General features: G+C 42.0%; 1 protein-coding gene across 3 annotated transcripts; it reads right to left on the bottom strand.

The window, feature by feature from the left end:
- Positions 1 to 60192: 60192 nt before the first annotated feature.
- stxbp6 (syntaxin binding protein 6 (amisyn)) lies at positions 60193 to 136685 on the bottom strand. Of its 3 annotated transcripts, XM_084043963.1 has the most exons (7): positions 136400 to 136685; positions 125418 to 125638; positions 77822 to 77952; positions 77438 to 77603; positions 70631 to 70729; positions 64317 to 64474; positions 60193 to 61732 (listed from the first exon to the last, which is right to left on the bottom strand). In XM_084043963.1, the coding sequence occupies exons 2-7, from the start codon at positions 125569 to 125571 to the stop codon at positions 61709 to 61711; spliced, it is 732 nt and encodes a 243-aa protein (XP_083900089.1). In that variant the 5' UTR covers positions 125572 to 125638; positions 136400 to 136685; the 3' UTR covers positions 60193 to 61708. The 3 variants fall into 3 exon arrangements, with proteins under 3 accessions (XP_083900089.1, XP_083900088.1, XP_083900087.1); XM_084043962.1 differs by lacking the exon at positions 70631 to 70729 and having other exon boundaries at positions 136388 to 136685; XM_084043961.1 differs by lacking the exon at positions 70631 to 70729.
- Between the last annotated feature and the right edge of the window lie 7494 nt (positions 136686 to 144179).

Genomic DNA, 144179 nt, shown 5'->3' with positions numbered 1-144179 from the left:
ATTTTAATCATGCTATGTCAAATATACGGGGATTATGAGCTTTGCATTGTTTCCACATGAAGTAGGCATGCGTGTGTTATTTTAGATGTCAAAACGAGCGAACGCGTTGCACTAAACGGCAATCATTTTGCACATGTGCACACACGCGCACACGCGAAGGTGCAGGATTGTAGTGCATCAAAACATACATGCAACCACAGACACCTCCTTCCTGTAAGAAGAATCTCACACTCCTACACTACATTTAGCTACACACAGGATTAGGGGTCTTAAACACGGGCCAGGGCCCACTCCTGGATTCCACAGGGCAGGCAGCAGCTTCTTGGCTCCCTGCACCAGCTCAGCTCCGTCAGCAATGCAACACATCATTAATAACTTCAGAAAGAGGGTAGAGGAACAACTGTTACCACCTTTGATTTATGGCCTAGTCTCTGTATTTAAATATATAAGCCCCAGACTTTGTACACCCTCACCGCCGGCCTGGGCCAGCAGTAAGTAAAGCACAGTCCCCCAAGGGGGAGAGGAAAGGTGAAGGTTTTGCACAGTGTGTGTGCGTGTGTGTGTGTGTGAGAGAGAGAGAGAGAGAGAGAGAGAGAGAGACACACACAGAGAGGTCACGTTGTTCTCTTTCTTGCCTCACTGGGACACAGAGAGAGAGAGAGAGAGAGAGAGAGAGAGAGAGAGAGAGAGAGAGAGAGAGAGAGAGAGACACACAGACAGACAGACAGAGAGGCAGAGAGAGAGAGAGAGAGAAAGAGATAAAGAAAGAGGACAGGGGTGCAGTTTCTACACCGACATACAGTAGCATCCGGCTGTGTTCCGTTAGGCTATTCGAAGGAACATGTCACTCCCATCTCTCTCTGTCTCTCTGTCTCTCTGTCTCTCTCTTGTTGGATCTATTTCAAGAGCGGTGTGTCCTAGGCCAGATCGATACACACCCAAAGCAAACAGCAAGCACCAAGCAGGCTCACATTTAGCCCTCCTACTGTATACTGCAGTGCGGAGGGCGGGGTGGTGGTGGGCTGTGCGTGCGTGCGTGCGTGCGTGCGTGCGTGCGTGCGTGCGTGCGTGCGTGCGTGCGTGCGTGCGTGCGTAAGGTGTGCTACCTCCACAGCATTCTGGGACACACTGTTCACAGCAGTTTTCTCTGGCAAGAAAGGATCCCAGGTATGGAGAGACAAACAGACGGCCAGAGTCAGGCAAAAGCTTTAATGTTAAAGACGGCAAACTATATGGGAGCACATTTCACATTCCCCCTCCCCCCTCTCTCGCTCTCTCTTCATCCCTCCCTCCCTCCACAACGGTCCTACCCCATCTCAGAAAAGAGAGTGAAGGGGATAAATAAGTGGCATCAAAAAGCACTAAGGTGACCAAACATACAAGGAAGACTGCGCTAAAAGCATTTGCACACGCAATGCCGAAAAGGAAGAGGCGGAGAGATGATGGAGAGGCGTTCATTTCTTTGACAGAAAAGGCATCAAGTGTTCTCCACGACAGCATCTACTCAGAGCCAGCATCGACAGGCGGAGGAGGGGGGTGGGGGGTGTCAGTTGTTGCTCTCTCACTGAGAATCTGGCTGTGCCTGTCAGCTATCATCACCACATATATGCTTCTGAGAGTGAGAATGAGAGACAGACAGACAGACAGACACATAGCGAAGGGGGGGATGCTGAGCAGAGGGGAGAAACAGAATATGAGAATACATAAAGCTCAGGTCATGCAAGAGCACTGCAACACAACCGGTGGCATCAGCACAAGCGTGAAGTTAAGGATTGCAGTTATGCTCTAGCCTTCATTAACAGCAAATCTTTCAATGAGGTAATGGAGTAGGAGGCAAAGATGATTCCTGTGGGTTCTGAAGTTATGATGGCTTTTGAAGGCGACGTGAACATCTTAGTTCCAAAGAATAGACCAAACAATCCTTTGTTTTAACTTGCCCTTATCAACAATTCACAGACAGAACCCAATCCTTCCTCATAAATTATCTGCACATAATAAAGCACACCAAGCCAACGTGTTTGCTGTCTCTAGCAGTTTGCTCTTTCCCTTTGGGTTTAGATCCTAATGCTGAGAGAGGGTTTGCTAATTATCCTCCTACTCTGGGATGAAGCACCTGTGAAGTAGGTACAGTAGATAAAAATTGCAAATGCACCAAGTTATACAGTATTATATAATTGATATTAACAATCAAGATGTGAAGAGGCCTGTTTGAACCCTATAACCTTTTTGTATTGTTATCAGGCAATTGATGTACTGTAGCCACTACATATTGTAATATAATTGAGTATACAGTTATAAATGCATCTATTACATGGGCACACATGAGAAAGAATGAATTGTGGTCTATTACGATAAATTAGTTATTAGGATTAGTCTCATTATTAATATAAACCATGGCCAGGGTTGCTTGTTTTTTGGTGAAAATACAGTAGAATCTTCATGACTTTATGGAGCAACATCGGGTCATTTTAAAGGCTAACCCCTCCAGTTAGAGGATTCTTTATTGGGACACAATCCTCCTGCCCCCCCGCTGCAAACAGGGGCATGGATCTTCTGTCAGCACTTTTGTCATATCCTACTTTATTACAAGGTTAGCTGAAATGTCAGGTCCTTCTCCCTGTCTTGGCATTCAGTTTTATGGCTACAGCCTGCATGGAAAATGTCTTATCCTCAGAGAGTGAAAGGGATTGAATGAGGTGTTTCTTCTATACATGCATAGCTTTGGCAGGACACCACTGCAAGAATACTACAACAGTACTCATTATTACCGTTAATAACTGTTGAATTAATCAGGCCTAAAATATTAAGTTAAACATAAATTATAAAATGTTGTAATTCAGCCTTGGTTTTCTTAAAAACATAAAAACTATAGGCAATTTTATACTTTGTCGTAAAACAGTGTCACGCAAAAGTATCCAACATAGCGGATCTACAATGTGACGTGTTATGAGCTTGTAGATCTGTCATCTTCACTATTTTTGAAAATTTGGGAAGATTTTCCCTATAACAATATGCCTAGATTAGGGCAATATTTATAAATATTTAACCAATGAAAAGTATTAACAAGAGCTTGTGAATAAATTAACAAATAAACAAACAAACATAATCGTTTTGGATGTACAGTATTAGGTTTCCACCTGAAAGTGACGATATACATATCCAAACAAAGGGATTGATATAAACCGAAGCTGAATACACTCCCCCCCCACACACACACACACACACACACACAGTACAGCTCACTGTGTAAAGCAATTGCTGCTGCAGAGCAGACACTATTTCCACCCTGAAGTGATTGTGACAAGAACAGTCCATTAGAAACATCCAAAACTTTGTTTATCGAATAGATTATGCCATTATTGAATGCCACGATTACCGCCGTCTAATTGCCGTATGATATATGTAAGCACTGTATGGCAGGCATTTAGAGCCATAACCCTCTGTATAGATCCAGAGCTAACTTTATGGGTCGCATTGGCAGATTGCTTTCTGTGAGGGTGATTTTTCAACGGCTCATATCGATATCTAATGGCTGTATACGCTCATAGGGCAGAGTGGTGAATGATGAGCGCGGAGCCGGTATCATGCAGGGAGAGCTAATGGGAAAACGTTTCCAGGCCCTTGATCCTTCCTTGCCCATACGATAAGAGATACGTCATGGCGGCATGAAATAGGCTTTGTTAAGTGGAAGTTGATAAGAAGAATATGAAGTTTCTGACTGCGGGGTAGAATATCAATACCGTCTATCGCTGTAATCCTGGCAGCCTGGTAGATTTTCATGGTGCAGTAAAAAGATGAGATTGAGTTGCAGTAGCCTGGCTGGTTGTTCTCCGACGTAGCCTGCGTGGGTGAGTAGGTTGGTGGGTGGGGGAAGAGTGTGTGTGTGTGTGGGGGGGGGGGGGGTTGTAGGAGTCAAGGTTCCCTAGAGAGAGGCGAGGGGGTGGTTGGATGGTAATGTGGAAATGGGCGTAATTAATCTCCAGATGGGTGAGGGGGCGCCGGGCCTGCGGAGTGTCCGCGTCATGGCTCACTCTGCCGGGGTCCTGCTTGATGCCTCACCCCCACCTCAACCCTGGGGCCCCTAGGGCCATCCTTCATTCTTATTTATGAGCTTCCACATGGCCACTCAGCCCTGCCGTACCACCAGAGCATCGACCCCTCAAGGTCGACAAGGAGGAAAGCTGCCCATGAGCGGTGTGCACAAACGGCATGAAAAGGTGGGGTTTTTGTGTGTGCGTATCTGTGCGTGCATGTGCATGCATGCATGTGTGTGGGCGCATGCGCATGTGTGTGTGTACTGTATATGTACTTGTGTGTTCGCATTGAGTGACTGTCATGACCTCCTACTGTATTTCCTTCTGTCCTGTACATGGGGGAGTTTTACCTCATAGATGCCTTGCAGCAAGTGCTCCACCCACTCCTGCTGCAGAGCTACCCCAAGACAACACAAGGCTTCCCCTTGAGCTGCAGGGACACGCCCTTCAAGGCACTACACAGTACACAACACTCGCAATGGAAAGGTTGCCTTTTCTTGATTGAACATCCCGGTGGTTGACACTCATCAAAAATAGATGTTTGAAACGTGTAAAAAGTCAGTACAGCCAAGCCAATACATAAATAAATTGTAATATACGATATAGTACACATATAGTGTAAAAAAAAAAGAGAAAATATAAAGTACAGAACACACACAATACGACACTTGTCTTGCCTTCCCGGAGTTTTTGCTCTGACAACGCATTAATCAGCAGGTTTCAGTCTCCCATTCTCTCTCCCTCCACTCCCCTCACTCTATCATCTATTGTCTCTCTCTCTCGCTGTTCGAGCTCTCCCTCTCTCACCCCTAGTATATATATATGTATACACACAGTATACACACACACTGTATGTATGTATATATATACTGTATGCGCGCACACGCACACACACACACACACACACACAATACGGTTTGTATGTTTAAAAACCACCACCAGTTTATTGTGACAAACTTGCACGTCTCAGATGATCGTGTCTTTTTTTGGGAAGGACGAAGAGAAGTCTGGGCCCCTGTGATCCTTCGTGACTTATTAACTCACTTTCCATGATAGAACCAGGCCTGAGCCCACTATATCCTTCTGCAAAACAAAAATCTACTTAGACTCTGGCCATCACATGCTGCATGTCTGGTACATAGTTAACAAAGAAAAAGTACAGCATCATCCCTCCTCTAATGAAACATCATGACCTTCATGAGTAACTGAATGACTCAAGGTCAGGGGGAACTGGCTAGGGCAATGGGAGATGAGGATAAGGATGCAGATGAAGATGAGGGAGTCATCAGCCTTCATACCCAGGCAAGAAGTCACAAGCCCTGGGTAAAGATGTTCCTGCACAGTAAAATCCTCAGTGTTAATTGAGTGTACAAATGTAGCATTTGTACACAAATGTAACATTTATACACTCTTGCAGTAACACATAGATAAATTAGCACTGTAAATTGAGTGTGCAAATGTAACATTTGTACACAAATGTAACATTTGTACACAAATGAAACATTTATACACTCTCACAGTAACAAATTGTTAAATTAGCACTGGGGATTTCACTGTGTGATCTCACAGCACTGCGGCGCTAGCCTTTCAGGCTGTTACTCATACTGCTGTAGAACATTGTCTATGAATCTCAATCTATGACTCACACTTGGCTTCCAGTCTCCTGCAAACAATTTCTCAACTTGTTGCAGTCACAGTCATTTACGTCAAGTCTCATGGAACTGTGAGTAATATCCTTTGACCCACAAAGGGTCAAAAATGTACAGGCCAGAGAGTCCGGGCACAGGCAATATTTCAGGCAGGCTCCTGAGCACTTGTGCAAAGCAGTTATGTAATATATTTTATCATTTGTTCAACTTGTTGAGGAAAAAAACTTTATAGAAACAATCAATCATAGTCCCAGAGTCCAACAACAAGGCACCTAGAGAGCTGAATGACTTTCGCCCTTTAGCCTCAACATAATGAGGGCATTTGAGGAGCTCATCAAGGATAAGCTTTTGGGCATGCTACAGGACACTGCGATTGACTTTCGCAGAGCACCACAGTCTCTGTCAAACACATAATGTACATTGTTGGTAAGATAGATTCTGGTATACCGCCACCATGAGGTTGTTTTGAAATATTTGGGGTGGAGTATTTTCCTTGGCCTAGTTTGAAGCCGACCGGCCTGTGGTTAGCAGGATTAGCTGTGCACAGACAGCCAAGATCATAATAATGATAATACTGGATATAATAACAATAATAATAAGTAAAAATAGAGATGACTAGTATTGGTAAAGAAATAATAATTTTTAAAAAATGTATGGGGAGTGTGCAGAATATGAGGGGAGAATAATTTAGCAGCATACTGTATGCGCATTGGAAAAACTGCATAAAGTAACTCTGAAAAACAACTCTCTCCCACCAGTCCTTACTTTGCTCAAGCATCGCCAGCAGCTGGTGTAGAATCGGATGGAAATAGAACATACAGAACAATACTTTCACAATAAAATGGTATATTGCTGAAAAACACATATTTTTGCAGAGGCATGGAAAAGGCTTACTCTAATTATTGCCTTAAACTCCATAGTCATAGACAATCTAATTAGTGTATACTGTACATTGTGATGGTGGTCAAAAAAATGCCAGCCTTTTTTGGGAGAGAGTATTGACCAAAGCACATGTACTCGCTCGAGTTTGAGAGTAAACAGAGGAACACGCTGCATGTTAAAGCGGCACAATGTAACTTTTTTGTAATGATACATTTTAATTTTGTCCAATCTGTATGGTATAGAGTATGTTAACACAATATAACTTTTGGGGTGGTTGTATTGTCTCCCTGCTCTTCTATTGAGACATTTCGATCGTGTCAAAGGTCATGTCTCACCTAGACACAGGATCTGACACGAATTTTGACCTGATAGTCAAGATACAAGAGCAAGCAAGCAGGCTCTATTAGCTCAATGGTAAAAATGGCAGCACTTGCGCAGGAAACCAGGTTCAAATCCGGGGTAGAAGAGTAAAGTTACATAGTGCAGCTTTAACGTGTTTCCCAATTTCCTGCATTAACCAGAGTACTCACAATATCCTGTTTTTTGTTTGCATAAACGTACGTAGTGTTGGCGAAACATCATTGCACTGTCTTTTTAATTTAATTCACAAATCGATATTTTGTCTTTATTGTTAAAGTACTTTTCATACCCAGAGCCATAGGCTCATTGAACAGTCATTTGCAGTCTGCTGATTGATTTTAACTTGGTAGTGGGTGTGTTGTGTGGGTATTGTTTATGCAGTAGTATTGTGTTGTATGTTTTTACCCCTGGCTGCAAATAGAATTTCCCACCTTGGGAAAATTGTCAACCATAAACACACAGGGACGGTTCTTAATTGATTTCAGTCAGTGAGAGGGTGCCCAAAGCCCAAGCAAAATGTCTTCCCAGCAGCTAACCCCCCCCACCCCCCCCCCCCCCCCCCCTCCAATAAACGAGTAATACATTCTACACCCACAACTCTGTTTTATATGCTCTAGGTTTGTGTTTTCATTACTCTATGCACTGCAACAGTTTCCCATATTTTCATTAGTTCACCATGTTTTTGATTTATGATACATCTCAACTAGTATTGACAGTTCAATACCCACCCCTAAATTTAGCCATTACTCTTCTTGGCCACGTGAACATGAGTGTATTGAATTGAATTGTAGTATTGCACAGAAACTATACAGTTTGTACAATCTTCTTGCCCGCTGGTGTGATCAGCCAGTGGAAGCAGATTGCTTATATCTTAGGTATACAGTATGTCCTCCAGTGTAATCGGTTCACAGGTTGCGTCTGATGAGGTCTATCTTGGGCAGGGAATCAGGGCATGGCAGAGTAGGAAACAGCTTGTTTCTTGCTCCTAAGGTGCCAAGAAGAAAATCAAGAGGCACCACTACAATATAGACCACATAATTCTTTTACATTTTGGATGTTTAGCTTACTCTCTTATCCATGAGAAACCAACAACAAGCTTAAATGGAGTAGCTTAAATGCCTCATTGACAAGCAACTGATATTTGAGTGGAGTCAACAGCAATATGCCCCAACAAATAGACAACCACAAGCAAACTTCCATGACTCTGAATTGGATCAAGCTGGTATCGAGAATGAATGAATGAGTCAAAAATATCATCAACTACATTAGTGTGTAATTACCCAGTGTTTGCAACATGAATGCACATGCATAAAATATCACACAGTCACACCAAGACCAAGACTAAAGAGAATGATAAGCTATTTCTGTCAAATAAGTACACATCTTAAGCTCTCTTTGAATCATTCATATTACGATGTATGTTCCTCTTGTCTAAAAACAGCATCCACCCCCTGATGTACAAACGCAACATGTCAAAACGCCTTTAAAAAAGGTTTTGTGTTCTTCTGTTCAGCTGATATAGTTGCCAGTGGTGGCTCTAATTAAAACCGTGGCTAATTCATGCCATTCCACAAATTACATTATTGTCCTAGATCTCAGTAGACAAGGCGGATATAAAAGCCATGCCACAGGGAAAAAACGTGAGGCAAATTGTAAAGCCTTAACACACTCTCCATTCCACTCCTCAGAAATATTGTGCTGTAATGGTCCATGAAAATGCCTCCCCGTTGCCTATTAACAGCAATGGCATGCTAACGACGTCGCCACTGCTTTAAATCCATTTGCATTGGGAAAACTATCAACTGGGCACGCACGCATGAATGCCATTAGGGCACAGTTCATGACAAACGGCCATATGGGGGGCAATTTGCAATGGAAAGAATTGATTTGTGACCCGTGCAATGAGAAAAGACTCTGTTCAAAATAAATGGGCGAAGGAAGGGAATAAATCGCTGCCACGACCAGGGAGACTGATTGCTGCTGTCATCTGACACAATCACACACGGAAGAGATTGAGAATGTAGATAGTATTCGGATAGTATCTTTGTTTGGCTTGTGGCGTGTGTGTGTGTGTGTGTGTGTGTGTGTGTGTGTGTGTGTACGCGCACGCGTGCGTGTTGAACTCTGTAAAAGCAAATGCCATGTCATTAAAGTCAGTTAATGTATCTACACAAAAATCCATAGTGTTAATTTAAGTCTGAGGACTCCCTTACTCAAGGGAGTATCTTCTGGTCCCCGAGGGAGAGGAAATAGCTTTTACAGCTTTACTCAGGTGATGGCTGCTCAGATTGCCCAGATGAGCGCACAGGGAGGGCTGTTAGGGGTTAAATGTGTTACTCAGGGCCACTTTGACACATAGACTGGGCAGGTTGAGGTTTGAACTGACGTACATCCGCCCAACAGCTAAAGAGCTGAACATTACAGTGTTTTGGCTTCATGTGCCTCTTGCCGGGCTATGACACTTATGCCTTTGCACGCTGACAACCATCACTGAGCTGTGCATGACAAACAAAAAGCTGAAACATGCGGGTTCTTTCACAACTTTCTCTGACAACAAAGCAATTCCAGAGACCTTTAAGGGTCATAGTCTATAACCCCCAGACTTTACCCAAGGTATGACTCCATCTATTTTATCCATACATGCAGCTGATATGGCAGAGGTATAGGAGGTAGGATCTAATGTCCATCCGCGCATGCATCTGGTTACACAGACCTCTCCTCTCAGCACTATCTGACCGGATCACAAAATGCCAGCGACCGGAATTGGCTTGTGGAACCAAGATGGCCGAGCTATACCGCATAGTGACAGCGCCATGCCCAGAAGGTTGAAAAGAGCTTTGTGGGGGAAATTGAAGAATGCTGAGAATAAATGTTTGTCCTATAGGATGAGCCGGGCTACAGTCTGCTGTGTTGGTGAATAAATGATGAAGAGGAGGAAGGCCTTTGTCCTGCTGAGCTTGTCAGCTTTGGACAGCCCAGTGTGTGTGTGTGTGTGTGTGTGTGTGTGTGTGTGTGTGTGTGTGTGTGTGTGTGTGTGTGTGTGTGTGTGTGTGTGCGCGCACACGCTCAGGCATGGGGAGCATGCAGTGCAGATACGAAAGGACAGTCAGAACATTTCAAATTGTATATAGGTATTTTTCTATGCTATGTTAAGAGCTATCCAGCAATGAGTTCAGACAGAATCATTCAACCTCACACTGACAAAGGGCAAAGATATTACGCCAGGACTGCTTTCCAGCCATGCAGAGCTACTTTGAATTCTCCCAATAATTGGGAGAATTGGTCTCATAATGACCAACCAAAGTGCTTGGAGGCATGATCTACACTTAGCCTGTGGAGATAGCATGTCTATTAACAGTGGACTACTAAATATACTAGCTACTACACTAAATTGAACTCTGAGCGTTTACAAATGGAACCTTACAAATTGATAAATTAACACTGAGGATTTTATGGTGTATCAAGGAGTATGCTCTCGGCCCTACAATATGTGCGTGTGTGCAGTTGACTGTCAATGTATGGGTGAATAGCAGGAGACCAAATTAGGTGACTTATTCAAATTTCTGTTTAAACTATTGCTTGGAGGACAGTAAAATATATGCTGCAGTGTGTATTTTAATTGATATCATCTGAAAAGCATGCCTCGGACAAAAAGAAAAAATAAATCAATTCTTCTGGGCGTAAGAGCCAAAGCTGGAAATTGCCACAGTAGCTTGTAAATATGAGGTCATTATGGTAACGCCTCTGCACTGTATCTGCTGTTTCCTCCAGGGTTTAATTATTAAAGGCCATGTTATATGTTGTCCTGCTGAGAGTCTGTGCATTATGTTTGTGCACGTGTCGCATGCACGCATCATGCCTTTGCATTACGCACAGCACACACATGTTGCTGACTTGCTGTGAGCCCATTGGTGTCGGAACGAATGCAGAATGTTCACAGAATAACCACACAAGTGCCTGTCAACAGACTTCTCACTGGGTCGCAGCCACTTAAGCCTGATTTATACTTTGTCGTGCAACGGTGGCATTCGGCAGAAATAGCAGCTCTAAATTAAGCATTAGGCCCTGCAATTTATACCCTCAAGTCTCTGGAAGCGCTTTATGGATGGTGCCCCAGATACAATATGGCAGCCTCTTCAGACATGCTGTACCCAACAATGTGTCACACAGACACATGGTGCATCAGTTGTTCTCAAACTGGCGTCCAGGGACCCCCAGGGGTCCTTGAAGGGGTTTCAGGGGGTCCCCAGAAAAATGTGTTAATATAGCATCAAAAACAGATTAACCCTATATATATATTTCTTTTTTTACATTTTAATGACACAAATATTGCATTGGATCCCTGGCACACAAACTTTTCAGATTGGGGTCTGTGGCAAAAAAGCTATTAATTTGGTGGTCCTTGACATGAAACATTTTGAAAACCATTGTTGTACATCACCAAGTAGCTGGGATTCAGTATCCTTGTTCCCTCTGCAGCAGGAAAAGCAAAGACCTCAAGAACAGACCTTCCGTGTAACAGAAAAAGCAGATGTAATACATTTTATGGTGTGGCACTGTAGGGTTCTAGAAGAGGGTCTGTGAGTCTATGAGTGTGAGTCTGTGTATCCGAGACTCCTCTTGCAAACCGTTGGAAATATCATCATCACATTTTCTGGTGCACGTTGTCAGCAGCAGGCCAAGGTACTAAATCACTATATCTTTTTCCACATATTTTCTTTTGAAATATAGAACGTTTTAAAACTTTAATTTGATAAATGGATGGAAGCCAACAGCGGTCGAATCGGGCTGAAATCCCAAATGTAGAGATGTCTGACATCATAGAACTGATGACTGACGTCATACACTAGATGACTGTCAAAGTCTGAGATCCACATGGAAGCCACGCCATTATTAGACCAGCGGTTCTCAAACTTTGTTCATGTAAAAGACCACCAAATAACTTGTCCCATGTGCGCTCATCTGGGCAATCTGAGCAGAAGGGGGGGGGGGGCCCTTCTGAAAATATTTTGTACCAGGGCCCCTCATACAAGATTTGCATCGTTAACTCATACACTGCCTAGGACGTAAAAAACTATTTTTTTTCCAATTACCAAACCTGCCTAGGACGTAAAAAACGTAATTTTGCAAAATCATTTTTTAAAACAAGATCTCACCGTCGTTCATCTCTCGAAGTGACACATTTCATTGTAGCACACCCGGATACGGAAATACGTCATATCAAAGATTTTCGCTCCCACCCACTTCCTGTTTGGGTTCCGCTTTCAAACGCCTTTTTCTCGGCTTTGTATTTTTCCACCGAGGAACACTGTTTCGCGTCGCTGTTTTGAAACTGCTACTGCTGCAAAATGGAATGTCGCCGATTGAAAATTTCTTCTCTGGGCCACTCACACAACTACCCTGTGTGTCTACAAACAGTTGAACACGCGATCATAAGGGATTTAGCGAGGTCTGTGGCGAGGTGGAAAAAGAAAGTGAGTTTTCCGTTCAGATGGCCAAGCTATTTAACGCTGGGCTGGAGGAGAAGGGCTCCGCCTCCACTGTAATGTTTGTCGTCTGAGCGACGTGCACGACTCGACTGTGTGTTTAGAAACAACTGGACTTGCGATCATAATGAAAAAAAAATTTGAATTTTTAAACATTTTTATAAAAAACACTAAATCGCTGGCAGTGGGCAAACACAGCCAGAAATAAGTCTGGCAGGGAATGAGTTAAAATGTTTTCTAAATATAAAAAAAATCTCGAAATGTTAGATACTGTATTTTCAAATAGCCGATGTATACAGGGGTTAACGTGGTTAAAGTGATTTTCATGCTTTACATCATTTTGAAGAGCCCACTTTGAGAACCACTGATCCACTGATTAGACCCCGTCTTGTTTCACAAAGTCTTGATTGGGCAAGGTGATGTGACGCTGTGATGCAAAGTTGACATGTGCTAATCTGCCATTAAAAAAAAAAGAAAAATGACACCCAGACACTGGAGCACATAACATTTTGTCATGTGCATAATGAGAGCGGATGTTTTGATGACTCCTGCTGGACAAAATAATGATGAAACTGCAGGGCGCTCGGGAAAGAACATACTGTACATGATTATACATGCACACATGCTTGCACAAAAATACACACATGATCCTCCTCCCATATACGCTCATGCACCAAACTCAAACACTGTATAATAGGGCTGGGTATTGGCAGGTAGCTCACAATATGCGATACATTTCCTAATACAATAAAAAGGTTTGCCGAAACAATTCACATCAAAATGCCACAATATAAAGGGGAGAAAAAAGAAAAGAAAGAAATATCCTCCAAAAATATGGGTTTTTATAAAAAAAAAGAACTGGCAAATTTTCAGTCCTTCGCCTCTCTCCTCTCACTTCTGTCTCCCTCTGAATTGCAGAGGAATTTACCAGTACTATATGTAGGGTAGGGCTCAGCGTAAAACAAATGCACACATTTTATTAAAAGGAAAAATACAATCAAACAAAATGTTGCGATACTGTATGTGCATATCATATCGATACGGGCATGACCGATACATATCATGATATTCAATATTTCGAGCATAGCCTTACTGTTTACACACTAGTAAACACACAGCTCAATTTTATTGTGTGTGTCTGTGTACAGTTTTGTGATGCGCCATTAGATGTCACCGGCTCCTGCATGTGGCGGTGGTCCGCTGACAGGGAGGGGGGGGGGGGGGGGGGGATAGGCACTGCGACAGTAGCCGCTTGGACTGCAGCAGGTGCTGTCAGCTCATCCCCACCCCATCCGCCAACCCCCTCCTCACCCTCCAACCTACCCTTCTTTGTTTCTTCCCTGTCATTGTTCTACTATCCCAACAGCGTCTCACACAATCACCTCCTTGCCACCATCAGTCAACCTCCCACCTCGTCTGTCAGCAGCTCTTGGCATGTATACAGTAGGTTTGTGAAGTTATTTATATGATCCCTTGACTTTAATGTACAAAAACGTGGAAAACATCAAGGGTGGAGTTCTGAGGTTTCTCGGCCGATGGCAGTGAGATAGGCTACAGTATAGGACGTTTGGAATGCCTCATCCCAAAGCTGGCCTGACAGCTGGTGGACAAGACATCATTCTCCTTGATGAGCCAAACAGATGGGAGGTCTGCCTGACAACCCATAACATGTTTAGGAGCATCAGATTCATGAATAAATATATACCTAAGCCTGATTAATCCACACTGTCACGCACGTATAGGGTGCATTGTTAACCGTACTACAACAAACTGATCTGGACATACAGCATGTGCATGCGCACGCACACGCACACACACACACACACACACACACACACACACACACACACACACAATATCCACTCAACCTCTCATATGAAATACACGCACACCAATGCACAAAAATGCACACACTTGCCTTCAAACAGACACACACACACACAAATACAAACTACATGTAATAGTGGTACTGTACAACAACTGCACAGTGCGTGTCTATGAGTGGATACTGAGCTGACAGCTGTCACTCAGTGTTTTATGTTGGTCGCGGGATTAGCGTCTGAGTCCAAGCATTAACATACACTTAATTGCCCATGCTGCTTTTCATTCCGATTCCATGAATATTTATTGGCACAGTAATAAAATGACGTAGCAGTAAATTCAGACCACGGTGTCTGGTAAAAGTGCAATTAACAGAGCAGGAACACTATCTACGCATACTCAGGCTCTGTTGATACAAGAATAATTAAAAGTTGGCGGAATTATTGACAACGAATAACAATGCAATAAAACTCCTTCACGGTTGAGGGATTTGAAACACAACAGGGGGGGGGGGAGCTTGTAATGATAAATTGGTGTTGTAATTACATTTCGGCTTCTATCAGTGCTGTAAATGCCAATAAGGCATGAAAACAAAGGGTCTGGCTAAATACGTCTGGTACAGTTAGCAAAAGAGTACACAGTAAAATCCTCAATGTTCTTTTATTTTATTGATAGAATACTTTAGACAGAAATGTAAACAGCACGAGGTACAGTCAGACATTAAGGCTAAAAGGATAGCACAAAAAAGTCCAGGGGACTTGTTTCCATTGTGATCCTATGTATTCAATGCATCAATATGGCAAAATGAATGCAATAATACATACCAACAAATACAAAAACACTATATGTACAAAGGAGAATAAGGAAAATGTCGGCAGATAATGACATGCGTTTACCTCCCCTTGTGGTTCTGATAGATGGCTTTTCAGGCATGTTTTGAAAGAAGCCAATGATCCACATGTTTTTATGGGATGGTGTCAGGGCATTCCACATTTTGGTGGTAGAGTAGTAGAATGAGAATTTTCCCATGTTCTAGAGGTGGGTGGTACCAGATTGTTGTCGCTCCCTCTAGTATTGTGGGTGGGAGTCACTCACTTTGGAGAAGTAGTTAGTCAGGTATGCAGGTATTGAGGGCACTGCCCCTTTGACTATCTTAAATACCAATCCCATTTTTTATTGTTTAACCCTGTCTTCTACCCTGAGCCATCCCAGACTAGCAAAATGTGTTGGAAACAGGTGGGTCATGGGCTTTAGGCCGAGAAGTAGTCGAATCAGTTTGTTTTGGGAGGTCTGAAGCTTTGTTTTTTAGTGACATTGAGATGTTGGAGAACCAAGAGGTGCAAGTCAAAGTGGCATTGAATGAGGGCTCCGTTAAGAGTCCATTTGTAACTCAAGAGTGTGTACTAATGGACCATCACGTCCTCACTGTCTGAGTTACAACAATCAGGATTTTACTGTGTACCTGGTTAGAAAAGCATGCTAACTATTGAAGGTTTGTGTTATTTGCTGACCACAATAAACTGTGCAGCCCTCAATAGACTATGCCCTCAGCGTAAGCCCCTAATTAGTGTCCTTTTTTGCGAGAAACCACGAAGAAAGACATCAAGGACCTTGTTCCCCGATTTTCAGCTGCGTGTTCACATGCATTGTCCTGGACAGGTATTGATCCACTGAGAAATGAAGAGGACGATAATCAATAGCTTTTACATGAATGCACAACAAGCAGTTTTCGAATGTGTAGAATATAAGGAGCCAAGAGATGCACAAACAAAAAGCAACGTGTGAGCCTGCACATACTACACACACATGCACACACATACAAATACATGTGCATGGACATGCATTGCACACGCATGTACAGATCAACACAGAAACAAACACATACAAACACATGCAGAGACAGAGATACCAACACCACACACACATGCGCATGCGTGCGAGCATGCACGTGTGCGTGCGTACACACACACACACACACACACACACACACACACACACACACACACACACACACACACACACACACACACACACACACACACGCACACACACACAGAATAATTGAGGTTTTGGGGACGGGAACCTTTGATCTGCTACACCAGCCATTATCCCTGAGGGTGAGAAAGTTGGACCAAGCTGGCCACACTCCACTGGAGAGATTTAAGAGGTTTCTGGATTTAAGCCAAGGATTTCATTTCTCTGGAGAATCAGGTCTGACAGAGGCTTAGGTTTCCTAGTGATGCACACATTAAAACCATCAAATCTCTTCACTCTCTCTTTGTGTTTGTCTCCTATCTCTCTCCTGTCATTCTTTCCACTCTTTCTCTCTGACTCAGTCATTATTTGTGAACCTTCATGACTTTGAGTAGACATGCAGAGCAATCCAATCAGAGGTCCTGTGACAGATTAGGTCTAAATTACTATTATTACAGCTGACCGATATACAGACCAGACTGACAGCCAGCCAGCCAGCCAAACAGACAGACAAACGGGGATACGCAGGCAAGCAGACAGACAGACAGACGCCTCAGAAGATCTACACTGCCAGTCAATGTGCCGCCATGACAGAGAAAGCAGATGTTCCATCCTACTCAGTGTGCAGCCAATTAAATCACAGACCTGGGAACCGCACACGTACAGCAATTGTACATGATCACTTGTCTGATGATGTCCCACCATTGTCCTACTGTACAGCAGTGGTTCTCAAACATTGTCATGTCAAGGACCCCCAAATTGATACGTCTTAAGCCGCTGACAACCATTTGAAAAGATTGACTTGACAAGAAAGATTGTACGCCTGTAAATCTGGAATGAAGTTGAAAATTAAAGTTGAAGTTACATCTTACATCAGTGTGGTATTGAATGTACAGAATGTTATTTAAATAGCATGTTGTTTAGGTTAATTGTTTGGTAGAAGTAAAATTGCAATCGGGACAATGCCAGTTCCTTTCCGCTCCATCAGGCGCCCCGGCTAACCAGGGGGAGGGAGTATAGAGACCAGGATTACTGCATGTATTTTGTGAGAGTACCTACCCTGGAGAACATGCAAACATGCAAACTCATGCAAACTCCACACAGAAAGGCCCTTTCGCCAACCCCACCTAGGGTATGGGCACTGATGACGCAGAGGAGAGAAAACGCCCCCAGCGCCCACAGCGTCGCCGGCGGGAATCAAACCCAGGACCTTCTAGCTGTGAGGTGACAGTGCTACCGACTGCGCCACCGCACATACTGGTGGGCAGGCAGGGTGACAACAACTCAAGTAGCGATGCAGGGATGTAAGAGTGCACTGCAGTAACACATAAAACACTTTTCCAACTCACAGTAATCAGGAAATTGCCTCTCATGTGCCAGAGAGTCAGCCGGTGAGTAATTAAGCCTTGTTGGCATAACATTGGGTGGACACCCTTGTCATTATACTAATTCTGTCTCTCTTTATACTTATCAACATGTCAACCAAACTTTGTGTGTGTGTGTGTGTGTGTGTGTGTGTGTGTGTGTGTGTTTGTGTGTGTGTGTGTGTGTGTGTGTGTGTGTGTGTGTGTGTGTGTGTGTGTGTGTGTGTGTGTGTGTGTGTGTGTGTATTCCTTTCCACTGTTTGTCATACAGTCTTAACTGTGTTTATGTACAGTATAAATATGTAATCTAATTACACAGTATGATCACTTATGCAACTGCCTGTGAGTCAAGACTTTGCGTGAAAACAGAGGCTGTCATAGGAACCCAATGTCAAAGCACAGCTAACACTGACACTTAAAGTCATAACCTCAATCCATCCATTCTACTTCCTCTTGTCCGTTTGCCTGTGTGTGTCATATATATATATATATATATATGAGAGAGAGAGAGAGACACTTTACCCCTACAAACTCAGCGATCATTGGTCAACTATAAGCCTTCGTACTCAGCGAACCTGCCCCAGGTAAACAAAAGGGGAAAGTAAATGACTAAAGAGGACTTAAATAAAAGGTAAGGCTGTTCAGGAAAGAAGATAAGAGACATAAGTAAAGGCTCAAGAGGGATTAGAGGTCTTCCTTATACGAGACATTGGTACATGAATCAATTCCCCAGTGGTTCCGTTTTGACAGGGACCTGAGTCACTGCGGGAACATACAGTGCATACTGTATGCTGCCTACCTCTAGGAGAATGACATCACATATGAATCACTTTGTTATTGTAATTCTTGTGATCTTCTTCATCAAATGAAGAGGGTCTGGACTCACTTTCAGAATGAAAATGATAGGCACATTAGGAGGCACATTAGGCTACAGAGCTTCAAGGATCATAAGTAGACCTCTGCAGAATAAGGGCAGATAGTCAAACTGCTGATCTACAGTAGGTTGAGAGAATAATAGTATTAGATAATCCACAGATTATCTCTAGACTTCCCTGATATTATAAACCTCCGCCAATCTACAGTAGGACCACATCTTACCAATGTTTTAACTGTGCCTGGCACCAAGTCAGAACAGTATACTGCAGAGTTCATTATGAGACTATTGAAACAGTGTAAGGGAAAGACCTGTGTACTGAAGCACTGGATTGATGGTGTCTGGTCCACGGAGCTACTGGTTCTGCTCTGATAAATCAGCCTAAGTCCCTCTAGCTCCTTGGTATACACTAGACTAGAGCCTGAAACCATCTCAACTCCCTGCTAAAAAGAGAAGAGAGGATGGTTCAGAGAGGAAGAGACAGAAAGACAATCCCTCATCAATATCTGAAACAGATAGAGGCAGTGACAGTCTCATGCCATTTGAAATGGACTGCTTGAAAATATGATAATTATACTATCCTAATATACAATAGCGAGTCCCGCGCATGCGAGACGGTCGGTCGTGTACGGTCGGTCGGTCGTCTACCGTCTAGCGTCTACTCTCATACGGGTCCTTTTCAGCTGAGTGCAGCTAAAACGAAAACGAACGGCGGCCATTGAAATGTCTCCATCTCCACCTCAACCGGACATCACTGCCCTTTCGCTCACGCACAAAAAGGTAATCATAGCTGCTTTTTCCTTCTTTCAACGGTGTGCGCGTGTGTGTACGTCCTGTGTGTGTGCATGTGTGTTAGTTACTGTGCCTTTGTACTTTCGCGGTTTGTGCGTGCGGTCTTCTACACCGACGTTCGGGATCAGTGTTGCCAGATTGTACACGAGAAACACATGCATGCACGCCCGCATACAGTAAACACACACACACATTGGTTGGTATTGCTAACTTTTGTGGACATCCACTTACCCTAACCTTAACCATAACCACTCCCCATCTAACCCTAACCCTTACCACAACCTTATAAATGGTAAATGGTGTACTGTATTTACAATGATTGTGCATTACATTCACCCATTCACACACACATTCCTACACCGATGGCAAAGGAAACCATGCAAGGCACCAACCTGCTCATCGGGAACAATTAGGGGTTCAGTGTCTTGCTCAAGGACACTTCGACACTAACTCTGGGGGAGCCCGGGATCAAACTGGGAACCTCCTGAGCCACTGGTGAATTATGAAATGGCAGTAAAATCAAATTGGGGATATGAGTTTTGGGGGTGGCTGTAGCTTAGGAGGTGGAGCGGCTGTTTGGGAACTGTTTGATCCCTGGCTCTTCCTGCATTCATGTTGAAGAGTGTTTGAGCAAGACACTGAACCTCCTAACTTCTCCCGATGAGGGTGGTACCTTACATGGTTGCCTCCACCATCGATGCATTAATCTATGTGTGAATAGGTGAATGGGATAAAGGCGCTATAGAAATGCACACTATTAACCATTTTCAAATGTCCCCATTTAGACATGAGTCTCCAATCAAATGGTTTGATGTCTAACCTTTGTCCCAAAATGTGTATCAGGAACGCACGCACACACACACGCACGCAAGCTCGCACACACAAACACACAAACAATGCGCATCAGGTGTGCAGGTGTGACAGGGTAGATTGAAAAGGTGAAAGGATTGGAGTTGTCTTTGTCTAAGGTCACCACACTGATCCACAATCAGCTTATCTCCTGAAGGGCAGCTTATCACCTATTGTCCTTAGGGGCACAAACATGCACGCATGCACGCGCACACACACGCACACTATAACACAAGAAATATATTATTCACTCAGGCTTTTGGCAAATAGTTTGTTTATTTTTTGTTAATGCAAAGCGTCCTAGGGTTTTTGAAAGTCATTATATAAATTCAAGTTATCTTCTGAGGTGCGCAGCATAGTCTGTAAAAGTGCTTATTACAGTATATGGTGTGTGTGGGTGTGTGTGTGTGTGTGTGTGTGTGTGTGTGTGTGTGTGTGTGTGTGTGTGTGTGTGTGTGTGTGTGTGTGTGTGTGTGTGTGTGTGTGTAGACCTGGAAACAAACAGAAATATCCAGCTGAAATGTGAGGTAGCATTTGCAAGCGTAAGTAAGTACCCTTTGCTATTAGTACAATATATCAACAAAATATATACTGTACATAGTATCAGAGAGCCAAAATACTATGACTTGTTCTTACAATTACATCTTGTGAACAGCAACAGTAATTTAACATCATTGTAAAACATTTTATGGGTGTAAAAACTTACCCATAGAGTACATTTTTACACCCTCATAGTAAAAAACACTGGATTTTACTGTGTACCAGTCATAATATCCAAAGTTCCATAAAACACAAAGTAGTGCTCATTCAACCATTACATCTGATTTATACTTTTATACCTTTTTGCGCCGGTGTCTTACACTGGAAATAGCCGATCTACAAGCTCACTTGTTGCATGACTTGCGTTGGAGATCTGCTATTATCGGACAGACACAATGCACAGCCAAGTATAAATCAGGCTTTATTCAGTGCCATCCCTTCCCTCACTCAATGCATCTTTCCTGTCCTGGCTCCTCCCTTCACTCTCTCTCTGGCTCATATCTTGTTTTCTCTCTCTCTCTCGCCCTCTCTCGTTCTGTCTCTCTCTCAGCACTATTAGACCATGCCCCCGGCCTCTGTCAAATCAATCTACTGTAGGCTCCTTTGCGGTGTGAAGTCTCTCACTTTGTCTCACCTGCTGCTATGATTAAATGGACATGGGACACTGTTGTGTGACCTATCCATCAAGCATGTCTCGCCGTGTTTACGTGTGTGTGTGTTTGCGTGAGTGTTTTTATTTTAAGTTGTTTTTACTGTGTGTTTGTTTTTTTGTGTGTGCGTGTATGCAGATGTGTTATCTGTGTGAATGTGTGCGTGTCAGGGAGTCAAAGACAGCAGACAATGAAGCATTTCAGGGTCTCCATTAGAGGTAATGCATTGCCACTACTCTCCTGAACACATCATATACATATGTCAATGTGCGAGCGTGTGTGTTCATTTATCTGAGAGTGAATAAATGTAACCAAATGGACCCATAAGGGTACATTGTACACTCTGAGTGAAATGAAATTGTCTGTGAACCGTTAACCACTTAAACCCCAGCATCCAAATTCACTGCGACACATTGTGAGCTTGTCGATCGGCTATTTTCCCCATAATAATAGAAAACAGCAAACACACTAGTATAGAGCCCTGAGGGACTCCGGTCAACAATATAGAGTTTAAGTGGTTAAACCAGGACCTGGTTGGTGTCTACTTTATTCTTCCCAAGCTCTGCATTTCTCCCCATCTATCTGAAACTATCTGCTTCACTTTCACAGAATTTTCGCAAATACTCTCTCTCTCTATATATATATATATCTCTGCCATGTTAACCTTGAGAAGTCTCCTGTCCTCTCCTCCTCCTCCCTGTGTGAAAGGGGAGTATCTGTTTCAGAGTCAGGAACACATGGAAATGCAGCTACTGCTCTGGACTGAAACATCTCTCTCTCTCTCTCTCTCTCTCTCTCTCTCTCTCTCTCTCTCTCTCTCTCTCTCTCTCTCTCTCTCTCTCTCTCTCTCTCTCTCTCTCTCTCTCTCTCTCTCTCTCTCTCTCTCTCTCTCTCTCTCTCTCTCTCTCTCTCTCTCTCTCTCTCTCTCTCTCTCTCTCTCTCTCTCTCTCTCTCTCTCTCTCTCTCTCTCTCTCTCTCTCTCTCTCTCTCTCTCTCTCTCTGAACCATGCTGTCTGCATAGATGTGAATGAAGGTCATTGTGTAGCTGACTAAGAGCCAAACATTGCTAGTCCTCCTCTTCTGCAGTTCAAATATTGGTCTGCTTTTGCTATGTACACAGCTGTGTGGACAAATGCCATCGACTCTACTGCAGATAACTGATACAACAGGGTGTGAGTGTGTGCTGTGCATGTAGACATCTGCAATGTGGGTGTGTGCGCGCGTGCATTTGTGTGAACACGCATTTATCCGCATGTGTGCGTGTAATCCGTGCCTGTATTCCATATGCAAATGACAGGGACCTGGGGCTGTAGAGGCACAATGATAATTAATGACTTAATGGTTGACGCAGGGCAATCGAAATCCTGTTAGTGCTACAGGCAAGCACTTCCTTTATGGATTCTCGGCAGGTAGCGGCTAAAGGCAGGTACTATGGCGTACCACAATGGCATCCGCATTTGAAATAGAAAGAGTGTATACACAAATAGAAATCGCAGAATCAAAACTCTAGGGAACAATGCAAAGGTTATGTTAATCTTTCACAAGTTTTAAAACAATGGGTTGCTTCTCTCCCTGCCTCTCTCTCTCTCTCTCTCTCTCTCTCTCTCTCTCTCTCTGAGAGCCTGAATGCTTTTTCAACTGAAGCAGAATGAAGTGATACTTGTGGTTTTTATACTTTCACCCTGCTGATTCAGTTCTTTCCTGCACAAAAAAATCTTTCCCTCTCCATCACCGGCACTCATATTACTACTGCAGAAATTAAACCCCCTGAGGTCCCAGCACAGTGAATAAGGATTATTTTTCAATGCAACTAGAATACAATACTTTAGAATACAGTATCTCCTCCGCTATAGGAAGTCTCTGGGCGTGTCTATCAAGAATGAAAATGAACAGGGCCAAATCGTTCTTAATGAGTCTAAATCCGCTAATAGGGAAAATGAATACTCTCTCGCCGAAGCCAGTCAGTCAGCCAGGCAGTTTTTATTTCAGGCAGATCCCCCATGAATTTTCTGAATTACTGTAACTGAGGACCTCAGGGAGGACTTAGCGGATACAGAGTTCACTCACATTCGTAATCCCTCTCACATTTCAAATGGCACAACACACAGTACATTAACTCTGTACTGTACTTTATTTCTAATACTGCTCTTCACTATTTTGTTCCCCTAAGGAAGAATTGAGTGTGCCTTTTCTGAATATATCTGAGAGAAATTACATGGCATAACCTTGAAATTAGAAAAAGTTGGGATGCAATATCCCCCACAGCCGTACTATATAAACAGAGACTGTCGCTGCAAATGGAGGTTGAGTTAATTTCTACTGCCCATCCAGAACAACAGCTGCTGAAATCCCATCAGGCAGTGTTTGAAAGTGGGGAAAGTGGGGGACTAATTCTGACTGACCCCCAGGAAGTAAATGACCAGTTTAAGCACTTTTATTCCAACCTTTACAACTCAGAGTCATTGAATAACTCTTTCGATGATCTATTAATGCCAGTGTTCCCAAAATGAAAACAAGTCTCGATGAATCTTTTACCATAACATAAATTACACAGGCCATAAAAGCAATACAAATGGCAAGGTACCTGGTCCAGATAGATTTGCCCCAGATTTTTTTTTTACTTTCCACTCTCGACTGGCACCACTTTTAGTTTAGTTTTTTTCCCACTCTTTAGACACAATGGCCCTGCCACCACAGAGATCAATCAAAGACACAATAATAGAACAGGGGCTAGATAGCAGTGCTAAGCAGTACGGTTGCTCCAGCAACACTTAAACGTATGTTCTGGCATGCTCCAGTCTGTTATGTTTCTGGTCCAATATATCTAAAACCTTCTCTGAAATGTTTGAAACACATAATAGAATCGTGCCACTCATTGGACTAGCACTTGCTAATACTCATCTAAACAAAATAATGCTAAATCGGATCCTAACCTAAGTTTTCAGAAAATCTTCTATTTCTTATTGAAAAAAATATTATAATCCTGTTGCTATATACATACAGTAGCAACATCTAAAATGACACAGATGCTTTCCCGGTTTTAAAGGTATAACACCGTACAGGCTTTCCCGGTCCTAATGGGTTAAGCTGGAAAAAATCTAATTCGCCCTAAGAGGTCCCTTATTTTATGTCTCTTGGAACCCTTTCCTGATCTACTTAAAAAAGATAAACATTCCTCCTGATCAATAGAATGAAGGGGTTCCTTGCTTATCCACCCTGTGTGATGGTGGGGAGGGCTACACATTGCTTTCTTTCCCCTCTTTGCATAAGCTTCTGTATTATCTATAACATGTCTTTGTTACCGTGGCACTGCTTATACAGGTTTCTATGGATGCCAAGCAAGAAATACAGTAGGCCCCCTTGCCCGGCCGCGGTCGTTGTAGGGGTTTGAACAGTTTGTGACTTGGGTGGAGCTTGTCCTTGATGATGCGCTGGGCTTGTACAGTTCCTGGAGCGCGGGGAGCTCGCCTCCCATTATGCGCTCTGCCGATCATACTACTCGCTGTAGGCTTATCTTTTCAAGGGCCAAACAGTTTCCATACCAGGCCGTAACACAGCCTGATAGAACGCCTTCAACTGAGCTGTTGTAGTACAGCCTGAGGATGCGGTGTCCTACTACGAAAATCTTCAGGCGGCGGAGCCAGTACAGTCGCTGCTGAGCCTTTTTCCTCACGTGTGTGGTGTGTGTCTCCCATTTGAGCTCCTCCTCAATGTGTAACTTGAACTCGCTGACCCTTTCCACTGCAGCGCCATCAATGAGGTTGAGCTCCTGAAGTCCACGATCAGCTCCTTGGTCTTGTCGACATTAAATGTTCTCCCGGCACCAGTGTGTGTGTGTGTTCATCCGTCCGTCTGTTAACTCATTCAATGCCACTGATGTAAAAAACATATTTTTTTCCAATTACCAATACTGCCACTGACGTAAAAAACGTAATTTAAACGTAATCTCACACAGAACCCAAGATATCGTGATCCGAAGATTTGCTGCTCCATTCACTTCTTGGTTAACTTATTACTTTAAAATCCTGTATCTCGGCTCCTGTGTACTTTTTTTGTCGACACATGCTATTTTCAAAGGCGTATAAAAGCGAACGGTAGGTCGCGATGACATTTTTCCCGCAGAAGCACTGTGATTAGCAACCATCAGGGGATCGATCATACTGGAGATAAATATTCTGTGACTACTTCAAAAGATCGAGTGGTTGCATGAAGCCAGAAATAAGTCTGGCAGTGAAAGGGTTAACAGCTAATCCCTGGCACCGTTGGACCGATTTGCGTGATCGGTCCAACGCCAACTTCCTGGAGGCCAGAGCAGAACCAGTTGCCACCAGCAGGCCGATTTTTGCGAAACACATTTCTGGCTGGCTATTACTCCTACAAATTGTGTCCAAACATCACGCAAATCGATACACATTCATACACACTCTATAGTCAAGACGGATCTGTCCGATTTTTCATATTCCATCCTGATTGACCAAGATTCGCTTGCAAAGTTTGCAGGAGTGGTCACTTTTGAACAAAATGCCTCAAATCATGAACGCAGCATGCGATCGCTGTGAGACTTTGCACGCACATTCCAACTAGGCAGAGGAAGAAATGCCAACCTGATTTTTATAACAGGCCGATTCACGATTTTACCTACAGTATAACTGGACTGGTCAGCGTGACACACACTCCCTAGAGGCCAAGGAAAAACCTCTACTGTGACTGATCAATGTGATTTTCTTTTTATAAATTATTGTGATAAAGATAATTATAATAACTTTTATTACATTACATTACAGTCATTTAGCAGACGCTTTTATCCAAAGCGACTTACAATAAGTGCATTCAACATAGGTAGGGAACGAAACTACTAATCACCAGAAGTCTTAAGTGCATTTCCTGCAAAAACAAGCAACCAAGAGTATACCTAGCGCTAAGGTAAAAGTGCTATATATCAGCTACCTACTTCGGTCGAATCCATATCCCCCGACGGGTATATGGACTAGTGATTATGATTATGATTATTATTACTATTATGAATTGTATTATATCTGTCAACCGCATAATGTAAAATGATGCATCTGATGATTAGTCAGATTTTTTATAAATTGTAAATGTATATAAATTGTGATGAATACCTTGAAATGAGAAAAGGTTGTGATGAATAGTAAAGACCCCCTCCCTCCTTTGCATCTACCACTGCATGAAAAGAGCACACAGTCCAGGGCTAAGTGTTTCCTGCTGGCGCCAACCACCGTAAATATCTGTATTTCACTGTAAGACACTTTGCATTTAATAGGAGCTATGTTACATCATCTTGGGCTCTAAAATATGGAACCATGAACAGATACTCAATACTCCTCTGATGTAATACCTTCTACAGATTACAGGGTGCTGATATTGAACCATTTCTTATTAGTCTAAAAGCCTTGCAAGCAAAATAAAGATGAAATTACAATTGCAGTCCTTATGGGGAACTAAACCATAACCAACAGAGTTCCTTACTCCCTTCCCAATCACACTGATTAAATATTTTAAATAGAAACTGAGAAAGGATATTTTTCATCTTAAGCTAAACCTGTCAGATATTCAATCATACAGAAACTGGCCATATGTTGGTGTTCATTAATTCATTTAAAAGACCTAAAACAGGTGAGGTGTTAAGTTGTGTAATGGAATAATTGGTATTTCAGGAGTACTAATAGATGCAGGGGCTTGATGAGATAAGATAAACCTTTATTGATCCCCAGAGGGACATTAAGGATACAGTTATTGCACAAGACTCTATAGGTTCTCTTTACAAGAACAATCCTGAAAGAATATTTCAGGCCTGATTAAACTGTTAAATGATGAATAACAAGGTTGAGTATCAGCCTGCAACAGGGTCACATATTGATCCACATTTGATTATCATGAGGGTCAGGTATTGACGACTCCAACTGAGCGCAATTTGTGCCCGTTAAAAGTGTTCAATAGCAGGCTGCCTCACGTTTGACCTCCCTCACCTCCCTGCCTTAGTTACAGTACCACAAAAAAGGAAGAGGGGGTGGCTGGTTTTGGGGGAAGGGCCAAAAAGAACAGATTTTCAGCAAACAACACCATCGTATGACAAAATATGAATTAGGCTTTAGTTCCAGTTTCTGGTTGGCTGCTTAGTGTGTGTGTGTGTGTGTGTGTGTGTGTGTGTGTGTGTGTGTGTGTGTGTGTGTGTGTGTGTGTGTGTGTGTGTGTGTGTGTGTGTGTGTGTGTGTGTGGATCCCATTGGGTTTCTCAGCAGCTTCTCTCACAGAAATTAACCTGCACATTGTCTATCAGCACTGACTGTGCTGGACCCCAAAATCAAGGATGGGGGGCGCGTACACACACTTTAAACTTAAACATTTCAACTTGCCATCTTGTGAGGAGGTGTTTGGGAGGGTTCAGAGCAGTTGAACATCTTGTCAAGTTGTGGGTGTGCATATAGTACAGTACACCTTCCAAAATAATTGCCAGTTTCTCCAACCTTTCGTTCAACATCTCTCTCTCTCTCACTCACACACACACACACGCACGCACGCACGCACGCACGCACGCACGCACGCACGCACGCACGCACGCACGCACGCACGCACGCACGCACGCACGCACGCACGCACGCACGCGCGCGCGCGCGGTATTTAACAAGCCGTTTTATATGAGGCGGAGCGGGGTTAAATAAACCGTGTCGACATAATTACATGGTCATTGTTTTTGCTTTAATTGGCATTGGTGTCATTCCATCAGTGAAGGGAAGGTAGGGATCACTCATTACTAAAGTACACGTATATTCCTCCATACATCAGATATTTTTTATTAACTGGCCCATTGCCCACTTTCAATCTGGCATTCCACTTTTGGGCATGACATTATAGGTGAAGATTTATCAAAATTCTCAAAAATGTAGAAAGGTTTAGTAGGTTTAATTGTAGATTTTCCAAATAAAATAAAAAAATGCGAAAATAAACAATCTACAAGCTTTCGGCTTGTACATTGCCTATTTTTACAATTTTATTATTTCTTGGCTATTTTTTACTATTTGACAAAGTTTACAGGGCTTAAGTGATTTAAAAAAGTCCAACAATACACAGGAAATGAATTTGTCACAGATGAGAGAATCATTTTTGGTGGAGTGTACCCAGGCATGCACACACAGATGCATGCAAGGGGATGTAGAAACATCAGCCAAGACAATCACTATGAAAGCTCGATTTTCTTCTACACAAAGTATCACGGTGCCTAAGGCTGGCTAGCGAAGAGAACATTGTCAGAAGTAATTAACCAGCGCTTCTCTGGGCTAATTGGAGATTGGGAGTGTGATAGTCATTAGCAGCTCTCATTTTCTTGTCACACAGACAAAAACGTATGAGAGACTTTGTAACTGAATGCATTTCTGTCCTTTAGAAATAGTAAACGGGCCGTTGAAATATAAAATAGACATAAAAAGAGGACATAATAATAGGGCGTTTAATTTTTCTGTTAGTGCTGTTCCTGGCAAAGAGCTGCAACTCTGCCAGCTGGCTTTTATCCTCACTCACCCTTCATTGAACAACTGATTTAGTCAAGACACCGTGGGTGAAAGAGCACATTAGCCGATCAATGTCTTTCAATGGATCAATTGAGTGGAACAAGAGCAAGACAAACCAAGTTAACACATTTGTATGATAAGATTGGAGCCAAGAGAGAGCGAGGAGAAACTCGGCACAAGCCAACTATAGAAGGTTTCAGGCTGTCCTGAACATTTTAACCATTGGCGAATTTTGTTTGTAACCGTTGCCCTGGGATACAAAAAAAACTACCACTGCCTGAAACTAATTGCCTGGTGACCAGACGTGACTTCCTGGTTTGTCTGGCATTGTCCTGGTTTCAAGCTGGGTTTCCTGAGTCCAAAGAAATATATGATGGAAAGCCTGCAGAGCTAGTTCAGGTAGACAACTCAAAGCAGCACCAACTCCTGATCAGGTGATCGGTCACATGCACTTATCTGATTGGGGTGGGTTATTTAAACCTCCCTGCATACTACTTGTTGCTGCTCTGCCAGCTTTGTGCTTCACTCTATGAGGTTTTTGCACTCCATCACCATCCCAGCATCCACTTGTGAGCTCTGTTTCTATATGTTTCTTTATGGGGTATTGCCATTTAATTCCCTGTAATATCTTTTTGGCAGATCAGCTTACACTTACAGGGAATGAATGAATTGAGACAGAGCCTTTATGTCAATCTATGCTTATACATAGATATTTATGCTCAATAAATATTATATCTATGCTCAATAAATATATTTATTTAACTCCAAGAGTTGTCTGAAAGAAATCTAAAACATTAAAATGTCCCAGTATTCCACATTCACTAACAAATTGTCCTGGTTTCCCCCACAATTAAGATATTACATAACATAACTGTTATGTGTATAATGCTGTGATGCTTAAACTTGTTTTGTCTGTGATTTGTATTCCTCCCATCTGCTGTTTTCTCTCTGTCTGTCCTCAAACCCAGGTCTAGTCCATCACTCACTGCCCATCAAACTCACCACTCAATAGGTCCTCAAGTCATCAGCCCACAATCATCTCCAGCTACCTCCAATAAATACACCTGTACACCTGCAATGGGTCTTTCCCTTTTGACTGCCATCCAGCATTGTTGTTATTTGATCCACACACTACATTTGAGTCTGTTTGTTCTGAGGTTTATTATTAAATGGAAAAGTATACATAAGTTCTACATTTCACGCCGTCATTTTTATTTTAACGCCACACAATATAAGCTTGTAGATCTGCTATTTTCAGCTAATACTCCTCCTACAGTAAGGATGCTAAGGTTCAAGTGGTTAATTTATACTCACAGCACAAAGTGGCCCGGAAAGCTAATGACTGTACTGAAGTCAGGTTGAAGTAATTTGGAGGGATTAAACACTCTCTCTCTCAGTCAGTCTCTGGCCAGAGACTGCTAGTTAAGGACACATGGCCTGTACACACAGAGGATTTTACTGTGTGAAAGACACTATCAATATAAATGCCAAAACTCGCACACACCCCTATGTCTAGACTGCCAAGCTGTACTCAACCTCAGGTTGTCTTGGGACTGGAGGCTGTGTAGCGAGGCTAAGGGACTAGCAATGTTCACGTGTACCTTACTGACACTACATGACAGAACTACTCTCCAAGAGTGTGTGTGTGTGTGTGTGTGTGTGTGTGTGTGTGTGTGTGTGTGTGTGTGTGTGTGTGTGTGTGTGTGTGTGTGTGTGTGTGTGTGTGTGTGTGTGTGTGTGTGCGCACACGTGCGTGCGTGTGTGCGTGTGTGCGCATGTGCCTCTACAGCCCAAAAACAAGCAAAAATGTTACAAAAGCCTGCACATCCAAATGATAAATACTAGGTGCTGGACAGAAAACAATAAATAAAACATATTTGCAATAATGTGAAAAACAATGTGGGGGGCCTTGTCCTTGGCCTACTATTTGGCGCTGATCGGTCCAGTGGTTTGCAAGATTAGCCCTGGAAAGACACACTCAACTCACAGACCCTCTTCTAGACGGCTCAGCGCATGGTAGCCACGCTGTAAAAAATCGTTTTCTTCAAGAAAAGCTTCAAACTTGAAACGTCAGTATTATCTAGTGTAGAGACTCATGATTCCACTAGCTCTGCACTACGGTACGTCTCTTGTGACTGTGTGTGCATGTCGGCAACAGTTCAGGTGATGCACGCACATCCAATAATTGCGACGGGTGGTGGACAAAAAGTGGAGCACACCATCTTAGATGCTCCCAAAAATGTACAAACGGCAGACAGCACATTTCAACCTGCTGGAGGTCTAATACAGAGATACCCGGGGTGGTTAAATAGTACCAATTAATTAATTCATCACATAGACACCTGGGTAAGACACCTGGGACACATTAGCTGGAAATTCACACTGATCAGCAATACAGTAGTGACAGATCAACAATCATAATGTATGCATGTCACACATTATCTCCACAAGGTCACAAATCAAAGATTCCTAAAAAAAGAGACACTTTGGATTTATCACATCATGGCCGTCACCATGGCAATCACTTCACCGCACAAGGGTAACAGCAGCTAGGAGTTAAAATAGGGTGGGGCTGCCTCGATCGATCGGCAAGCCCAACAGGCTTTCTATTCAACACATTACACTCAGAAATAGAGGGTGGGGAAAGGAGAGAGAGAGGGGGGAGGGAGAAGGTGAGAAAGAGAGGGGCGAGAGAGAAAGAGAGAGAGTCATTAAACCGCCACTAGTTCCCTTTAACAGATGCTGTGGCTGGGGCGACGTGCCAGGAAGGCGCTACCGATGGGACACGTTGTGAGCTCGTCGATCTGCAATTCGGCGAGCAACTCCATCGCACGACGAAGTATAAATCAGGCTTTACGCTGACAGGCTCCACCACACTGAACAGAATTGATAATGCCATATGGCCAGGGGAGAGTGGCAGAGGATTCCAGTCACGGAGCACAGAAAGAGGAGTAATCCGCCACAACGGTTATTCCTTGTGTACAGGATGTCGTTCTGCTGCCCTGGAAGATTGTTTTCCAGGATGAAGGCAGGAGGCGGCGGAGGAGAGTATTGCAGGAAAAGGCCGCAGTACTGCTGACTCCGCCTCTTCCCACTGCTCACTTTGCTTTCCTCATCTGACGCATCCCCCAAACCAAACATGCTGCACTCGCAGCTCATCCTAGATATTTACTAGCTAGTTTAGTGGGATCTGTCTCTTGTGCCATTAACCACGCACATTAACCCTGGTGTCCCTGTTTTTGCCATTATCAACAAAGTATTTGCGACAAAGTATATAGGGATATAGTGGTTAAACTAGTGAGAGTGTTGCTACTGAGACACTTAAGAGTTAAGACACTTCTGATAGTGAAGTCTGATACTGTGATTTTTACACACTTTAACTCCCCTCCTACACGCACTGCAGAGCAGGCACTAAAGCTTAAACAGGAGCTTTATAGATACAAGTGCTGCGACACATGTACTGTACAGTACTGTACAATCCCAGTTGCCCACTCCTTCTCCCCGCCACTAACAGGAGGACCAGGGGCGGTGGCGAGCCCGCTCTGCGGTGAGAAAGCAATTAATTTGGAGCGCGCGGCAGTAGAGAGCCGGGAGGTTAGACTTAAATGGAGCATGGCCGGCTACAGGGACCGAGCTTAATTGTTTGATTGATCGGCACGGCCACGAGGCAGATTTCTGAAGACCCTCCACACCGATCGATGAGTCAATGAGCGCCTCGCCAAATCTCGCAGCTTCCCGGGCCACACAATTCAATTAATCTGGGTGCTTGGTGGCCCCTGCCTGCGAGTGTATTGCAGCCCTGGAGATGAGCCTCTCTTGTTCTCTCTGTCTGTCTGTCTGTCTCTCTCACACACACACACACACACACACACACACATGTGCACTCACTCTCTGAAGGAGACACAGAGCTAATAGCAGCAGCTACGATATGGCCATGGGGGAAGAATGTGTGGATGGAGAGAGGAGTAGAGAGAATGAGAGGACCAAAGCAAGGGATGTGTGTGTGTGTGTGTGTGTGTGTGTGTGTGTGTGTGTGTGTGTGTGTGTGTGTGTGTGTGTGTGTGTGTGTGTGTGTGTGTGTGTGTGTGTGTGTGTGTGGGGAGAAGGGAGAGGTTGCCTTTATTAGATTGGTAACAGACACTACATACTGTATCGGACACAAATCGAGTTACCCCCCTAATCTGTCATTTAAACAAATTATCTCGGGTGGTGATGCATCAGCAGTATCGCTCTCTACACCAGGGGGGTTGAGGTGGGAGGGATGGAGCGATGGGAGATGGAGAGAGGGAGGGGAAGGGGTGAGGCTAATAGAGGCATAGAGGAGACTGACACTTTGGCAGGAAAGCAATGGAGGGAACAAGAGACAATACATAGAGGAGGGAGGGAGGGAGGGTGAGGGGCGACTGAGGGAAGTGAGAGCCATCTTCAGAGAACTCTGGATGCTAGCTTTACAGCCTGGTTATACAGGCTGCCTGCTACACTGTTTATATCCATCACTTGGTCCAAACACAAATGCTTCTGCATAAATAAACAGAATATTCAGTCATTCAATTGCCATGGAAACAAACCTAAAAAAATGGTTATGGTTTACCTCTGTATCCTGGCTCATACTGGCCTATAGACATGCCGTCATATTCAGGGTTCTTGTGATGGGCTGTGAGATTAAAGTGGCTCTTGTGAGCTCTTGTGGCTCTTGTGAGCAGAATTATTATAATTTAGTTGACATTATTTCAGCTCTTAGCCACTTATACCCTATATGCTTCATTGATATGGATCCCACAGGGTCTATACTTGGTCCCCTTGTAGATCTGCAATTTTTTGCTGAATGATGGCCTATTAAGACCTGCCCAGACTAAGGACGACAAGATGGAGTATGAGACACTGCGCTCAGCTTCAATGCCAAATGAAAGAAAAGGAAATTCAATTAAGAAGAGAAATAATATAAAGAGAATAAGAGATCAAAAGAGAAAGGGAGAAGGGTAGACAGGGGAAGGAATGCAGTCTTCATCTAAGGCAACCAGATGTGCAGAAAGCAAGGTATGCTGTTTTAAAGGGCAGAGACAGATTGAAAATTGTGTTTGGCTAAGGTCAGGGTCATGGCTGAAGCCACCATTACTGGAGATTGGCACTTTGATGTGGGGGAGACGCCAGGACAACAGAATTGCACCTGGAGCTGAAGTCTATTATGTTACAATGTAGGGCAGCAGAATGAATGGATCATGTTTGCAGTGTGTCCAGACTATGATATACAGTATGTACATAATATATTCTATGATAAATATTATATTCCATGATTATAAAATACAATAGGACAGACAGATCCACTTTTGCTTTGGCAATGTAAAAGCATGTTTTCTCATCATTGAATTGGATAGACAGAGACAGATAGACAGATGGGCGGACGGACGGACAGGCGTACGTCTAGATAATGGGGCAAGGGGCACTCCGAGCCGAGCCTACAATGACAAAAGTCTTAAAAACAAGACATTAAACGAACGCTTTGAGAGACAGAATGTGTGTGCGTGCGTGCGTGCGTGTATTCGGTCTTTCTGTGACTGTAATCAGTGGGTGGATGCAAATTAAAAGGGACTTGTGGCACAAAGGAATGAATATGCAAGACAGACAAATGCATAGACCCAGCGACTTTTATAGGTGATGTACTGGTACGTATACGGTGGGTGGGTGGATGAGATGCATGGTCTAATGCCATAATGCCTGGGCATGCTTTTCATACAGGTAAACAAATCTACATGAGTGAGAGAGAGAGAGAGAGAGGATGGCTCAGTCTCTCATTCTGTAACCATTTGTCAATCCATATATCGTCGTTCCAATCAATCACTCTTCTTTACTGAGGCCATACACAGTACAGGTTAGGAAATTTTGTACACTGTCTGAGTTAAATGAACACTATTTACTGTATTTTGTGTACCCAAGTGCAGTTGGAGAGTGCCAACATGAGAAAACTAAATGCTGGAGACACAAATGTGTACAAATCATTAGACTCTTGCAGGCATGCATACAAATTTTGTCCGATGCTCTCACACACACACAAACGCACACGCGCACACGCTCAAAGACAAAGACATTACATCACACACAGGAGCATTGACAAGGCAGCGGATCAAGCAAGGTCCCAGCATCCCTGCGCTTCCCTTCGACCCTCCAACCCCTGGGGTCCTTCCTTACCGAACTGCCCCACCCCAATCCTCCGCCTCTCTGTTCATCGACAGGAAGCTGAGTGCGCACTAAAGCCAATGTGCCAACTAAGAAAAACAAGAAGGTCAAGGTACAAAGGTCGGCTTTAAAACTCTGACCCCTGCGATTTACACCTGACACTGGTTTCCTCTACAGACCCGCGTTTTGACGTTGAGCTCAGTGGTTCTTCATGTACAGTAGTACAAACTGTAAGCACAGAGAGACTGCTTTTCACTCCACACGGTACATTTTGCCCTACAGTATACTGCCTGGCCTTCACACTGTGCTTTAAATCCCACTGTATAGCGTGTTATGTAAAACAATAATGAGAACATGTCCACACGCGCACACACAGTGTATATGCAAACATTTACAATAAATACATAGGGTTAGGCACACACACACAAACTCACAAAGTACATATACACACACAGAGACAAATACACACACACACACACACACACACAAATACACACTCCTCACATGTGATGTTCCCGGTAATGAAAACAAGCAGTGAGTCATACTGTCACTATTAGGGATGTAACAGGCTAGCTCTGAATGCCTGTAGCCTGCGGCCAGGCTACACCGCTACTGTCTATGAGTCCATCTGGTCCTTGGAAATGCAAAACACAAGACTCAGGTCAAACTAGGTCTACCATAGCTCATGAAGAGGACATTAAGGATTGACACTACTTCTGTGTATGTTCAGTCTGTTTATGTTTCAGACATTTTATTATCACTGTGTGAACTAAGGGAAGAATGGGCTACCTGCTGTGCATGCAGCAATGGCAATCAGTCACAAAAGTCTAATTGGTAATGTAACTTGTGTGAACATACATTATACAGTCACTTTGATGTTTACTTATTCTTACGCTGACCATGACTATGTGGTAAACCTCCTGAAAGCAGCATATACTGTACTATACCTGATACCCTTGGCTATTCATTTATCTATCTATAAAAAGTCATTACACTGCAACCAAATTACTTTTGCACAGTGTGAGGCTGTCTTGACTATAATGAGCCGCTCCACCAAAGGAGAAATGTCCTCATTAAGACACAGACACACACACACACACACACACACACACACACACACACACACACACACGTACGTCCTTGTTAAATCCTACTTTCCTTCAAGTCACGAAGCCAATATTAGTAAAACCATTGTTCTTAGGAGTCACGACCGAGAACGTGACGAATAAATGGGTGAAAGTGTGCGCACGCGCACTCGCACGCACACACACCCACCAGCAGTGCCACCTGCACATAATCACTCGTTGTGTCCCCTAGCATTACTTCCTCCTTCCAGGATGAGTCATACTGTACTCGTCTCTGCGTTTTTCACACACACACACACACACACACGCACACGCACACACACACACAGTAAGTAATACGGGGAACACAGTTAATGAGACCCTCTCCACACAGGTTAAACACCAGAGTGATGTCAATCCACGATAGACATTTTGGTCATGACTAATGAAGTGCCTAACGCTACAGTAAATGGATATGCCTCGCGTTCAGTGTAATGTAAAATCCTGAGTGTTCATTTAACTCAGAGTGTGTACAAATGGAAACAAAATGGAACCTTACAGGTCAATTTGGTTCCATTTGTACAGTTGACACAGGATTTCATTGTGTGGATTGGAAGAAAGTGAACATGTTAACTAATGAGATAAGGTAGGAAAGAGAAAGACAGTGTCTGTCTGTCTGTCTTGTCTGTCTGTCTGAGAGAAAGACTGTCTGTCTGTCTGTCTGTCTGTGTGTCTGCATACACTACAGTATGTGCAGATATCTTTTTAAAATCTTTTGCCACACCTGCATACAATGACCTTGTGTCTGAGTTTTGGTGAACAAAATAAACCAAGTGCCAAGTGCTGTCACATCACCCCCCACATGTAACATCCCACTTCCTGTAATCAAGTCCCCGACCAGCATGCAGCGTTTATAATTTCCCCCACTGAACAACTGGGGTGCTGTGCTTAATGCGCTAGCATAATCAGCATTGCATGTCACTGGCATATGAGGCAGTGCTGAGTTGCAGGGTACAGAAATTCTTAACCTAGTTTCAAGGGGGAATGAAACATGGAGAAAAGTGTGCAGCAAAATCTTGCTGCACAGTTCATTGATAATAGCAAAGGCAGAAGTTATTTTCTAAACAGAGGTGGCATTTGAGGCTATTCACTCTCCCAGTGCTCAGTAATAATCAGCTCCACAACAAGAGAGATAGACATGTACAAAAACTGTTTCACCTAATTGCTCCAGATAGATGTACTAAGGAATTGTATCTCTGTGCGTGCGTGCGTGCGTGTGTGCGTATGTGTGTGTGCGTGCGTGCGCATGCATGTGTGTAACATAGTTAACTACACATAATGTTGTGATCTGACTTTTCCAGGTGGGCTCCAGACTAGGCAAATTCTGTGTCCAGACAGATTGTAGTTTCAGCAAGACATCCAGACAGACACCCTCGAGCTGTGCTGGCTTGGGTCCTATCTGTGGCCATCAGTACTGGCTGTCAGTGTCCTGCGGCCTTATCGCCCAGGATGACAGACAATTAGTGGCACTAGCACTGGCTGTCGATGCAGACCTCTTCCCCCTGAATTCCCCTGTCATGGCTCTTAGAGATAAGACGTGACGATGCACTCACGCGCTGCAAGTAGGATAGCCATTCATATTTCAACAGCCACTTCAGCTCAGAGGGACTAGGATAGAAACACACAATTGCATATGCAGTCTCTCTCTCTCTCTCTCTCTCTCTAACCTTTTCTGTATAGTACTTGTACATACACGTACACAATGTGTGCATTATCATACTAGAGGCTCTTCTTTGACTTCAACACACACACACACACACACACACACACAGTATGAAACAGTAATCACTGCCATTGCAAAATATTGCAAACCCTCAATATTACCTAATTAATGATAAATAAAAGTCTTGAATATTTTCTAAAGAGCCTATGCACATACACTGTTTCCAGTTATAGAGCATAGGATGCTGTCTCAGGACACTGATGCAATGTAAGAATCAGTGTTGTATTTGTCACACTGACACATGGTGGGCTTAGGATCATATTCAGAGACGTTATACATATGGTTGTCAGGAAGCTGAGAATGTGAATGTTGGATTCACAGATATTTCTATTTTTTAAATGCAATGACTAGATTGTTTGGTGTGCTACATCTGGGCTGTGTGTGTGTGTGTGTGTGTGTGTGTGTGTGTGTGTGTGTGTGTGTGTGTGTGTGTGTGTGTGTGTGTGTGTGTGTGTGTGTGTGTGTGTGTGTGTGTGTGTGTGTGTGTGTGTGTGTGTGTGTGTGTGTGTGTGTGTGTGTGTGTGCGCGCGCGTGCGTGCGTTACTGTGTATTTTAAAAATCACTTTTTGGAATTGTCTGAAGCTGTGCTTTAGGGTGTGCTGCAAGCTTATAGTCAAAATTCTTTGATCTTTTATTCTCTTTCTGCCACCCCCTCACCCCCCCCCCCCCCCCCCCCTCAGCTGTCCTATTCTCTTATTCTCTCTCCAACTTATTGCTGGCTTTCTCTGTTTTCTCTATATTGTTGCTGTACCCATGCTAAGACAGGAGCAGGGCATTTCTCTTCTCCAGGTCTTTGAAGATCTGTCAGCACAGCAAACGACCAGTTGGCCACAGGAGATGGCCAACTGCCTGGCTCCTGACAACAACAACACATGACTCCATATTCCCAGTTCCCACACATGCCTGGATGACAGGCAAGCTACAGTAGATTGCAGCTAAACTCAGAATGAGCCATTTCCGTTGTTTCAGCTGCAGTGCAGTCATTCTGAATACAAGGGTATAGACTCAAAAATACAACACTAGAGTCAAGAAAAAGAGAGAAAGAGAGAAAGAGAGAAGAGGAGGGGGCAATAGAGGAAACTCAATTAAGGCCCTCTGACAGGGCAAAGCGTGCAGCCTCATCCATCCCAGGTAATTATTAGGCCTCCATCATTAGAGGGACAGAAAACTAGGTGTGATGATTCGTCTCACCTGCCATTAGATGCACTGGACCACCGGAGGCACATGTCAGCACTGCTATACTGCTCAGCTTCCAATTAGCCTCCACAAATTAGTCCACCCGCAAGACAGACACAGGGTTCTATCACCCTGCACTCACTCTCCCATTCATTACACACATCCAGAACGCCTCCCTCTCACCAGTTGTGACACTTCGGGATGCAGGGCTCTACAGATTACATTCTTGCAGTTCATCAGCCAGACAGCAGGCACTGACTTACAGTATTTCTGCAATGTGAGCCGCCGCAATCGGTAACTCATTTTCCTAGAACCCGTTGGGAGGGAATTAGAAGAGATGGACCAGTCATTGTCAATGGCTTGCCCTATAAATCCACAAATGGGCCATGGGTGGTCAGGGTAACGGACATAGAAAAAGAGATCACAGGGTTTGGCTAGCAGAGGGGGGAATGAGAGATGGAGAGATACTGTAGAGAGACACGAGAGAGATACAAATAGAGAGAGAACAATGCTAGAGAAAAATAGGAGAGAAAAACAAAACTTTGAGTCAAGTGGTCACCGGTCCAATCTTAAGCTATCTATATTTAGGTAGGTCAGAAACTACAGTAGGTGTGCCATTTGAGAACAAAGCTGCTCCGTTTTACTGTATATGAAATAGTATTGAAGCTGAGCAGGAATTCCACCCTTTGAAATATCATACATTTGACCTCATGTTGTTGTATTTGCTGATTGAAAAATAAAAAGTATCCTACTCAATCCGCTGTTCCCAGCTGTTGTTAGACAACCACCAATGACCACTTCTAGCACAGTCCCTCTGGGTTAGGGGAAATAACTAGCCCATACTGCAGTCCCACCCAGGTATAGGAGTGAAATTTATATTGCATGAGAAAAATATATAACAGTGTTATGATATCACATATTAATTAGGCAAAAGCAATACTGTACTTGCTATTGTAAAAATATTGCTAAACTTCAATAATACTTATCCTTATACTTCCTCCTCCTTCCTTTTGTCCAGCCCATGAGGAGCCTAGGTATTGTCTTTCCAGTTATAGAACATAGGATGCTGTCACAGGACACTGATGCAATGTAAAAATCATTGTTATACTGTTTTTGTCACAGTGACACATGGTGGGCCTTGGATGACATTGATTCACCTGCTGTGCTGGTGTGGAGCCTGAGCAAGGTGTGAGAGTGGTAGGGAGTAAAATGACTAAGCTATAATGGAAAATGCCTGTCTGAGCTGTTTATGGACCTCACGGTGCTGCAGGGACGTTATAGTGGTTGTCAGGAAGCTGAGAATGCTAGTTGGATTCACAGATCTCTCTTATTCTTAAAGGACAAGTCCGGACTAAAATAACATATAGCCTTTTTTTCCTACTTATATTGATCCCAACTAGCCATCGGGTCTATTAGCAGAATTACCCCTGTCGTCCAGTTTCCCCAGCAGCTCCCATTGCATAGACTACTAGAGCAGAGCCCATAAGCATATCGCTACTTATGCTGTTTGTTGCAGTCAAAGGTTATTTTTTTATTCATGAATCTGTTATTAGTTGTCATTACACACACATCCATGCCTTGGTTGTCCCACACGAGCCGCCATAGTCTGCTAAACAGATGCTGTTATGTGTTTTGCCAAGTCCCGGAAAAGACGCGCTGTGATTGGCCAGTACAGTCACTTTGATTGGCAGTTGTGCCGAACGTTCACCCCAAAACATGATTTACGATTTATGATTTACTGTGGCGGTTCGTGTGGGCCAACCAAGGCATGGATGCGTGTGTCATGGCAACTAATAACAGATTAATGAAAGAAAAATCACTTTTGATAACAAATAGCGTAAGTAGCGATATACTTATGGGCTCCGCTCTATGCTATGAGGGCTGCTGGGGAAACTGGACAATAGGGGCAGTTCTGCATAGACCCCATGGCCAGTTATTTGGGATCAATATAAGTTGAAAAAAACGCCTATATGTTATTTTAGTCGGGACTTATCCTTTAATGTGATGAGTAGATTGTTTGGTGTGCTACATCTGGGGTATATTAAGATATTTAGTTTCTTCTTGTATTATTATTTTCTGAACACTACATGGATGCCAGAGAAAAGTTAAGTCTGGATAATCAATACAGTATTGTTAGATTTAATAATAATAATAATAATAATAATAATAATAATAATACCTTTATTTATATAGAACTTTTTCAAACATGAGTTTCAAAGTACTGCACACAAAATGGGATAATATTACTATAGCAAAAAAAGCTCCACAACTGGAGGAGGATGCTGATAGAAAAGTGGAGATAAATAATCTAATACCATTTAAACAATGAATAACCATAGAAGGGTAATGCATCAAAAGAAAAATATTTACATGAATGCTTTTTGGAATGTAGTGGTGATACTCAGCTGTGTCTAATTTAACAGCCGTTCCCTGCAATGACAACTGGCAGTTTGTGGCCTAATGGTTTGTTGTCTAACCGAGCATGGTGGTAGTTCAGTCGTGCACGTTAGTCAAGCCGGTCCCACGCTCATACACCCTCCAATCACATATGGCCACAGTCCTAATGGTTCAACTACAGCAGTGGTTCTCAACCTGTGGGTCGGGACCCCCAGGGGGTCGCCACATTATCTTTCAGGGGTCCCCCAGATCATAGTGAACTGACAATTTAGGGACCTTTAAGACCTTTTTAATATAAAAAAAAATACCATTACTGCATTAAAAGTAATCAACAAACTATATACTATAACAACTGGTCAAACATTGGCCAAAATAATATAAGGCAAAATGTATTTAAAAAAAGAGCAGATCTATAAACTCACAACGCCGTTGTGAACTTGTAGATCTGCTATTTTCGTAATGTTTATCTGTGGAACCGAGTCAAACTAAATGTAATGCCTCAATTCAACTCCTACATTTCCAAGTGCTTATCAGGGTGGGGGGTCCCCAGTTCACATGTGATTATTTGGGGGGTCGCGGCCTGAAAAGGTTGAGAATCATTGAACTACAGTATGTAGTTTATTCAAGCAGACCAACAGTCACTCTTACATGCTCAACATACAGTAGCTCGCTGCTACCACTACTGTCAGTGATCAATCTCCCTCAATCTCCCCAGCCTCCTCCTGCAGGTTTTCACTATGTCAGCATGTCATTCAATGCAGGTTTTATATGAAAGTATCTTTGGGTTCTTCCCTGTTAAGTGTTCATAATGTTTATTCAACTGTATCTTTAGGCTCTGCTTCGGGGGTTTGTGATCTCAGAGTCTATGTTGTGCTTGCACAGATCGTTCTGGAGCATCACAGGAGCAGAGCCACACTGCCAAACACAATGCAATATCATTGCAATAAATAGTTTTCATTGCGACGAGTGTCTGATGGTCTGCAATCTTTCACCAATAAGTGCTTCACAAGAACAACGTCTTTGTAATTAAGATATCCTTCTGACTCCATTATTTTTCATATGCACTGATGTCTCCTCAAGTTTCCCTTTTACTTCACCAGGCACTTTGGCTTTGTGACTGAAGTTACTTGTTGTGATGTCATAACGACTGTGAGCTGTCAGCTGTATGTATGTTCTACGTATTCTTTCTAAGTTGTTGTTTCTAAGCTGTATGTAAGTTCTACGTATTCTGTATGTATGTTCTACGTATGTAAGTACCATAGAGACAAATCTATTCTAGACGATATCTATCTAGACACACCCAGTGAATATAGAGTGAGGTGACACAAGGACACCACACACACATTTTATCTTCTGTACCTTCTGTACTTCCCTGCCCTTCGGGCACCGGCCTGCTCGGGGACAAAGCAAGTCGAGAACAATTTATGTCGGGAACGATGCAAGTTGGAAATGCATGCCCCACTCGGTTATGCAATTACCTGTTGTACGCATTGTCAAGAGTACTTGATGTACCTGTTGTTAGAGTACCCAGTACGGTACCCGTCACCACAGTACTATTAACGTAAGACATTACAATCAATGGGTGATTTATAAACATGCACTGGCCTACTGAACGATGCAAGTCAGGAATGATGCAATTTGGGAACGTATGCCCCACCATTTCATGCAATACCTGTTGTACCCGTTGACAGAGTACCCAGACAACCGCCGGTCCGACCGTACAGGACACCCACTCGGCATTGGACACCCCTGGGCCATCGGTGTCACACACGCCAAGTTTGAACTCAATAGGTCAGACAGTGCCCAAGTTATGCCCGGGACAGCAGACAGACAGACAGACACACACACACACACACACACACACACACACACACACACACACACACACACACACACAGACAGATTGTGTGAATGTATAGATAGATACTATTAATACAGTTTAAAAGGGTATGAGTGCAATAGATGATTCCTCTTAGATGCTTTTTATTCTTTTGGGAAATTGTAGAGATAATGCCACTGTGTAGAACTACTGCATGTTGTACTACAGGGAGGGAGGGAAAGAGAGAGCGAGAGAGACAGAAAGTGGATGGGTGAGCAGGTAAAAAAGAACGAGAGCAATTACAAAGGGATAACAGCAAAAAAGACAAATGGCATTTGCGATGCTACAAGCAGCCGTCAAAATGGACTTCAAGATGCAAGGAGCACTGAGCTTTATCCGTCGACTACGAGTGTTGTGAGACGTAATGTTTAACCTACATAGCCCATCACCAGCAGGTCTGCAGAGAAGTCTCTCTCATCTGCTAATAGACCTCGATAATCCCTGAGACATGCATGTACTGTACACTGGCAGCTTCTGATGAATGCTGAATGAGGCACAAGGCTGCTGCAAAATGTCTCTCAGTTCACATACTGTTCAGCTCCATGTAACCCCTATAGCGTTAGGCCCTGCTGAGGCACAGGTTCCAGGGTTGTTCAGGGTCAGTAGTCCAATTAATCACACAAAGTGATTCATCATAACCTCCTCCTAACTATGAATAACAAAGTTATGGCCCATATGCAATGTGGAGTTACAGTCATAGATACTTCAGTCGACTGAATGAGGTGTAAAACTCCAGACGAAGATACATCATTGTTGCAAAGCTCTATATATATATATATAAATCAGCTCAGAGACAAACCAATGTGTAATAAACTCCTTCCTATATTGACATTGGCAGTTCACTCATGCAATGTTTAAACCCTAATAATAGATACAGCATCAAAGTGTATAGTGCAAGTAATATCAATGTCACAAAGCTTACCGTGTCAACAGACTTTACATGCACCTGCTTTTTTCTTCTTCTACACATGACTTCATCACACACTACCTTCTCCAAGCAGTCTCATATTTCCTCTCCTGGGATGCAAGTGACAGTTCGCCTTTCTGCAAGTAAAACAGAAACATAGGCTGTAGAACAGAACATGGTGGTTGCCCATATGTACCATTCAGTGGATAGGTGGCCTTCACTGTTAAGGCTGTATGAGATCATTAAACTGGGCTCACTCACTCACTTCCACAACAGTGGAATAACAGCAAGCAAGGTATGGGGTGAAACAAGGACTGGAGTTGTACATTGATGTTTTACTGGTGTTTACACTAATAGGCCTAACTCCCTAAGTATACATTCCAGATTTGTACTTATAACATTGCAGAATTGACACTTTTACTTAAGTAACAAATGTGTGTACCTTTTACACCACTCTCTCTCTCTCTCTCACAAACACACACACACACACACACACACACACACACACACACACACACACACACACACACACACACGTGCTACTAGCACCAATGAGTTGCTGTTTTAAAAAAATAAACATTTGGTGAGAAGTGCAGAAGCAGTATCCTTTGATGCAGACTCAGAGACAGAGTGGATGGCCAGTAGTTCCCTCTAGTTAGCACACACACACAACTAGAGGGAGTGTTTAATATTCCAACTACAGATGGGTTGGAACTGATGATAGCTCTCTGAAGAAGAAATAACAGTGTGACAGATATACCGTATATAAAACGAGAGCGGCGGATAGTGATGAAGATACTTGGAAGAGGGAGGATAAAGAGAAAGATATGAAAAAGTTTCTGCGGGAGTTGGGTGGAAACGTCGTACTGCGGTGGAGAGAGGAGGAAGAGACAGCTCAGCACATACCCTGGGTAACTTTTAGTAGCTGGCACTGTAGAGCAGCTGACGCCTTGGCGGCTGCGCTCCTCTCTGTGAAGGTTCATACGAGTTCCTTTGCTCTGTCTGCGTGGCTCCGCTTAAGCTGCAGTGCCCCTCAGTGGTCACTTGTGGTACTGCAGTGCGTCTGTTTAAAAATGTAAATTAAATACAATAAAATACAAATAATAAGGTGGTAGGGTTGGATGGAAAGAATAAGTGAAACGGGGAGAAGAATATCCAGGTAAATGTGTCTAGCGTCCTATTTTGTCTCTTGCAAGATAAAAAAAAACAGTGACTGATTAATGTTATTGCTTTCAAAAAGAAAGAAATAGCGAGGTCAATCTGACCTGGCTGAGACAGACTCTTCCAACCCTGTAGAAAAGGCACAGGTGAGGTGAGACGAGATCATTAACAGGCTATTAAACCAGCAAAGATTGTCAAGTATGGATAACAGGTTAGGCGTGTCGTGTGTGTGTGTGCGTGTGCGTGTGTGTGTGTGTGTGTGTGTGTGTGCGCGTGTGCGCGCGTGCGCGCGTGTGTGTGTGTGTGTGTGTGTGTGTGTGTGTGTGTGTGTGTGTGTGTGTGTGTGTGTGTGTGTCCAGTGTGTGCCTGCATGTGCGCGCGTGTGTGGGCGGTTGAGAAAGACTTCTAACCTGGGAGAGGTGGAGTCTAAATCATTGTGATTAATTAATGTTAATTACCACCCCCTGGCACCAGAGCCACTGCTGTGGCTGCATTGCTGATGCACTGGTTTTGAGCTCCGCCTCTTTGCCCGGCAGATAAATCTCCTCCTAAGTCAATATAGAGATGGATACGAACTACAGTGGTGGAAAAAGTAGGCTACTCAGTTTTTACTTAAAGGGGAAATCCACCCATTTTCAATATTTAACTATGTCATTAATATAGCATAAAGGAGTTGTGTGGAAATAAGAAAAAAGTTCCCCCCTTTCTGTGTTGCCTTGAACTGGAGGATTGATTGTGGGTTTAACATTGCAAATTACAACATGATGAGTCATCACGTTGTAATTTGCAATGTTAAACCCACAATCAATCCTCCAGTTCAAGGCAACACAGAAAGGGGGGAACTTTTTTCTTATTTCCACACAACTCCTTTATGCTATATTAATGACATAGTTAAATATTGAAAATGGGTGGATTTCCCCTTTAAGTAAAAGTATCAATACTGCAATGTAAAAATACTCTGTTACAAGTAGAAGTCCAGAATTCAAAATGGTGGCCTACTTGAGAAAAAGTACAAAAAGTATTGGTATCAAAATGTACTTTAAGTACCAAAAGTAGAAAGCACTCATTATGCAGAATGTCGCATTTCACAAGTTTTCAAATGTATACAAATATTTTGAAATTAGCCGACGCATGTGACGCATTGTGAGCTTGTAGGCTGAAGTGGTTAATGTATGTTTTGTAATAATAATCGAAATCTACAAAGTAACTCAACTAAAGTTTTAAAAGGAATGTAGTGGAGTAAAAGTACAATATTTGGATCCGAGATGTAGTGGAGTAGAAGTAAAAGTATTGGAAATTGGAAATGCTCAAGTATAAATACCTCAAAATTGTACATAAGTACAGTACTTAAGGAAATGTACTTAGTTACTTTCCACCACTGCTTTTGTAACATGCTGCAGTTATCCCTGGCTCAAAAACAATGGAAGAAAAAAAATGAATAAAAACACCTCCACATAGACTACACTACACACACTACACCCACTCCCTCTTCAGCCCCCGACCCCAATCCTCTGGTGGAATTTGGAAAATATCAACAAGGCCGAGGTGATGTATTATAGACAAATAGCGAGTGACAGATTTTGTTATGAATTTTCCCTCCCGCATATTTCTTTGCAATTTAGAGGCTTCATGCTGCCTGCACTGCAAAACTGCAGGGTGTCATCGGAATACTGATTTCATTTCCTCTTCACAGAGGTAGTGCAGTACTGTAGATAACTAAAATAATAGTGCACTAGCATAGTTAGTAAATCCCATGATGTTTATTTACACATGTGGAGGGAAGTCAGAATTGACCTGTGAGAGGTCAAATCCAAGGAGGCCGCCAGTCCACCACATCTAATGTCCAAACACATTTAATTTGGGAACCAAACAGTGTATACAAATATTTAAGGTACATCTCTAACTAAATTCATGATGCCCGTTCATTTGGTGGTACATTTCAGATCTCCAATATTCAAGAAAATGTGTTTAGATCAAGGTCACTCATGTACACATTTACCAAAAATAAGCAGTCAGTGGAAATTTGAAAATGAGCACCTAGTGTCCCTGTGGGTGAATTTAGTTTTGTTCTCATTGGATCGAAGGAAGACCTTCCCGTTCTTTGGCATCACAGTATTAGGAGCCACCCGTGTCCTGGTGCCCTTTCTCCTCTTCTGTCTGGTTGAGGCTTTCTGCCTGTCTGGTAGGTATGCATTCCAAACAAGTCAATGTGATTGCATTGCGATGTACTGTATGCTGCAAACACTCTTTCTCCATACTCTTAAAATTGTCCCAACGCTCTAAGATTCCTCCTTCAAGTGCCTTAACCTCCTGCACTCCAGGGTGTCCAGCATCACTAGCACCATGCTGGTGCTAAACTCCTCATACTGGGATTTTATCACATTGTGTGATCGTGATCATCACATAGCTACAGTGTGCCATGAGATTCAAATCTCACTCTTTTGACGATGCACAATACAGAGAGCTGTCCATGGTCCTGAAATAACAGCCACAAAATTGGGGAAATTAGACCGGCTGTTGCGGAAAGCTTCAAAGAAAGGAAGTGTTTAATTACTGTCATGACAATTATATTTCTTGGCCAATACTTATTTTCATAAAACTTTACATAAAACCTGAAACTGACTTTACAACTGAGGGGGCAATGCCCTCTTTTGCCCCCCATGGCACCGGGCCTGACCAAGGCTCCATCCAAGGTCATGGTGATCAAGCACCAGAGCCTCAAAATGTGAATAAGATGACAGTGTCTCTTATCTTAGAAACTTTTATGGGATCAATCAGAACCTGTCTTCTCTGCTTAAACCATTTAATCAGCTGTTGTGCCATGCCAGGGTTATATCAATACAAAACAAAAACCTTATTGTTAGCCTGACATCCAGATATGTTTTGACCCAAAACTGCCCTTACAATTTGCATATGATACCTCTCCCTATGGTGTGGGGGCTGATGCATTCACTTAAGATAAGTTCTTAAGATAAGATCTCTTTGGAAGGAAGTTAATTCTTCTGACAGGCCATCAGCCAGTTGCAACAATCTTCAGCCCCCATACAGGAATTTCAGCCCTGGCAGATAGTTGGATGCAGAAATGTTGCCTGCTCACACCTACAGTATAACATTAAGTTCTGGAAGTCTGAGTTGCATGCAAATGCAGACGGCCTCTCTAGAATACCCCTACCTGTGGATCTCGCATGGCATGCCGCAGGCCGACATTTTCTATTTCAGGCAAGTGGAGGAAGCTCCTATCACGTATGCTCAATGAGACAACACACCCAGACTGTCCCAGTGCTGTCAAAGCGGTTGGATGTAGTGATCACTGGAGGATGTGGGGATGTTTTGGAGCTAAAACCTTACATCACAAGACTTTCACAAGATTTTCCTTGAGGTAAATGGAGTGCAGCACATTAACTCTGCTCTATATCACCCCTCTACTTATGGATTAGCAGAGATATTTGTTCAGAGCATGAAACATGCTTTAAAGGCTTCACAGGGACAAGACTCCCTCCACCAAAGTCTAAACAGTTTCCTGCTGTCCTATAGAACCGTACCAGCTTCGATCTGACAAAGACATTGTTCTGCTAAGACAACATGCACAGGTTCAGAGATGCAGGCAAAGACCAAAGTGACATACTGACCACCTGCTTGCTGGACCTATAGATATGATTGATTAATTCTGAGCCATTCCAGTCCAACCCACAGTCACCCAGGATGCACCGTGTGATGGAGACAGTTTCTTCCGGACCCACCCCTCCAGATGTTTCACAAACTGAACTGTCACAACCTCCCACGCTAAATCTGTTCATGTTACCGCTAGTGTGGATTCGCCGGAAGGCAGTGCTATCTGCTGATTAGACTGAGCATGGAGGACAGTTTTCATGGGGGCACCCCCACCATCTCCGGGGGTGGAGGTACTAAGAGGGAGACCCATTACACAGTCAGAGTACAGTGGAAATGCAAAACAAACCAAGTAGAGTAAAGTAGAGAATTGGCATGGTTGTGATTTTCTTTGTACCGGGCAGCCTGTTCATTTTGTGTGAGGGAGTATGTCATATAAAGTGATTCATGGCCTATACGGATACCTGTTGGCAAGAACACTATTGACATGAGAATCACTAGAGGGCATACTTGTGGTACAAGGACTTTCTTTTTAAAAAAATCAACCACACTGCAACAAGTATAAGTCAAAGTAATACTCAAGAAGACACAAAATAAACATCTTCTCAAAAGATAGCAAAGCTATTAAAGGCAAAAATGTGTACAGCCCACTTACTGGCAAGGCAATTAAGCGCTCATAAAATCTGCTTGTGCTAAGAGTTATGATGTTGACCATATTTGAACTGTGTTGAGGGCCCCTCCCATCTCCCCCACACACACACATCCAAACAGCCCACACCCATAATCAAATGGTACACACACACGCACGCACGCACGCGCGCGCGCGCACACACACACACACACACACACACACACACACACACACACACACACACACACACACACACACACACACACACACACACACACACACACACACACACACACACACACACACACACTCTCTCTCTCTCTACACACACTTGCAGAATTTAATCAGTCTACCACCTCTGTCCGCAGATCAATGTAAACCAAAGCTGACTGGAGCAGGCTGATCTATGTAAGGACGACTAATGGCCTGCTATCCGTCAAACCTGTATGTGTGAGCATGTGTGTGTGTGAATCTAATCACTCCTATTGTTGCAATTCAGATGTTAAGTGAGACACTGTGCATGAATGCAAATGCACAGTACAGTAGCATACTTGTATGTATAGTCTTGTAATTGAGCCTGGGGGGTATACTGTATTTGCGCATGGGTGTCGTGAACTGAAAACATCCGATCTGCAAGCTGCTGTGATGCGTTGTGAGCTTGTAGATCTGCTATTGACGGTGCGCGACACCGGCATACAACAATGTATAAATCAGGCGTCACATCACCGCAGCCAAACAAAGCTGGGTCAGGGTTGCATTTCATTGACTTTAAGCCATCAAAGACTGTTGTGTCAAGGACACACCTCAATCAACACCAGTACACACAATGAGCCCTTTTTCTCACCTCTAAGCCAAGCCAAGCCGTGCCATTCTGAGCCATAATGGGCTCCCCCTGACACGTCCACTAAAGCCACGGGAAGGGAGACATGGAAGGAAATTATGTGAATCTGCGAGCCATAGTTCAGCTAAGGTCAGCACAATGGCGTGAAGGGGGCTAGATTCAACTAGAGTGAACCAGAGGAACACCCTATTTGATATATGCCCAGAGAGAGGCTCAGTGGCTCACATAATCAACCTCCCTGTGTGCCTGGGCTGGGTCTTTGAGAGCTCCCAGGTGGGCGAGTGATTGTATGTCACTGCTTGTTTGAAGCCAATCTGTTTCCGCAGTCAAGTCAATAATGGTGGTGGTTGAATCCATAGGAGCAAAGGGCTGCTAGATGAATGATATTGCATCATCTGTGTAGCTAATAGCTTGCACACAAATTCTCAATTTACATGGTGTTGGCATGGGTGGCTGCACGACACACACGTGCCACACTCTCCCACATACTGTAAACGTAAACCTGTGTGCTTGTACTGTACGTATGTATGCGCGCACACACGCACACGCGCGCGCGCACACACACACACACACACACACACACACACACACACACACACACAGGTTTATTATTCTAAAGGCTTAGAACCACTATTGTGAATGAATGATGATCAAAGAAGCACAGCTGTACTATATTATGAAGGATCATACATTTCTCATGTGATGACAAGGGCATGTGGTCCCACAACTGAACTTGCCCCTGTCCCAGTCAACCCCAGTACAACACAGTAACACAAAGACTTATAGATACACACAACCAGAAACTGTATACACAATTAGTATACTGTAGTGAACATACATAAGTGGCCCAAGGGTCCACAAAAAATGGGTCACTGCAGTTATTTTTCTTCAAAGAGTATTTCTCTTCTGAATAACCTCATTTCCACAGGAGCCTATAAGCTGGTATTTATATTCTGTGTAACTAAAATAAAAAGAGAACTTTTACCCTCCTGCTCTGAAATAACCCACTGGATTCATTGATTCACACAATACACTATTATATTATAAAAATACGCTAGCTGGATAATATAATATATGCATGTGAATGCATGTGAATGTGTGTGCTCGTGTATGCTCGTGTGTGTGTGACTGTGTGTGTGTGTGCGCACACGTGCGCGGGTGTGTGTGAGGTGGTTGAAGATTAGGATAATGAATGATAGCCCCGGCATGGCTGACATTGCACTCCACAGGAACTCAAAGGCAGAGGGGAGGATGAGCTGCCCGATTTAGAGCAAGCAGCTGTTCTGTACCTCGCCTCTCCACACATCTGCCAAGTCACTGTGGGCAGGGCGCCAAGGTGACTTCACATTTTCCCCGTTCTCACTCCACACATGATCCATATTGTCGCTGTCTGGCAGAAACCTTGTATGTCCAGAACCGTTACTTTCCAGGAAATGGTTCAGTACTTTCGCATGATTCAGTAGACAGTATTATGTAGTTGTAATGTGTGTGTGTGTGTGTGTGTGTGTGTGTGTGTGTGTGTGTGTGTGTGTGTGTGTGTGTGTGTGTGTGTGTGTGTGTGTGTGTGTGTGTGTGTGTGTGTGTATATAGATACACACACACACACACACACACACACACACACACACACACACACACACACACACACACTCCACAAAGTCTTACCCCCCCCCCCCCCCCAGACACACACACACAAAATTGCTGTGTATGCACATTTTCAACCCACACACTCCCACAAATACAGTACTACCAGCAGCAGTCTTGCTAGTTAAAGGGAAAGTGTGCCATACACTGTGGAAATAGTTGACACTTATTTTCCAACCGTTCAAGTCAATGTTTGTGAAAATATGGAAAATGTAAACTTTTAACAATGTCACCTAGAGCCACTTTTTGGAATAATTATACTGCCTATGCCTACTATGTAGACATAGGATGTACACCAAAAACACACACACATAGTGTTTGCACACCCATGCACACACAATAATAAACCATACTGTATACAGTACTATATACCATATTATTTTAACATCATATACAGTAATGTGCTTTGGTGTGCAAATTCTTTGGCCTCTCAGAAAATGTGGCTCAGGAGTCAGGAGGTACACTAGAGCTGTCGATGTGCACATGAGCAAGACACTGAACCCCCTAACAGTTAGGGGTCGGGAACAGTAAGGGCCTAACTGTTCCCCACGAGAAGGCTGGTGCCTTGCATGGCTGACTCGGCCATCATACTTGACACTGGTCTAACAATGTGCAACCTAGAGCTGTGCATAGTTGAGACATATGGTTCTTCTCCAATCTCGACCTTTGAACACCCAATAGAATTGAGTTAGAAAACAAAAAAACAAAATCAACTTAATTTAAAACGGAAGACAATTCTGTTTTGTCATTGTTTCTTTAAGCCTACGTCATTGTTATGAAAAAAAAGGTTTCAAACAAACACTTACTGCTCAGAAAAATTGTTTTAAATTGGATTTGTCACTGTGCCCAAAGTAATTTTCACAGTACTGTAGATTAAATTGATTCTATCCTACAACAGGGACTTTTAATAGCATTTTCAACTTTCCAGAATGTAATTTCAAAACTTATAGCCCACGTATAAACTAAAACTCCAGCGAAGCACACACATTCAATGATACCTCAGGGGGCATACGCAATATCCTGCCGCAGTTATTAAACTTTGACTTGGTGTGCATTCCATTATTGACTAATAGGACTACTCAGAAACCATTACAGAGAGCAGCGGTGAGCGATAATGAGAAATAGAGAGGTGCAGCGGCTGCAGCCCCAATCTGTCTGGTCACCTGTGGGTGTAACTTGCAATCACTCTGGTACTGCTTTTGGGAGTTTGGCAGATTAAAAAGATGTTTCCCGGGGACTGACAATCTGCAGACGGACAGACAGACAGACAGACAGACAGACAGACAGACAGACAGACAATCTGTAAACAAGGCACCAAATCTCTCTGAAGGAATGAGCCTGGCTGACTGGAATCTCAATGCCGTTCTCAAGGTGACACCTACACACCTAGACAGATTCTCAAGCTGTGTGCTAAACTAATTCATGAAAGGGACTTCATGATGTGTTCCACCATACTAGTGCTGCTTCAATGCATGAAAATGTATCAAAGTGACAATTTAGTGTTAGAGTTCCATTACAAATTAGCTCATTTGGAAACAGTGACAAGTGACAACTCTAAGTGCATAATGGGGTAATATTAAATTAAATACTGTAATGGTATTGAAAATTAATCCTGCAAAACAATAATACTGATAAATATTACCTCTATATTCTTTAGACATTTAATTATGAACTTCTAGCGTAGCATTTTGGATTTTTAATGCCTCATGCCTGCTAGGGTGTATCCAAATTACAGAACGTCATTCCCTGTAGTAAATTGAGCAGCTTGTGCTGGCCTTTAATTCACACTTCTATGCCACAATCAATGTATCCATTACACTGTAACTGAACACTGATAATCACCTCTTTATTGATCAGCAATCAATAAATGTAATGAAGCACTGAGCAATAAACCCATTAGCTACACAACAGATGTTTTTTCCAAAACTCTAGAGCACTGCCCAGTGGTGTAGAGTGATTTTGTTGACATTATACAAAACCAAGAGGCACTGTATGATTCTTTGAATATATTGAACATTGTACAGTACCAAGTCACACAAAACAATAACATGCAGTCAATAGAGTCTCTGTAGGCTGTCAATGTACAACTGTACATGATAGTGATACGCCCAAATAACAGTCAGGTATGTAGCTCATGAGAACAGGAGATGAGGCTTCAGGGTAGGCTAGCTAGCATGTAGTGTAGAGAGGGCAAGATGGAGTTGAGCAGAGGCATTAGAAGGAGGTTGTAGGACAGAGAAGGGGATGATTCGCAGGATGTGCTTAGTGCTGAGTTGTGGCTACAGAGTCGTGTGCAGCAGCGCTTCTTTATGAGGTACTTAGGTCCCCGTCCTCTGACAGTAAAGATTGATCATGTTGTCTATTTCTACCTCGTTATCACCCCCCCCCCCCCCCCCACACACACACACACACACACACAAACAACCCACCCTCGCTGTTTGTCGTAGGTACCTGCATCTTCAATTGGAGGATTAAAGAAGTAATTGTTGGGCAGCGGAGAAGGGGGAGATAATATTGATTATTTTGACAAGATCCAATTTGTCTCATTTGTTTCCTGCAGCACCACACATTCTAATCAGTGGAGCAAGGAAACTACACAACCCAAACCTTTACCAAAGTGTAAAGGTTTTCTTTAAAATGTGTTTTGTATCCAGCTAGTGTCCACATTGTACTTTATAATGGAACAAGGTGGCTCACCTGGTAAAGCGCATACAATTAAGGCTCTGTCCTTACGCAGCCGGCCCGTGTTCGAATCTGACCTGAGGCCCTTTGCTGCATGTCCTTCCCCATCTCTCTCTCCAGGCATTTCCTGTCTCTGTCCATTGTCGCTATCAAATAAAGGATTGAAAATGTCCGCCCCCCAACAAGAGAACAAAGGACAATAATTCCAGCCACAGTCAACCGGGGAGTTGCTGGTTGGAGTTTGAGAAACCTGGGTAGTGCAGGAACAAATAGATACAATGCATCATTATCCCTGGCCTTGGCTGGAATGGAACACTAAGATAGTCATACTGTATGTCCTTGATTCAGATTCAATTTGTATTGTCCTCCACAAAGGAAATGTTTTGTTTTAGGGGATGTGTAAGTGATTTTCATGTTTAGTGAGGGTCAGCATGGTGAAATAGCAGGTGGCACAGTACAGGATGATGGGTTCAATAATACTATGGTACAGAAGGAGCAGGAGGTGAGGTTTGACTGAAAGAGCCCTGAGTTTGTGGATGGCAAAGAGTCTTTGATGGCAGAATTTACTGTATGGATGTCTGTGATGTGGGGATCAAAGCTCAGTTGGTGAGTTTATTGCGGTGGGTGTCAAAGATGAGCTCCTTCATCTTGGTGACGTGGAGGAGTTGATAAGTTCACCACTGGGTGAAGTGGTCAATACAGTAGATTGTTCTCCTTTACCCATGATTAAGCTGACTCTTGAATGAAACACACAGACATTGTTATCATTATTACCGACCTCAGCAAAATGTCAGACGATTGAGAAACTTTGGTACATTGTGGGGTGAGGAGGACATGATCATAAGGTAAACATGGGGACTTGGAGGTGCTCAGGGCAGTTGCATTGTTGCTTTGTGTGCAGTTGCTATGCTCTGCGGACCGGCTTGGACTAACTTCGCCTAACATGCAATAAACCCGTGGATATATTGAACTTTGTTGGATTTGATTATGTTTTATTTTATTGTTTCCGCCAGGCCAAAAGGCATGGCAAGAGAGTATGTTTTGCCCCCTGTCCGTCCGTCCGTGTGTCCGTCCGTCCGTCCGTCCGTCCGTCCGTCCGTCCGTCCGTCCGTCCGTCCGTCCTTCTGTCTGTTAACAGCTAATCTCCGCCACCGTTGGCCCAGTCGCTGTGAAACTGCACACACACACTCCCTGGATGCCACAGCAGAACCTCTGCCCCACATTTTTCAGATCAGCCTGTCATAGCGCCACCATGAGGCCGACTTTTGCAAAACACATTTTTGGATATTACTCCTACAGATTTTGTCCAAACAACACACAAATCAGTACACAGTATCTCTATAGTAATGTGATCAACATGCATCTGTCCGATTTTCCATATTATATTGGCTAAGATTGGCTTCCAAAGTTTGCAGGATTGGTTTGTTTTGAACAAAATGCCTCAAATCATGAACGCAGCATGCGATTTCCGTGAAATTATCCACATAGATTCCCACTTGGCCCAGGAAGAAATGCCACTTGAAAACGTTCACATCAGCCTCATGGTGGCGCTATAACAGGCCGATTCACGTTTTTACCTATAACTGCACGATCTGCGTGAAACTTTGCACGCGTACTCCCTAGAGGCCAAGGAAAAACCTTTGCCCTGCATTTTTCACATCTGCCTGTTAGAGTGCCACCAGGAGGCTGACTTTTGTAAAACAAATGTTTTACTCTTACTCCTTCAGATTCTGTCCAAAAAACACGCAAATCGGTACACAGTGTCTCTATAGTCATGTGATCAAGATGGATTTGTGCGATATTTCATATTCCATCCTACTTGCCTAACATTGGCTTTCAAAGTTTGCAGAATAGGTCAGTTTTGAAAAGAATCCTCAAATCATGAACGCAGTGTGCGATTTCCGTGAAATTTTGTACGCACATTCCCACTAGGCCGAGGAAGAAATGCCCCCCTTTTCACATTGGACTGTTATAGCGCCACCAGCAGGTCTAATTTTGCAAACCACATTTTTGGAACAAAATCATGATTGCAGTGTCCGATTGCTGTGAAAGGCCTAAGAAGAAATGGCACCCTTTTCACATTGGCCTATTATAGCGCCACCAGGAGGCCATAATAACCTACCTGACCTGGCGGAGACTTGTGCTCCGAGGAGCACTTTTTCTAGTTCTAAATCTAATCCCTGAACACGGGCCAATTGTGTTCATATACGCTTGACAAAGCCGGATGCACCGCGGTGAATTCAAACACATACTGTAGACTCCGTGGAGGTGTGCAGGTACTTTACCAATGCCCCACCCGAGCACCCGCCATCGTACTGTTAACCGCTTAAACCCTTTACTTAGGCCTAGTTGACGGAAGTCCCCCAGGGGTCTATACTAGGCCCCCCTCCTGTTTTTGCTCTATGCATTATAGATCTGCTATTGTCCCCAAAAAAACATGTTCACCCCACAATAGGGACGCTGGGGTTCAAGTGGTTATCCTTAAAACACAATTCTTCAAGTACAATTTTGAAATAGCTTTTCTTTGTTGACAAGTCCTGCAAAGCAGCAATGCACCTCACTTTTCTACCACAGTGTGTCACTCTAAACATGTCCTCCTCTTTCTGGTCAGTATAAGGAGCAGATTATAAAACATGTGTTCAACACAGACACTAGAACAGGATTATCTGAATGACACAGTGCAGTGTGGGCTTGGGTGCTGTGGGCATGTTTTCAGGAAATCATCTAACCCAGTCAGCCCTCGCTACTCTGTGCTCATAAGTCATAACAGAAACATTCATTAATCTTAATATCTTGCCTCTTGGGACTTTAACCTTTTCTGTTTTCTGTTATTGTGGGAAAAGCTTCGGCTGAAAATAGCCGATCGACATGCTTGCAACCCGTCGTGAGCTTGTTGATCTGCTATTTTCTGTGAAAGCTTTCCCCACAATACGGATGCTGGGGTTTAAAGTGGTTAAAAGTCAGCAGCCCTGAGGAGGTTCTCTGACTACATGGTCTACTTCTGTGCAGTGAACCGTTTACTGACTGGTCGGTATCCTGTGCTCACAGGTACTGATACTGTATAGTACCTGGTACCAGGTACTAGGCTAATGGAAAGGCAGAAAGGAGGATAGAGCTGTGACACGGTGAGCCAGGACCAGTGGTGGACAGTAACTAAGTGCATTGTCTTGAGTACTGTACTTAAAGTAAAATGTAGTACAGTACCTGTACTTCACTCCACTACATTTCAAAGACAAATATTGTACTTTTTATTCCACTACATTTCTAGGAAGGGAAAAAGTACATATGAACTAGAAAGTGCTTCTCGGAGCACAAGTCTCCACCAGGTCAGAGGTTATTGTGGGCCAGCATGTTCAAAATTTGCCAATCAGGATGGAATATGAAAAATCAGACAGATCCGTCTTCATCACATGACTATAGAGATAATGTTTACCGATACGCTACGTTCATGTTTTGAGGCATTTTGTTGAAAATTGACCAATCCTGCAAAATTTGGAAGCCACTGTTAGCCAATTAGGATGGAATATGAAATATCGGACAGATCCATCAGAATCACATGACTATGGAGATACTGTGTACCAATTTTCGTGTTTTGAAAAAAACTTGTAACATCGCAAACGTAAACCGAAAATAATTAAGAACTATTTGTGCTGCACAGTAAGTCAGGAGAGGCTCAATAACCTGGCAATACTTTGCCATTGAGGGTAAACTGGATAAACACGGACATGATAAAAAATCAAAGATACAGTCAAAGAATATGGCAAAGATGAAGCCATAAGGTAAAAAATATATAATCATATCTTCTATTAAGAAAAAATGTGTGGGGATGGGATTAGATATAGATATTATTGGCAGAAAAGTCTGCGCAATTTATGTACAGTAGGCAGTGGCTCAAATCACAATGTTTCGTTACCACAAACATATACAGAGAACATTTTCAGACCTCTACCTGGCCTTCAAATCCAGCCCTATGTTGCACTGATCAGAGCAATGGTATAGTGAGGTATGGACATTTGAAGTAACACTGCTGTAGCGCCCCATGTATTCAATTTAGTTTTTTAGCATTCTATTCTTTCTTATGGCAGACTTCTGAATGGTGTAAGGCCACGTCAGGCCCCTCATGGCCCCTAGTGTGACCATTGTCATGCCAGACCCCAGAGCTGTGTTTGTGCCAAGTTTGGTGTGGATCAGAGCAACGGTGCGCCTCGCAAGTTTGACATTCAGTCCAATTTTAATAGGATTTCAAACACATGGCTAAACAAAATACCACACAGAACAGTCCTGCGGTTGAAGTATCACCATTAGGAATTTCAGATACTCCTCAGTGTCTTGTAGAATATGCTTTATAATCCAACCCTTTATGCATTATACTCGATAGCACTAAATGTAACTTAATGCTAGCCACCAACACTGTAATGGTAATAATTCAACAAGACTTAATACTTACTTAGTGTAGGTAGAATAGAATTGCATCTTGTGAATGTCTTGACTGCTCTACAGTATATGCAGGTCTGCAGTATGCAGATCAGTATCCTTTTGTATCAGATAGTGAAAAAAAAACACATTGAGTTTTGTTTTTATTTTCTTTATTTTTATGAGATAAACAGTCCTGTATGATAAGTTGACAAAACTCAAATACAAATTGAAACGTTGCCTGTCAAAATGTTTGCATATCTACAATAAATTATGTGAATAAACACTTAATACATGGAACCAAAATAACCAAAATAAATTAAAATTGTCAAGACAAGACGGACAATAAAAGTGAGCATGTGGTTAACATTCAGAAATGTTTAAATGCGCAATCTGGAATAATATTTACCTTAGATAACAGATATGACTGGTGTGTGAACTGTACAAAACTTGACTTCTAAGAATGTACCTCATCTATTCATGCTAGCTGTGGCTTCTTTCATCATTCCTTTCTGAAATATAAGTCCAAGTATAAACTCCACACAATCAAAAGAACTTCAATAACTCTACAACCTGACGTCTTTTGGTGTTTGATGAATTGAGAGTGTTACTCTGGGTTGCGATATAAAGCAATACATAGTTAACCTTCAATACGGCAGCGGAGGTGAGATGCAATTTAAAAGGCACTAATAAAGAACAATTGCATTAAGACAGTGGATGAGATTAAGTGAGATTAAGTGTGTACAGTGTATGGGAGAGTATAGTCCACTGTATAATGAGTATTTTTTTAAGCATAAAGTGAGTGAGTGTAACCGACATGTAGACAGCTATTGGGGCCCATGACACGGCTGGTGTTGAGTTGAACGACTCAGCATTAGTGAAAATACACTAACACAGACATTACTGTAACAGCATACCTAACAAAATCTAATGACAACTACCCCTTCCTCTTGCTTCCATTGGAGTTTGAAAGGTGGTGTTAAAGTTAGTTATAAACAGGACATTATTTGGCATAATACAAATACAAATTTTAGTTTTAATATCATTTTTTATTAAAACAATGAACATCCAAAGTGTTAAGAGAGGACTAAAAGCAAACTAGAAGTTAGGCAACTGGAGCGTTTCATTATGAACTCAACAGTGCTCTGCGAGGTGAAGTTAACAGTTCATCATAACAGCATGAAATATAAAATCCAACATATAAAAGTAACAATCCAATACATCTCCTTTGTGAGGGTGGTAATCTTGCCAGTGAGGAAGCCACAGCTACAGTGTCAGGTGTGCGACCACCGACAACAAGGAAAGACGACTACACATTGCTGCTGCTATTGGGCAGGGTGGAGGGGACATTGGAATACCATTATGACCAATCCAAGTTATACAAAAAATACTAGATATTACTATGGAAAGATTGGAATTGAAATACAGCCATGAGTAGTTTTAAAAGTGTATGGGACAAATCAGCTCTACTGACATTGATAATACTACTAGAAGAATTACAGTATGCTTAAAGTATGCTTTTTACAATGCTGAAGCTGATTTACAATGCCTTTGAACTGTCCATCCCCGGCCACCTTTGTATACCTAAAAAGCTTATCTTATGACTCTTCAAGTACATTTTTAAAATAGTTTTCCCAAATAGAATGGTTTAGGATTCCTTTGTATGGTCATCGACAAGTCCTGCAAAGGAGCGATGCACTTCACTATTCTACCACAGTGTGTCACTCTAAACGTGTCCTCTTCTTTCTGGTCAGTCCAATGAGCTGATTATAAAACATTGTGTCTTCGACAAGTTTGGCTAATACTGTATCGATTGCACTTGAAATGAACAGACACTAGAATAAGATCATCTGAACGGCACAATGCCAAACAGTCCATGGACACGAGAAGCTGTTAAACTTTTACTCTCATTTTGTAAATATTTCATTCACCTTGGGTGGTGTGTGTTCTCTGTCATCTCCCAAAAGAGTGTTGGAGAAATTTCTCTTTAGATTAAAGCATTAGTCAAAAGTGTGTGTGTGTGTGTGTGTGTGTGTGTGTGTGTGTGTGTGTGTGTGTGTGCGCCATCTTGCTGGAGACAGTACTGTTTCAGCCTTCAGCTACCTATTATACCAGTGGTTGGGTCTGCCACTCACAAATGCGCCTCCACAGGCATGAGGCTTGAGTAACTCATTATTATCTTGTATCGGTGATGGTATGTATGTGGGCCTACAGTAGTTGTGCATGGGAGCATAAAAAAGTGGGATGCAGTGAATGTGGATTTTCTTCACTGTGGCTTGCCTATGAAGGTGTTTCTTTACAGCTAACAGAATAGAGAAGTTAGCCATGAAATGAAACATCTTGTTGATGGTCCTACAGAGTTTCTCTTCTTCCTCTCTGCTCGCCACATCACATAATCATTAGGAATGTGATGCACCAGGAAACAATAACGCCAAATGATTAAAACTTTAACAATCTTAACAAATAGCAATCATATTAAAAGGTTTAAAAAGAATAAAATCTGCAATCCATCTCCTGTATGGCGAATGGCAATTGGCACCTGGTCTAATTCTTGTGCTTCATGGCGAGCTGCAGAGAGGGAAGAAGAAAAGAGAGAGAAAGGGAGAAATAAAGGGGAAGTCAGTAGGTGAGTGAGGTAAAGTTGTACAATACAGTGAGAAAACCTCCCAATATAGCAGCGGCACTACTTTAAATAACCTCATCAGCACAATGTTAGCCAACCAGAACCAACAAAGTAGACTCGATTGATAACCACCTCGGGAAAGCAATAAAATACAGTGGTAGTTGGCTAATAGAGTGGGAGAATATAGATTGGACTCATTCTACTGCCAGAGAGGAGAAATGGCTATTATGATATGCTTATTCCTCAGGCACTGGAGGGCAGCCATTGGTCCTGTTGCTTTTTTTTCCAGGCAATGACTAGGCATTCTGTGACTTCATCTTTTCCATTAATGTGGGTTATAATGGGCTTAAATGAGCGGGTGGCTCATTAGAGATGGCCAGTGTCCCCAATCTAATTCACAGGCAGAGGACAGAGAATACAAAAGTCAGACGTCCATGTACAGTACAGATGTTTATAGCGCGCGCGCATGCACGCACGCACACACAATCGTGCAGACTCATGTACTGTATGCCCAAGTTCTCCACCTGGCATGTACATTCAGCCTTCTTTTTCCTTTGTGGATATATAAAATATAAGTTGTACACTAAAGCATGATTATAGGCTGTTGCTGCTGTGGTATGAAGAAAGGAGATGAAATATCCGGCTTTGACAGGTGGGGGCAGCAGAGCAGCACCGACAACCGAAAGGTCTATCAATGACTAGAAAACAACAGTGAAGCACAGCAAGTGGGATGGACTGCAGGGATGGCGTGGCAGAGGGAGGCAAGGTGACCCAAACAACATTACTGATGCTCCATATGATTTAGATCTAGTGTTTTCTAAAGTCCCTCTATTATACATGCAGATCACTGTGGTACTCCCTTCCACCATCTATGCTGCATGTCAAGCCTTCCTCCATGTCACTGCTAGACAGAAAAGTCACGGGTAAACTGCAAGATGTCTATCAGGAGAATTAATGAGCCTGATTTTCACACAAGACTTCAGAAATGCTCCAGTATGAAAATCTAAACAACACAAAAAAAATCAATGCAAATCAACTAGTTAATGATCGCATCATTCGTAGATTATACCAGCAGGAGTTGAAGACACGCCTGAAAATGAATCACAATTCTCTGGGGTTTCTCCATCACTTCAAGAAAAAGACATGGCATGTTTATCATTCTGCTGAGTATTTTTAAACATTCAGCACAGTTGGTATTTTCATCTGACAGCGAGGGGTATACCGTAAATCAGGCTCTTCAAATGGATTTCAGCTAAGCAAGGATAGGGGTATGTACTGTACAGTATGTGAGAGATTGAATGTTATCATGATGATAGAAAGGAAGATCACTATCAGGTATACGGTATGCCCGAATCCAAGAGCAGCATGGATGGAGAAACTGTGAAAACCCCATGGAGAAGTGAGAGAACAGAAAATAATTATCATCTACCCAGAGTGGACCATACCACTGCTGGGAGGCTCCTAACTCCTTTAAAGGGATTCTAGGCAACATTAAGCCTAAATTATAAAAAAATATATATATATATATTTTGCATTTTTCCCCTCTATCAGCCACTATATAATGATGCTGGGGTGTTTTCCTGCATTGAAACACAGTCCTCTTTCTGAAATCCGTATTTTCCCTACTGTTTATGTTTGTCCGGGTCGTAAATTAACACACACATGTGCGCGTCCGTGCGCGTCCGTGTCCGTGTGAACTTTTTACTTTCGGTTTTAAAACGCTCTCAAACTTTATTTTTGAGGCACAGACTTTACTTTTAAGATAGCGTTTGGATAGAATTTAGTTGTTTAACTTCATATATGTGGTCAATTTATCATGAAAGAGCCTATTTAAAAATAAAAATTCAGAGAACCAGCAGGGGCGGGCAGTTCCGCGAATTATATCCGAATAAAGCAACCTATTTTCGGCATGGCCCCTTCAGAAGTTCCCTTAGCTCTATGGAAGTCCCTCCTGCGTCACCCCCTGGTGGTCGGGGAAATGAACTGCTGGAGGCGCGGTGTTTGTTTATCTCTGACTCGCCGTCAATGCCTTTAAATACCCCAGTTTTAAACAAACCGTTTGATCTGTAATTCCTAAGTTAAAGCAACAATCTGTAGGTTTTGTCGGTTGTCTCCCTTTCCTGATGGAGAGAGGTAATTACAAAGATGTCCAAATTACAATAAATATGTCGGCATAGCCATTGTCCGTCGGCATCGGCTTCAAATAACTTTATTGACATTGCCAACCAGTAGGTGTACTACCCAACACCTGACATTTCTCAATGGAAGTGTAGGGAGACCACCTCCAACCACTGAAGCGGTGCTAGTTATATTGTATCCCTAAATCAACTATACACATTGGTTAAATAAGTTCCGGATTGTAGCTTTCACCGCTTCTGAAATCCCGACTTGAGATTTCCAGACTCCATGTCAGATTATATGTGTATCAAAGTTAGACCAGTGATTCATCGTGCTGAATGAAAATATGTATGCCTTATATAGAGTACATGAAAATATATATATATGGTAATGCGTAATGTATAAACTCGCCTTGTGCGCAGTGACAGAAAACTGCTCAGCACTGTTCATCATGTCCGCCGTCCTCTCCTCGGCCCGACCTAACCGCTCCCCTCGCTCGTTCACAGCCTGCCTGGCCTTCTGTATGGCACTCGTCGCGCTGTCTGCTGCCGAGTGCAATATGCTGTTACCTGGGGGAGAGACATAGATGGTGGGAGGCAGGTAGAGAGAGGAGGCGATAAGAAGCGAGAAGGGTGATGAGGGAGGGATATAGAAAATAGAAATAGAACGGGGAAAAAAGTTGAAAAGCAGGGAATTACTGATTAGGATTCCACTGGTGAATGTCTGGTAGTAAAACAAAAAAATCACCTCTCCTTAGTATGTGCCAACACTTTAACCCATTAAGAGGGCCGATTCTACAAAATGTCTTCTAAATCCACAGTTTTTTGAAAAAAAAACCTATGTTGCTATAATATCAGTGGTTCTCAAACTTTTTCATGTCAAGGACCCCAAAAATTATATGTATTTGGCCACGGACCCCCTTCTCAAAATATTTTTGTTCCAGGGACCCCCCCAGAAGCAAAGATTTGAGTTACAAATGTTCCCTTTAAAAAAAGATATATATTCAAAGATTTGCACACATTTTTACGATTAAAAAAAAATAGCAGATCTACAAGCTCATAGCACGGCACTCTGTGCCGCGCTATGAGCTTGTATATCTGCTATTTTTGAATAGCCCAAAGAAATCTAAAATGACACAGATGGGTTCCCGGATTGAATGGGTTAATGAGTATCCTCTAGCTTCTATCTAGTCGCTTCTATCAGGGATGACATGGGAGGGTGGGTAATGAGTTTTTCCTCCAAAAGCTATTTCCCTGTGAGGGAAGATCAAATGAAAGGAACTTCCATCATACCATAGTGCATATGCAACCGCCACACCTACTCTCTCAACCTACAGTATGGTGTTTGTTCTCTTGCCAATACGTTTTAAAATGTCGCTCTTTATGAAAGTCCCATCATTCCTCATAGCATATATTCAACAATGCTTTAAACCCATGGCACCGGCTCTGTGATTTCTCTCCATGTTCCTAGAGACGGTAATTAAACAACGGGAGGGCATGAGACCTATGGCTGTCTGTGGGTGCCACTGAAGACCCAGCTGTAGGTATGTGGGTGAGAACTTTGGCTAGCCCTGGCAACCCTGCGGGGGTTTCCTCTGACACACAATTCATCTATAGCGCTTTGGGGGAAGGCTGCCTTTACGCACCACGCTAACAATTGAACCAGAAGCTGCATTTTTTTCACAAACGTTTTCTCTTTGTTGCCGTTACCCTGGCTGTTTCCCAGTGTGGTATAATTCATCATTTTATGTAGATATCCAAGGGCGGCGTGCCACTTGGGGAAAACATCTGCATTGTTTTTGAAGTTGCGTTCTATTGTCGATGTGAATTACTTCACATTGCTTTTGGTTGCCCAGCAAGACAATGGGGACTTTCAGTTTGCTGTGCCAAGTTTCTGAACGAACCATTCTTCACTGGAACAACGGACTGGTACCACAGAGCTCAAACAGTGACAAAAGCACAAAACCAAAACAGAGAACTGGGTGAACAATATATCCCTCTTCAGGGAGAAAGTAGGCATAGTGGCGAGTGTAATGTATTAATTAGCATTAGTATGCGATCATAAAACCACAGTATCATCAGACTGATTATATGTGAAGCCAGGGCAATATAGAACTTACAGTTCAGTTATCACCAGGTAGTCACAATTAGTGACAAACTTCCACAAATCAAAACTGTATTACTAGCTATCCTTGTCTCCACTTTAGAAAGTGAAATTGAAAAACCACCACAGATACCCGCTGGGAAGTTAAGACAGATTTGAAATCTTATTTCTTGTAGACCCACAGTATATCTTGGAGATAAATGAGTTTGAGCAGAATTGATAGACAGAGCACAGGCTAGAAAGCACAGACTGTATTAAGTCACGGCTGGCCCTGTTCTGCTTCCTCCCACAGGAGACCTCCAGTATCGTGAGTGCATGTCCTGTGGAATCAAGGTGGGTGAGCTGACTAACAGATAATTGGGACAGCTCCGTTGCAGTGGGCTATATGACAGCCCAAAAGCAGACGGGAAGGACAGCTGGTGTTCCCTCTAAAGAAGTTAACTTGGTAAAAGTCAAAGCAATCTGTGAAGAGACACACAAACGCATACACAGCTTACACACAGATGAGGCATTGCACTCACACACTAGTGGGGGAGTGAGGGTCTGGAAAGAATCCCACACACACACACACACCAAACTACAAAGGCTTCCTACAGCATATTTCCCAGAGACGAAATCGACCACAATTACCAGGCAGCCTGTCCCCTACACACAGTGTTTCGATTGCAGTCCATGGAAGTGAAATCTTTCTTTCTGTATCTAACTTATCGGCAGTAGGGGACCACATCAACATGCAAACACATTTGCACACACTACTTTGAACACACCATACTAGACATTAGACTAACTTGGTCAGTATTCTTTGCAACAACAAAAAAAAAACACTAATATTGATGGCAGAGTTTAAATGTTAATATAAATTATGTACACTATAGGTTGTATTGTAGGGGTGTAAATCTATGGCTTCACAATGATTCAATTGTGATTATTTGTATTACTAATGTATGTTTCACACTGTCTGTATATGAAGTCTGTGTACTATATTATTGTAACTTTATGGGCCAGCGCAAAACAGCGCAACGCAAGTGTCATTGCTAGTTTACGATCGACGCAGTTGTCATTTTTATGCCCACTCATGTTGTGTAAGAAGAAAATGTACTTGTGCCTGTCAGGCACAATGGTGGCGCTTTGCTATCTAAAGGTTGCAGAAAGCTTTTGACCATCAAAATCTTGTCTAAATCCCAGCACATCATACAGATAGATGTGTCTAGGCGGGTTCACAATGCACGTACACTCTGCTTGCAATCAAAATCCATCCGAATTTACAAGGCATGTATTTGAGTTAAACAGGATAGGCAGGCCGGACATAATGTTGGGAGGAATGTGATATGAATGTAAAGTGGGGATGTCATAACAAACATGCAGAATTATATTTGAACCGTGAATAAGGCGTAGATGTTCAAAACTATGTAAGAACACGTTTAGGATGGACAAGAACTATTGCAGAGAGTGTCTAATCGGAAGTTCAGGAAGTACATAGCTACAGGAAGTTCCAGTAGGCTGGACAACATGTAGCCCTGTACTTCCTGTACTTCCGGTTATACTTTCAGCACAGCAGTAGTTATTTTCCAGATCAAACTGGGAATGAGGTGAACACAAATACTGTATGTCGTTTCACAGGAAGAAAACACGATTTCGATATCAGAATATAAAGAAATTGATTTCGTTTTTTGGCATACATTATTAAGTGGGTGCACAATATGACTAGGTATGTGATCTAAAAAGGGTTAAAAGGCATTTTCCATTTTATCTTGAATTTAAAAGGCTCTAGGTCCCCTCCAGGAGGAATATACTGTAGACCTTTTCACCTTCAGACAGATCCCTGTTAATCCTCTCCTCCTCAAAGGGAGCTCAGATAATAATACTCCCATCATCCACCATCCACACCCCCAAACCCCTACCCACTCCAACAAACAGCTCCTCTTCTTTATTCATCTATCCACTGTTCCTGATCTCCAAGCGATTTTCCTCTCCAAAATCTGTGATTTGAGCTGAAGCGTGGGCTCCACTGTTGGTGAATAGTAATTACTGATCTGATCTGGAGAGCCTATCAGGAGACGAATGAAGCCATACGTAGGAGTTGATTAGAACAAGATGGTGACATTTCCAGTATTTAAAACTTGTGTTTTCTCATGTTTTGAATGTGGGAGTTGACGTTCGTTCACAACACACTTTATGACGAGAATAAAACTGATTGTTAGTGTGAGCAAAAGAACGTGCTCTTGGTCCACGTTCTTGTTTAAGTGGATGTTCCTTCACTCTTTGTAAGCCGGGTGGTCACTGGTAAAATAACCTAAATGTATATTTACTGTCTATAGCATGTAGGAGTTGATACTGTATTTCCTAAAATGACACATTTACAGTAGACTACACTGATAAATTTGATAGAGGCTTTGTACGTCCCCCTGTGGCTGAGGCCTGTCCTACTGTACATCCATGACACGCACGTTTCAACAATGCAGTAGGAATTTTGTTCCAACACCCCCATGATATCAATATAATCAGGGAGGGTCCATTAAACATTTAGGGACTCAATAAAAAAACGTTTTTGGCTTTTGGCACAGCAAATTCTGAAATAAGGAATTATGAGCAATCACAAACAGGAACATGAAGGAAAAAGGTCATTTAAAACCCACCCTCTCCTTGTCCACTTGTTATCTTAGAATCATGCAACACGAGATGATGACTGAAGACTCATATTCACTCTTATGGCACATTGGACTAATTATGTTAGATTGTATGATTATGACACAAACATACAATCCACGCACACACAAGTATTACAAACCTTCAGAAACATGCATACACAAGTGCATGGCTGCATGCATTCACAGGCATTTACATAAAGACAAGAGAAGTGTGCAAAAAAGAAGTAGAGTATATGCTGGATGCTTGACAGAGTGCCACACAGATTTCCATTCTGGCTAAGTGAATTACCATATTACATTCTGTGCCAGAGTAGCGCTCCAGGCAACCTCTGTGTGGGTGTCTGAAGGGAAAGAGAGCTATACACACTTCATATTAAATATCTGCACCACCTACTTATCTGCATTTTAGCACGTTCCATCAGATTCGTCAGTATTAACCAAATATGGCCATAGGGCTTGATTGAGTTATGCTTCTTTTAAGACCTGACACTAGGACCACAATCATCAAGTATTATTCTCAAAGTTTTTCCACATACGGTATGAGACGGTATTTCATACTGTATACTGTAGGTCGGCCTACACATCTAAAAAGGCAACTGGTCTACTCTAAGCTGGCCTAATTATAATGAGAACATATCCCTTATGAATGAATGAATGGCTGGGTTAAAAAAAAAAAACTCTAAAAACTACATACCGTTATTGACTTTTTAGCATTGCTAGCATACTGCGTTTTCTTCAATTCAAGTTGTCTTTTTTCCACAGTGGGTGACAATATAAGTAAGTAGAGTGCAGTGTTAAATCAAACAGTATCAGTACTATCATTTCATAGTAACCAATTTATACTTAAAGCTCTATTATGTAATTGTTTTTAGTGAATACATATATTCGGTCTCCCTGCTCTACTTTTGAGACATTTAGATCCTATGTCTACAAAGTAGGTTGGACACGACCCCGTTTCTTTTTTGACACTAAGTTTGACTTAAAGATCAAAATTAAATTTCTCCCCAGAGCAAGCAAGCAGGCTCTATTAGCTCAGTGGTACACATTTTTTAATTTGAGCAATTGCACTGGAGACCCGGGTTAAAATCTGGGGTAGAACAGGAAAGTTAAATAGTGCAGCTTTAATTAAACATAAAGGATACAATTAATTTGAATTTGGATAAAAGTAAAATATACAATAAATGCATTATCTTATGACCGTGCGTGCAAACACACAGACACACACACACCCCTTCAGTCTTCTCTCTATTGCTCTATCTGCAGTTTAATTCATGTAAATACTGACATTAACCCAGCATCCCATCACTCAATTGTCTTTTCATGCACTTTCGTAGTCTCAAGACATCGCCATTCATTTGGAAATGAAGTGGAGATTAGCCTAAAGACCAAAATAGACCCAATTGACTGTTATTCGACAACAGTGGGGGGCCATAGCAGCAAGGATAGACAGTGATACCATTAAAAAGGAGTAATATTCTACTCAATCAATCAATCAAATTATCCTACTTAACTGCACGTGATCGGCCAAGCACTGAATCATTGATTGAGTAGGGCTCCCAACCTCTTTTGTAAGTTCCAACTGCAGGTGAAAAAACAGGCTACCACCTACAGTACATCCGGAACCCCTGGCTGTTTTCAGCTGACCATCTGGCACTGTCTCTCTAATTTTTTGACATTATTCCCACAAATTTTTACCAAACATCATGCAAATCAGTATACGCATAACTATCTTACAGCCCCGCAAGCTATGAGATGATCAAACTGCGAATGTGTGGAATTACTGCTCACTGCCGAACGCTGCAAACTTATAAAGGACTTTCATTTACGGCCCGGGAGGGCGCACATAGTAATTTCACTCACTCAAATTCAAATGAAATATGTACATCATCTCTCTTATTGACATACCACCTGTTAGTTAGGGAGACATTATTGTCAGTGGAGTTCAAGGAGCTTTGTTCAATTCTTCTGTCTTACCTTGTCTGCGTAGATGACTGTGGCCGGCAACCAACCCTTTCCTCATTCTGTTCATAAAGACTTTACAACGGAAAACAACCGAGTCTACGTCTGGATCTTCTGTGGCGAGAACACATCAACAGATCAACAATCTCAGTCTCAACTTAGACACAAACCCATCATAGGTTACCACTATTTTAATGTCACTTTATTAGTGTTAAACAGCAAGTTAACTTCAATCAATTTAATTAACTTTATTTATCCCAATTAGTTTTCAAATCACTATAGTTAACCAGTGTTGATTCAGTTGTCAATAACAGTGGTTGATTATTGTGTTTTACGGTGTCAAATCACAATTTGACAAAACAAAGGATATTTTAAGTTCAGTAAATGTACATGGTTAATGATATTATTGGAATCAAATGTTAGTGAAATGAGCCAAATCTTTCTTCCAACTTAACTCAATCAGGCTGTTTGTTTTCACTGGACTAACAGTCCGGCCTGGTTCTAGCACCTTCCCCAAGAGAGACTACAGTGCTCTTGATAGCACTGATAACACAAATGTTTCCCTACATGTTCCTACTCTACCTTGTTCCCCTCCCCTGTTAATGCAGGAGGATCAAAAAATATCGAGTGAGCTCGCCAACTCTTTAGATTTCTTTCACGATTCCAGTCACGTACAATTGTCAGTGAGGCAGAAAGGCTCAGGAGAGCTGCTGAGAATGAGGGTGAAGCAGTGCGGCCGGCGGCCCGCGTCTGCACTGATAACAAGGCAATTACACAATTAGTCCAGCAATACTGCTTTTATTTCCAGGCCAATTACACGCTCCATCAAGGATCAAAAAACATGTGTGTGTATCTACCCCACGCTAATCTCTCTGCTTGGCCTTATAAGTTCACTGGAATTTAAAGTAATGTACGTAGGAATGCAGCACAGTAAAATCCCCACTGTCAATTACATTTTTAGGACTTTACTGTGAACTGAGAATGTACGTCAATATAATAAGGAAAATAAAACTGCAGGAACAAAGCATGGCAGCTGTAATCTCCCATCCAAAATGAATGGAAATTGTTTACTGTATGTAAAGGAAGAATATAATTCAGAAAAAAAGGCAAAAAAAATATAAATCAATATACTGTATAATCAGAAGGATATCTTCTAGTGGCCTGTAATAGAGTATCTACTGTAAGTCTGACGTCATAAACGGATGGATCATGAAGATTTTTTCCCATTCAAAGATCCCATTCACATTTATTAAACCACTTAATAAGAAAAATGCCTCCGGACGTTATGCCGGGGAGGTGCCTCTGTATCTTTTATGATATTTATTTATATTTTATTAGGCCTGTATTTAGAGATTTTTATTGTGCAGCGGTATCCGGAAGTAGCATTCGAAAACTACACTGCCGGGGAAGAAATCACTGTCCACATTGAAGCACGTCATGCTCTGTCAAAAACTTTCCCGAGATTCCTTAGATTGCATGATACTGTATGTGTTATCAGTGTGTGTTTTTTAGTTTGTTTGATGAAACAACGGAGAACTGACAACACTACTTTCCTTCAGAAAGAAAAAATCACACCCAGTGTGAAGAGAGTGGTGCCTTTGAAGGTGTAACTGGTTGCATCCTTGTGTTGCAATCAGCAACAATATGTTGTCACGTGACACGTGACAACATATTGTCACATGTCACGTGAAGCTTGACCAATCAGCCGTGCTCAAACATACGGACGGACATACGGACACAGTCAAATGTAGGAGTGGTTGGCACCACTCAAAAATAACATAGTGATGCTTACTTTATGTGCACCGGTAGCATGGGAAATGTAGTCGTTGGGTTTACTTTTTCACCATCAGTTGATGCTTCATCGCATCACATGAGTAAAATGCCTGGACTCACTATTTTTTGTACACAGTTAATAATTCTAAAGTGATTTTAAAAAGTCTGGGATTTTTGAATAAAGAAAAATGCATGATCCAAGGGGGCTTGGTTTTGAAGTCAGGACTTCAGTATTCTATGTACTTGGGAAACAAAGGAAAAAGAGCAAGGTTACATATGAGCTCTCGGCGCTTATAGAAAGCTGACAACTTTTGTCATGCCAAGCCGTATCTCCAGCACAAGCTCATTAACTCATCCCATACTGTTGCAAACACTGGCAAAGTGACAAGCAATTTATCTGTGTTTACATGGCCAACAATAGGGAGGAGGTATTGACCAGCAATCTTCAGTGGAATAGATAATTGCCTGTCAAGATGATCCAGTGGAGAGGTAGTGGAGAGGTTCAAGTTCCGCCTCTCTGGCAAAACCTAATAAGGAAGAATGTCAACCATAACTTATACAGTATATTTACATCAATACGGCCTCTACTCTGTGTGTATATGTCACAGGGTGATTGGAGAACCAGGGAGATTGAAGACAGAGCGCTCGTTTTTAGGCACGGGGCTTCGGGGCGAGGCAGGGCTTTTCGAGACAGGGTTTATTAGCGAGGCTCGCGAGGAGGAGGAGGAGAAGGAGGACGCGGCGCTGCGAGGTGGGGGTTTATTACGCAAGGCTCCTCCTCCTCCTCCTCACGAGCCTCGCATAATAAACCGTCCTCCGGAGGAGGACGCGGCGCCACGAGGCGGGGCTTTGATGCGAAGCGTGCATGCGTGTGCGCACAAACGCGCACGCACACACACACACACACACACACACACACACACACACACACACACACACACACCCTCCCTCTAGTCTGGCTTGCATTGCCCTCTAGCGTTGGTTTTACAGAATTGCCTGAAAACAAGCGCTCCTTCTTCAATCTCCCTGGTTCTCCAATCACCCTGTAACATATATACTGTATAAGAACGAGACTGAATAGTCTTTGGCAGTGAAATTAATCTAACAAGCCTAGGACTTGACGCAAGCACCACAATGCTCTTTAAAACAAGTCCTGCCTATTGATTCCATTCAATTAATGAAGCCATGATGGACAGGTTCCCTCTTTAGATGAGAAATTATGAAAAGCTCCTCTTTATTAAGTGTAATGCCTAAATTCTACTCCGTCGTATCGTATGATAGTGTCCCATGCTGACAATAGATAGTCAATAGCTCACAACGCATTAGGATGCAACATGTTGTGAGCTTGCAGATTGGCTATTTTCAACATGGGACACAGTTGTACGCTTATGTACAAATCAGGCTTAACCAGTTCCTGTATTTTTTTGTCATCTGTAGAAGGTGACCCCCACAGTTATGGTCGCACACCTGAGCAGCGTCATAATATTTGTTTTGCACTGGTGTGAGACTTAAACTGAAGTGGACAGAGTTGGCTGCAATCTGGCACTGTCTCTGCTCCTCCTGTCTCGGTGTGGTCGGTCTGTCTGTCGCCAACAGTGCCTTAACACACTCAGCTCCCTCTCACTGATTGTGAAAGCCCTACCTCTCACACACAAAACCGAGAGTCTATTTTCTTACGCAGATCACCCAACACATGGGCCACTAACCCTAACCCACAATGGCTTGCATCTGCGTCTATAACGGCGAGTCTTTTACATCAAATGCATTCAATAACTTTGGGCACATGCTCAGGTTGGACTAAATACTGTACATAATGCCATAACTAGGCAAACAAAGCGGAAAACATCATTTATATAAAATCTTCCTTGCATCTTACGCAACACACATCAGAACGGCCCATTACCTTCTTAAATTGCCTGCAGCCATACAGAACGATGGCAAAAGAACCTGAGACCTGTAACCCATTACGTTTAAGTCATTCGAGCCTACAATAGGGAGATTGTAAGGAGGCGTGTGGCTGAGGTGGAACATCTGCTTTTGAATCATACCCTCCAGACTTCATTGACATCACTACCCACACACATACTATCTAAAACACATACACACTTACTGTACTTGGAATTCATTAGGGTCATTGTGAATGAGGTAAATATGGACATGGTTTGCAGAGTGGGAGGGAGGTCAGGGTGAGCTTCAACATCGATAAGCAAAAGAAGCATTCCACACACACACACACACACACACACACACACACACACACACACACACACACACACACACACACACACACACACACACACACACACACACACACACACACACACACACACACACACACACACACACACACACACACACCTCTTGCGGCAAGAAATACATTGGAATAGATACAATTTTACTCCATGTAGTGTCCTTATCTTGTAGAAAGCACAATATTTTGAACAACATATATGGATTTATCAAAAAGCCCAAACAACAGGGGGGGGGGGGCTTCTTCAAAAATAAGTCATTGATCCACCCAACAGTATTTCACTGGATGTGAGATAGACAGATAATGAATGCAATCTTTTCTACACTGACTCAAAACAAACATGATTGAATCCTACCCCATCTGATCCATTTGGCTTTAGTTTACTACCAACAAAGTGTGGGAAATGTTGACATTGTGTACCAAGGTTATAGTTCTGCATTTTTCATCTCTAGTTTTTGTTTTCAAATTCAGTTTAGATCCATTTTCAAAGCAAGCTTGCTAGTTTAGTTTATAATATGTTTTATATAGGCTTAGTTTTAGTTGAGTCTTTATTAGTTTTAGTGTAAGTTTGAGGTTTGTTTTATTGTAATATGAATTAGCCAGGGAAAATATTGAAAAAAGTCTGTAAAACAGCAAAAATAGAATATCTACAAGCAACTACTTTTGAAGATTTTTGACAAAGACTAAAACTAAGGACATTTTCTGTATAATTTTCATTAGTTTTAGGTAGTTTTGTAAACACAAAACTGTTTCATTTTAATTTATCGTCTTTTGCAACGTTTTCCATTATTATTTTGAATTGCCTGTTTTCACTGTCAACCTTCCTCTTTAGACTGGGATGGGGAAAAAACCTGTGTTTCACATGCCTTACCCACATGAACCCTAGGGTGCGTTCGGAAATACAGCACTGATTGCACTGGCCAATACAAACTAATAGGCGAGTGCGCTCCGGTGCGCAATTTCCGAATGCACCCCTAGTGTCCCTATTCTGGGGCGAGCATTCAGAAACAAATTGTGGATCTACAAGCTCACAACGCATTGTAATGTTGAGGGGGAAAAGGAGGGGATCAAGTATAACGCCCTGGGGGACTCCGGACAATAAAGTATATTCTGTTTAAGTGATTAAGCATTACGCTGTTTATAAGAAGATACCTTGAACAATGATAGTTTTTAATGAACTAAATCTCCTCTAAGTGCCACATTCAAGGATGTGGCCTGTGCAAAATTATTACACAAGCATTTCTATTGCACCTGTAACATTTGATTACACACAGTTTTATCAGTATGCATTTTACCACACATATCTTTATTTATTAACTTTTATAGCAATATGGTAAGGTTATTATTGTATTGAAGGCAGTCTGTCACAAGTTCCAGTTCTTAAATTAGCCATTAATTATGTTCTGGCCCACCATCTAACGGCTTAGAAAAGAATTGTCCTGAGGCCAAGGTCACTTGCCGACCCCTGCAATAGAGTGTCTGCTGAGTATGGCTACACTAATGCTTTAAATTTCTGTTGGCATTTCAAACGTATTAATTCTCACTGTTTTACAGTCTGTTGACAGCTGGGGCAACCAAATGCATGAAGGTCTAACATTCATGACAGACGGAAGAAAATACGAAGAAATACAAAGCAACTGCACAGTAAAATCCTCAGTGTTCATTTAACTCTGAGAGTATACAAATGGACGCCTTACGGGTGTATACACTCCGAGTTAAATGAAGACTTAGGATTTTACAGTGTGGGTTCACTGACGAGGTGAATTGGGGTTTGAATCTGGAAAGAGTGGATGGGTGTGTACCATGCTAGCGTGTATTTTCCAGTTAATTGTTTTTCCTGATTCTCTGAATTTCTGTGACTTCATGCTTCTAACACCCCATCTAGTCCCCCCTGTATGAGTCGGATGTAGAGATTCTGCGTACAGAGGGGTGGGGTCGAGTTTCCAAAAATAAATCCATAAATAATACAGAAGCCTCAGTGTTGCTCATAGATGAGCCCGGGGGGTAAACAGATCGATAGCTGATTAAGCCCTACACCTCTGGGGTATCACACACATGCACAGGAAATGACCACTTATGCACTCACATGTGAGTGCATAAGTGTAATCCGTTTGAGAATTGGTTGTGAATCTTCTTTAATTAGTTTGTGTTTATAGATTAGAGGAGTCATACAATAACACTCCTTTCAGGGATAAGGGGTTATCCACAATGGACTGATTTTCACAGCCTTACAGTATTAATGTCTGGATTTAATAATAATTAGAGACTTCCTGTTGCTTTGAAGGAAGTCTGACAGCCACATGGTCCAAATACAGTGTAGTGTGAAACATATCTTTAATTAGTATTATTGATATGTAGGCATTGGTACTAGTGAGCTGGGAATGCTGCAAAAATAGTCCATTTGTGCCTTGGGGTCCAATCTGGCAAATATTAATAATAGATCTCAAAGGAACACAACAGATGCAGATTATGACACTGATAACAATTTTTACACATGATACAGGCTAGTTATATGCTGTATGTTATTCAACCATGTGCAGACAATATGGGAAACAATGCTAATTTAGCGATGGATGTGAGGTTCTTTTAAGAACTTTTATGATCTCCCTTTACAATATCTGGATGTCAGCTGTAAGCTTAGCATTGCAGAGCTAGTGTGAGGTTTGGAAAGTGATATTAGTAGTACACGGTAAAATCTTCAGTATTAATCTATCAATGTCTACACTCTCAGGGTTAAATGAACACATAGGATTTTACTGTGCAGTGTGGGATGGTAAGTGTAGTAGTATTTTTTTTACCTCCAAGCAGTTTGGACTGACAGTTGACAAACTCTGGTTTATTGTCTGAGCTATGGCGCTGGCAGGTGTGATGGAGGATTTGAATAAAGGTGCACTTCTCTCCCGCTGAACTGGCATTCCACTGGTCATGGCCATTATCAAAGATCAGGTCAAACTCTGGACAGTCCTTGGGGAGAGATAAATTGTGTGCATTCAGGAGAGGTAGAGACAGAAATAGATGAGAAAGTGAAATACCATGAAATGAAAATATCAAACATCAAGTCAAAGCCCTTAGAATGAAAAGCTTTAACAACCTAAATCAATTGTATTGTGACTTGAGTTCAAAATGCCCTCTTCTATTTAGCCTGAATACATAGTTAAGAGGGTTAGAAGTCACTGACTTACTCTGTTGGGGTCAATGCCGTTGACCTGTCGTAGCTGGTCAATGGTCCACTGTGACCTCTTGATGAAAGCCGAAGAGCCTTGAAATTGCTTCACCTTGGTGATGGATACACTAGACGGCTTCTTGTTCGTCACTGAAGAGACAAAAAAAAAGAATAGCAAACCATGTCAAAATAACAATTTCAGCCTTTTCAAACCAACAACCAATTTCAGTGGAAACAGGTTCCGTGGATCTTGGAAGTCATGTGTTTCTGATACAATATTTTGAGCAGGATAATCCTTTCAGTGTATTTCAGGGTAGAAGTTGTGTAACCTTTAGAGTCAACAAGAATGGCAAGATTGACAGGCTTCCTTTCAAACATCTGCAGATGACAGAAACAAAAGAACGCATTAAAAATGGATGTTTGACTGTAGCCGCCAATAACAACAGAAGCTTAGAGTAAGATTTCCTAAGAGAGACACAGCCTGGCAGTCTAATCATAAGCAGACCGGCCAGTGACCAGGGCTTTGACTTTCTTATATCTTTCCTGTCAGAATGTGCAAACTGATATGAAAAGGGAATACGTTTTTCTGTTTTCGAGTTACAACATACTGTACTATGCAGTGCTGAACTGTGTTGCTTAGGGGAAAATGAAAAGCTGCCTTTATTGTTCTTGTCAAAATATAGATTGCTGTGTTTCTTTTGTTTTTCTTTTTGTTTTTTTCACATTGTGCTAGACACAACTGAAAAAGATTATGCTTCGTTCTTCTTGATGAGACTGATGTATTCCACGACACAGTTGGTTAAATATAAGGGGTATAAACATTCCTTCAAAGTTATTCCCTCTAAAAGGAGTGTGGTCAGAGACAGAAAATGGACCCAACAACAACATTTCTGTATTTATTATTAGTATTATTATTATGTACAGCATATGCTCTTGCCTAAAAAGATCAAATCAGTGTATGCTTAGTAAAAAACATAAATTAAACTAGTGGAGTATGCTCAGCTCCAGCAAGTAAAATGTCCAAATGGAATATTCCATCTAACCCGGTAATGGCCCACAGCCAAACACCACTATGCACTTCCTAAACCATGACATCATCACTATGTCCTGAGCTGGCCTCAGATTGCTACATACTGTAAACTTTCATTCCTTTCCCGTGGAAGAATTTATTAGCCAACTTTTCCCATGCAGATGTCAACGTAGCTTGATTACAGTTCACCGTAGGCCCAGGAGACTGCCATTTGTCCGAGCCACTGTAGCCTACAGTATGAGCACGTGGTTGGATAGTAACTCTCTGTGTCCTTTGGAAGGGCATTGTGCTGCACCTTCAGTGTTGTTTTCACAGGCCCTGACATTTGGCCCTAGCTTCCCACATCTGCTGTTGTGTCATCTCAGATGGAAGGAACCTGCTTGGGTCAGTGTGGCTGCCTAACCATGCCTCTCATCCCTTCTCAAATACAGCCATCTGGAGGTTTGTTATCTTCTGTTAATTTCGAGGGATCAGGAGGACCACACCTTTCCCCGGCCATCTTTTTTTTTCTCTTTCTTTTCTTTTTTTTCCCCCAGTAGGGCCAGATCTCAGGCTGGATGTTGCAATCAGATGATGTATTCTGATAGCAGAGTCCCTGTAGAGGAACGTATGTCTGGATTGTTTTGTACATCCTTTTGGACAGCTGTAACTTATAACAGAGGTACTGACCTGTGGTCCCAGTGTAGTACAGGCAAACAGATGGACAGGTAGACAGACAGACATGTTGTTCTGTTCTTGTGAAATTACTGTTATTTGACCAGACAGCCAGAGCCAGGAAAAACTGATGAGGCCAGTGATCAGATATATCTCAGGTCACACGGGGGAGTAATGAGACTTCTACAGTCCAGACTCCAGAACATTTAATAAAGGGAAGAAAGCGGGATGTAATGAAGCAGAGTTAAAGGGTAGACGTCTGGAAACAAAGGTCAACCAATTCCCAGCAGGAATTACACCCCCCCCTCCCCAAACCTGACATACTGTACAGTAAATGGCACACCACACTGTATAGACTGCAGAGCCATTTTCATTCCAAAACCGATTAACCAGAAAAGTCGTTGTACTGCACCAGTTTATAAATGGGGTAACTATTGTTAGAGAGAGGAGCGATGAAGGAGAGATGGATTCGCTCACAATCGCCAGAGAGGGCAGATCATGTGATAATTGCAATGTATTAAATGAAAAGTGTGACCAGCCTGTCAATCGAGGATGAGGAGTCTAAAACATGTGTGGCAGAAAGATGAAAACAAAGTCATGTGTCAGTATAAGCCCTACCCTTCGAGAACTTCAACCAACTTTAAAGTAGTACAATGCAGGTCCACAAATAACGATTTTTAGCAGCCTCTGCTGGTCATTACAGTCACTGCAGGCTGTTCGTTTATTCCTGCGTTACCCAGAATTCCATTTGTTTTCACCGGACGACGGAAGAATTTCAAAAAGTGTTTTTTAATTGTTTTATACTATCTGTGGATCGTTTCTCTTAGCCAGTGGAGCTTTAGTTACCGTGAGCCGTTTCCTTTTTCTGTTGTTTTTCGATCTTCAAATCCTACAATCTCTTAAAAACAGCGTGAGATTCCTTTTTGTTATTAGCGCGGTAGTTCCTGGTCAAACAGGAAACCGGTGTGGTAGTTCCTGGCCAAACAGGAAACCGGTGCATTTCCTTTTCCGTTTTCCGGCCGGATGACGTCATTTTCGCGGGAAAGGCTCACCGAGCCCCCTTTTCAATAGAAATTATAATAGAAAAGGCTTTCGGGGGTGAAATTCATGGAGTGGGTGTTGTGAAACATTTGCCACTCACAAAAGATATACAATTTAACTTTAGTTTTGTTGATAAAGTTACCTAGTATTACTTTAAATGACAGAGTCATCATTTGTATTTTCAATGGCAAACCTAAGGCTGTTTTCAAAACAATTGGAATGACAGCAGGCTTAGAGTATACGTTGCATAATACTTGGGAGAAAGTCACAAAACAGGCTTGCATGTGTGATGTGCAAAGGAAATTCTAATGCATATTTGATGGAAACTTGTTAGCACCGTTTCACAATTTTCTCCAGGAAGAATTATGATAGATATCATGGGAATCATTGTGCAAGACCTGTCATCTCTGGGCAAGATTGCTGGATTGTAAACAAACTTTGCAATGAGGTCTAACAGCTAGACACTTTGGAGGCTCTAAAATAATTGTCAAATTCAGCAGTTGACACCAACCTGTCAGAGTTGCTCCATCCTTTATTAAGCAATTATTGAACGTCAACAGAAACTGTCTCTATTGTAAAAGTAAACACAGTGAAGTTTATTTCAATTATATATGGACACTTCACCCCAAAAGAAGGCTCAAGTTGTCCTCATGATAATTTGTTTTTAATACTCTGCAATTCTTATAATGAGATTCACTCTTAAATTACATTTCCATAACACCCGAGTGATTCCACAAGATAGGCAAACAAGGACACAACAAATAATGAAGAAATGTTAGCAATAATTTGTTGTGATCGAGTGATTTTTATTAAGCCAGCACCAATTTCAACAATATTGGCCACAATTCCCTTCACGTTTACTGATGAAATCCCTACTAACCTCAGTCACAACATCTCCACAGTATGAAGCATAATAAATGACATTTCCCATCACCCCTAATTAACCTATCAAAATACATGCAGAAGTCAACAACTGTTGAGAGCCTGCCAGAGGCACATTTCCTTGTGGACTGGCTGTCAGAAGAACACCGCTACTGGAGTTCCTGTCCTCTCAACGATGGTGACATGCTCTAATTTCCTCTGGTGGATCAGAAGCCTTGTTGTGCTTGGCTATGAGCGAGTGCTGAAGCCTGAGAGGAAACTCATAAACAAACGGAGGACACCAGAAGGGGAAATGTTCCCAAGATCAGCTTACCCTCACAGTTATATTATCATAGTTGTGGTTGTTTGCATAGCAACACGAGTAACATAAGGATCATAGTGAAAGTACTGATCATGTGAGAAGTGTGCGGGTTTGTCAGTTTATGAATGGGTCCATCCACTTCATGGAAATATTGATTGGAGTGCAATGAAAACAAAATATGATCTAGTTTAGCCCATGCCAAAGCAAGCCGTTTGGTTATGGAATGCAGAGAAATATTTGCTTCAGCCAATGAGATAACGAAAGCTCACATAGAGATGGACCACCCACATAGTCATAACATAAAGATTTCCTCTCTCTTATATAATACATACTCAGTCTTTGTGTCAACATTCACGCAAATCAAAACTTAGTATAAGACTGCCACTTGATATTCATCCACAGTATGTTACAAAACCACAGAAGAGAATATAACTATTGGTGGAGTAGTAATCCAATCAAAAATATAGCTGCAAGCAGCGATAATACGGGGCCAGGAGAGAGAAAGAGAAATGATAATTCCTTTAACAGGTCAGTTCATGAAAGTCCTTGCGGTCTTGTTTCCAATGAGGGCCTGTGAGCAATTAGGGGTTAAGAGTCTTGCTCAGGGACAAATTTCATTTCATCGACACATTTGCTGATCTGGCCTGGAATCGTACCTGGGGCAACCAGAGCCTCTGGCTCCCTAGGCGGGCTCACTAACCACTCAGCTATGGCCGACCCGAGAGAGAGAGAGAGAGATTGAAGAGACAGAGAGAGAGACATGAAAACGGAATAGATTGAAGAGAGAGCCATGGAAACGGAATAGATTGAGTCATGTTTTTTGCAATTCAACTTAAATGAGTCTGCATCAAGTGAGGCTTCAACCGGCAACCTTGTGGTCATGAGGCACGCTTAGGTAGCTGCAACACTACCTATAGTGCTATAGCTTTGTCCAGGCTGATATTGTCTGTTGAGGATCACCAACTCTTGCCTTCTGTCATGACCCAAGCCCCTGTTTCACTAACACTAAGATCACTCGTTCACAAACCATTTACCATTGAAGAAATTGTACATCTCCTCAGAACCAAAACTAGTGAAAGTAGCCGATCTACAAGCTCACAAACCATTAAAAGTTGTCAGATTGTACATCGGCTATTTTCACAATGAAGTATGTTATACATTGAAAAAACATACTCTCATTGCTATCTGAAAAGTTATGAGATTGTAGATCAGCTGTATGTAAAAAACACTCAATTAAGTATTTCATGTTATCTTTAACAATTGCAGATGTATTCATTGATAGTCATGTTGTGTGAAATGCAACTTAGATGAAGTCTGCACCAAGTGAGGCTTGAACTGGTGACCTTCAGGTTGTGGGGCACACATTTAAGCGAGAAGCCACCAACAGACAAGAACCTGTGAAAAAGGAGATCACACAGATCATACAGTTTCACGCAAATAGCTGAAAAATCCTGGGTTTAAGTGTTTTTCAAACTGCTCAAGATTGCGGACAATCTAAGGGCGGTGCTTACTGGTCAACGTGATAGATGTGTTCCTCATTAGTCAAGGCACATGTGTAAGCAGGTCTAATGGCTGTCGGCCAAACGAGGCATGACTTTTGCCTGTTTAAAGTTTCAATTTTCAAAAAATTGCTATAGCGCCCCCGTTTGACCAATTGGAGTAAGATTGGTTTCAGTGATATTTGGAATGGCCCTTTACATTTCTGCAAAGTTTCAAAGAATGGTAAGTCTGCATGTATGTGTTAGGGGCAGATGAATAATTGTCATAAAACTGCAATATTCATTGGCTCATTAAAGCTTCATTTTTTCACTTATGGAAGATATTTTGCAAACGTTTTTTGGTATAGGTCCAAAGTTCATGTGTAAAAAGTTTCGTGCAGATTACTCAAAAATCCCAGGAGGAGATAGGTTTTAACTGTTTTTCATATAATTCAAAATGGTGGGAGATCTAAAGGTCAGAGGTCAAAAGTCAGAGTGTGAAAGTTGTTCAGCATGAGGAGACGCATGTGTGCATCGAAGTTTCATGGCTGTAGGGGAAACAGGGCATGAGTTGTACCTGTTCAAAGTTGTCATTTTCAACTGAGTGCTATAGCGCCACCTTTTGACGAAAGATTGTGAGATTTATTTTTTGATCGTTTTTCATGACCATCTATCATATGGCCGAGTTTCATAAAAAGCGTATGCACGGTTCAGCCAGAACTGGCAAAAACGGCAGAAGAAGAAGAAGAAGAAGAAGAAGAAGAAGAAATGGAATAATGCCAATAACAAAACGGGTCCATGCTGGAAGCCTGGCCCCGTAAATAGAATGGATAACCTGAAAGTAACAAGACATACTGTAGGCACTGTGATTACATATCACTGCCCATCAAAGTGACTGCTGGTCCAAATGCCAACCTATCTGACAAATTGGAGTCAGACAACTGTTAATTCACAAGACAGACAGACAGACAGACAGACAGACAGACAGACAGACAGACAGACAGACAGACAGACACACACAAACTGTTGTCATTGCAACTCTGGATTTATTATCCTTACTGTCTGCATCAGCAGCCCCCCACTTTCTTTCCTTTAAGGGCAAGTTTGAAGGGGGAAAAATAAAGCATTAGTCAAGCTTGAAAGATTAAAGTGTTTTGCGTCCTCACTGCCACTCCTCAGAAGCATTTCAAAGCTCCCATCTCGACCAGGTAGGCAAAGGTTCACTTGAGAAATCAGATACTTCAGTCACTCAATCCGTTCTCTGCTCTGGCATTAAGAATAGACAGTTACTATGGTAATTCCATTTGCATAGCACAAAAGGCACCGTTTAGTATCTGTTTGGCATTTGGCCAGGTTCACTCAGGGACAGCAAACAGGAGCTGTTCTTGAATTGCCATATAGGATTACAACTATGAGTTCAACGTTACTGTTCTATAGCCTACTGTACAGTATATTCTTCCTTAGTTTAAAGGAGTATGCACATTCTAAAGCAGGCAATGCCACATTTCAGTAAGTAAAGGTCAGCCCACTCTTATAACTGTAGGGAAGAAGACAAGAAGAGCAATGTCAATGTGTAAATAATACCCAAGTAAGAGCTAATCAGCAAATTACAAAGTTTTAAAGTATTCCACTGGCGCCTGTTCATTTTCTGTTTCTTAAAATTAAACACTGTGACAAGACCCAGTGGAAAGAGAGTACAGATTAGGGAATATCAAGACTAGATTAAACTTTTGCCTTGGGTAGTGAATGATGCAGAATGTCAGCCTTCACACCTGCAATATAATATATGCAACACAATAGTGTATACAGTACTTGAAAGGCAGAGTTAAATGAGTCTTGCTAAATAGGCTATTTAGACACTGAACAATTATATGTCTCAAGATAACATCAACAACTTAATAAGCTGGTACGATTGAGCTTTAAAATATGTTTTAGCACTCCAACTGTTATTTTGGTGCCAAGGAAACTATGTCATGAGACAAAAAGCCAAGAAGTCTGCCTCGCAAGTTGGGTTCTGTGGGCATGCTATTAGAGCTAACATCTGAGATGTGTTTTCAGTCTGGGTCTATGATTACAGGTCTATTTTAAAGATGCGCCCACTCTGCTGGAGCTGGAACACATTGTTATCTTCAGAGAAAGGCCTGTCACTGGAATCAACCAGAGCTCTGGCTAGAGCTAGACTATCAACAACACCCCAGAACAATTGCCCCCACAGTCTATTCATGGGCACAATCACACAAGGCCTGCTGTGTCCACGCTCCACGAGGCCATGCTGGCCCATGCAGTGGCACGGCACCACTGGTCGACGGGAAAGTACTGTATACAGTACGTGCATGGTACATAATAGCTACAGAACTGAGGGCAGCCTAGTTCTGTACTACAGGGGGTCAAGTTAATTACTCACACAAGAGATACACACACACACCATCAGACCCCCATGTGACAAGAGCGGAGACATGCGGAGGCGCCATCGAGAGAAGGCTGCTTCCGTACTCGCTCTGACACATCGTTGTGCAGGAGAAGAGCACATAGATAAGTGTACGCGCTAGTTTGCGTTCGCTCTTCACCACCAGTGAAATCAGCATCACACAAAGTAAAGATGGACTGGACTGCAGAGAAGCGCCAGAACAACAGCAGAAAGACTGTATACTAGTCATTCATCTCAATCCAAAAGTGTGTGTGTGCATGCGTATACATGTATGTATAAGCAGTAGGCACAAAGCAAAAGGTTCTAGTGCACAAGCAGCCTGTGTTATAGAAAAATAAACAGTAAATGGAACTGTCCCGTATGCCGTATCCCCCCATTTTATCTGATGACAGTGACACTTGTTATTCTAATCAGGTACAGATCAGAAGATCCTCCAAAATAAGTAAAGCCGTTAGCAATTTCTCGAAAGAGAAAAGAAACACATTAGATTTATAGATTATTCTGGTTCAATATTCAATAAGCCCAGCTGTCTGGCCTTCCAGGGGTGAATATCCTTTGATGCAGGACAATGGAGGAGAAACGTTATGCATGTGAGCTTAATGGGCCTCTTAAAGGGCCCTTCAGCATTTTGTGGTGCTGAAGGCACACTGTACTTTGTTTTTCACATTTGTGTTTTGATTTGAAAACAAATTATGCTTAGGAACAGCATAAATTAAAACAGTATTGCTAAGAAAGATAGCAGTGGGGATGTGCATGGGGTAATTCTAATGACTGATATAACATAACATCAGGAGACAAGGACACAGAGAAACTTTACATTTATGAAATTATACTGCAAGAATCTGTTTGTCATTTTCTTTTGTACTTGAATATAGATTTCCTACAGTTCTAGCACAATATCTAGCACAATATGCATGATATTGGAACACTCCTTCTCCATTCATTCATATCATCCAAATATGTATAACATAGCGTTATCTCCTGGTTCTGTGTGAAAACGAAGAAGAAGAAGAATTATTATTATTATTCTATTTATTTTTTTCCCGTTTTCACACAGAACCAGGGGATCGATCATACTGGAGTGGAGATAAATATTCTGTGGTTCTTGAAAGATTAGTCAGAATGCTTAAAAATGCTGGCAGAAGCTACAGCCTGTTTAGTCAATACCCCTGGCAGTGAATGTGTTAAAAGGCTTTGCTAATCATGTGTAGTTGCATTGATTGGATATACGGTAGAAAAATATTATTGATGTGCTAATAATCCTTCCATGGTGTGTAAAGACCTTATGAGCGATAGCATATAGCTAAGAAGGAAAAAAACAAACAGAAATACTAAATATTCACTTTTTTTAAGTGAAAGTGAAACTTCTATTTTGTAGTTAGTGCAGCCCTTGATGACCTAGAAGATGATAATTGATGATAATCTTTCAAGGGGTTGCAATACTGCTCTAAAGAGACATTATAATGATCAGCGACTAATGAGAGATGAAGTGTCATTTGGTCGAGTCAGCTAACCCATCTCCTCGGCATATCAGAGAAGCTCGGTTCTTGATTGACGAGGCGATCTTAGACCAGTGTGACAAACGGCCAAGGGAGCACACTCTAATGTAGACTCTAATGAGGCACAATGTAGAGGGAAGTTATACTGTGGTAGGGGCGCAACAGTTAATCAAACTAATCAATTTATTTCATTTCTTAAAAAATCGATAATTTAATAAAATAATCAATTCTTAATTGGGCATGTCATTATAGGTTATTATAAAAATAGCTAAAATAGCTGATCTACACCCTCACAAGTTGTGAGCTTGTAGATCTGCTATTTTAACTATTTTAAGTATAAAATAACGATGTGGTTAATCGATTCGTTGACATATAAATTGTTTTAACTAGTATAAAAAGAAAAAAAACACACTTCTCGGATATTCGCTTAATCAAAACAATTATCGATAGAATAATCGCTAATAAAACAATTGAGAGTTGCAGCCCTAATCAGTGGAAAACTATGTTACCAGAAAGGCATTGAGTGTAGGAGATATTAAAGACAGCAGTTGAAATGTAAAAGGGGAAGTGAGAGATAAAAGGCCTCAGTTGCATGAGTTAGGAGTAGTCTAAGGCAAAATACTAATACAATTTGATTGAAAGGCACTTGAAAGGCACAATGAACACAAAGTGCTTTACAGAGAACAAGATACAAATCTAACAACACACAAGCAGCAAGACGGAGATAAAGAATAATTCTACTTATAAGCAGCCATAAAAGAGATTAAGTGCTGCCCAAAAGATGAAATAAAACCAGGTAGAATGGGGGAAGAAACAGGACAATTAGGCCATAGACAATAGGGGAAATTAAATAGACTAAATGTGGAGAAGGAAGAGCATAAAAGAGATACATAAACTGATAAAATATTCAAAGTGCTTCAGAGGTTGCATCTCTCTACGAGCACACTCCGGTCCACCGTCCAGCCACTCTCAGCAATATTTTCTGGTCATGCCCAACGCTATCACAATTTTGTCTTTCTGTTTTTCAGACCTTTTCTTTTGTATGTGAAAAAAGACATTACCCCTAACCCCTTGGTTGCAGTCTTTGGAGCGGTCCCTGGTGAGGTGGAGGTATTGGTCACCCAATCCGATGCGATAGCCTTCTCTGCTCGATGCCTTATTTGATACAATTGGAAATCAGCTATCCCACCCTCACATAAGTGTTGGGTTGGTGATGGGATGGCATATTTAAAACTTGAGAGGCTTAAATATTCATCCAGGGGCTCTGTCCAGAGATTTAATAAAGTTTGGCAGCCTTTCTTGGATTATTTCAATTTAGAATTCCCAGCTAGGGACACTGAGGCATAGGATGGTGAACGGTCAGATGGACAATCTCTGTATGAAATAATTTGTATGGGATTTACATTATCCTGTCTTTTTCTTTAACCTTTTTTTTTCACAATCTTTTATTTATGTTTATGTATAGGATCAGGGATAATACTATCATACATCAACAAATCATACACATACTTTTCTGTTTTACTACTTTTAAATATCTGAAACCAAGGTCAAGTATAGATTACATTTAATCATGATCATGGGTAAGCCAGCCTTGTAGTAAAGAGTACATAAAGAGTAAGCAAGGGACACATTGATCATCAAATTCAGAGGCAGGGAAACAAATCTCAGTCTCCATAGGAGCAGGTCATTCCCTTTCTATCACTTTGTCATCCTTCCTCCTAGGCCGCTACAAAACTGGGGAGACGGGACACAAGGCCTCTTCCCGCGATTTTGTAACCCTTATTTTTTCACCCGGTGCCAATTTCTATTAACTACCCTGAGAGACACGGGGAGAACATGCAAACTCCACACAGAGTAGGCCCTTTCGCCAACCCCACTGCCTTGTGACCACTTAAGGCGGCAGTCATTCTTCCTATATTCCGCAGTCCACATACTACGCATTCCTCCAGAGCCCACAGAAGTGAGGAAACATTTAATTATGCTGGGCCACTGACTTGAGACTCCTCTCCCACTGAGATGCAGTGGGTTGAACTAATACCCAACCCCCTACCATGTTGGATGTGGTTGTGGAGTTAGATAGAACAACTGAAATGATTCCACTAAGAGATTAGAAAAAAAAATACGTGTTTAGTCACTGGACTGGGTAAGATATGGATACATGAGATATGAGATATAAGATAAGATAAGATAAGATGATGTGTATGTTGCTAAAATACAATATAAAGTCAGTTTGACAATTCTGCTACGTGTATAAGATCAAACAATCTAGTCTTAGAGCCCAAGCCCTAGAGAAGGTCAAGATACTACAGACCTCATAACAATCCAATCTGGATAGCATCATGCAATCCCACACAAAGGCATTTCAAACAGTCAAACAAGACACATTCCACAACACTTAGTTCTTGTACTGGATGACCTAATGTTAAACCGATGTGTATGGAACAGAAATCCTTTAAAACAAAAACAACTTGCTGTCAGAAGCTGGATCAAATGGTATTTGGAAATGCCATTGCAATACTTGTTCTAACTGACTTGCACCACCTGAAAGGTGAGGGTTTACTGCACCAGCATAATTCAGGTAAAAATTCCATCTGTTCTAATGTCAATATGCAATCACTTTCAAAACACTTCACACACTTCCACGTCATCCTCAATCTGGTCATATCACTGTTCTCAGAACAAAGAGATCATTCTCATGTCTGTTGTCTGGTAGCAACAACTTTGACCGTTACACTACTTAATGTAATATTTACAAAATCTTTTGGCATTGTATCTGTATTTCACCAATTTACACTGGGTGAAACCATCACCTTAAATGTACAAACAGCAAAATATGTTATACTATGTTGCCAAATTTTTTTTTATACTTTCTGGTATTCATCAGTGTTATACTCCAGACAGGTTGAAACAAATGAGTTGAATTATTTGCAAATACTATTTGACTCTGGTAAGAGGAGCCAGGTATGCATACCAGGGGGGGAAACAGTTTTTCTTGGGGGAGGTGGTTTAAGAAAAGTTGTTAACCTCCTTGAACTTTTAAACATTACAAGTCTATTCAGCATCAAAGCAATGGTGTCAAATTCCAGTCTCATTTCCTGATCTCATTTCCAGGCCCATCTGTTCTCTTTTAGATAGTTTAACAGGCTATAAGCATTAAGCAGAGGATCTGTCTAATATGCACAACTCCAAACATCCAAGAATATAGACCCTTCATGCAAGGAAGACACTTGGTCTTTCAGATTATAGAAACAAATGTACTGCCAAGAATTATTTCATCATTGGTAAATTCGGGAAAAATGTCAGGACTGTGCCAGAGGAACACATTTCCGTAAAGACAATATGATCGCTCTATGAGGCATTTTGTTCAAAACGGACCAATCCTGAAAACTTTGGAAGCCAACCTTAGGCAATGAGGATGGAATATGGGAAATCGGACAGATCCGTGTTGATCACATGACTACAGAGTCTGTGCACCAATTTGCATGACGTTTGGATAAAATCAGTGGGACTAATATAAAAAAATGGGTTTTGCACAAATCGGCCTCCTGGTGGCGCTATAACAGCCCATGTGAAAATATTGGGGCAGAGTTCTGAATTGGCATCCAGGGAGTGTGTGTGCACAGTTTCACAGCGACCGGGCCGACGGTGTGGGAGATTAGCTGCTCGCACACGGACAGGACACACAGACGGACGGACAGACGGACAAGGTGCAAAACATACTCTCTCGCTATGCCTTTAGGCCTGGTGGAGACAATAATTTGGTGTTTCACAGAACTCAACTTTTGTCTGAGTGGATCAAGTTTCAATAGTGCACACGTAGTTTCACTGTGTGTGTGTGTGTGTGTGTGTGTGTGTGTGTGTGTGTGTGTGTGTGTGTGTGTGTGTGTGTGTGTGTGTGTGTGTGTGTGTGTGTGTGTGTGTGTGTGTGTGTGTGTGTGGATGGTGGGCACATTCCTGATTAAAAAGGCAGTATTAAAGCCTTATTTTAAATGTCTTCCCAGGATTAAGGTAAACATTTCATATGGTGAATACAACACTGTGTTAGCTCTTTTTGTCCTGTTATTTATTTTGACGTTGTGAGGTCAAAACACTGAGTCGCATAAGGAAGCAATTGAAATCTGACCTCTGAAGTGGTCAACTGCAGGAAAGAGGCCAGCATCACAGCTACTCAACAAAAGACAGCATGTTAAACTAGCTTGTTACGCCTCATCATATTAATTAAAACGTTACAGCCTCGGGTTGTGAAAATAAGCAGCACACTGACGACTAACTATTCAACCTCTGACCTTTCTAGTCCTATAGGGTGAAATGATGGATGTGGCCTCTCATCAAAGATGCATGGTAAATAATGCATCAGTCTTTATTCCACCTCCTCTGTTAAGTCCCATCAAATACCTTCAAAAGTAAAGGCCACAACATGACATGATGAAGGGTGTGTTGATAAGCGACTAAGACAGACAAGGTGTCCACCAGCCTTTCAGCAGAAGCAGAAAGGAAGACTTCATTACATAGTCTACACTAGAGAACGTAGTGTAACAAAGATAAATATTATGATCATAATAGTGGCTCCAGCATCAGTCCATGTTTAAAGCAATTATCTACTTGATAGCAACTTTTGAAGTCAAAAGTTGCAACTGCATGAGGTGAAAGTCTAGAAACTTGAGAAGCGGTGTAAACATCGAAAGGCAAACAGGCGTCCATCTCCTCTTTCCTCCATCCATCCTGTCCTCTTCAGGAACATCTGGCTGAGAGTGGAGACAGGAGAGGGATGGCAGGATGAATAATTCAGTTCTCATTATCCAGGGGTCGGGGGGGATGAATGACTCAGACAGAGAGAGACGGTGATGTCGCCTCATAAAACAAGGTGCTTTATATTGAACACATGTTTGCCAAGTGATATATTAAAAAGGGGTGCATGGCTCTCCATCAGACCCTGGACCTGTCTTGTGGAGTTTATGATCCATGCCACAGTGGACGTCACCTACAAATGAAAGGACAAGGCCCAGGCACTAAGCTATGACTAAAACTATAAATCAATGTAATTCTATGCTTCATTCGAGTTCATTAATGTTGTATGCTGTTAATATGCAACTGCGGCCTCATGTTTAATTCAGTGTCTTGAGGTTTTTAGTTAATAGAAGAACTTTGAGAGAAAAGCAGACATTTTGTAGTCAAGGGTGGGTAGTGGTTGCAAGATCAACAAGGAGTAGGAGGGTAGAGTTACTGACAGTAACGGTCCAGAGGCAATGAAATATTGGAAAAGCCTCACTCATGCAAAAGCTGACAAACCCCAAAACCAGATCGATACTCGTTTCGAGTATCCAATTAGGCCTTCTGGCTCTCTCACTGGGTATTTATCCTCCTTCTCCGACGCTTTCCTGGCCAAGAAGGTCTGTGTGGCTGATCTTCGTACCTTTCCATCATAATGCATTGTACACTTTTTGCAAAACTCTTGACGTCTACTTACTGGGGGCGTTGGCTCACTCCCAAACCACCAAGATTGAGAGAAGAGTATGAAAATGCATATTTTAGACAAATAGTCAACCAGTTATACAAAAGATAAAGTATAAGAATACAAAGTACAGTAGTGGTTAAACACTTAATCAAATGATTGATCAATTAATCAAATACTATTGCTGTCATTAATTAATCAGTTTAATAATGATGAATCATGTAAACATTTCTAATTATGTGCCAATTTAAAAGTTTACCCAAATGTCAATACTTTTCTTTGTTCCATATCATAAAACTGAAATAAACCACCACTCATCCGTTAACAAAACTTAAGTGAGGTGCTGGAGCAGAAGAAAATCACATAGTGAATCACATAAATTGCACACTCAAACACTGTGCAAAAATCAAAAATTTGATAGTTCGCTTTTTGCTTACTTTACCTGTGTAAACATAGATTGAGCTAATAATCTAAGAACAAGAGCTATCGCCTCTTCTGTCTTCTGAGGTTAGATACAGGTAGTGCGCCTGGTAGTGGTACAAATCAAAATAGCCAATAGACTAAACACACACTTGAACATAAGAACATGAACTCATTCATGAGACACATGTTACATTTTTGGGGGGCCAAGACTCTCTTGCATGTTGTATTTGACATCATAAAGTGAGCACAGTGAATGTTTTGGACATTTAAAAAGCACATAACCAGAACCAGCCAGAAAGCTGCTTTTATATGTTAAACGTACATACTGTAGCCTTCTGACCAACATTGTAAACAAAACAAATTGAAGTCCTTGCATTATGAAGGAATCAGCTGACTCAAATACAGTCTTTCAAGAGAGAGTGAGTGAGTGAGCGAGCGAGCGTGTGCGCGTGTGTACTGTACACACACACAGATACCCTGAAGAAGGCATTAAAACATTGGTTTCTTTTTACTCTGCGTCCAAAAATAAAGTATTGGCACTTTGGCAACCAGTGTGTGCGTGCGGCCACCTTTTTCTCTTGAAGATATGGTTATTCACTCTTGCAGCTCCGGGTTCAAATGTTTTGAAGCCAATCGAGTCGCAGTCATGTAGAAAAATATCATGCTATTATGCAAATATTATGCTTAATAACTAAGGGCAGAACAAATATGCAAAAGCGATACAAATATGGAATAGTTGTGAAAATGATTTCAAAATATGTAGCTCTATCTGCAAATTTAAGAAAATGGTAATATTTTGTTTTATATTTATATGCCATTATTTATTACCATTTATATGGTAATAAAATATAATATAAGTTACTATAACAAATAGAATATGAGATTTTTATGTAATTATTTAATCTTTTTAAATATTGCCTTTGTTTTGTTTCAACTGATTGATTATTCTGCAATAATGTTTCTGTTTATATAGCTTATTTAAAGCAAGATGGGTAGGTCCTATAAGCTAGAGCTTCAGCCTACACGTTTTTGTTTTTATTGTATGAAATGTCATATTTGTATATGGCTTATGACCGAAATACACTTTAACTAACTAACTAACCAACATCCCAGTCTCAATAATATTACCAGCCCCTCACGTGAACTAATATAAGCGACGTGATTGGTTAAAAAACATTAACATGGATAGCACAGGCAAAATAAGGATCGATTAGTCTCGCCCTGGACCTCCCGGTCCCTAGGGGGCGAGACAACAACATCATATGAAATAGTTAATATGAAGTTAGTTGCTTCCCTAAAGAACAGTCTGTTCTGTGGAGACTGTTGGGTAAACTGTTGCTTTATTATTATATATTATCTAATTATTTTTTAAATGCCATGCCTTGTGCCTAAGCGGATCAGATGGAGTTACAGTGTAATGATTAGGGCGTGCTTCAGAGCACAGACTGGGAAAGAGATACAGCTAATATGTCCCTGGTGGACCACACACACACACACACACACACACACACACACACACACACACACACACACACACACACACACACACACACACACACACACACACACACACACACACACACACACACACACACACACACACACACACACACACACACACACACACACACACACACACACACACACACACACACACACAGCGTCCTTGAACAAAGATTGCTAGTCTGACAGGATGAATCACAAAGATGTAGGAAAAGTTTCTCTCTTCCCTCTATAGACGAGTTTCCATCTGGCCTTGCAGTAAATGATGTTCCATGGAGCTAACAGCACAGCAGGGGGTTAGGGGAATGATTTGAGAAACCATTATTCTCTTTCTTACCACCCTGGGATTACTGTAAAGAAAAGCCACCAAAAAGGAGGACATCAAGCCCTTTGTCTTCAGTTCATCTTGAAAACGTCAGTTCATATCCAACTATCAACCTAACCAAATTTGACATTGAACTCATGCAATAATATAAATGCCTGTGATCTCATATTCCACTTAAACATAAATCAAAGAAATAATAAAAAAATAAAAAAATGCAATATGCTTCTTCCTCTGTGCTTGCATGGGTGTGTGTGCGTGTCTGGCATTATAATAAGAGAAGGGTGTGTGTTTATGGATGTGAGTGCTGTCAGGCAGCATGCAGGGGCTCTGAGCCATGCCCTTAAGTGTGAAATATCAGAGAACAACCCACCCAGGGCTTGGCAGAGGAAGTCCCTGCAGTTGAGCCCCAGGTCTCCTGCAATCTGCTGTCACAAAGCCCATTCAGTCAAATAGCTGCCTGGAGAGAGAGAGATGCCAATATGCCAGTCCCCATCCAGTTTAACCTTTAATCCTGTCCAACTCCTACCCCCCTAAGACGTCAACTGGCTCAGTCTACAAAACACCTGCTAGTTAACAAACAAGGATGTGTGTGGAGATATACTGTAACTGTCATCATCATCATCATCATCATCATCATCAACTGTTGAGGACTTTCTTTTTCTTGTTCCCGTTTTCTTTTGTTGAGTTTGTCTCTTTATTTATAAAAGCAATGTGTATAAAGAACGGTACAGAATTGAATGGATGCAAGAAATATACACAAAATGCCATTGCAGCAGTACTCTAAAGATTTTGAAATTGATAAGAATGGACAATTTTGAATGGACCATGACGTCACATTAGAGTACACAGGAAATATGAAAATATTAGTACACCATCAAATTAAGTAAAAGGATATCTTGACTGATATGCTATTTTAATCTAGGAGTTAAATGATAAGATGATATTGATTTTGCTACCCTAAGCTCTTCCAGCGGGTTATTCCAAATTCAAGGCTGCCCCCCTAGTTGGAGGCCCAATCACCTTTTCATCTTTAATCAAGAGATTAAAACATCTAAAAGAACCCCAGGACATCAGGCAACGTGTCAAGTAATTTGTGATCTGAGATCTGAGAAATAAGTAGTCTGAGTGCCAGATTGACCATTAATATTTTGACAGCTTGACACAAATGTTTTCCAATTAGGGATTTCACAGTGATTCACTAGATGAAATATGAGTATTCAGGTCAGCACAATTTGAGGACAGAAGTGGAGTGCTGGGCTTGTATAGGTATATTATAGCCTGGCTCCAGCCCGTGAATCGCTAGCCACGCCCATTAAAAAAATATGTTCAGACGATTCTGGTCTGGTGACGCTCTCATAGGAGGTCTCAGCCTCGGTTGAAAATCTGTACGACGAATCGGGATCGGGATAATCCAGTATGAACCAATCGCCAAAGAGTCTTTGAAAAAAAAAACTTTGGCCACGCCCCCATCTCAGCAATCGGCTGCATTGAGAGGGCTTTCTGACTGAATAATGGAGTGAAACGAAATGAAAATTCAGGCTGAGTGTCAGGCTAGGTATATTATACTATGCTGTAGGTATACTGTATAACACTAAATACCTGTGAATAATTATTATGCATCAATATTTTACAGAAACATTTGGGCCAGTTTTAATGTATTTTAATAAATGATTTCACTATGTTGAACACGTCATCCAATGATAAGTGTTACAGATTAGGTTATGCTTTTCCTGTGTTGTTCTAACTGGAGATAACAGAACGTTCAAGTGTGGCAGTTGTGTTTTTCTTGCAGCCATAGAGTTCTTAGACCCAGGAATAAAGACAAACAGAGTGCCATTTCCAAACAATTACATTTCATTTTAAGTAGTTGATCCCAGTTGTAAAGGGGGAGGGCTTTGTTAAGGAAATTCAATTTCTTCTTCAACCAGCTGATGGCTGCTCAAATGGTGAGGTACTCGGGTGGGAGCTGTTCAGGGTCAAGTGTCTTGCTCAGGGACACTTGACAAGTCGACATGTAGACATTGATGGGTCGGGAGGCGAACCGGTGACCTTCTGATTACCAGATGGCCTCTCTACCCAATCAGCTATGGCCACCCTGGACGAGAGGGCTAATTCTGTGTGCACAAAGCTCACAGGGACTCAGATATTCTCCAACGCCCCTTGAGCTCTGATTGTGATTTAATATGTTCTCAGTGGGAGGTCAGGGAGAGGTGTGAGGAAGTGGGTGGTGAGCATATGGTGTTTTTTGGAATCCTGGTGAGGGTCGCGCCAGGCCTCAGCTTCCTTAAAAGGAGAATTGTAGATACAGTACAGAGGAACTCCAGCTGCTCCTCGAGGTGACCTTCATTACTACAATTAACATGCATGCCACTCAGAAGCACCGATGGCTGGGGAAGGATGCTGTACTGTAAGCAAATCCTAAGTGGAGATGGACAAAAACACAGCAGGCCAGAATGTGCTGGGAATTCTGAATAACCAATTTGATTTTAACTCATCGTTAAACTGACAGAGTTAAAACATTGTCTATGGCTGCCCTTGTCAGCGATTCAGAGCGTTTTCACTAATCTTAGAAAAATCATAGAATATTTCTTTTTACAACGATCCACACGCCCATCGCTTTAAAAGACGTAGGGGGGTCTCGTAGAATCTGATAAAATAAATTGTGCCGCCGCGATAATCTATTCCATAGTTATGGGCAGTTGAATGTGGCTTGTTGTCGCCAAAAAGGAACAGAAAGTAGATAAAATTGATTTTTATAAATCCTTAATACTAAACGAAACCAGCTTCATTTTGTTTGTTTGTGATCACGTGATCTTTGGCTGTGCTCTTCATCATCATCATGATTCACAGGCTGCAGAACAGCGCCCTCTAGCGTAAACCACTGAAAACACCACATGACAAGTGACTCGACATTGGCGGTGTGAGCCTTGGGTAAAATGACGAGTATACTCGTCAATGGTAGTCAATGAGTTAAAGACCAAAAGAAAAGCACAGTGAATGTGGGAATTTGAATCTATTATTTACAGTATCTAAAGGTTCAAAGAACATACGTCAAGAAAACAACGTCCCGCATGTAACCCTAGTAACAGAGATGAGGTAGTGTGTTTACTATGCAGCTACTACTTCTGTGGCTGAGTGTTGTTTGTTCTGTGCGCCATGCGAGTCCGGCGCATGGGCAGTAGAAGGTGCGAACTATATCGCCTCGGTGGGTAAATGAAAACCCTTTTGCCATTTTCTCCAATATTTAGTCCTGTCGCAAACATTTATTGATCATTAGAAGTGGAGACACATGTAGAGGTGGAAAAGTAAATGGTTGTCAAGGCAGAGCCATGAGCGATTTTTGTGGCAAATTCGAAGATAATTTGACAACTGCTGTGATATGAGTTTGTAGTCTGCACACTGGCTGGGGCCTGGCTTCAATTAAAGTAAAGAAGATAATGTCATGACAATTTAATGCATAGCTGAAAATGTACAATATGGGCAAACAAACATCAATATATGTTATTCCTGCGTTTACAGCCCCTGGTGCAGAGATAGCTTAGCACGGATCACCCACCATGTACAAAGGCCATTTGCGATGAGCCATCACTCGCAAGGACAAATGGTCAGCCTGAAAGTGTGATTGTAACAAGATGTCATGGATTACAGCAAATTCACTTCAGAAAGCTGATTACCTGTGCCATCCGCCAACAATGCAGGTTAGTAATTATGCGCAATGGCATGCAGAAGCCTAGTTTGCTTGATTGATTGAATACTTTATTAGACAGAAATGTAAACAGTATACTAAGTTGGTATGTGGAGTACAACAACACTGCCTTAAGACTTCCTAGAATCCATTAAAAAAAAATCCTGTTTTCCAGAACTAATAACTTTGCAGATGTATTGTCCACTGTTTCATACCCGAAAGTGTGCAAGTTATAGTGAGTTCACAATTTTTTATTTATTTATTATACCCTATATAGAGGACTTATGCTGCGTTTCCATGCGTTACCAACCCTCGCATCGCACCGCCTGCGCCGTCGTTTCCATATATAAGGACCCAGGCCAAAGTGGGCTCAGTGGGGCCGAAGAGGGCAAGCAAGGTGAACAAAGCAGAAGTAATTGCCTCCCACTTCTGTAGGCTATTGCTTCACTAGAGTCCATATTTATAACATAATAAATCAGATGAGATAAGATACCGTATACATTTATAGGCTCATTTAAAAGTTGATACGGCATTGACGTGGAATGTTTTATGTAAGAAATATTTTCATTGTAACCTTGTACAGAGTACACCAGAGTGATACAGTACAGCTAAAAACATTTTGTAACAGAACATTCTTGTTGTGAAAGCAAGGACCTATTCTAAAGTAGTCTGGCATATCTACCAAATTCAAGCAGTTTTGACATAATTCAGCACTATGTGTTTCAAGTTGTTCAATTGTACAATGTATGGCCCTTCACTCACTTTCCAGGTCCATGTGTAGTGGAGACAGAAAAGTACAGGTCAGGTCAGCCTAATTGCTCATGTTCTGATTTGTGCCGAAATGTTAAGTTCTGTGATCGTTTTTTGTTTCCGTTTCCATCATTAACAGAGGGTGGTTCAATATCCAAATCATCTGGTGTTTGGTTAGACTAGTGCAGGGCACTTCAGTGCTTACACCAGACCGATAGATTTTTGGCATGCTCACAATACTGGAGAATATTTATGAAAATTACAATAGATCTCTTGCCAGAGCATATTATTCAAATCGCAACCCAAGGTCAGCTCACGAGTACACAACTATGGCTATTTCATATTGCTTGGGGCATTGACCTGACCTGACCTGACAGTCTTACTGATGTTCACTTGGTAGTAGAGCCGAAGTGAGAGTGCAGTGGTGTTGTTTGCTGACGTGAGGCTTGGCTTTCTCTCAAGAGCACTTCAAAGTCTTATGTGTGTAGCTATTTAATGCTAGCCTGGTTTATAAACAACGGGAGTCAATACATTTGACCTTAACAGCTCAAATCAATTATTTACGAAATGGAAAAGGAAATAATTATTTTGTAATGTACAGGGCTGAATAATACATATATCATTCTTATCTAAATATATTATTACACAGGTACGGTCAGAGAAAGATAAATGGGGAGAAATGTCTTCTGAGCCCACAGCTGCTTAACGTAAAGAGAAGGGAGGAGAAGAATGTAATGAAAAGCAAATTCCATCTTAGCTCGTCTTGAACTTTCATCAAGACCATCAAGGTTCACAGAGCAGGACAAATGGGGTCAGCGGGATTCCTTCAGAAAGTAGCAGTGAGATCGGCAGTGACGGCCCAGGGTCGACCTCCAGCCCAGCTCAGCAAACTGGCTTGAGTGTGCACTGGTGTATTTGTCCACATCTCCGCACCTTGAATTGAATCATAATCTGGTTCCCAGTGAAGAAGCTCATTTGAGGTCCGAAAAAGGGGATTAATAGAATTCACATTAAATTACTTGAGCGGTGACATGGATGTCTGCAGTAGCGTATCCACTCTAGCGATTAGTGTTGGCTTCTGATCCAAAATAGTCGTTCTGTCAGCTTTTTCAGTGGTAATAATGGAACAGACTTGTTAAAATATGGCCTCTTCACTTCATGGTCCTAATCATTTTAGCCTCATAAAACGACAAAGTACAACTCAGTATCCATGACCGTTTCTTCTTTTACTCTTGTGGTTCACTCTCTTTGCTATGAAACGGGTGGATGAGAATTTACTGATAAAAAGAGAGAATGTACTGTTAAAAATGTGGGGAAATAAATAAATAAAAAGATAACACGTTATCTCACCTTGTGCTACAGCCAAGGCAATGCCTGCCAATTAGACTGAAGTGAGGAGGAGTATGTGAAATGTCTTCCTATCTTTAAATTACTTCCAAAGAAAATAATGAGCATGGTAGAAGGTGATGACTTAAACTCAGACCTTTATTACAGGAATTGGGGACTTTTTGGGGGTGCAGACTGCAGATAGAGAATGAGCAGACACCCAATCTGGTATAGAAGAACTTTCTGACCTGAGACCTGGGGTTGAACAGCTGGGTCTGCATGCTGCTATGGGCCAGTGGGAGAGGTGATGGATGGAGTGACTGTATATTCTTGGAAGTAAACTGTCACTGATTGCTGTCAGCTACTAACCACATTCCCTAGTAGAGCTTAGAGAGGGATGTCAGTATAGACCACGGTCACAGGTGATGGCTTAATCCAACCATCTGTATTTACGTTGTCCAAATACACATGTGGACAATAAAAATATATGACCAGCATGGTGTAATACCTGTGATGGCTATAAAAAGAGGAGCTAGTGAAGACACAGACTTTATTACACTTAATTTACTCTCTTAATCTCCCCTCTCACTCTGGCCCTCTGCACACAGACACAAACGCTGATTCATTAAATCATTAACAGTGAAATGCAAAGGGGCAAAAAAAAGAGTTACAATAGCAGTTGGCCCTGCTTATTTCTCTGACTAAAGTGCTCATTCTGTAATTACACTTTTATGCATGCAACCTTTGATGTTGATTGAGAGTAATTATCAATTCTGTTCCAAATTAGGCTGAGCAGGTGCATAACTCTCAGTAGGGTAACAAATATTAATATGGTGTAATGGAGAACAACAGGATAGCTACTATAACTATAATCAATAACAATTACAATAAGTGTTTTGCCATTGGCAGGGCAGGCACACTTAATGATGCAGAGGCAAGAAAAGGGAATAAAGGCAGAGTGACTTTGGAATTCTGTGAGACCGATCATATTGAAGGGCATCTATTTTAGAACTGAATTTGGTCCAAATATCTCAGGAGATTTTAAGAAGAGCTAGTGTGTTTCTGTCAAATATTTCACAAGGATGATAGATTCCACTGCTAGCCTTTGTCCAGATGTGGCATCTCACACCTGTGACAATAAAGAACATTGTGTCTGGCTGAAGTCGAGCCCAGCTGTCACTTTCTGTCTCTCTCTCTGATTAACAGCCATGATTTGAATCCGATTCTACTTGGAAGCAGAATGTTATTTCTTATCCGAAGCCTCACAAATCTAAAGCAAACCTCATCCAAAAAGGCCAGTAATCCAGGTCTCAGAGCAAGCAGACTTTTATCTGATAATACTCATCATAACAATAAGTAATATATGATGGAATGCAATTTTGTGTGTGTGTGTGTGTGTGTGTGTGTGTGTGTGTGTGTGTGTGTGTGTGTGTGTGTGTGTGTGTGTGTGTGTGTGTGTGTGTGTCTTGTGTGTTTGTGATTCCCAACAAGGTCCAATTACGTCCAGCACTGTGTGATCGTATTGTAGACACCAAAATTATATGTATTTGGCCGCACACCCCAATCTGAAAAAGAGTTAAAGCTGGTTGGCAGAGGCATTCAATTATGATTGTATGGTCCACGGACCACCTGTTGAAAACCCCTGGTGTAGACAACTAAAGGTCCTCCTCTGATGGAGATACCAGAAGCTGACAGTGAGGAGTTTCACCAGGAGGGCATATACGTAGGAGGAACATGCGCTTCTGCTCAATGCTCCCAACAAGCACCCCGGCCAACCTTTAGAGTCGCTAGTGCAGCGACAGAGAACTGCCCATCCCCTCTCCCCACCCGCCCGATTAACACCCACAAACACAGCCTATTGAGCACCATGGATGAATCAAACCCCAGTCTCCATGGTAGTGGGCAGGTACTTTACTCCTGCACCACCTGGATGCCCCTAGACTGATAGCGAGTTAACTCCAGATGCACTGGCTCAGCAAATCTGTGTGCTTCACTTCAAAATCAATATTGGCTGCTTGAAAATGGTCTAAGAATCATAAAGCTCGGCTGGCATAGTATCTCACTGGAATCAGATATGGGCCCGAATTCATTACATCCGATGGTATCTATCTATCCTTTTATGCCTTATTAGAAGACTCCCTGACAAGCTTTCCTTAAGTTGCACCATCCGCCCTTAAATCTCAGTTCTTCCTTCTTTCTTGCCCCCACTGACAGTCAGAGCCTGGCAGCATTTCCGCTGAAGAAGGCAGATGGACAACTACAGTAAAAGGCTCAAACACGATCGAAAATAAACAGTGGACAGTTCTGGGAAGGGTTGGAGGGTTAAATGGAAATGTCTTGTGAGTTGTGATACATCAACCAGGGTAAATGCGAAACCAACAAGGTAATGAAGTCACTTGCCAAGTGTGTTGAAACAAATCTAGGACCAAGACCAAGTGTAATTCTGTGAATGCCAAAGACAGTGTTGAAATTTAAAGCTGCACTGTGTAACTTTCCTGTTCTACCCTGGATTTGAACCCAGGTCTCCTGCGCAAGTGCTGACATTTTTACCACTGAGCTAGTACCTGTCTGCTTGCTCAGGGGAGAAATTGTATTTTGATCCTCAGGTCAACATTTGTGTCAAACCAGGAACAGGATCATGTAAAGGTTGTGTCTAACCTAGACACAGGCTCTAAATGTCTCAATAGAGAGCAGGGACACCGAATACAACCACACCAATTGTATTTAGTTATATTGTATTAATATACTATAAAATGTTATTCTAAAAAAACACGTGTACAAAATACAGCTTTAAGTCATCAAATGTCATTATCCAATCCAGTCAAATCCAAAATGTCCAAATGTCTAAAACATGCAGAGGGCCAGTGCAGGGGAAATGTGCTCTCGCTTGCGTATTCCTGCTAAAAGACAAGCAATGGCATTGTGGACCAACTGCAAGCATGAGAGGGCATGAAGGGCATTACAATAGTCAAGTAGGATCAGCATAAAAACATGTGTATCCTTTTTAAAATCTCGAAATTATATATATAAAAAGCCTCGACCTTGGAAAAAGGTATATCTCTATATTTGATGATTGATCTGTCTCTAGCATGTGTGATGCTCATCTTTGGCAGAAGGCCTTGGGCTGTGTTCTATGTGTGTGACTGTGGATCATTCATGGTTTCCCGCCCCCACGACAACGATAACAAATGAATGCAATAAGCATGCATTCAGAAATACTTGCCTCAACAAAAGGAAGATGCCAGGAGGCTGAGAGATGAATACATAACATGTTTTCCAAGTACAGAGATGGATGAAGACACGCAGCCCAGGCATGTGGTAAGACAATGATGGATCAGAAGTTTAAGCAACTCCACCTCCATCAGGTTTGGGGCACATGTGTGCGTGCGTGCGTGCGTGCAGCTCTGGCATTACTGCATTACTGTAGTAATCAAACAGCATTCAGTCAGTTTGTGGGGTTGCACATATATATGTTTATTTGACAGGGACAATACAAAAAACAATGTATCAAGTTATAAAAACAAACAAAAGATATGTTTTATTGGATCCGAGCACTCGATACATTGTTTTTTGTATTGTTTCTGTCAAAAGAAAAAAAAACTTTTTTTGTGTGTTTTTGAAAAGAAAAAAAAAGTTTTTATAATAATAATAATAATATTCGAATATATTCGAATATCTTCCAATTTTTAAGACCAATATTCGAATATCATTTCTGAGGAAAGTTGACAGCCCTAGTGTGTATGTGGATCAATGTCTGTTTGTGTGTATGCCAATGTGTTGTTGCATGTACAACAAACCAGAGTAAACCCACATTGTAGGGTTGCTTCATTATGGGTGCAATTCATCTCATCGTCAGTGTGTCCCTGAACGTCAGCATTCAAAAGGCAGATCTGAAGGCAAACACGCAGTTTGTGGGAATTGCAAATATATTAAACAGCCAGCAGGGGACAGACAAGAAGGATGATCTGTATGCATGTTTGAAGCTATGAGCAATGAGATATGCCACCAAGCGGATGATCCTCCAAAACTGCCCAGGCATCACTTTGCAATGTGATTCATGACATGAGAGAAAAGCAAATCAGATGCACAGCTACACCTCAGCACTGGCAGATACAGGTCATGAATCGCGCAGTAAGGAATGGAGGGATCAGCACTTCTACTTGGTCTCTTTATTTATGGGTAGAGTTGCGGGGGGGGGGGGGGGGGGGGGGAATTGGGTGGGAATGTTAAATGTTTGCCCTGGTTGAATTCTGTATTTGTTATTCCTCGACATCTGTGATGGCAGCAGAGAAAACAAATATGTGCCCTGAAAGTTGCAGGTGCCGTGCTGCAGAATTCGAAGATCGATAATTCACAGACTTTGCCTCAATAAGTTACAGGCGGCTAACGAGCCAATATCTCCGCCTGAAGAATAGACTCTCGTTCGCTGTGTGTGACAGAGATTCACCTTGAGCCCGGATCTAATAATCCCCAGTTCAATGTATCCATGATGTATCTTGCCCAAATCATGAACTCAACCAATATCTCTGTAGAGCGGATACTGACACGGTTATGATTTTAAGAAAGGCTTCGGAAAACATCCTCCAATTGTGATGCCGTAGCTAGTAAGCCATTCAGCTGCTAAGATAATTAGACAGCGACACAGTAAACTCCTGAGTGTTCATTTGAATCTGTGTGTCAAAATGAAACTGAGTAGAATGCAGGGAGTATACTGAAGCAAAACATAAAAGCATGTTGCTTTCTTCTGAACCAGGCAAACATACTCCCCAAGTCAGTGCAGCTTTGCAGCATCTGACAGATTTCCTCAGCATGACAGTTCATCTGTGGTGTTGGCTCAGATATGTATGCTTTGACTAGGAGCGTTTATCAGAATCCATAAACCATCTATGGAGCTGACAGGAAAAACTATGTTCAGTGAAAACTTAAAAAACACAAAAATACAATGTGTGTTAGTGCTTGCATGCACACGGCAAGACTGTGAAAGGACAGACAGAGGGCGGACGTGCTTGAATTGATCAGTTCCATGAGCTTGGGCCGAAAGCTCAAATAATTTATGCAGTGCCTGGGGTCGTACGACACATTTCAAGCCATCTAAAAGGGTCATAAATCGGGACACAACATGCATCAACTCTGGGAGTCTGTGTGAGAGGTTAGGACGTGTCAGACTCAATAGCAATGCTGGGAAAGACGGCGTCTGCTTAGACAGACTGAGACATGCATTGAAGCGAGAATACATTTTCATTACCGCATGCATTTTAAAGATGGGGTTGTTACTCCACAGACTGGAGTGTTATTCTTAAAGCTTAACATCATCTACTTGGCTAACTAGCCAAGTTTACACTGGACTTAGGCCTACAGACAGGGGATTACTGACACAAAATGATGGGGAATTGACAATGATAGAGACATTTCTGCCAAAAGCACGAAAAAACGTGTATACACTACAGTACACTAATTTAAAAATAACCTGTTTAGCAATTAGCATGCAATACAATCAAATCACATAATACTGTTTCATACTAAAATTAAATTACACAGTGACAATGTCACTGAGCAGCTGTACTGTAAGTTACCAACTACCATCGAAAGCTATATAGCAACAGCTGCAATGGTTTTCCAACAATTTATCTGCTTTTTTTATCATCATTCTCCTTTGAGACAGCAGCGATGATGAGAGTTGATTAATTTCCCCTTTCCAACTGTGAATAGCACTCCATCTGCTGCATGTTCCATTATGGGGTAAACAGGGTCGATTGACACATTTACAGCGGTTTTACTATACTAGAGGCCCTCACACCTACGTTGCACCGCCGATCCGACTGATACGCCCATATATGGAGATATCGGTCAGTCCTTGTCTCTTTTATGTCCATATATGGAGATCCCTGATGTCATCAGTATATGCCCATAAATGGGCATGCCCCCTTTGGTACCCATATATGGAGCTGACGGATTTGTTTGCGCCTGATGCCATGACGACACATTGAGGTTACAACACACTCCATATTTGGGCGTAGCTGCATTGGGAACTCCTTATATGGTTATGGCTGAGTCATGGTGACATGAGCGTCAGAAGTCTGCCCACTGGCACTATAACAGGCCGATTTGTGTTTTTACCTATAACTGCACTGATCTGTGTAACATTTTGTATGTGCACTCCCTAGAGGCCAAGGAAAAACCTTTGCCCAGCATTTTTCACATCTGCCATTTATAGCGCCACCAGGAGGCCGACTTATGTAAAACATATTTTTGGATATTAATCATTCAGATTGTATCCAAATGTCACGCAAAACGATAAACATGATCTCTATAGTCATGTGATCAAGACGGATCTGTTTGATTTTTCATATTCCATCCTGATTGGCTAAGAGTGACATCTTAAGTTTGCAGGAGTGGCCCGTTTGGAACAAAATGTCGCAAATCATGAACGCAGCATCCGATTGCGGTGAAACACTTGCACATTTGCACTATGTTTAGGAACAAATGCCACCCTTTCTACATTGCCCTATTATAGCGCCACCAGGAGGCAGATTTTTTCAAAACTTTTTTTTTCATATTACTCCTATAAATGTTGTCCAAACAACACGCAAATCGGTACATATTATCTCTTTAGTTAAGTGATCCGTCAGATTTTTCACATTCCAGCCTGATAGGCGAATTCCGAACATTGCTGGCCCACACTAACGTACCTGACCTGGCGGAGACATGTGCTCCAAGGAGCACTTTTTCTAGTTTGATTAATAATTTCACCACTACGTGCCCACTATGTGGTCGAGCCTGTATTTGCTCGATAGTCGATACTTCCCAGTCTCTCAGGTACTGCATGGCACCGAGTCACAGCTGGACACTGATTGAACACCCACGTCTGTTAATGAACAGCCCTTCACAAGAAATCTGTCACCATTCTGGAGAAAAAGAACTGTCCCCATTCCTGGAATCAAGCAATGGTTGGCACATAGCCAAGTGGGTCTTCATCTTCCATTTCATTATATCTGATTTCAAAAGTCACATTCAAAACATTATCATCATCATCATTTACCACTTAAACCCTATGTGTACTGTACTTCATTGACCGCCAGCAGTTTGTACTAGGCCCCTTCTTTTTTCCTACTCTCTTCAAGCTTCACGTGCCAAACTGCAACACGTTGAGTGCTTGTACATCTATTTTTGCAGAATATTTGCCCCAGAATAGAGACACTAGAGTTGGTTAATGAATTTACATTATTATGAATTAATAAATTATAATCCTGTCTATATGAAGACAAGAATGGGTTATGTCATGAAGTGCAATGGAACAATGCATTATCCAAAAATAAATGATAAAATAACCATCACGAGACTAACACCAATGGAGAAATGGATGTCTTATGAGCCATTGGCAGTACAGTTCGTAGCAATTAAAAAAAATTCAATCAATACACTGTGAAATATTAACTTAGCTGAAATAAACTTAACTGTTCCACTGGGGACACAGTTCTTATGAATCCCTCATTCTTCACGCAATCCATTTTGTTTAAATAAAGCTAAATCTAATGGGCTGGCAAGTCAATTTGAATGGGTAAATAAAGTTGATTATTAAGTGTTATTAAGTCAAGAAGGCTCTAAAGTTCGACAAGAACTGTGCGTCGCCTAATTATATGGATGGCTGCCTTTTACAAGGTCGGCACTCTGGATTCTTTTAATATGGTTCTCTTTTCTTCTTTCATCCTCCCTTCTCCTCGCCTGCTTGCTTTTCCCCCATTGTGCACTGTACAGATGAAAGGCAGGAGGTGCGGTGTGCTAACACTGCTCTGTTTCCATGAAACAACAGCTGAAAATACCATGAAGAGGACTCCTGTCAGGTAACTGGGGAATTCTGCTGTTGCGCCTCTGCCATAACATTACGCCAAGACCTATGGTCAGAGTACACAGTATCAAAAACACATGTAGCAAGGACAAGATTTGGCAATAATTATCTCCTTGATAGTCGTTAAGTGTCCTCACTGCCCCTCTGTCTCCAGCCCCTTTTCTACTGTCCCTTGACATCAACACTTCCACATGTGTGAGCCACATTATCAAACTTCAAATTAAGCACAGTACAGTACACCCCAGCAGGGATGCCAGGAGCCAATCCCCATTTCCCTCTAAACACCTCTGTCAAAACAGGACAGAGAAGTCATCCGTCTCAGGGTTAAGAGGGGCCACACCTAGTTCTGTTGTCATAATGACCAGCTGTGTCTGCTAGTGGACCACCAGGTGGGGATTAAGTCTTTATGGTTCTGCTTCAAAGGCAGACAAGATACTCTCTGCAGTGAGAAGGGGAGACCAAATGAAGGGTTTTGTTTACTTGACTCGTAGATAAATCTCTGTGCTGTACACACTCCTCCTGGGCTCCTTTCCAAAGCAGTTAGAAATCTTTCGAAATTGGGTGTGAGCGAGGACTGATCCATCCCAACTCATGTTTGCGGTATATGCGTTCACATTAAGAACATTTTCCCTTGTGAGCTCCCATATTTCAACACTCTGTAAACAACAACAACAACAAAAAGCCAGCAAGAAATAACCAATACCAACCAACCCACTGCAGCAGCTCTGTTAAGAATATTGACTGCAGCCAAGAGAAAACCTCAGGCGGCCGGCTGATGCAAGACTTAGGTAGTCCAATCTTAAATGCCTCTCTGTCTGATGTAAACACTGGGGATGCAAAGAAACAATAACCCCACCCTTCATCTCTTCTCTTTCATTTACATTCACTCCTCTGCTCCTGTCCTCATCTCCAGTGGGCGCAGGGGAACGCTCCTGCGCTGAGCAGTGCACTAAATCAGGAGCCGAACAGCAGCAACAGCAGCAACAGCAGCCAAGGAGAAAGGAGGGAGAAGGAGGAGGTGGGGGATGCAACGGGTATTCTTCCAAACCGACAACCACACAGTACCTCCTCCAATCCAACCATCGGATTCCAGTTGGAGTGAATGAAACCACCCCATCCCCCTGCAGTTTCCATTGGAAAACTCTTCGGGAAAACAAAAAAACAACCCTACACACATAGCATAGCAAACGTTGCTCTGTGGAATCATCAGGAGGTTAAAGGATCAAGAGGGAAGTTGTGTGACTTGAATTTGAGATGTAGAGGAGGGACTTGATGTCAGAGGACGGACAGCTTGGCCTCGGTGAAGGAGCTGTCAGAACCACTGAGGGGTGTTTTGATAACTGAACACGTGCATGCACACACACACACGCCAAGTTAGCAGCCTCTACAGAAAGGGCCTTTTGTATGCACACATACCTCAGGCCATCTGCAGAGCACCTGATCCTTTCATCTTTCCATCTTCGCCTGCTGTGTGTTGTACTGTATGCACACATGCAAGACCAGAAAGCATGGGAGCTTGATGTTTTGTGCATTCCCCTGCCTGTGTGCGTACTGTATGTACAGGCAAGAAGTCTCAAGACGTACCTCTTGACACTGCGTCTAGTATGTGCATGTGCAAGTAAACACAGAGCCTTTCCTCTCCTTCCTCCTAGCCTTAGAAAGATTGCCTTTCCAAAGATTACCTTTCCATCAGTTTCATTGTCTCGCTCAAGTGCTTGTCATTCAACCCTCATCTCCTCTCCTCTCCTAAGCTCAGATCACTTGGGTGCTGCTGAGGGCTTTTTCCCCAAAGACTTAAAGGACCCTCATCTTGGCTGAGTAGAGATTTGGGGTGAAGGAATGAGACAAAGTTTGCAGGTGACGGGTGAGTGGGTCGTTTCAAGTTTGGAGGGCAGACAGCTACAGAGAAGAAGAGCTCTGTCATTACCTTCAGGCCTGAGGAAGGATGCCTACGGCATACTAATACAAAGATATAGTATCAGTTATCAGTATGGAGGGTGAACAAATGGAAACACAAGTCGCTGTAGTGTTATTGTCATGTTGATGTGTCTGATCCAATGTGAATGGGCTGTATTTCTCTCTGTTCGGTAAGTACAGGCCAGCATCAATCTAATCTGTCTGCCGCTAACATCAGCCCCGAGACAAACCCACAGAAGGCAGCATTCCTCATAACAGAACACAGACGGACCACCCACGCCTGGTTTGACCTCTGCTAATAAGCATTTGTCCCAGCTCCCTGAGATATTAAAAAGCCATATCTGTTAAGATAAAATATACTCTGAAAATGGCCAACAAACTGTGTAACTATACTGAACCTTATTATGTCCAGTGGGTAGATGCAAAAGCAATGTTCACACACATAAAATCGAGTCATAGTGGTTGTCTTCATTAGTAACATGACTTCAAAACAATCTGGATTATCTTTACTACAAAGTAAGATGTAGTGTCAAATTCACTCAGTGTAAAGAATCTTACACTCTCAGGGTTAAATTAAGGATTTTACTGTGTATTAGCTATCTTAACCACTGTCCACGCCCATCTCTCAGCTATGGGCAGATATTGGTTGTAAAAGTATTGGTATTCAAATTCTTAGGGTTAGTGTTCCAGGGTCCCACATTTCAACGGAGGTTCTACAAATGTATATTCTAAAGCACAATGCCACAGAAAATAAATAATAATAATATACTGTACTCTCTCAATCTCTCTCTGAGTTGCAATGAAAATATGTTGGCTTGGACTGATTCTCAAACAAATATACACTTATGCACACACACAAACACGTGTAGGCACACGCACATGCACATGAATAACACACCTGTATTCTATGAATCTTTTAAATTAGCCAGTGCATTGTGGACGGTGAAACAGAGATCAGACAGAACTCATTTGACTTTCTGATATGACCAAGCAGCTTAATCTACCAGTGAAGCTGTCCATTCATCCCGTAGATCAATAATGTATGAATGCTGTACATGACAAATAGATGAATAGTTGTTCATGTGAATGTAAAGCAATATACTACATGCTGGAATTTATATTCTACACAGCTCTGCATCCTGAAAGGGGACAGAACAGAACACATTAATAAAGACCTCTGTTGGCCTGGACCGCTGGCCACCTAGGCTCCAAAATAGCCTGACAGCGCATCGCGAGTTCGAGTCCCAACCCCAGCCCCTATGCTGCATGTCACTCCCCATTTCCTGTCAGACTACCATTCTATCAATAAAGGCATAAAGGCCAAAAAAAACTTTAACAAATGCAATAAATAAATAAAGACCTCTGTTACTTAATGTGTTCATTAGGCAGAGAAACGGAAGTATTGAAGTAGGGGAGAGACTGTTGGTCACAAGTTAAGTCCAAATGACTCCAAATAAAGAAGCAGCCATATCTGGAGTCCATAGAATTACACACACACACACAAAGTCATCAGCATAATAACCCAATACATAACCTACTGTTAATTACACATGTAAACCAACCCACATGAACATGAACACCCCTACACACAGTGCATGAATACACCCACATACAGTACACAGTACACACATAGGAGCCCAGCTGTTCCCCACACATATTTAACATATAGAATATGAACAGTACCTACCTATTGTCTTTCAGTGTGTGTGTGTGTGTGTGTGTGTGTGTGTGTGTGTGTGTGTGTGTGTGTGTGTGTGTGTGTGTGTGTGTGTGTGTCTCTCTCTCTCTCTCTCTCTCTGATACACACACAAAAGCAAGCATATACGCAGTAAAATCCTCCATGTGTATCTCCAAGAGTGTACAAATGGAACCAAATGAAACCGTAAGGGTCCATTTGGTTACATTTGTACACGCTTTGAGTAAAGTTTACACAGAGGATTTTACTGTGTATCTGTTGTGCATTTGTGCATCTGTGTAATTTGTGTAATTTCCCCTCCCCTGGGGATGAGAAAATACTAGCTTTCCCCTTTCCCTTTCCATATCGGGCAGAATGTTGGCTTTCGTCTATGTGGCTCGTTGGAACATTACATACTGGCATCCGCTAAGACGGTTCCAGCACCGCCAGACGGCCTGCTCCTTATTTCCGGCACTAAACCCTCCCTAACGCTCCCTTCCTAAGGGTCATACACAGTTCATGCGTGCACACATGTGGGCAAGTGGTATCACAGTGTCCTGCAAAATGGCAAAGAAATTTGGAAAAAACATGAAAGGGGCAGAGAGCGACAAATCAGTCAAAATGAAACTGAAACATGGATTATTAAGTTATCACACAAAACCGGCTGATGCACACAATCTTTCCCCAAGCTCTATCCCAAATTTTAACATTTGTCATCAATGTCATGTCTATCTAACCTTTAGCCTAACCCTAACCCTGCCCTATCACTTCAAAAGGGAGCACCAGCTAAATGTCCTCGTTATTACTGTATATAGGAAATTTGAAGAAAAAAAAATCTTATCTTTGTAAGGACCAAATGTCCACACAAGGATGGAAAAATAGGGAGAGAATGCACATTCATGACTAATGGAAGCCCAATGTGGAAACTAGAGATCAAAGAGAAAGCAGGTTGTCTTGGTTAGGTCTGGCCTTACACACTAAACTGACTTGTCTTGACTACTATAGACTAATTTTGGGAGATCAGTCGGGTCAGGGGTGTGTGAGTATAAACGCATGTTTGTGCATCTACAGCATTTTGAACGCATGCATTTGTAAAAAAAAAAAACTAGAAAAATGTGCTCCTCGAAGCAGGTACTAGAAGTCAATCTTAGCCAATCAAGATGAAATATAAAAAATCGGACAGGTCCGTCTTGATGACATGACTATAGAGATGATGTGTACCGATTTGCCTGATCTGTAGGAGAAATCTGTAGGAGTAATATAAAAAGACATGCGTTTTGCAAAAATCTACCTCCTGGTGGCGCAATAATAGGCCAATGTGAAAAGGGTGGCATTTCTTCGTCGGCCTAGTGGGAATGTGCGTGCAAAGTCTCACGGCAATCGGGCGCTGTGTTCATGATTTGAGGCATTTTGTTCAAAACGAGCCACTCCTGCAAACTTTGGAAGGCAATGTTAGCCAATCAGGATGGAATATGAAAAATCGGACAGATCCGCCTTGATCACATCATGACTATAGAGATAATGTGTACCGATTTGCGTGATGTTCGGACAAAATCTGAAGGATTAATATAAAAAAATGTTTTTTGTCGATCCAATGTGAAATTTGCACGCACACTCCCTAGAGGCAAAGGAAAAACCTCTGGCCCACATTTTTCACATCAGCCTTTTCTAGCGCCACCAGGAGGCCGATGTGAAAAATGTGGGGCAGTGTTTTTTCCTTTGCCTCTAGGGAGTGTGCATGCAAAGTTTCACAAGCATTCATCGGGCCAACAGTGCCGGAGATTAGCTGTACACAGACAGACGGACGGATCATACGAAATCATAGTCTCGGGCACAACTTCGGCCTGGTGGAGACAAAAAACACTATTGTGCATGCTTTGTACACACCACACAAACAGTCGGGTGATTGCACAGTTGTGCTCGTGTGTGAGCGTAAATACTCATAAGAGGACATAATTCTCCATGCCAGGAGGTGGCAGTAGTCTGCAGTCTTGAGAAAAACAGATAGCATTATTGGAGATTTTTTAGTTTTTGTCGCATTCCTAAGCCAATAATTTGATTACCAGTGGAAAGATGCTAATGTATCTGGTAGGAGACTCAAAGGAGACTCTTTGAGTCTCCTACCGGAGAGACCGCCGGTCATCAAATTATTGGCTTAGGAATGCGACAAAAACTAAAATATCTAGGGATCCACCGAATATTCGGCCACCGAAACATATCGGCCGATAATGGTTAAAAAATGCATTTTCAGCTTTCGACCGAAAGGGTTTTTAGGCCGAAAAAATATCACCGAAAGACACCGAAACATATCGGCCGAAAGAAACCGAAACATATCGGCCAATATCACCGAAAGACACCGAAACAATGCTATTTTCAAAAAATCTTGGAATAAAATCTGGAATCATCTTATTATATAATTATATACAGTAAATGTTTACATTTTACAATCTTTCAGCAGTCAGTCTGGAATTAATGTATGCATTCAAAAGTGCTTAATAAATGTTTTATGGACCCATAATAGTGATTATTATTTAAGTTTAGCCATAATCATGTATTTTGCCATAATCAGGTAGCTGATCAACATTGGTAAACAAATAAATTAATTATATATATTTATCATATTCGGCCTTTCGGTATTCGGCTTTCGGCCAACTGTTTTCTATTTTCGCCATTCGGTTTCGGCCAAGAATTTCCCATTCGGTGCACCCAAAATATCTCCATGAATTCAAGGCTTCATGGGGTGTGTAATTGATAGAAAATAAGATTTTTTTTGGGTGAACTACTCCTTTAAGCAGCATTGGGAACAAAACCAAATAATTTTCTTTATCAGTTCTTGATTAATTGAATACATAAGCCCACAATGGAAACAAGCCCTCATGGCTTTTTGTGTTATCGTCAATTTTGCCAGGAATTCCTTTACAGTTTGTGTACTCTAGGTATAGAGATAACATTGAAACTCTTATTAAAATGGCCAATCTTTTATGTTCTCTAGTTATCAATAATCTAGCTGGGGACCCCTGGGAGTCCACAAACCCCACTTTTAACACCACTGTTCTAGCACACTCCTAGTTTACAAACACTCCTAATGTGCCATTAATATGCATCTGTAAGATGGTCTATATTTGCATGCATATTGCATGTGTGTGTGTGTGTGTGTGTGTGTGTGTGTGTGTGTGTGTGTGTGTGTGTGTGTGTGTGTGTGTGTGTGTGTGTGTGTGTGTGTGTGTGTGTGTGTGTGTGTGTGTGTGTGCTGGCGCCTGTGTGTGTAAACACATAGGAGTTTGTATGTTTGTGAATCAACAGCCTTTTTAAATCCATGCATTTCTTGTTTTCTTCTTCCTTTTTTCTTTCCTTTGTAATTCTAACTAATCTGCAATCCATTAAAATGTTTTAATCACATTTCCAAAACAGCTGGCGCCTTTTTTATTCTTCTAAGCAGACTCAAACACGAAGCTATTGATTTACTGTAGGCCTGGAGCAAGAAATATGCTTTCTCTAATGTTAAAGGATGAAGGGTATTTACATGTATTACTATTACACTGTTCTGTTGCCTGACTCATCTGCAAGATTTCATCCTGAGGCTGAGACAAGAGTTACTACTGTACGTTACTTAAAGTGAATAGAAACAGTGAGTCTTGTTTTTCTGTAGCAGGACTCCAAACTCTGAAACTAGCAGCAGCTACAGGTTCTTGTTCCACTGACTGGCAGTGGAAAAATCCTCAGTGATAATTTAACTGAGTGTGTAAATGGAACCACATGGATCCAAATGGACCAGAAAGGGTAATTTTGGTTCCATTTGTACACTTTCAAAGCAAAATTTACACTCAGGATTTTACAGCGCAGAGAGCTTTCTACCTTGGGCAAACAATGCTATGCATGCAACAAAAGAACCAATTCATAGAGGCTCTCAGGGTCTCCGCCTTTGAAAAGATCCTGTGTAAATGGTGCTCCTTTCAGTTACCGTTACAACAAGGCCAGTTGCATAAACTCCATATCACTGCTGTGAAGAGTGCTTTGTTCCGCTGAGATAAGAAGTAGCCTTTCTGGAGAACTGCTCAGGTACAAAAGTCCTCAATGGGTAATGGCGGAGAGTGACTAAAGTGATCTCATCATATCTGAAGTGGCATCTTTTAAGTCTTTAATTCTAGTGATACATTTTCTTTATGCGACAGATATGTTATGTATAATGTTACGGAATATCACGTGCTGTTCACAGTTGTGTCTCAGATGTGATTTTCTGGTCATCCGTGTTGGTGCTCTGCTCAGCTTGAATATGATAAGTGACCATGACTGCCTCTGTATACACGAATCCACGAGCGCTGCCCTGTAGGGGGCGCCGCCATTGCTGCGATGTCAGTCAGCTGCTGCTGCGGTTCTGTCCGTCTGTTGACGCCATAAACTAGCCAACTGGCACCTGACGTAGGTGGTTCGTCCCGATTTTCTGTACATCTTTGTAGAGTTAGTGTTAGTAAAAAACAGGTAAAAGAGTAACGTGAGCAGTCAGTGACTGTCTGCAGCTGACTGACACCGCAGCAATGGATGCGCGCAGGGCAGCGCTCCGTGGATTCGTGTATATTTCACTATTGTATCCAGTAGATTACATAACATTGCCCAGAATGCCCAGGGCCTCTGCTTTCTGCTACAACAGCTCTGGGACTGTCAATCTCTCCTTAGGCTCCCCCCCTCCTCCTCCATACTACATATAAAGTACATACTGACAATGTTTATACACAAACATACTGTCATGTTTACCAGCCATGCTTTTTGCATTTTAAATAAGTAGGGCAGGCATGTGCGCGCGCACACACACACACACACACACACACACACACACACACACACACACACACACACACACACACACACACACACACACACACACACACACACACACACACACACACACACACACACACACACACACACACACACACACACACACACACACAGAACAATGGTTGGCTGGATTTACAGACTGCACATGACTAACTGTACTACAGGGCATGCCTTCACTACTGTATTCCCACACGCAATACAACACAGCGGAGGGTCTGTTACTAGGAAGAAAACCACACAAAACCCATAATGGGTGAACCTCAGTAGTGAGAAATTAGTTGTTGTCATGTTGGATGTAGTAGTGATGGTGGTGGGCCACACCCACAGTACAGACAGAGTACAGTACAGACCATGGTGTATTGCTACGATTCCATGTTGTGCATTCTGAATACTTGAGTACATTATACTACACAACGCCAGAATAGATACAACACAGAGAAAGACATTTCAGCGAGATGAAAACTACAGAAAATGTTGGCTTGCTCCTTTTCAAATGATATCAGAACATAAAATGGCATAGTGGAGATTCACTCATGTATCTGTGTTAAATTGATTTGCACATAAACCTTCAATCCAACCCTTTCATACACTGTATGAACAACAATTTCAGATTATTTTCGTTGCCACTTAGCAGTTGAGCTACAGAAACCCAATGATCAACATAACATTGTCGTAGGACAATGCTTGCATTTCTGACCGCAAAAAGTATATGATTCCGAATGCACAGTGAAAATTATAAAGTATTTAGTAACAGTACTGTATTCGCGCAGTTAAATTAACAGATGTACAGTAATAGTCAACAATAGTCAAAACTAACTGCAAATACATTGCTGGAAAGCAAGCCACATTTGATGGTTTGTACCAGAAAGTAAATTAGGTTTACTGTTGCTAACTCTGCAACAGTGACACACTCACAAACACATGAGTGGAATCGTCTTTTTCTGAACAAATGGTGCCACGTGGAGCCCAGTATGCATGGAAGAATTAGAATACATACAAAGTGGAACCGGGTGTTTGGCTGACATAGCGTGTGGTTAAAAAAGAAAAAAGGGAAAAAATGAAAAGCCACTCTTCTATAGTTGTATAAATGCACATAAAGTCAGAAGGCAACAGCCCAGGTTCTGTGACAGTGTCACACAGTGCCATATCAGGACTCCCCAGAGTGCAACAGGGGTGAAAACTCTCAACCTGGCTTATCCTGTTCCTCACAGATGAGATGATACAGAATTGAATTAATTCTCAGCTAATGATGACTTTAAAGCAATTTAAATAGGCCACCTCTAGGCATAAGGATTTATGAGAGACACGAACAGTAACCACCTTAACCCAAACCTGTATTACACACCCTAAACCTAACACAGAAAGAGCAGGCTAATACTCCCAGATACATTGTGACAGCACATCTACATGATTACCTTTCAGTACTCTAAGTCAACAGTGTTAATTTATCAAATTTGAACTCTGAGAGCGTACAAATGGAACCGTAAAATATGCACACTCTCAGAGAAATCAGTCAAATTAACACTAAGAATTTGACTGGGTTTCCTCTTTCCTCTGTAAAACAAATTATCGAGTTTTGTAAGACCACCTTTAAAAAAAACAATTTTCTGGCGCTCGGGTGGCACAGGGGTAAAGTTCCTGCCCACCACTGTGGAAACTAGGGATTCGATTGCTCCATGGTTTTGGCTTTGCCAGACGACGCTCCAACATAAACAATTGGCCGTTTGCAGCTGGGAAGCCAAGTGATGAGGGTAATCTCTGTAGCTGCTATTAGCAACTCCTACAGATTGGTCAGGGTGCCTGTACTGTGGCAGCAGAACTGGGTGGGAATGGGATAGTGTTTCCCTCCACATGCGTTATGTCCTCATGGTGAAACTCCTCACTGTCATTTGAAAAGAAGCGGCTAGCGACTTCACGGGTATCGGATGGGACACATGCTCGACGTCAACACCCTCCCTAATGGACTGGTAGGGGCCAGCACCAACAAAGAATTACAATACCAGGGGAAGTGCGAGTTGGCAGAATGACTGAATTGGAACAAAAGGAGGAAAAAGATAAAGATAAAAAATTTAAAAAATCATTGGCTAGCCATTAAGTTGATTAAAAGCAGATTCTTTGTGCATCGGCCTGGGGATAGTGGTTGCAGGAGGAGGCAAAGTAATACATAAAGACTCACATCACATCCACAGTTGCCCAGTACAACCAGTCCTGTCCAGTGAGTAACTGACTGGCCCCACTCAAGCAGTTGGTGGTTTAAGCTGCAACTTTCATGTCCTACCCGGGATTCAAATTGGGTCTCTCCGGCAAGAGGCCAAATTTATACTGCTCTTCCAATAAGTCATCCCCACTTGGCCAGGGGAAATATTACGCTATGAGCTTCAGACAGTACTAAATATCAACCAGTACAGTAAGTGTCCTAATCAACACCTGGGTCTACATTTCTCAATAGATTAGATACATTTCTCAGTAGGGACACCACCTCCAACCACTGCAGATGTACTAGTCATATTGTATTAACTCTACCATGCAGATTGGTTAAAATAAACAAATATTAATTTAAAATAAGGATTGCAGCTGATTGCAAGCAGCAGCGTGACCATTTTATTTCAGTTCTGATGGGCGTGGCAGTGAAAATCTGATTGGAATTACTCATTTTCAGCTGGATGCCAATAGCATGTTTTTACGCTTACCTGCACGAGTTAAACAACTCTTTACAATGCTTTATAATTGGCCCTGATCTATGATTCATTTTTACTCTTTTTTTCTTTTCTTTTGTTTTACAGCTAGGAGAGAATAAGCACTTTTGTCCAGAGTTTTACCAGCTATTTTAGGAACTGTACCCAGTAGCCATCTAGTCACAATCATGTCTGTCACCCCTGATTCTAACCTTCAAACTCCCTGTCGGGCCATAAGCATTGACACTGCATATTGTCTTGATTAAAAGATTTCTCTGAAGCTTAAGGAGCAGATGATTTATGGATTTCAATTATGCCAGGCAGAATGAGATGAGGATTTTAATACATTTCAGAGTGACAGAGCTGCGATAGGACATGGAGGTGAAGGCTGCCGCAAGGGACGTGATGAGACATTTATTTCGCACATGAAAATAAGTATGAATCGACTGTAAACCCCTGCAGGGAAAATAAACTGTAGTTAAGACGTCACGTGACTGGCATTTATGGCTCAATTTCATGCTTTTATGTGTACGAATTAAAACACATTAGCACACAGCGTTAAGCTACATGATTATCGGGAGAAAACCTTGAATAGAAATTGTGTATTTACAGGTGTTTACTGTATAATTCATATCTATTGCCTCCCAGTCCAAAATAAGTGGGCTTGAATCTTGGGTTAGATTAAAGCAATGGAAGGAATTCGTAAAAGCACTTGTTGATCTATTCCATTCAGGGTTAGAGATTAAACTTTTTTTTTTTTTTTTACATTTCAGGGGTGCTGAAATATTATTTAAATAAAAAAGGTTATTAAACATCCTTGCAATTTGCAAATGAATGGGGCAACTTGAGTAAAAACTGAAGCTAATCCTTAAAACAGCTTGATAACTAGAAATGTAGTTATTTGTTCAAGGCTGAGTTTCTCATTCCTCTAAGGAATTACATTACTTCTCTGGATCACCCAATGTGGTTAAAATGTGCGAGAGCCTGTGTATTTTAACTTTCACCTTGTACGCTGCAAGTTTCTCTGGCAAACGGGCAAATAGGAACCGACTGGAGTGGACTCCTCACATATCAGGACAATGTACGTCAAAGTGAAACACATGCACTATCAAACTGCTTCAAGGTGGATCAGTCTATAAAATCAAAAGCCAGCCTTGTCAATAGAAAAAAGGACAGAAAGAAAACAGGAAACTTGCGCTAGTGATCCTGTCTGTGTTGAAACAGGGGTTGAGAGGTTTTTCCACGTAATGTCTTAGTTATACCAGCATTGTTGTTTGAAGCGTTTTTTACTAAGATATAGTCTTATAATGCAAACGTACTGCTTGCCGTGTGCGCTAATTAGTCCAGTCATTCTAGGGTTGAGGTTGGACCAAATTGTATTATTTTGTTTCTCAACTGATTTTGACTGGAAATTAGGTCTACTAGCCAGGATAAAAAATCTACCCTGATCTGCTCACTGCTAATACCCTAAATCCAAGATGGCCGCCGTTGTGAGTATTTCATTCCAAAAATTGGCATATCTTCCAAACTAATAGAGCTATGAATGGAAACAAAGTGTCTAATCCTATGTTTTTGAGGTCAGGGAATTGATTAGAAGCATTTTTAATAAGACTGAGATTTTTTTGGTAACTTAACTTACATTTTATTGCCATTTACAGGTGAAATCACAAAACTAAATGCAGTAAGTAAAACATAAAGAAAATAAAAGGCACATTGAAAGGCAGAGGTGTTTTCAAAGCTTGACTGTCACCTCCTGATTGCATTACACATAACTTAAATCATCTAGAAAACATCTAGAGACATGTAGAGAGATATGTAGAACCTTCACTGCATCATTGGTGCAGGTGATTTCAACACCCAGACAGTCTAATCATCTAGAAGCTCTTCACTGTTCACTTCAACATTGGTGCAGGTGATTCCCTTACACTGACCACAAGCCAGGGTGCACAGCAGTCCATTCTTGCGACAGGAACAGGTGTTCTTGTCACACTTGCCGTGGCAGTTTCATTTGACTAGCTTCAGCAAGGCTGCTGGAGCAGCATCCCTCTGCATCCTCACTGGCTTGAGATTCTCCACATGTTGGCCTTTGTGGAGCAACCATCCCCACTTGGTTGGATCAAGAATATTGCCTAGCCAGGTTTGTACCTGGTGGTACACTCGGTAACTATGGTACTTGGCTGCATCGCAAGTAGGTGGGAGAGATTCAGGAGGCAGATAGACCAACCTGGACGCCACCTTGCTACTGAACCTGGCTGCTCTTTCAAAGTCAAGGCTATTCCTAGGCTTAGAGTTGTACAGGACTTGGCCTGGCCATGCTTGTTGACATCATCGTGGCTTTGATTTGGCTTCATGAATAAGCTGGCGGGGTCCTTGAGCTGATGGCATTTGCTCATTGCCATGACATTCCCTATGCTGTATTGTCTTGACGTCGTATCACACCCTGTGATGGCATGTAGGAAGAGCAATGATGCAGTAAGGTTAGGGGTTAGATTATCTTGTAGGATCCGGATGTTGAGGATCTTGCTGTCTGTCTGTAGGAAGATGACATGATGGCTGGGACTGAGATGGTGCAGCAGCAGGACCAGCAGGTCGGTGTCGTCCCCAACCACTGCCACTGATCTCCTCTTGGCCATGGTACATGCTGTTGACACAATGTCGTAGTCAGCATCACCAGCACTGTGGTAGAGTTCAACTCCAGCTTTCTCCAGCTCGCTGCCAATGAAGTACAGGAACTTCTGCTTATTCCTGGGGTTTGCGAGGAATGCCTTCTTCTTCATGGTCAGCTGCATTTCTGGCTGGTCAACTTCTGCTCCGATGTTGTTTGACCTGGAACGTCTCTGGTGTGCTTCATCCTTTGTAGAGGAACCACTTCCATAACCATCAAATACGACAACAGCATGTCTGTAGTGGCGATGTACATACTGCACATACAAACTGGATAGATTGGCATATGTTGTCTGGTTGGGCCATGGCAGCCGTTGCAAGAGTGCACCACCATCAAGGACGTACACGACATCATCTGGACATTGACTTACTACACAGGATGGTAACTTCTTCACCAGGCCTGTCTGGAGACTGGCCTTGTCTGGCGGACGCATCAGGAGACTGTTGTCAAACAGAGCTGTGGGGTAAGCTGACAACTCGTATGTGAACAAGGTTCTTGTGTCAACAGTCCCTGTTCCTGCCACAACAAGACGCTGGAACAACTGTTTCGGGTCGATCTCCAGGCGTTCTCCTTCAATGGCAATGTAAGTTGAGGCAGCAAGTGTGGTGACCTGATCTCTCTTGCGGAACGTGTGCTCTGCTACCGATTTGCCCTGCATAGATTTCAGTATGGCATGACCAACTGACTCTGCTCTTTCTACATTCACAGACTTGTCAGCTACGACTCCAGATGACAGACTATGCAGTTCCCTCAAATCCCGGGAGAAAGGTTTTCGTTCAGAGAAGTAGTTCAGGATCATCTGCACATCCTTGGCATCTCTGGTCATCCCTGCAGCTGCCCTGTCCTTGTGGACCACTGCTTCCTTGATGTCTTGTAGGCCGGTCACTTCTCTCATGGCCCTGTTGACTTCTCCACATGCTGGGGTGGACATCAACCATATCAGACTTGTCGACTGTTCAAACCCCCGACCTCTTGTCAGACCACCAACCGCCTTAATGTTCCTCATGAAGCTTATTCATGAAGCCAAATCAAAGCCACGATGATGTCAACAAGCATGGCCAGGCCGCTCTAGAAGTCCTGTACAACTCTAAGCCTGGGAATAGCCTTGACTTTGAAAGAGCAGCCAGGTTCAGTAGCAAGATGGCGTCCAGGTTGGTCTATCTGCCTCCTGAATCTCTCCCACCTACTTGCGATGCAGCCAAGTACCATAGTTACCGAGTGTACCACCAGCTACAAACCTGGCTAGGCAATATTCTTGATCCAACCAAGTGGGGATGGTTGCTCCACAAAGGCCAACATGTGGAGAATCTCAAGCCAGTGAGGATGCAGAGGGATGCTGCTCCAGCAGCCTTGCTGAAGCTAGTCAAATGCAACTGCCACGGCAAGTGCGACAAAAACACCTGTTCCTGTCGCAAGAATGGACTGCTGTGCACCCTGGCTTGTGGTCAGTGTAAGGGAATCACCTGCACCAATGTTGAAGTGAACAGTGAAGAGCTTCTAGATGATTAGACTGTCTGGGTGTTGAAATCACCTGCACCAATGATGCAGTGAAGGTTCTACATATCTCTCTACATGTCTCTAGATGTTTTCTAGATGATTTAAGTTATGTGTAATGCAATCAGGAGGTGACAGTCAAGCTTTGAAAACACCTGTGCCTTTCAATGTGCCTTTTATTTTCTTTATGTTTTACTTACTGCATTTAGTTTTGTGATTTCACCTGTAAATGGCAATAAAATGTAACTTAAGTTACCAAAATAAATCTCAGTCTTATTAAAAATGCTTCTAATCAATTCCCTGACCTCAAAAACATAGGATTAGACACTTTGTTTCCATTCATAGCTCTATTAGTTTGGAAGATATGCCAATTTTTGGAATGAAATACTCACAATGGTGGCCATCTTGGATTTAGGGTATTAGCAGTGAGCAGATCAGGGTAGATTTTTTATCCTGGCTAGTAGACCTAATTTCCAGTCAAAATCAGTTGAGAAACAAAATAATACAATTTGGTCCAACCTGAGTGGATTTTTTTGCTAGAATTACTGGACTAAATGTACAGATGGTGGGGAGTGATGCTGGTTGGCAATTTAATAAACCACATCTTGTTTTTTATACAGTACTATGTCTGATCAGTGGCTTTGGAGGTTGGGTTCCATCCCAGGCCAAGTCATACCAAAGACTATCAAAAAGGTTGTACCCAATACAGTATATATACATAAACATTATATAATATATAACATTATATAAAACATGGCACAAAAAGTTCAGAAATGTATGTTATAGTAGATTATTTCTCTATTGTAACAATGCTTCTTGGCAATAATTTTCATACTGTTAGTGTTGGAATGCCTGTTTATTTCCCCTTTAAAATGGTGCCCAATTTTGCAGAGCGACTGATTTCTCACCGATCCGACCGATATGATCAACTTTAGCTATTTTCCTTAGTCCCTCAGTTGCATGACTAATTGAATTACTGAGCGAAATGTCACCTCACATTCCAAGAAGGAAATAGAGGGGAAAATGTTTTAAACAAAAACAACTTAACCCCAATTTTAAGTGAAACAATTATTATTCAATTTCAGACCTAATCTAATTCATTTAAAGGAATTGACCCCAAAACCAAGGAGGTGTAAATTGATTAAGAGTGTCATGCCACTGGCAGGAGAGACAAACATGCTCATCAATGTGAGCATTAGCGGATGAATTAGAGGAGACGTGTTGAAATGTGACTACGGGTCTCCACTGTGCATCTCCTAGTTCCAAGCTGATGAGGCTGACAGTGAGCATAATCACCAAGGCTAGGCTGGGATCACATCACAAGCACCGCCATTGATGTCATTCCATAAAACGAAACGCCAGCAACACACACACACACACACACACACACACACACACACACACACACACACACACACACACACACACACACACACACACACACACACACACACACACACACACACACACACACACACACACACACACACACACACACACACACACACACACAGCCCCTTGATCATAGATACAGCAGTCACATGTTAGAGGTACATGCCACACACTATTGTATCTCGTCTCTGTGGCTACATGAGAAGAGAAGATTGAAGGGAAATACAAGACAGGAGTGACAGGGAAGTGAAACATAAAATCCAGAATAAAGAATAAAGAGCAAGGATAGTACTCCACCTAAAAATGTAAGAAATGGAAAAAATAACAAGTCCACCAACCTGAGAGGCAGATGAAGGTCATGTAGTCTCCCTGTCCTCCAGTAGCCAGGAAGGGAATCTTCTTCTTGGTTCTGCGCTTCACCTGCACGGCCGCCACCATCCTCTCATCAAGAGGCGTAAACACCTCCTTGCCGATGGCTGCCTTGGCACTCATGTCTCGGGCGGGTAGCGATGAGCAGCTGACAAAGGGGTAAGTTGGAGGGGACGAGAACCACTCTTCACTGAAGAGGAAGAGACAGGGAGGGTATGGGCAAGAAGCAATATGTGAGATTATACTGTTAAGGAAGAGGGATGAGACAAGCCACCTTGTAAACGTTGTTACACATCAGGACAGTGGAGGCCCAAATAACACTGTGTGAGCCAAATAAATCAATTCTTTTTCAAGCAAATAACTAAAAACAGGCCGTTTTCTTGTGGCCAATCACTCCCTTCCACAAACACTCATATCCAATCTCATTTCATAGTTTCAACAGCTCGCTGCAAATGGCACCATAAAAGAATGTAACGACAGAGGAGGGAACCAGCTCCAAATGTTAGGCAGGCCTCCCCATTTCTGTGTGTTTGCGCCAATCTCCACAGTCCACACTTGTCTCTCCAAATGCCTCACCAATATTCTCCTTATAGGCGCTTCCCCCGTCAGCAAGATGAAATTACTTCAATCGAGACTGTCGACGGTTAAGTCTTGCCAACAGACAGACCAGCAGTGGTATTTCTATTATTACAGCCATTTAGGCTGGGGAATTTGTCTCACTTGGTGACCGGCACACGTCATTGGGGACCGAGTGTGTCGGCTGATGGTGACAGGCAAAACAGCTCAGTCAGGCCAACTGTGCTTAACTGCAGGATGCGGTCATAAAAATTCGGTTAATTAGGTCCAAATGCTCTCAAGAGGACTATGGAGCTTAATCGTCTTCTCAGCCACACACACACACACACACTCAAGAGACACACAAACAAAAACACACACACACTGCCTTGCTGCCGATGCACCACTCTAAAGTGTGTAACTGTCAGTTTCAAACAGTGGATGAATTACTCTGCTCTGAGGCATAGCAACCCATGCTGAAAAACAATGCCCTCATCAAATTGGATTTCTAATAAACAACAGACCGCAAATTCTAAGTTGTTTTCTGAAAGCTCAAGTCAGCTTCCAAGAATCGTCCAGCAGCCAGCTACACATATGCATGGTCTCAAATCTTTAACAATTACCACCAAACCAGTCCAGAACCAGCTTTATTACATGTACATGGTTGTTGAGATGAGTGGTAAAGAGTCTAGTTTAACTTCCACTCCTAGAAGCCCTGAATCCAATGTATACTTTGTCGTACAACTGCGTCTGGCTGCGTCTTTTAAATTCTAAAAAAAATCAAAGATATTGTAATGCAGCCAGTTGTTCAGAGAGTTCATTAGTGCAGGGGGTTTCAAAGTGTGAGAAGGGTTTTCAAAGGGTTTTCAAAATGTGCCCTTTGAAAACCCTTTTTCACCTCACATGGTATGGGAGGTGCAGAGACACATGAGGTGAAACCGTCAGTTGACAGTGACAGAATGAACAACAAGAATTAAGGTGGCATGATTATTGGATTATTGGCCGATATTAGATCAAAAATGTATCAATAAAATGTTCTATCAAAAGGGTCTACCTACTGTAGAAGAAATAAGGGCAAAGAAATTGGAAACATAAAAAAAAAAATGTTACTGTTGGTATTTTGTGTACTATATTTAAGTTGCTTGAACTAATATGAGCTTCAGTAGGCCTAATAAATAAGGTAATAAGAACGCACAGATTTTTTGAAGTCTGCATCTGTGTACCCAGAATGACAGTTACTGTTTTACACATCAGGAAACATACATTGGATACTAATGGTCAAAAAGTACATTACCGGGGTTACAGTATAGTAAGTTGTCTCACCATAAGTAACATACTGTACTAATTAGATATTACTAGACCATACCCGGTGAAGGGCGCAGGCAAAAGTAGTTGCTCTCTCTGTCCCCCTCTCTCCCTCCCCCTCCCCCTCTCTCTAGCCAGCAAGCATGGCCACATTCTTGACATTCTTTGACATAAAAATGGCAATAAACAGCTGAGATTTAGTGATATGGAAAAACGGGCTTCGGAGTTCCATGCGCATGGTGATGGTGAATGGCTGTGCGCGATTTGAGAGCAATAGCTCCAGGCACCGAGGAGAACCGGGCAGCAACGTGTTTGGGCTCACAGGTTTGGCTTCAGTGGTTTGGTCTCAGACAGACACTAACTACTACAGAGGTTACTAGAATTATAGGAGGACTAGACCATACCCGTCGGCGCAGCGCATCCGTGGGGGGATATGCGCACATGATCTGGCAACCCGGGAGGCAGTTCGTCCCATAGCTGGGCAGGCCCGTAACCATGGCGACAGTGTTTGACAGAAAAACGCTAATAAGAAGCTGAGATTTGATGAAATTGAAAAACGGGCTTCACAGTTGCGTTCAGATGGTAATGGTCAATGGCTGTGTGCAAAATCAGAGCAATTGGTCCAGCCAGTGAGGAGAACCGGGTGTCTTCACTCACGTACTCACCACCACTACAGAGGTTACTAGAATTATAGGAGGATAGGAGGATATTACATGTTTAAACAATGTAAATCACAAAATGTTCTCAATTGTTATTCATTTTATAATTACTCAACATTTAATCGCAAGATTGTACAGGTAAATCCTACTGGAAACGTATATTGCAATATAGGCTTTGATCTATTTCACCATGGAATCAATTGTTTTTTGGAATCAAAATGATTTTCAACTTTACTTGAATAATCACTTGAAAATTATGCATTGTCTGTTCCTGAGGAAGAGGCCTTGGCGGATCTGACTCTGTTTTTCCTCCGTCACTCTTTCTTGCTCTGTCTCTCTTTCGGTCTCCCTCTTTCTCTCACAAATTGGCTAGGACAGATGGGCCCTTCAAATATGCTGGAAGAATAAATAGGGCTCAAAATGAGTGGCATTAATTGTTATCTGCATTTGGCATGTAGCCCATTTAAATAATGTACATATTTAAACATTAGTACGATAAACAGAGACTGTCCTGGGGTTACTGTCTGAGTCTGACCCTTGTCTCAAGGGAATGTAAATGTAATGAGTAGACAGGAGTATTTTAAGTCTGAAGAGTAAACAAAGATGGGAGCCAAGATTTTGCGGAGAGTAATTACTGGCTAATATAGTCCTGCCTTCTCAAGGAATCTTGAAAACCTCCAACATTATATCTCCAACAGTATGTCAAGGAAACAGACCCGCTCTCTTCCTTGAGATAAGATGGGACACCTGTTCCATACTTGACCTGCTGTCAAAAGCACGAAAGGTCTTCCTCGTTTCCATGGCCAGATCAGCTCAAACAATATGAGAAAAGTTACATTTTGAATTGCAGTGAGTGAGTTCATGGGTACAATGTAATATCAAAGTCTCCTCTCATAAAGAAAAGAAAGACATACTGTGTACAGATAAAATAGGTACTGTACAGTCACTGTTAATCACTGACATCCTGTGCTGGAGCATTGTAACAAATACCAACTGAGAACATCAAGGCTTTTGAATATTCAGACTTGAATATTCAAACATTTTTATTTAACGTTGTTCACTGGTGACAGCTCTTCCTTTCCATATAGCAGCCGGAGCCTGGCTTGCTGCATAGTGCATACTGTAACTGAGCTCTAAATAACTGTATGTCTATGAAACAGAATAATAGAAATGAATTAGTGAATGGTGGCTGGTCTTGGTCATCTGTCCTATATATTTCAATATATATTGAGAATATTGGGAATGCTGAGCATCTTCAGGGCAGCCCAGCACAGGCTCACCCGGCCCTGGCAGCTCTAATCAGGAGAATCTCTCCCTCTCTCCTTCATGGTCCTCCAGCTGATGTAGTAACACCCCCAATCACCCTGCAAGCTGTCACCAGCAGAGGAGAGTCTTGAGCTTCCCCATCTCCTCCAGTCCCTTTAGATGGCCAACTGAAGCATGACGTGAAGGAGGGTGGGGGTTTATAAGTGCAGAAGGAAAAAGTAAGAGTGAATAAAAGGAAAGAGTGAACAGGCGACTCCAGGCAGTGAAATGTAGCCAGAGTTGTTCCACTATCACAGTGGTGGGATCCAGGGTGTTACTGCGCTGGTGAAAACGATACAGATATTTTACTGCTGCTTATCACCCAATTTTCCAGGAAAGCTTTTTTTCAGAAACACTTCATTAACTGGGGCTGCACCTTGCCAAGCAGTGAAAGGAGAAAGCCGTGTTCCTTCTCATTCCCCAGACTCCCCCCTCTCAAACAATGCATTAATGTGAAATGCGCTCAGGCAGTGCTGCTCGCGCCTCTCTGGCTCTGGGGGCCTCTTTAGAGGGGGACCTCACAGGGACCTGCCACAGCAGCACCAGCAACAGCCCGGTTCCAAACACCCAGCTAGAGGATATGGAGAGTCATCATGGCCTGAAAGGCCAAGACTGCAGTTAACATCAACCACTTCCATGTACCTCACCTCCTTTTATCATTACTTGCAAATCCAGGATCAAATTGGCCATTGAGAAAGACTGGAAGAGCCATTTCAGAGGAACCAAGTAACCAACCAGGTTTAATCTTTCTGAATTAGAAGTCTGTTGCTGGCATGCTTCCTGTGTACAGTCTTGGCGAGTGCTTGTGAGTTCCTCAGAGAGCCATCTACAAGTGAACAGCAGTGAGCTAAATCACAGTGAAGGGCTGCTGAAGCCTGATGGGACAGTGAGGCAATGGACTTGTCTGTCTCCCACGCGTTGAATTAAAACTGTGCATGTGTGTGTGCGCAAGAAACAGAGTGATAGGCATGGGAAATCACATTCCTATGCCTTATCTTTCATTCACATTCCTTAGAGAACACCTAGCACTCAACAGGAATTAAAGCTCCTCCTTAGCTCTGTGAGTGAGAGGGAGAGCAAGTCAGTCCACACAGGGCTGCAATTACGTGGAAAGGAATATCTATAGTAGTGCCAAACAGAATGCTTCTGTTTTGGACTACTGTCAATTAAAGATGTGCTGGATGACTCAGACTGCATAGGTTCCAATGCCAGCTATGCTGTTGCAATGATCTCAACGTTCTCTGCCTACTTTAATTTCTCTTTCCTGCACTTGTCAAAAAATACCCTGATATAACAATCCTTTGTTAATTAAGGAGTGCAACTTATTCCCAGAGCTTTGAGGGGCAGAAGGAGGAGCAATATTTTAAAGACATGTTGAGTAGACAGGCACTAAGGGCTGTACTGATGTGACAAGAACGGTGCTGAAAGCCCAAGTGTGAGACGAAAGGACAAAGGACATGACTTCTTCTTCTCTGTGGGGGAAAGTAATCTAATCAAAAGGTTTCTCAGATCTCTGTACCTCAGGCCCAAAAGTGGAGCTGTACTTAATTTCCATGACCTACCGTATATAACTGTAAATATAATATCCGCTTCATAAATGGTATCTGTCTAGATAACTGACTCAACAAGACAACATGATCCCTATTCTGGCAACAGTTCATCCGCCTACAGCTGACTAACCTTGGCCTCTCCCTATCCTCCCACCTTCAATCCGTCACTCCCTCTCTCTATAGAACATACACTAAAAGGAAGGATGGGCTCCATTATTCAAGAAAACACTCATGCTTGTTCTCTCGGCTCCAAGATCTTCCAAAAAAATAGCACACTTCACCTCATCTGCAGGCTCTTGACCGCATCTCACCTCCCGAGGACGCTACTATATGGACTATTGGAGGAAGAGAGATGTCATACAATAGAGGAACATAGACTACGCAACTTTTGCCCATTTCATCTCATAAAATAATGGGGCGATGACATTGTTTATGCGCTCTCAGTGCCAGCATAAAACATACAGTAGAATTATTGTTAAGAAGGACTGGCTTATAGAGGGAGCAGCAAAGAGTCATCCCAAAAAACACTCACCCTTGACACAAGCAAAAACACTTCAGTCGCAGGACATTTGGGACACTGGAGGGTCAATTACTATTAGTGTTCATAGTGTCTTTCAGTTATTTTGTTGTACAGCTAGTCCCAACATTTCACGCTGAGGACAATTCTCTGTGGTATTTTAAAAGCTGAGTTAGGAAAGTCAGTAAAAGTAGCCTACTTATTTTACCAGTATTTCAACAAAAACTGTCTGCAGTGTTTAATTTGCTCTGGGTCTGGGACCAAACAAGGTCTCTCTCTCTGCTATAATACACACACTCTCTCACTCAGGAGATTTGTTCAGAAATAAATTACTGTACTCCCGAATGCACAACTGCAAAGCACTCAATAATTTGTCTGTAATACATATGTGGAATGTATATTACAAGAGTAGTATAGTTAATTTTTCAAAAATAGTCTGCATTAGTGCATTTAAATACTGTTTTTTTCCCCCCACTATGTTTATTGCAAGATCAACATTTCAATCACCCAAGCATCAGGATAAATCAGGAGAGTCAATCATAAGAGTGTCTGTACTGTCTTCATATAGCATATGGGTTGGGTCTAACTAACCACCAGTTGGCAGAGAGACTGATTAGGTGCAATAACACTTAACCCAATAACATTCAAAGGTAAGAATACACACAAATTGTTATAATACTAATCAAATTCTACATAGTGCAATTACTTCCAAGATCAATAGATGCAATACACACAAAAACACAATCCCAAGATACAAAGAAGCAAAAACTATAGTGTTTACGATCTTACTTTCTTAATTTAAAGGAGCACTTCAGTGTCCACAGCCCACATCTGAGATGCAGACAAGTATAGGCAGAAATGGTATCTTATAATGAGCATTAGTGAGTAAGGACCAATTATATGAATATAATGTTGAAAATGGTGATGTGTTCCTTTAAGCCAGTGTAGGAAAGGTATATGAGGGCACAGGGGAAGAAATAGCCCCCATCCATCATATCCTGTCCGCACACTTTACAGCAATCAAGGTCCAAAAATGCCAACAAAAATACTGTTATCTGAACATAGTGATACAGTATCTCTCAAAATGTATCTCATATGTTGTACAATACGTTAGGAATATCATGATTGCAGATGTCATGCGACAGTGTTAATCACACTATTAGTCATGAGCATAATATGGGAAATTAATTATCATCCTACAAATAACAGAACAAGTGCCAAACTTAACCATAACCATAGTGTGGGTTACACAGTGTAAACACTGTAGCCTCGCGTAGCCAGACAATATCACACGACACACTGCGTGGATATTAGTCTGGTCCCTATCAACGGTAGATTTTCTTCTAAGGGGCGGTTACAAAAATATCCAAACGGACTCTATTGGTTAGACCTAAACCAATCAGAGCAGTGCTTCCTTGAACAAACCAATCAGAGCAGTGCTTCCTTGTACGTCATTGCTCCAAATAAGGTGATAAGCCCGCCCACATTTGGATACTGGGCCCTGGTTGGCTCCGCACAACTGCGGAGGGAGAGAATTTAAATCTCTATGGAGGGGGGCCAGACCTAATCTGCCGAGGGCTAAAGTGCATGCAATTTTGCAAAGGCAGATTCGTCTGGAACCAGGCAATAAACACTGGCCAGAAAGCTGACCTGTCAATTCTCTCTGCCAACTGGTGGTTAGACGAAACCCATATAGGCCTACTGTACATTTATATATATTTTTGCTGATCTTCCGTTTGTCCTGCACCATTACCAGAGTGGATGTACATGGTCTACCTTCTAATGTATATAGTATATTTAATTTAGCATGAAGTTAAAACACTGTACAGAGTGTAATGACTGAGATGGGTTAAGGACCTGTTTCACCATTCACGATTAGCACTCCTGATTCAAAATGCTACCAGTCTTATCTTAGTCCTGCAGAACATCACAGTAGCCTGTGTTACTAACCAAATTGTAATGCTCCCACTGAGGACACAGACGAGCAATAACTCTCTCATATGACCAAAACGTTTTTCTAAGAAGAAGTATTGCTTGACTCCCAAATGCAGTGGACTGCAGACTTGCAAAGAAAATAAATCCCAGGCACTCCGTCTTTGATGAAAAGACTTTGAGCAAGGCAACAATATGACCAACACGTGTCGACCTAATAGGTCTTCATCAGGGTCTCTTAAAGGGATATTTCACTTTCAAAAAAACGTAGTAGTATTTAAAGTATTTACATATTTGATATTCATTTCATCAGACACGCCCCCTTCCTATACAAACTCCTTCTTTAACATGTTAGATTAATCAAAAACACCTGTCCTTGGTTCTGGTGACTCACCCTGCCCTCCTAATACGTGAGGGGGCCGTGTTTTTTCGATTACTTTTTTCATTTATTTAAAAAAAGTTTTTTTTATTGTATTGAATATATTTTGTTTTTCCAAAAAAAAACATTAAAAATAAATGAAAAAAGTTATCGAAAAAACACGGCCCCCTCACGTATTAGGAGGGCAGGGTGAGTCGCCAGAACCAAGGATGGGTGTTTTTGATGAATCTAAATGGAGTTTGAAGTTATAATGGGTTTGTATAGGAAGGGGGCGTGTCTGATAAAATGAATATCAAATATCTAAATAATGAATCAAGCAACTTAAAAACGGTCTGGGGTGCTCACAAAAGCCTGAGTAGACGATAAAATGACCCAACGTTTTTTTCAAAGTGAAATATCCCTTTAACCCCATATGGTTGACCGGAGTCCCTCAGGGCTCTATACTAGTGTATTTTCTGTTTTCTGTTGTTGTGGGGAAAGCTTTTGCTGAGAATAGACGATCGACGAGCTTACAACGCACAGAGTTGCGTTGCGTTGTGAGCTTGTCGAGCTGCTATTTTCAGCAAAAGCTTTCCCCACAATACGAATGCTGGGGTTTAAGTGGTTAGCAATAACTATCTCTACCAATGATGACGATGACCTCTACCTGTTGTCTTTAGAGGCAGGACAAGCAAGGACCAATATATTTCAGGATGACTGAGCTGCCGGTGAGGGTTAAGTGCCGTGGTACCAGGGAGGTGTTGGCTAAACATCAATCAATGAACAACAGCTAACCCGCAAAAATGTTTACAATTTAGAAAACAACATTTTTGGGAAGTGTGACAGCAGACCAGCGATGGCTGAGTGTGTAAACAGCACAAAAATGAACAGAACATACCACTCTAATAGTCACTTCCATCTCACCCGTGAGGTTCTAACCACTGTCTCACATCTGTCATACTTCTACATAACATGTGTATTGGCAAGTTGTTTGTCTGAAAAGCAGAGCTATGGCTTGTGGTCACCAGACAGTGTCTAATGATGTCACTCCTGCAGGCGTAGATCTGTTTTTGTCCATCCTTCATTATATGGGCCACTGAAGGAAATAAGGCTTGTTAGTTGTCATGTCTGTCGGCAACATTGAGGAACGTCTGTCTTCTAGTAAAAGATCAATGGACATACATGGAAAGAACAGGCTTGACAGTTTTTTTTAACAATACGCAGCCCGGCTGTAACTGGACGCCAAAGGTGCAGTACATGAAAATGGGCTTATCTTTTATGAGATACCAGAGCAAATCAAGCCTTGAACATGTCCTGGGAACAAGTCATATTTAATATATAATAGATGGGTTAGTTAACAGCATGAGGAGTACAACAGCTATAATGTGAACCAAGCACCGTGCCTGCCCTCAACCTGTCAGAGACTCTCTGGCAAAAGACATGAGTTAGCTGCTCCCTGCAGATAAGAATCCTAATACTTTTCCTTTTTTTAAAACGCTGAATGAATCCAGGACAGACTCCAGCAAACACAGTGCACATAAGGTCAATTCAGACCAGACATAACAGCAGCAAAATTACACTTACACCATCTCCATTTAACCCTGTCTCATGAAAGATAATAGACTATTGTTTCACTTCAACAATTGACTAGTCTCATGGGGAAATAAATGCCCCCTCCCAGCCACCACCAAATGCTGCTTTGAACATGTCAGGACACATCAAGCTGTTTCACATCAATAGAAGATCCTGTGTTGGCAGCAGATGGAACACAAAGACAAACATGAACATAATGATCAGCATGACGAAACTTTCTCTTTCTGACTTGAATGTAGTTGAGGACCCATCATCACCCTTAAACCCCTGAGTGTTAATATAACTCTGACCTATACAAATGTAACCCAATGGACCCATTGGTTGTTACAACACTGAAGGTCTACAAATGAGGATGAAGTGATAGCTGTTAGTAATCACACACACAATGATGTAACATCATTTTCCATTAAGATTCTTTATTTCTAATTTTGTCAAATAAATAATCACATGCATGAATGCTGGTAATGTGTTTTTTTCCCGCCATCTCTAGCTACTGGAGTTGGAAAACAGCTAATTATTGACTTTTGTGACGTGGCCAGGCCAGGGGATGACTGAAATATTTGCCATTCCATTGGAAGGGGACAAGGCTCCTCTGTGTACAGTAGGCTAATGCCAGGACCTCTGAGGTAACAGTCAACAATGGTTGCATTAGTTTGAGCATTTCATGAGGTGGGATTCCGAAACCGGGAGGCGTGTTGTAATAGTTAGTGTGTCTGTGATCACAACACAATACAATGTTTACATACATTTTGTCATGAAGATATTACAGTCTGATATGAGAGCCTAAAGCCTGTATGTTTTACGTTTTACCTTTATCAGGAAAATGCATTATGTCACTGGTCTGACAGGCCACCGATATCCCACACAAAATAATAAATTATACGTTTTAATATACAAGACGCTGGAATGGAGTGCAGTGCGCGCAGCCGCGCAATAGTGTCACTCCACACGCGCACACAAACAAACACACTTCTTCTTTTCCCACAGAATTGTCGACGCGCACAGTGGCAACATTTTGTCAAGAATATAATAGGCTACGTCAAATAAATACTCTTAAAAGGCTATGTTATGAACTGTTTTGTGTACATGCCGTCATTTATGTTAGTACAATTTCACTTAAAATGACACTAAACCATATGAAAACAAACAGGGAATTCAAGCCCACATTTAGACTCACCACCGCTGTGTCTGGGCGACGTGTTCCACGTGTGTTTCGTCCTTCTTCAGTAAACGTGTCCAGCTGTCAGTTGATCAACTTTAAACAGCCTCGTCGTCTGTGCTGTGATTCTATTCAAACCAAACGAGAGCATTTCGCACTTGATAACATCGCGCTGGGTTCACTTGCCGAGGAGTTGTTGGTCTCTCTGTCACCGTGGGGCAGTGTGTGTGTGTGTGTGTGTGTGTGTGTGTGTGTTCGTGTGTTCCTTATTGCTGCCTCTGCGGAGGCTCAGCGCCACAATGAACTGAAACTCTCTCGCTGAAAAGTCAGTAGCAGGTTCCACTTCCCCAGCAGGATGGACCGAGCCGCCAATCACACACACCCCCAGCGCTACGTAGTCTGTGCAGTGGTGGAAAAAGTATCAATACTGCAGTGTAAAATACTCTGTTACAAGTAAAAGTCCGGAATAAAAAAATTGGCTTGAGTAAAAGTACAAAAGTATTGGTCTCAAAATGTACCCAAATGAGTACCCAAAATAAAATAGCAGATCTACAAGCTCACAATGCCTCGCATAGCGATGCATTGTGAGCTTGTAGATTGGCTATTTTCAAATGGCCGAAATGTATATAGGGCTGAAGTAGTTAATGTATGTTTTGTAATAATAATACAAATATACAAAGTAACTAGTAGTAACTAAAGTTTTCAAATAATTGTAGTGGAGTAAAAGTACAGTATTTGCCTATTTGCCTGAGATATAATGGAGTAGAAGTAAAAGTACAGAAAATTGGAAATACCTCAAAATTGTACTTGAATATATGTACTTGTTACTTTACAGTAAGTGTGTGAAACAGACTCAGTGATGTAAACTTTACATCACTGAGTCTGTTTCACACACTTACATGTGCAAAATATGTCTTCTAAATCATTGATTTGCAACTTTTTGTATTTTCAAGGACCTCCAGTTGACCACGGACCCCTATATATTTGATATGATTATATGATATATCATATATCTCAGGGACCCCTGGACATAAATCACCTCAGTGAAATCGTGTGTTAATTTAACTCTTGAGTGTACAAATGGAATCAAATGGACCTCAGGGTTCATTTAGTTCCATTTGTAGCTATACACTCTTTGTCCCCCACCCCAAGGACCCCTAGGGGGCCCCAGACCTCCAGTTGAGAAACGGTGCAGTGAATTTTGGTTGCATAACATTTACAGCAACATTTTGTAGATATTGTACAGTGTAGGTTGCTCTACTTTTTGCAAAATAATTTGTATAAATATATATACTGGGATGGGAATGACATATATACAGCAAAGGGTCTCAGGTAAGGTCGGATTCGAACCTGCACCTTAATGGTAGTGCTCTACCAGGTGAGTCATTGGGGCGCCCTGAACTTGAAAACATTTCAAATCATTTTGAGTTGTTTAGAGGATATTCTGATTTTTTGACCAAATTAATTGTTGGATTGCCATGCTTATTTAAATCTAACTGCTTGTGACTAACTTGGTATACTTGCTCGCTATATATTTTCAAACAGCTTGGTGCTGGATTTGTTGGACCACCATAGTGTCATGGTCTATGCTGCTGCCTGCAATAAACTGAGAGTTATAGTAAACCGCCATCCTTTGTTCTCCTAACCATGTCAACATGTCCCCCCCCCCCCCCACACACACACACACACACACACACACACACACACACACACACACACGGGTGTGGGGGGGGGGGGGGGGGGGTGCGCGCGTGCGTGCGTGCGTGTGTGTGTGTGTGTGCGTGTGTGTGTGTGTGTGTGTGTGTGTGTGTGTGTGTGTGTGTGTGTGTGTGTGTGTGTGAAGATTAACGTGGCTGGATGAGAGACGATTGTGCCTCGTCGGAGAAAAGTTAGTCAGTCTGTTGTCTCTTACCGGCTGTTCAATGACATGGACAATGATGAATGAATCAGTTATCATAAGTCAAATAAAAACAGCAGCTGTGCAAGTACAGTAGCAGATGTACCGGTGTCAGGTGACATTAAGCCACACAGTACTGCAGAAATTGCAGAATATGCATGATAAAAGACTAACCAGTGAACTGATTAACTATACACCAAACAGAGGTTTTACTTTGTACAGCAGTTTGTGTACTACAGAAAGTTGTTTTAATGGGCCACAATGAGCATCACTATACAGTATCACTGCAAGCACAAAACAGCTGTACAAATGTGTCTGCATGGCTAAAGATTTGATAAAAATCTGATTAATTGTTCCATTGCGGATAGACTAGCTATCATTAGAGAACTGCAAGTACACTCTTCCATTGAAGAAGCACATCTTTTATTTGTCTGTTTGCAAACAGCAGTAATCAAATCAGAATGGCCCTTCACGTTTTCATGGGTTGGTTTACAACTGTTTGCCTTTGCCTTTTCTTATTGCTTCATGTTCTAGTAATGGGCAATGACGTGCCCCAAAGCCATCATCAGGTGTCATTGCAAGCACAGAACACAAACAATACTCATGTGGTACAAAGTGGGTTGTCATATGCATGGCAGATTATGTGGTAAAAAGCTGATTTACTATTCCACTTGGAACAGGTTCACTATACAAAAAATTATTAAGAAGCTACAGAGGTTTAGTTGCCAGTTGGCACGCTGTGGTCTAGTAATCAAATAATGGTCCTAACTCCTCACTGGCCTTCAAAGTTTCCTTGGGATTATTTTACAACAGTTTGTCTGCTTTTGTGTTTTCATGCTACAGCGAAACATCTGGTTTGTCATGGGGAAAGATTTCCTTTCGAGGATTTAGGATTGAAAAGTTTCTGAGAGTCTTCTGAGAGTATTTTTATATCCTTGCCTCCAGACTATCACTTTGATTTACAGATGCTGTTACCTAACTGTAAATGGTGAATCTGCAGTGGAGTGTTTTGCTGCTATAGTCACAGTGCTATGGAGACAGCAGTAGTGTCAGTCAGACACTGGGGAAATAGAGAACTTTCTTTATGCTTCCTTACATGTCCAAACATTGCTAAAGCAGTACCGGTTGAGTCAGTTTTACCAAGTTGAGGAGAGAGAGTAGCCGAGGGGCAAGAGAGAGTAGCACACATGTGGTTTTGTCATGCAGATACCCCCCACACATGAGCGCGAGCGTTCACACGGGCACACACACGTCAAGCAGCCTAGTAGTACAGGCTAAGGGGGGCATTAGTCGTTTCCTGCTGGAGAGTCTGGGAATTCAGGCAGCTGTGTCTCTCTAGGGAGAGATTGGCCAGTGGCTGGTTCTGATGAAAGAAGCATAACACTGTGTGGAAGCGGGTCAAGGTTTCTATGGCACTACCAGGTTTCAAAAACAGTCAACAGAAAGATTGCTCAACAATCCTGTAAAAAAAGTCATTGCTCAATGCAACTATATTTTGGATTCATACAGTAACTGACACCACACACTCCAGAACAGCCTCCAGGGTTTTGCTTTGCTAAGATGTTTCCAAGATGCGTAAGAGGTCTGAAATCCTGTGGATGGAAAAGGTGGAAAACTATTTATAACTACTCACTGTACTTGAGCTGATCTTATGTCAGTATTTCTGTCTTTTATTTACTCATTTATTTAAGTCTATACTTCTTCTGTTAAAGTATTTCTTTAAAGACTGTTATGAATGTACAGTATACACTAGTTGACCGCTGATATGGTCCTAAGAGGGTTACTCTAATTAAGGGGGGTGAGTGATGATTCAGTTGAGAGGCGAGCTTGAAGAACAAGGTGACATCAGGCAGTATCACACGACAAGTTTTGAAGTTTATTAAACACATAGAGAATACAGAACTGGTCACATTACATGACCAGGAGATGAGTCATAAGAGATACAGAAAGGAACAGAGTATGGTATGAATGAGTTGTACTTCAACAACAGTTGCATCTCGTATCATTGGGCATCCTGATAAAGCCATGACCATGGCGTCAAAAGTATATCTATGCTTACGCAGATGAGATTGAATCGGTACAAGTACAAACAGATAAAGGTTAAGCACGTCAAGGCCAAAATATATCATAACAGACCCTTCGTTTAACAGTTATGTTTGGCATAAGAGAAGGGTAACATGCCATGATGAGTCATGTGCACTCCTTTAGCTCATTTTATTAACATAAAAGCAGTGAGTAACATGAATTGAGTCACGTTAAACACTAGCGTTATGTCACTGCTACTACTGTTTTAGTCTAATGGTTAGAGTAAAACAGCAGTTTCTGACCTCCCTTGGTTGCAGTTGTCGCTTTTTATAAAGAGAAAAAGTGAGTCATTGTAATTGTAATATTTAACAGGATAGTTTTTGAAACATGCAGTTATTCTTCAAGTAAATTGAAGAAATATTCTAGACAGTTACTCAGGCAAGTACTCTCCTTACTCTGTTCTGAATACCATGTTGTCTACCTCAGTGACTGTTTGATAATTTGGACAATTAAAGCCAGAGACTCAAGAGGCCATAGTGCAAAACAAACTGTAAATGAATACAAGAAACAGTAGACATGTGCATTCAAGATGTGAGCTGTGAAGTGATTATTTACAATCTTTACCACATTCACACACCAACAGTAAGAGAGTACAGGCAATACAAAAATACTTCATAAAACATATCACAGGAAACAAGATCGTGACTACTTCAAATATAAGACATGTAAAGGGTTTGGCATCTACTTCTTACCTAGTGTTTTTTTAAGGGTCATCTTACACATGGTAGTAGTACACAAAGTACTATAACTTATCAACTCCTTCAAGAAGGGACCTCCCAATAGGGGGGTGGATGTACTGTAGCAGAGTAGTCCTCAGGGGATTCCTATTTGGCTGAGCAGTAGATTTTGTTTTGGTTTCCCGTGTTGAGGACCCAATTTCAAATCCAAGTGGATTGTTGCTTAAAGGATAAGTTTATAAGTGTAATTTAAGTATTTTCTTATCATCACACCTATCATCTTCACCTATTTATAAGTCTGGCTCATCTTGCCAGAACACTTAAAGCTCATGTCCCGGAAGTCACTGAGCTCTATATTGTTGTCCAACAAATCTGTTAAAACAAGTCCCTGAGCTATACTGTTGCCTTGTCAACATAATTCCTAACTGTGATGAACATGGGAATCATATCTTTTCATAGAACAACTTTCTGAAGAAATGGTGAGCGCTTTCAGAATGACAACACGGCAATGCTTATGCTTGGGGATGGAGGTTGAATAAGCCTGTCACTTAATAAAGTACAGTAGCCTATAGTAAAAAAGAATTACAATGCCCCCGCAGCCCCGTTTCATCACAACGATGAATGCATTGCTGACCAAAACAATAAAACAGCTCTGGGACTTTTTTAACAGGTTTTAGGACAATGGAGTAGTATGATATCCGGGATATGAGCTATATTTGTTTTGGCAAGACTGACCAATGACCATACTTGAAAGTTATATAAAAACACATAACAATCCACAGTAAGCAAGACTGTGAGGACAAAATCGCAGAGGGTGAGTCCTCTGGCATAGATAATTTACGTTGCTGTCTGGCAGAAACCTGCTAACTACATTTTTTTCCATAAATCAGTGCTATTGAACACCCTTTATGTCTGTGTGTTGATTAAAAACATATTGAACCAATGAAAAGTATTAAAAAAACACTTCTGACAAAACCAGCTAACTACATTGGATCCTCAAACTTTCTGCTAAACCAGCTAACTCCACCAAAGGTGTCCCTGTTATCTATTTAACAGGGACAATGCACATTGATCAACATGTCAGTTATTCACGTCCATGTAAATGAGCCAGAGTTAGCCAGAGTTGGCTAATTTTCATCTGTAGTCCCTGGGCAGGCTGTTAAAAAAGTGGTATAGTTATCCATACAAAAAGAGACATCATTAACAATACAAAACAAGTAGACATAGTACAAAAGACAAAACAAATACAGTAAAATAAGAGAAGACACATCAGTGATTAATGGAGCCGAAATTTACTCATGATTACAAATTTGGTTAGCTTTTAGCCATCTGCCAAGGTGGAATTTGAAGGTTAACTAGTTGTTGGTTACTTCGGTAGGAAGACTGTTCCAGTGATGGGAGGCTCTAACAGAGAAGACTGTTTTACCAAACACACTCAGTCTTAATGGTACCTCACAGGCTCCTCTGGTAGTTGCCCTTGTTGTTCTGTCACCACTCTCCCTTCGCTCTATGAACTGTTTTAGTGGTGGAGGTGCGAGCCCATTTAAAACCTTACAAATGAGACAAGCATCTGCAAAATTATAAAAATATAGGGGTATATTATAAAATATAGGGGTTGAAGGAGTCAGACGATTGACTGGTGCCAGGTACCTGGGGAGGGAGCAAGACTGATTGGATAATTGGAAATGGCAAATGACTGGATGAATGTCAGGAGAACTGTCATTATTGATAGACGTAAGTCAGGGCGGAAGGGAACAAAGAAAACACAAATGAGATACAAATGCATGCCAAGGTTGCAAAAGTTGCAATTGCTACTCTTTCCCATTTCACTGCATCATCTAGAAGGCGCCCCTTGTTCCTATAATTCCCCCGCCTTTCTTCTTCCGCTCTCCGTGCACCAACTTTCTCTCCCTCCTTCCAGACCCCTCTCCCAGTTAGAAAACACAAACATCCTTCCTGCCCATGACATCACAGAACGGCGCTGTGCTGTAGGTGTTTGAGGAGGGAGAACAAGATGGCCCAGTCTCCGTGGAGAGCAGGGCCAACATGGAGATCAGCATAACAGTACCATGGAGCCTCTGGTTCAACCTGCAGCTGCCGCTCATCTCTCCACACACACACAAACACACACACACACACACACACACACACACACACACACACACACACACACACACACACACACACACACACACACACACACACACACACACACACACACACACACACACACACACACACACACACACACACACACACGTTTCTTAATCCCCCCTCTTCTTTTTCTTAGCTGCGTCTCTCTCTCTCCCACTCCCTCTATAGTACCTTTCTGACTTGCTTCTGCTTTTTGTCTTTCTCTTCTGCCTTCTTCTCTCTCTTTCACACTCTCCTCATCTCTCCCTCTCTCTCGATACTATAACTGTTTATTCGTGGGTTTCGTTGTTTATACTGTTCTGTGTAAATCAGAAGTTCATACACTGGTCACAGATGCACAGTCTCAGAACTATAAGGAGAGCCATGTGTTATTCTTGCCTAGTTAACACCCAGTGTGCGTGCGTGCGTGCGTGCGTGCGTGCGTGCGTGCGTGCGTGCGTGCGCTCCAGCTTGCATGTCTACAGTATATGCATCCACATCAAACTGAGGACATCAAAAAACACTATGATGTTATTTTCTTCAGTGTCCTTTCTTCAGGTTCTTGCATCAGTCTACCAGGCAGGTTGAACTTGTTTATAATGAGCTTGTCAAGTATTGTATTTGTTTTAAATGTATGTGTGTGTGTGTGTGTGTGTGTGTGTGTGTGTGTGTGTGTGTGTGTGTGTGTGTGTGTGTGTGTGTGTGTGTGTGTGTGTGTGTGTGTGTGTGTGTGTGTGTGTGTGTGTGTGTGTGTGTGTGTGTGTGTGTGTGTGTGTGTGTGTGTGTGTTTTCAACTTTTTCAGATCCAAGGACTTTCAACACCTTCATGTTTCATCCACAAAACTAGGTCGACCAAGTGTGACAATCCTTTAATAGTGTGAAATGAGGAGTTATTTAGAACCTGCACCCGGCATTGATTCTATCTACAGGGGCATGACTCAATATCTTTTACACACAGCCCATAACCATGCACATTAGATACACAGCAATTCAAGCATTCGGAGGT

Source organism: Gymnoscopelus microlampas (genome assembly GCF_963454915.1).
Source record: "Gymnoscopelus microlampas genome assembly, chromosome: 20".
Lineage (NCBI taxonomy): Eukaryota > Metazoa > Chordata > Actinopteri > Myctophiformes > Myctophidae > Gymnoscopelus > Gymnoscopelus microlampas.
This window is presented reverse-complemented; position numbering and strand designations above follow the sequence as displayed.

Coding starts and splice junctions, on each gene's coding strand:
- stxbp6 (XM_084043963.1), bottom strand. CDS start 125,571: ATGAGTGCCAAGGCAGCCATCGGCAAGGAGGTGTTTACGCCTCTTGAT. Junction 70,730..77,437: donor TCAGTCCAAACTGCTTGGAG/GTAAAAAAAATA, acceptor TTCTCGCCACAG/AAGATCCAGACGTAGACTCG. Junction 64,475..70,630: donor CAGTCATCTACGCAGACAAG/GTAAGACAGAAG, acceptor TCTCTCCCCCAG/GTAACAGCATATTGCACTCG.